Genomic DNA, 125,627 nt, shown 5'->3' with positions numbered 1-125,627 from the left:
AAGACCCAGGAGGCGGAGGTTGCGGTGAGCCGAGATCGCGCCATTGCACTCCAGCCTGGGTTCAGGCAATTCTCCTGCCTCAGCCTCCTGAGTAGCTGGGATTACAGGCACGTGCCACCATGCCCAGCTAATTTTTTGTATTTTTAGTAGAGATGGGGTTTCATCATGTTGACCAGGATGGTCTCGATCTCTTGACCTCGTGATCCACCCGCCTCGGCCTCCCAAAGTGCTGGGATTACAGGCTTGAGCCACCGCGCCCGGCCCGACTTTATATCTTTTACAAAAATTAATTCAAATGGATCATAGATCTAAATATAAAATGCAACACTATAAAACTTCTAGAAGTTGGCGGAGTTTTTAGGCACAACACCAAAAGTAAAATCCATGAAACATGAAATTGTCAAGTTGCACTTTGTTAAAATTAAACACTTCCAATCCATAAAAGACACTGATGAAAGAATGAAAAGACAAGCCACAGACTAGGAGAAAATATTTGCAAAATACACATCCAAAAAAGGACTTGTATCCAAAATACAGAACACATTTTTTTTTTTTTTTTTGAGACAGGGTCTTATTCAGTCACCCAGTCTGGAGTGCGGTGGTGTACTCACTACAGCCTCCACTTCCCAGGCTCAGGTGATCCTCCTACTTCAGCCTCCCAAATAGCTGGGACTACTGATGCATGCCACTACAACTGGCTTTTTTTTTTTTTTTTTTTTTTTTAAGAGACGGGCTTTTGCCATGTTGCCCAGGATGGTCTTGAACTCCTGGGTTCAAGGGATCTGCCCACCTTGGCCTCCCAACTTGCTGGGATTACAGGCATGAGCCACGACACCTGGCCCAACAATTCTTAAAGTTCAACGATAAGAAAAAGACATACGATCGTAAATGTGTATACACCAACAACAGAGCATCAAAATACTTGAAACAAAACCTGACAAAGCTGAAAGGAAAAACAGATAAATTTATAATTGTAATCAGGGATTTCAACAACCCTTTCTCAAAAATTGGTAGAACTACTAGAAGTACTACTATAGAAAATGAGCAAGGATATAAATAATCTGAGCATGATCAACAGGATCTAGTTACATACATAGAACATTCCACCCAACAAAGCAGAATACACTTTTTTTTTTCCAAGTACCCATGGAACATGACCAAGATAGATCGTGGCTTGAGTCATAAAATAGGCCTCAACAAATTTAAAAGAACTGATATCACACAAAGTTTGTTCTCTAACAGACTATAATAGTTTCTAACAGACTATTCATAACAAAATAATGGAGTCAAACTAGAACTCAACGCAGTCAGAGAGTTCAGGATAGTCCAGATGAGATGCTATTGGGCTAGTGACAATAAAAAGAATATCTCTGGAAACTATACAGAAAGTTTCAAAACTACTGTTAATGTAGCTGAAATATTTTATATCTGCATCAACATTCTTTTCCATAATATACTTTTATATTTTAATAATGGCAAATGAAAAATGTTATAGATATAAAATAGATTTCAAAACATATCTGTAATCTGACTTACAAACCAACTTTTGGAATACCACATATTAATTTAAGGCTGTAAACTTATAATAATTTACAATGAAATAAAAACTTTACCTTCCAATGGAATGTCTAAAAGATTGGCATGCTTTGTTTTCACATGAGTTTCCATATCTTCACTATGCTCCTCTATTTTTCCACAGAAAGGACATTCGGGAGGACTGTACGTTGTTTCATAAATAGATCCTTTTATTTCGGTCAAGCCAGACTGTTTTTCCTTACTTGTCAGGAATTTTCTAGATTCACTTAAGTTCTCTGAATAAAAGGCTTCATGTTTTAAAGTACTATCTTTAATCAGGCTTTGAGCTGAATTTTTTGGATTAGATGTACAACCTGAATGAATACTTGAATTAACTTCTGTTCCACACTGTAGAGTGTTGTCTTTCTTGTTATCTGAAGTTCCATATTGTACTGTATTTATCCTCTCAAAGTTTCTTTCAAGTGTATTCTGCTCAAAATGAGCTGTTTCAATATGAAAACACATTTTATCATAATTCACACCTGACAACTTGCAAAACGGACATATAATTTCATTTTCCATGTGAACAATTAGAAGGTGAGCCTTCATGTCTGGTTCTGAGGTTACTGTTTCTCCACAAATATCACAGGAAAGCATGGTATGACAAGTAGCTAGAAAAGAACATTATTTTAAGTTTCAAAGTAAAATTTGAAGAAAAAATGCATTTCATAAAATGATTTGAGACAATTATTTGGTCTTTAATGCTGGATTATTTTGATGAAGAAGTTTTCAATGTACTTACTGTTCCTCAAATACACAAACTTATTTATAAATAGCAACCAAAATTTCAAGTGTATCGTTTCAAAAAATAATAATAATAACAAAATAATGAAAACAAGTAATTTTAAAAATAAAATATTTCAAAAAATGTCTCTGGCCCAAGGTTGAGAAAAAATAACGTTTAAAAAATTGTCCAGGTAAGATAAATCAGGTAAGAAAAAATGAAAAGAAACCTCTTTATCAACTGATATATCTAAATACTGAACACTGAAGCTGATTATATTGAGGGTAAATAAGCACATCTTAATAATAGAGGTTAACACTTAAACAGCTTTACATGTATTAAACTAATTTAAGTACTATTATTATCGTTCTGCACATAAAAAAATCCTGACTCAGGTCACCACAGGTAGAAAAAGGTGGAAGTCAATATGCTAACTCAGTCATGCTCCACAGCCTGTACTCTCAACCCCAAGAATAAATGCAGAAGTAGCATAGTAGAAAAAAAACCCTTATTCCAGAGTCAAGAGAACTGGGTAATTTCAGATTCATCATTTTTAGGTAAGGCATCTCATCTCTCTAGGTTCAGTACTACTTTTGGATTTATGGATAAATGAATTACTGACTACTGACATAAAAGTGTTAAGAAATAACAATTTAAAAAAAGCAATCACCTCGGCGGCAGCACCTTCCTACTACAGACCATCATTCAGCCAAAGACAATTAAAAAAAAAAAATAAGAAAAGAAATGATACTATTCCCTTCATTTAATAAATTTACCTTTAAAATACCTCTTTACATGGTCCTTATTTTTCTCATTTCTCTCCAGACGAATGGATATAGTCTCTGATTTTAGAAGGCAGTTTTCCCACCCCCCACCCCGAAGTGTGATTAATGTCACACCCGGAGTTTCTTTTCCGGTTGCTGGGACACGGTCAGACACAGAATGATGCATTTGGACGTGGACTCAGATGAAGCGGGTAAGACACAAGAGGGTACCCAGATGCATCGGAGGAAGCTAGTGAGAGACAAGACGGTACCCAGTGCCGGGATAGGTGAGGCCATAATGCCGCAAGGCCGAGTCTGACAAACGTTCCGTGCCAAAGGGCCAAGCCAGGGACACAAAACTAACAGGCACGAAATAGGTCAAAGCTTTGGGCCTGGGGAATGAGGGAGGGGACCATCAATTCTTACCGTCCCGGAGGCCAGCAGCTGCCACACTGTGCTCCGCTAGGCTTCCCTTTTGGTCCTTAGCTGCCAGAGGAGTGCGTGCGCGGCGTCCAATATCTCTCCCGGCCTGAAGACTGAAGACAGGCCCTTCCAATACGCAGAGATTCAGTTAACCGAGGAAAATAATTAGGAATTTCCAACACCTTGGCCCTCAATACCTCATTCAAAATACACTTCCTTAGTCCCACGGAAGAGAAGGAATCCCAGCATGCGCTGCTCCACGCCGGTCTGTGTGCAGTGCATTCTGGGAGACGTAGTCATTTTGCATTCCTCCCATTTCCGATATTTTCCTTCCCCCAAGTCTTAGTGACCTTAGAGCCCACTTTTCTCTCCTAGCAAGTGAAAAGTGGGCTCTAAGGTCATTAAGACTTAATCTGAATGAGTTCATAGGGCAGTTCCTGGGGCAAACAGTAGTCTACAAGCTCCCTGTAGGGCCTGCTGAGTAGCACTCTATTTTAGTATCAATGATGGGTTTATAATATTGCTAGGTATCAAGCTCCCAGCTGTACGCTGAAGGTAGAGGATACCAGGTTCTTTCCTCAAGGTTACAGGATAACAATCTTGGTATGTATGTATGTATGTATGTATTTTTTAGAAACAAGGACTCTTTCTCTCACCCAGGCCAGAGCCCAGTGACTACAATAGCTCACCACAGCCTCGAACTCCTGGCCTCAAATGATGCTCCCAACTCGGCCTCCCAAAGTGCTCACATTGAAAGTGTGAGCCACCATGTTAGTCCAAGATCACAATGTTTTATTTTTTGTTCAGCCTTTATTTCATTCAACAAATATTTAAGGAGTGTCTGTTAGAAAAGCATTGCTTGGAACAGGAGCTACAGCAGTAATCAAAATACACAAAATCCAGGACTTTTGAGGCTTACATGCTGGTGGGGTATAGGAAATAAAAAGTAAATTAACTGATCATGATAAGTACTATGAAAAAAATAAAACTGGATTGGCCAGGTGCAGTGGCTCACACCTGTAATCCCAGCACTTTGGGAGGCCAAGGGGAGTGAATCACCTGAGGTCAGGAGTTTGAGACCAGCCTGGCCAACATGGTAGAACCCCATCTCTACTAGAAATACAAAAATTAGCTAGGTGTGGTAGCACGTGCCTGTAATCCCAGCTACTCTGGAGGCTGAGGCAGGAGAATCTCTTGAACCCGGGGAAGCGCAGGTTGCAGAATCTAAGATCACACCACTGCACTCCAGGCTGGGCAATAGAGAGCGAGATTCAGTCTCAAAAAAATAATAAAAAAACAAAAATTAAACTGGATTATAGAGATGCTAATGTTGTTAGAAAAAGTCTGACATACAGGTTAAGTGTGCTGATGAACAAACCTTGCACCAACAGGAGAAAGAGCATTTCAGACAGATAAATGTTCTTAGTTAAGTTAGTTATTGCTTAGCATCATGACATTACGATTCATCTAGTATGTGGGCAGGCGTGGTGGCTCACGCTCTCAAATTATTAATTTGAGATGCCCATCAGACATCCAAATGGAGGTTTGATATATGCGTTTAGACCTTGGGGAAGAGGTCAGGGATGGAAATTTGAAGTTGGGAGAAAGTGGTTTACAGATAGATGGCTTTTAAGGTTATCCAATGAAATATCCAGGTCCCTATTTTACCACTCTGTGGGAAGGCTGCCAGTTGGTGAACAAACAAGCCCCAGTGACGCACAGTTTATAGACGGTTTCTCTAGTGTCTTATTCTTAAACATGCATAAATACCCAAAGGTTCCAGGCATTTGAGTACAGCCTATGGCAAGTAAGATGGAAAGCTAAACAATAATCATAATTTTAAAAGTAAATTCTGAAGAAACAAAGAAAGAGAAAAAAAATCAATGGAAACCATAATTAATATCCTCAGAGAGATAAAAAAAAATGTACTGAATCTCTAAATCCAAAAGAAAATAGCTGCTGAGATTAAAAATCAATTGCATACTTTAAAATACATATATTAATAGAGGCCTGGAAGATAAAGCCCAAGAAATTTCTCCAAAAACAGAATAAAAATAACAAGGGTTAGAAAAACAGGAAAGAAAAATAATCAACACAGGAGTATGCTGTATCACCTAGAGAGCCAATGCAGCAAAGTAAGACGCCTGGCACCAACATTAAAGGTTGTTTAGAAGAGGAAGACCAAATAAAGAGGATGAGAAAGAGGAGGCATGAAGCTGAAAGAAGTCCATTCATTTCTTTGTCTTTGGACAACTGAAAAAGTATGCACACATTTTCTTGTGAAAGGATTTTCCTCCCCCACTGCTAAAGGATCTAGTCCAAATTCCACTCTGGAAATTGCACTCTGGTCAAAGGGAGCTGCTGCCTCACTCAAGATTAACCCTCCTCTCTGGATTTGATTCAGTGATACACAGTGACTTCTTGATTCAGTAATATAAACATGAGCCTCTAGCCTCAACAGTGACAATTCTGAAGGGCCACCCAGCCCCATTTCTGCACTTCCTGTAAGATTGTCTGAAGACTCTGTTGCTAATAATGCAGCATAATTTATTTCTCTGTAGAATCCTGCCTCCTCACTCCTGACAGTTATCATTCCAGAAGAGCACTCTGCAATAAATATCAGGTGGCAAATCTTGAATCTCAGACTGTTTCCCTGTGTTTCATGAAAGGGCTGTAAATGCAAAGCAACCCGCAAATGCTGATGGAACCAAAAACCAAAAAGGTAGAAAAATTGAGTTCGTTGGTCTCTGGTGATTTATTAGGGGAACTTACAGACAGAAGTGGGGTCTTGGGTGGCCACAAGACAGGTAGATCTCCACACCACAACCCTCTAGACCCAGGGCTTATGTCTTGGGGAAAATATATGTGCTGTGGAAGGAATGTTTAGGTGGCTACAGGTGTCAAAGCCTATGATTTCTGCAGCTGCATCAAGGGTTGTTTTGGAGGAAACTTATGATGAATAAGTGTTCCTACTTAAAAAGTAATATATAAACTAGCCATTTTGGGAGCATTCCTGGATTTGGGGTTAGTCAGAAGTTACATGGCAGAATAGCATTTCAAATAAAATCACTCTTGTCCCCACGCCCTGGATCAGACCTATGGACAGCAGCAAGGATACATGCTGTTGTGTGGAATGACTTCTGCTACAGAAGTGAGGGTAATTTAACAATAATTCACAACTTCAAAAATTAGGATGCTCATATGTCCCAGTTTGCCCAGGACAGTCATCCCAAAAATAGTATCCCATTCCACTATAAAAAATATCCTGGTTCACAAAATAAATTATATGATCCTGCTACTATTATCTTTGAGTCTTAATCTAGTTCTCATTAAGGTAAACTACTTAGGTACAAATCACAACGGCTTCTCTTACTAGTCCTATAACAGTGGAAAGTTTACTTACACATTCATCTGTGTCTCAGTGTCCACTATCTCATGGGATCCTTGTAAAGTACATCCAATTTTAATTTCACACTGATCAACAGGATCTAAGAAGAAGTATGCTCTTACTTTGAAAACTTACCTGCTGCCTTATTCCATTTGGGCTGCCATAACAAAAACACAAAAAATGGGGTGACTTATAAACAGTAAACATTTCCAGACAGTCCCCGACTTATGATGGTTTGACCTATGACATTCCAACTTTACAATGGTGCAAAAGTGATACACATTAACAATAAACCATACTTAAATTTTGAATTTTGATTCAAAAATTATTTATAACTTTATTAACATAGGCTTTGTGTTACCTGACTTTGCCCAATTGTAGGCTAAATGTTCTGATCATGTTTATTATAGTTTATTCTAGGATAAACTATAATGCTCAGTAGATTAGGTGTATTAAATGCATTTTTGACTTACAATATTTTCAACTTGCTGATGGGTTTATTGGGGCATAACCCCATTGTGAGTTGAGGATCATCTATATTCCTCATAGTTTTGGAGGCTAGATGTCAAAGATCGAGGCTCAGACAGATGAAGTGTCTGATGATAGCCAGTTTCCTCATAGACATAGACAGTGCCTTTAGCCTCATAGACAGTACCTCTAGCCTCACATAGTGGAAGAGGCAAGGCAGTTCCTTTCACCTTGTTTTTACAAGGGCACTAATCCCATTATTAGAGCTCCATCCCCGTAATGTAATCATCTCCCAAAGGCCCCATTTCTTAGTACCATCGCTTTGAGAGTTAGGTTTCAACACATGAATTTGAGGGGGACAAAGATATTCAGACTACAGAGTCTGCATAAGTAAAAAGAAATTGTTGAGGCTTGGGCTAGAACCCTTTCTTTTCCATCATGGCCTGTGAAGGAGGTAAGGTAACAGGGCAGTGAGCTCTCTACTTTTGAGGCAGCAGCTTTTGGGATAGAAGGACCACTGAGAAGTGGATTTTATTTTGATAGGCAGATTGGGAAAGATGCCATAGAAAGTCAGTTCTTGGTAGGAAGTTGCTGTGGTTGGCATTGCATGGTACTAATGAATTCAACATCTTGATACCTATCCTATTCCTCCAGTTCTTTTTTGGATATGAAAAGCCAGGATCCAGACCCTGCTAAGCAGTGGTCTAAGAGACACTATTACCATCTCTTCTGCCATATCTATCCAGGGGGAAGGCATGTCCAGACAGCAGGAATCTTCAGGACTATAAAAACAAGTACAGATCATCTGAATGAGAACAAGCAAAGCCAAATTTATTTGGAGCGTACAATAGCAACAGAGTCAATCAACATCACTTGCATTTGTTAGAGACTCGGCAGGCAAAGGAGTGGGAAAGCTTTATAGTGCAAAAAAGGGAAAGCTTCAGGTATGCCAGTTCAAGACTGTTGGCATGGAGAAGCTGCAGGTGGGCTAATTAAAAGCAGGGGATCCTATGTAATTATTGAGGGGTGGGTACATACTTGGCTTTCTCTAGCTGCCCTTGAGTTGGAAGCTTTCTCTAGCTGCCCTTGAGTTGGAAGCTAGACAAAAATTAGGGAAGCTGTCAGTTATTAATCGCATCCTGGCCATTTAGGGTAGATTGCTACAAGGGTTATTTCTTGGCTTCCTAGACTGGTGGCTACATACAGTAGTCTGACTTCTTGGGCTGGTTACTGTACATAGTAGGTTGGCTTCCTGGGCTGGTTATTGAAGGTTATAGGTTAGGGTTCTATTTGAGTATATAGTCTGACCATTGTCTATTTGAATTTAGTCTCTCAGGTGAGAGGAGTAGGGAGGAAATAAGAAAGGGATAGGGTGGCCAGGTGATTAAGGCAAATAAACTCATCAATACTTCAGTAGTCCTGTTGTCAGAGGCGTTTGAACCAGAGTGACTCCAACTTGAACAGGTGCTGGGATCCAATGGGCTGCATTCCCAGGAAGTTAGGCATTCTTAGTTACAGTAGATAGGAAGTCCACACAAGATACAGGTCACAAAGACCCTGCTAATAAAACAGGAAGTGGTAAAGAAGCCAGGCAAATCCCACCAAAACCAAGATGAAGACGAAAGTCATCCTTACTGCTCATTATATGCACATTATAATACATTAGTATTCTAAAAGACACTCCCATCAGCACCATGACAGTTTACAAATGCCATGGTAACATCCAGAAGTCATACAGTCTAAAAGAGGGTAGAACCCTAAGTTCCAAAAATTGCCTTGAAACTCATGAATAATCCACCCCTTGTTTAACATATAATCAAGAAATAACTATAAGTATACTCATTCCAGCAGCCCAAGCCGCTGCTCTGCCTATGGAGTAGCCATTCTTTTGTTTCTTTGCTTCTCTAATAATCTTGCTTTCACTTCACTATATGGACTCGTGATTGGCAACCTTTTACCGCAACACTGCCAAGGTTTCTTTTGTCAAGTTTGCTTTTCTCAGCTGCACATACGCCTTGTTAAATAATCCCTTCTCTCCTGTTTATTTTTCAACTATTGAAAATAGCAAACATCTTAAAACAATTTGTCCACGAGGTCAAGAGATCGAGACCATCCTGGTCAACATGGTGAAACCCCGTCTCTACTAAAACTACAAAAAATTAGCTGGGCATGGTGGCGCGTGCCTGTAATCCCAGCTACTCAGGAGGCTGAGGCAGGAGAATTGCCTGAACCCAGGAGGCGGAGGTTGCGGTGAGCCGAGATCGCGCCATTGCACTCCAGCCTGGGTCACAAGAGCGAAACTCCGTCTCAAAAAAAAAAAAAAAAAAACAATTTGTCTTCATGTTTTTCCTCCTAAAAAATTGGAAATGTCTTCTGGGTAGGGTTCATGTATTGTTTATCTTGTTTATTCTCTTCCTAGCATTGCATCTGGAACACAGTTTGTTTTCAATACCGTTTGTTGAACTCCAGGGTAGATTACAGGGCTGTGTGTTATAATCAACAGTACTTTAACTGAAGTTATTCATTTATTGGTGACTACATTGTTGTCAAAAATCCACAGATGTGGCCGGACGCGGCGGCTCACGCCTGTAATCCAAACACTTTGGGAGGCCAAGGCGGACAGATCACGAGGTCAGGAATTGGAGACCAGCCTGGCCATTATGGTGAAACCCCGTCTCTACTAAAAATACAAAAACTAGTTTGGCATGGTGGCGCTCGCCTGTAGTCCCAGCTACTCCGGAGGCTGAGGCAGAATAATCGCTTGAACCCGGGAGGCGGAGGTTGCAGCGAGCGGAGATCGCGCCACTGCACTCCAGCCTGGCGACAGAGCGAAACTCCGTCTCAAAGAAAAAAAAAAATCACAGATGTTATAGAACACAAAATTATAAATATCAAATTAAAAAGTTTGAAACAAAACGAGCAAAGCATATAAAAGGAAGTTAATGAAGCTGAAGAAAACGTGAGCTTTCTGTACGTACACTCGACAAAGCTGCGATTTTTACCCTCTTTTTTGCACTGTTGTAGCCCCAATAATGTATCTAAAATGGTACTTGGCACAGTTTATATCCTCAAAAACATACGCACGCATGACGAATGAATGAATGAATGAGGGGTCGACCCTTTGCATACATGGAGGTCTTCGGGCTGCAGAGTATCTACAGCATGGTCACCACAAGCGCAACTAAAATCCAGAGGTTGTCGCAGGCGCAGGCTCCGGCTCAGGCTTCGGCTCCTCCTTCAGTGGGTGGGGCGAAGGCGCGCACTTTTCTACGCCCCTCTGCTAAGATGTGCTGACAAGCCGCCGCCACCGCCGCCGCCGTCGCGGCAGTAGCTCCGAGTGCAAGGGCTTCTGGGAACCGAGCCTCGGGGTCTCGGGGAAGGGGCGCAGGTGGCCGCCATCTTGGATTGCGATCGGTCGCTACGCTTCACGCCAGGGGCGGAGTGGCGGCCCTTCTGTTACCCGCCACACACACGTCGCCGCTGGGGACTCGAAAATCAGGGCATCGGAGAGTGCCACATTAATGGGTAAGTGGGAGTGGACGCGGGCCAGGTTGGGGGAGCTTTTTGTTTGGTCCCTTTGGCAACTTGGTTCCTGGGTCCATGGTTTTTATTTATCCTTTCCTTTGCGAAAGTCACTGAAACCTGGCGGTGCCGGGGTGTTTCTCAGGTTTTCCCGAGGGCGACAGCGGTCGCGGGGGCGTGGCGGCCGGACATTTCCCTTGCGGACGCGAAGGCTTGGTGAGTTCAGATTCTTTCTGCCAGTGCTCGGAAGGAGTGTTGGGCAGCCGGTCTCATCTTCGCCGCCCCGCCTCACTGTTTCCCGGTAGTTCTTTTCGGTTAATGGAATTGCCGAACGTTGCCACTCATACCTGGTACCCAGCGGCTGTGTCCGGCAGCTTATGGAAATTCCACAGTGTCCAATGAAGAGAAAGGTTCCATCCCGGGGGCCTCCTAGCCTTGCCTTTTCCCTCCGCCAGCCGCCCTCTTCACCTGCGTGCGGGTTCCTCCAGTGCTCATTCCTGACCACAAGGCAAGCCTGGGTTCCACGCTTCTAATAGTCGGTCAGCCCCGTGCTAAGATGAAAACTTAGTGTTTCATCGATAATGCATAGGAGATGGAAGGATTTGAAAGCTGTGATATGACAGTGCTACGTCTAAAGAATATGACACTGGCATTTACTTTTGAGCTTTTTAGACACTTTTTTTTAAAAAGATGAAAACACTAATGACTTATCTATCAATTACAACACCCAATAATGATTCATATTCTGTAGGAACGTGGCTTTCTTGGTAGGTCAGGAACAACTGTGTCCTTCCGACCTAAGTACTGCTTGTTTGGTTGTAAGGGCTCTCTGGTTAGCACTTAGTCGCTTTGTGCAGTCTTTTACTTTCACTAATGAGGCACACAACCCCATGGAAATGAAGGCTTTACTGGCATAAGAAATAATGTCGATTGATATTAAAGAAAGAAAACTCTTAAGTTCATAGTCTAGTTATTTGCCCAACTTCCACACGGTTTTTCTAAGAGCCATTGAAAGCTTATGAATAATAATAATAATAAATCCCTCTATTCTGTAACTTTGAAGTGCCTGAATAAGATTTCTTGCATTTAACTTTTATGAGATCTCAGCCTTTGAAGTGCAGCCTTTAAATTTATTTTTCAACGAACAAAACAATCCCATTGGGTGAGGCACCTTTAGAGATAATTTTCCTTGTTTTATTGTCCCCTTTAAAGTAGCTGCAGTGAGGATGGATGCAGGTGTTAAATATGAAGCCGGAAGTCAGTACTAATGAAGAAAAAGGAACAAGTGATATATTACTTGTTGGGGCTACATTTTATTTGGCTAAAATTCATATCGAACAGTTACGGTGTGGTTGCTTGAATTAATGGTTTCATGAGTAGCGTCTTTGTGTGTGTATGTGTGTTTGGTGGGACACAAGGTGATCCAGTTACATGTGGCAAGAAAATATTAGAACTTCTATTTGTTTTCCTTTTCAAACTTTCATTCTTAAAATTTCTATTTTTGTGAATTTTATGATGGAGTAGTAGAATCGTAATGCATGTATAGAAATAAATATATTCAGGACGAATACACAAATACATTTTACATATGTGGGATATGTGAACAAAAGTGTTTGGAGCCAGTGGCCTAGAATGTGCTACATATATAGGTGATAAATATTTTAAGAGTTTTATTTCCATGAGCATTTTATTTTACTTAAATATTTTATACATATTGAGTATAACTTAACAACTAATACTACGATCAGTTTGCTCCGTAATACTATGATCAGTTTGCTCTGTAATGAACACCGAATGCTATTTTTTTCAAGTCTAGCTTTTTATATATATAAAATAGAGAATAATGCCAAGCATTGTGTTTTATTTTTATTTTTATTTTTAATAGAGACAGGGTTTCACCCTGTAGGCCAGGCTGTCGAACTCCTGACCTCGTGATCTGTCTACCTCGGCCTCCCAAAGTCCTGGGATTACAGGCGTGAGCCACAGTGCTCGGCCATGCCAAGCACTGTTATTAGTAAAGTTATGCTGAGCAGTTTCTCTCTCCCTTTTTTTTTTTGAGACAGAGTCTGGCACTGTCGCCCAGGCTGGAGTCCAGGCTGCAGTGCAGTGGCAAAATCTTGGCTCACTGCAACTTCTGACTCCTGGGTTCAAGCGATTCTCCTGCCTCAGCCTCCTGAGTAGCTGGGACTACAGGCTCCAGTACCATGCCTGGTCGATTTTTGTGTTTTTAGTAGAAATGGGATTTCGCCATAATGGCCAGGCTGGTCTCAAACTCCTGACCTCAAGTAGTCTACCCTCCTTGGCCTTCTAAAGTGCTAGGATTACAGGCGTGAGTTACCCCACCCGACCATATTGGACAGTTTCTAATGGTAACTATTTGTAGGTGCACATAGTATTGCTGAATCCATTAAATGTTTTAAAGGAGGGATTTTGGTAAATTATGAATGTATTCCCATTCAGTCACCTCAAGTCCTCAGCGCATTCCCTTCTACCTTCAGCTCCACCAGTAGTGAGATTTGTCTCACTATATTTACTAGTGACATAATTACCAAATCTGATTCCTGATATGGTACTTGGATTATTATAGGCACTTTTATTTTCTGGATGAATCAGTGATTGAATAAACCTAGTGGCCTGTTTTTTAGTGGTATTACAACTTAAATATTCTTTTATTTTTTGAACTCCTTTTGCAGGACTCTTATTTTCTGATTCTTCTCTTCTCTGACCTACTTCTTTTTGGTTTCTTTTGCTCTTGCCTTTTTCCACTAAAATATTAAGTGTCCTCAAGATTTCTCCTTTGGTCATTCTTCTTCTATAGCTCTACATGATACCGAATTGTCACTCTGGATCCCTGTCCTGAGTTCTGATCCATATTTTCAACCGTCTATAGATCAAAGCCTCCTACAAGTGCACCAAGTACTATATATTTAACATGTTTAAAACCAGAGTCACTATACACCTATTAGAAGGGCTATGACTAACAACAACAACAAAAACCCCTGACATTATCAAGTGGAGACAGTATGCAAAGCAACTGGAACTCTCATACATTACTGATGGGAATGCAAGAAAAGATTTCACTTTGGAAAGCAGTTTGACAGCTTCTTATCCATCAGTTCTACTCCTAGATATTTACTGAGTGAAATGAAAACTTATGTTTACACAAACACTTTTACATGAATATGTGTAGCAAATTGATTCATAACCTTCAAAAACTAGAAACCACCCAGATGTTCTTTAACTGGAAAACAGATAAACCGTAATAGGTCCCTACTGTGGAATAGTACTCTGCAGTAAGCAAGAGAGTTGATAGATGCCAACAACATGGGTAACTCAAATACTGTGCTGAATAAAGGAAGCCAGTTTATTTTGTTGGTTTTGTTGTTGTTGTTTATTTTACCTTTTAGGCTCAGGGTACGTGTGCAAATTTGTTACATAGGTAAACTTGTGTTATGGGTGTTTGTTGTACAGATTATTTTGTCATTCAGGTACTAAGCCTAGTACCCAATAGTTATTTTTTCTGCTTCTCCCTCTCCTCCTACCCTCCACCCTCTGGTAGGTCACCAGTATCTGTTGTCCCCTTCTTTGTGTCCATGTGTTCTCATCATTTAGCTCCCACTTTTAAGTAAGAACATGTGGTATTTGGTTTTCTGTTCTTGCATTCGTTTGCTAAGGATAATGCCCTCCAGCTTCATTCATGTTCCCACAAAAGACATGATCTTATTCTTTTTTGTGGCTGCATAGTATTTCATGGTGTTTATCTACCACATTTTTCTTTATCCATTCTGTTATTTATGGACATCTAGGCTGATTCCTTGTCTTTGCTATTGTGAATAGTGCTGCAGTGAACATTCATGTGCATGTGTCTTTATGGTAGAATGATTTATATTCCTCTGGATATATACCCAGTAATGTGATTTCTGGGTTAAATGGTAGTTCTGTTTTTAGCTCTTTGAGGAATTGCCACACTGCTTGCCACAGTGAATGAACTAATTTACATTTGTTTTTTGACTTTTTTTTTCTTTTTTGAGACATGGTCTCACTGTTGCCCAGGCTGGAGTGCAGTGGCTTGATCATGGCCACTGTAGCCTTGACCTCTGGGCTCAAGCGATCCTTCCACCTCAGCCTTCCGAATAGCTGAGACTTCAGTCACGTGCCACCATGTCTGGCTAATGTTTTGATGTTTTGTGAGAGCGCCTGTCTCACTATGTGGCTCAGGCTAGTCTCAAACTCCTGAGCTCAAGTGATCCTTATGCCTCAGCCTCCCAAAGTGCTGGGATTACAGGCATGAGCCACCATACTTGGATCTTTTTAGCTTTTTAATAATAGCCTTTCTGACTGGTGTGAGATGGTATTTTATTGTGGTTTTGATTTGCATTTCTCTAATGATCAATGATGTTAACCTTGTTTTCATATGCTTGTTGGCTGCATGTATGTCGTTTAAAAAGTATCTGTTCCTATCCTTTGCTCACTTTTTAATGGGGCTGTTTGAAATTTTCTTGTAAATTTGTTTAAGTTTCTTATAGATGCTGGATATTAGACCTTTACCACATGCATAGTTTGTAATGATTTTCTCCCATTCTGTAGGTTGTCTTTTACTGTGTTGATAGTATCTTTTGCTGCGCAGGAGCTCTTAAGTTTAATTAGATCCCATTTGTCAATTTTTCTTTCGTTGCTATTGCTGTTGGCCCCTTCATCACGAAATCTCGGACTATTCCTGTGTCCAGAATGGTATTGCCTGTGTTGTCTTCCAGGGTTTTTATAGTTTTGGGTTTTACATTTAAGTCTTTAGTCCATCTCAAGTTGATTTTTCTATGTGGTCTAAGGAAAGGGTCCAGTTTCAATCTTATGCATGTAGCTAGCCAGTTATCCCAGCACCATTTATTGAATAGGGAGTCCTTTTCCCATTGGTTGTTTTTGTCAGCTTTGTCAAAGATCAGATGATTGTAGGTGTGTGGCCTTATTTATGGGCTGTTTTGTTCCACTGGTCTATGTGTCTGTTTTTGTACCAGTACTATGCTGTTTTGGTTACTGTAGTCCTGTAGTATAGATTGAAATCAGGTAATATGATGCCTCTAGCTTCTTTCTTTTTGGTTAGGTTTTCCTTGCTATTCAGGCTCTTTTTTGGTTCCATATGAATTTTAAAATGGTTTTTTCTAGTTCTGTGAAGAATGTCATTGCTAATTTGAATAGCATTGAATCTGTAAATTGCTTTGGCCAGTATGGCCATTTTCATGATATTGATTCTTTATATCCATAAGCATGGAATATTTTGCCATTTGTTTTTGTCCTCTCTGATTTCTTTGAGCAGTTTTGTAATTCTCACTCTAGAGATTTTCACCCCTCTGGCTGGCTGTATTCTGAGGTATTTTATTCTTTTTCTGAGACGCCAGATTCAAAAGACTACATGCTATATGATTCAATTTTTCTGAAATTCAGGAAAAGGCAGAACCGTAGGGTTGGAGAATTCAGTTTTTACCAGATGTTAAGGGTCAGGGAGGGGCTAATAGGAGCAGCTTGAGGGAGTTTGTGGGGGTGACAGAACTATTCTGTCTTGACTGTGATGGTTACATGCCTGTGTATTTGTGAAATTCATAGAACTGTATACAAAAAGAGTGATTTTTACTAAACATAAATTTAAAAATAAACTTAAAATAACTGAATTCATTATTCTTGTCTCAGAAACAAGCCGATGTATAAACAGAACAACCGCTACTCTGATCCTTCATCTGTATTCTCTGTCTTATGTTATTTTGTCATACCACTCAAATGGCTTAGTTAAACATGGAGTCATTCTCAACTCCCTTTTCTTCCTCACCAGATATCTGTTACATTCATTTGGCCTCTAATGTAATTAGATTCATTTGGCCTCTAATGAAATTGATTTATACTGAATCAATTTCAGAAATGTTTCTGTAATCCAACATGTCTTCCATGTTTTCATTGTAGTAACTTGTTTAGTTCACCTCTTCAGCATCTCTCTTATCTCTCTCTGAACTATGTGAAACCATCTTTTCCTTAATTTCTTTAATTCTATTCCTTAGGATTAAGTCCAAATTTCACAGCTGCATTATAGGAACCGTATGTGCTCTAACCTACCTTTATGGCTTTATGTTCTCCCATGCATCCTCATTTTGGACACACTGAATCTCTTACTGTTCTTGGTTATGCAAGGCTTCTTCAAAAACTTTGCCTGTGCATATATTCCTTCTACTTGAAATGTTTGATTCTTCCCGTTTCTCTTTCCTGCTTTTCCTTCAAGATAGGATACTCATGAAGCTTTCAGAGGTCCGTAAGGCACAATTACTTAGCATGTCTTCACTGCTCTCACAAGACTTAAAGCATGTATTTTAGTGCACTTTACAGCTTACAATAAAATTTGCCAATTCATTAGTCTGTCTCAATACCAGGGATGGCAGATAGATGCCAACCTCTCCTTCTCTTGTGTTTAGTTCATAAGCTAAATTGGTCACAACATTGTCTCTGGTTGGACATGGATATGTCCTCTGAATTTAACAGAATAACGTACTGGATACTCACTAATTATCTGATGTTAAACTGGAGTTGGCATTCTGCTTTAGGCTGATTTTTTGTGTGTGTGATGTATAAATCCAGAATAGGTTATAATGTCAGTATTTTAATATTTCTGTAATATAATATCAAGATATCAATACTGTTGCATTGTTTAAAAGTTTGTAATTCACTTTCTAAAAGTAAAACTAGCATATATGTTTCAAATATGAAATATATTTATATATATTTACAAAATATGTGTATAATGTTAACATTTTAAAATACCTCTGTAATAAAACTACTTAAAAATAAAGTATAAATGTTTTTTAGTATTTCAAAAGAACTAATCATACTAGAGTACTAAAAACTGATATTGAAGTCATAATTCAAGTCCTGACCCACAATGCCTTCAGTAAGTGAAAGAAGCCAGAACCCTATAAATATTTGAGGTGTACTTACTGGAGCTTACTACCATATTTCATTAAAAATAAGATACTTCAACGCTGGTTATTTCTTGATCTAGCCAGAAACTGTAATTTAGAAGACTTTTTTTTTTTTTAACCCAAATAATTCATGGTTATTTCCTGACCGTAATTTTCAGAAAGGTTAAAATACTGCAGGTGCTAGGGAGGCAGGAAAGGTTGCCACATCTTTTAATCAATAAGATAGGGTAAACTCTGTCTTTGTTTAGACCAAAATTATTTGTTTAATATGTTATTTCTAAAATATTTGGTCATTTTTCTCTAATCTTAATGTGGAATTAAGGGAATGTATTCTTTGTACATAATTTTCAGAATGGGTTTTGTTGTTCTGTTAATCACTGAGCCTGAATTTAGTTGCTAGATTAAATGTCTCATGTTGTTTTGAAAGAGTGAGTTATTGGTGTCTGTTTTCTTTTCTCTTCCCTTTAAGATGCCATGGCTAGTCCAGGGAAAGATAACTATAGAATGAAAAGCTATAAAAATAAAGCCCTAAATCCTCAAGAGATGCGTAGACGAAGAGAAGAAGAAGGAATACAGCTTAGAAAACAAAAAAGGGAAGAACAGGTAGGTATTTTTAGCTATTTAATTTTGTTTTTTAAAAGTTTAATTATTTGCTAATTATTGGATACTTTTAAATGGAAATGTTTTAAGAAACTGAATATAGCTAAACCTATTATTTATTAGACTCCAGGTATCATAACTGCAAATTTGTGAAACAGAACCTTGTGCTACTGTTAGTTACTGGGAGAAATGGATTTCCTATTATATTGATGAACCTGTGTGTTAATCATATTTTTATCCCATTGCTAAGAAATTTTTCCTCTTGTGTGTATTCATATCACTTCCATATGTCATTGTAAAATTTGCCCCCTAAAAAAACATTAATTCTATATTATTTGCTGCTTTTTAGTTTTCATAATTCTTGCCTGCAAATAAATTATTGTCATCTTCCCAGGCTATTCATACTTATACTGTTCCTCCTGTTTTCTTATCAGCTGTTATCTCTGCTTATACTTTGCATATATGACATAAAGAATATAAGATCATTTAAGAGTACATCTCAATATTTTTTATTCCAAGATATACTTAAATGTAGAAGTATTTATAAAGAAATGGAAGAATGTGGTCCTCACACTTATGAATTAAAACTGATATGTATAAAAAAAAATAAAGTAAAAAATAAAAACAAAAACAAAAGAAAATAACTGATATGTGAAAAGGACTAGCAGTGAAGAAAGTAGAATAAGGCCTATTCTATTCTATTCTGTAAGTAGAGATGGGATCTTGCTATGTTGCCCAGGCTGGCCTTGAACTCCTTGCCTCAAGCAGTCTTCCAGCCTCTGCCTCCCATAATGCTGGGAATACAGGCATGTAATAGACAAGACCAGCTTCAGAAATATGATTATGATTTCTCATCTCCCAATCTATAGCATCTAGCACAGTCCTTTTTAGTAGTTACTAAAAAAATTTTGTTGAATGATTAGAAGGAAGATTGTTTACATATTAAAGAAGAATGATATTTATTTAGCTATCAAAAAGAATATAACTAGATTTTTTTTTTCCCTCAAATTTTGATTTAGGAAATGTATAGTCATCCCTTGGTATCCATAGAGTAAATGACTCTAGGATCCTCTGTGGATATAAAAATTCACTAATGCTCAAGTCCTTTATGTAAAATGGCATGGTATTTGCATATTACCTGCACACATCCTCCTGTATACTTTAAGTCATCTCCAGATTACTTATAATATCTAATACAGCTATGTAGTTGAGTTGTTATACTGTATTGTTTTAAAAAATGTATTATTTTGTATTATCATACTGGTTTTTTTGTTGTTGATTTTTAAGAGATGGGGTCTTGTGGTGTTGCCCAGGTTGCCCTCCAACTCCTGGGCTTGTGTGATCCTCCCACCTCAGCTTCTGAAGTGGTTGAAACCAGAGGCATGTGCTGCCATGCTTGGCTTATTATTTTTTATTGTTATTATTATTTTTGGTCTGAGTTTGGTTGAACCAGGGAATGTGGAACCCACAGATATGGAAGGGCTGACTATACCTATAAATCTCTCTTAGTGAGCTCACCGTATTTCTTCTTCATTTTTATCTGCTTCTGAGTTAATAAGCATAGGACTGTCGTTCCTAAGAGTTGTTTTCTATTCCTTGTTAATCAGATATACTAAATCTGTTAATGTCTCAGAGGTTATCTTTCCTATGTAACAGGTGTGCTTTTTAAGTTTTCCTGGAAAAATTCTTAGGTATCTCATAATCCCATGTGGGAATATATGCTTTTTCAAATGCTATACAATGATTATGTGTACTCTACTTACACACTTACTGTTGGTAAAAGATCTGAGATTGAAAATAAAAATAACTGAACTAGTCTGTGCAGGCAAAAGCTAGCCCAGAAGGTTTGACTTATAAATACCTTTGATCTTCCTGGTATAATGATTGGGAAATACTCAAATATTTAGAATTTTAAGTTATAAAATTGATAGGTTTTTTTTGTCCACTCAAATGAAAACATGGAATTCTATGGCAATTGAATGTTTTATGGAAAGCTCAATGTGTAAACTGATTTCTCGTTATTACAGTTGTTCAAACGCAGAAATGTCTCTTTGCCCAGAAATGATGAATCTATGCTTGAAAGTCCTATACAGGATCCAGATATTAGTTCCACTGTACCCATTCCAGAGGTATGCTTTACAAAAATGTATTTCAAATTATACCTCAACAATAATCTTAGAAATAATATTTATAACAAATATCTATGCATGCAAAATTATTCATGCAAAATATTTAAATACTAATTATATTTTTGTGTGTGTGTTTTAGGAAGAAGTTGTTACCACAGATATGGTTCAGATGATTTTTTCTAATAATGCTGATCAACAGCTAACAGCAACACAGAAATTTAGAAAGCTGCTTTCTAAAGGCAAGAATTATTTTTGTATGCTTATTTGATATTACAGGATTTTGTAGTAGAGCTTTATTTTATTGGTTTAAAAATTTTTAAATACCTTTCTTCGCCAGATACAGGTGTTAAATTCTCTGTATAAAATATATTTTAAAGTAACATCCATTTTTGAACATGAGGTTGTCAAAGTAACATATGTTGATTGTAGAAAAATGGTAAAATATAAAAGCATTTGAAGAGGCAGATATAAAAATGATTAATCCTGCTGCCAAAAGGTAAGGTTGGAGATGTATATTTTTTAATTCTTGTAGAAATATTTTTTAGAGAGGATTTTAAAAATGGTACCATAACATAGAATATAAGCATAAAATAATGGTGTGATCTCAGCTCACACTTTAGGAAGCCGAGGCAGGTGGATCACCTGAGGTTAGAGGTTTGACACTAGCCTGACCAACATGAAGAAACTCTTTCTCTACTAAAAATACAAACTTAGCTAGATGTAGTGGCACATGCCTGTAATCTCAGCTACTCGGGAGGCTGAGGCAGGAGAATCGCTTGAACCCAGGAGGCAGAGGTTGTGGTGAGCTGAGATCACACCATTGCACTCCAGCCTGGGCAACAAGAGTGAAACTTCATCTCAAAAGGAAAGAAAAAAATTTTTTCATATATGAAACACAAGACAAAGATTTAAAATTTAATAACAAATTCTTATTAGCTCAATATAAAATTGGCCACCATGCCCAGCCTCATAATTATCTTTAAGAAAAAAATAAATGTTTATATAATAGTAATTCATTATTTGGCATTTTTTTGTAATTAGGTTGTATATTTTGCCTTATTTACTGGTTCTTTATTATACATGATTGCCTATTTATGTTATTTGACCAATTTTTGCAGGTGTGAGCCACCACTCCTGGCCCATATATGGAATTTATTGAACTAGTAATTCTAATTTTATGGAATTGTATATATGAACTGATAAGGTTTTGAAAATGCCCGTAGTTCAACTGCCTTATTGTCCTAAGAGAGACAGAGTTTAGTGACACATGAATAATGAAAGAAATCTTGTGATCAAGTCACCTTAGATTACAAGGCTTTCCTTTCTTACTGTAATTTATGTTCATAAGTAAATTTAACTTTGATTTTCTATTCCTCACATACGTTAGTAATGTCAAGAAGCCCTTATGCAATCAACAATGGTTTCTTTCTTCTTCACCATACTTCACAGTTTTGGTGTTTATAATTGGATTATTTCTGAGTCAGATTAATATTTTTAAATTGGTTTTAAATTATATTCTTTCAAGATTTTATTTTGACATACATGTCATACTGATAACAGAATTTCTTTAGATTAAATTGTTTTAAGAGTTTTAAAGTTTGCTACCATTAAGAGTTTTAGGGTTTGCCACCAGTGTTTTTATACCACTTTCTCATTATTGAATTCTTTATCTTGATTAATTTTTGTATTAGAGCATTGCTTGAAGGATTTTCTACCTTTTTTTTTTTTTTTTTTTTTCTTTTTGAGATGGAGTCTTGCTCTGTTGCCCAGGCTGGAGTATAATGGCATGATCTCCGCTCACCACAACCTCTGCCTCCTGGGTTCAAGTGATTTTCCTGCCTCAGCCTCCAGAGTAGCTGGGATTACAGGCACACGTCATCATACCTGGCTAAATTTTTTCTTTTTTGTATTTTTAGTAGAGACAGGGTTTCACCATGTTGGCCAGGTTGGTCTTGAACCCCTGACCTTGTGATCTACCCACCTCAGCCTCCCAAAGTGCTGGACAGGTATGAGCCACTGTGCCTGGCCTCTACCCTTCTTATCCTCACCCTAGGAAAATTGCATTGGTACAATTTTTTTTAAACCTTTATATGTCTACATACTATATTTCTGATGTCTTTAAGCAAGTTGTCTGGGTATCAAATTCTTTGATCAGAAAATTTTGTCCTCGTTTACTCTAATTCCCCAAGGTATTCTGTTTCTGTTAAACTGTACTATCTTTCATAAAGACAATTGTTTTCTCTGTTTTTTCTTTATAATGGAATTATGCTTGCCCAGTTGGACATACAGCAAGGGGTTATAGATGTTTTCTTTCACTGATTAATGTGAATTCCTGCCATATCTATCAGGATTAGATAAATAATAGATTTACTGTATTTTTATTTGATTTGTCAAAGTAGGAAACACGGGAAAGCAAGCATCTGTAGCCCAGAACTGGAAGCAGAAATAACAGGGAACTTTGCCTCTTTTGCAAGTATTTCTTTACTATAATTAGTATTCTTACTATAAACACTAGGTGGATATGAATATGCCCTGGGTACTCCACAGCCTATCTTAGCTCCAGCTTTTACTCCTCTGACTTTAATCTGTGATGATGACCTTCTGCACGATCTTCTATTTATTTCCTTGTTGTGGCCAGTCTCGTGGATGTAAATCACAAATCATCCTTTTCTTCAATTCCAGTTTTGTAAAAATTTCTCCAAAGCTTTATTCTTTGGCCTGACTCTTGCTTGGTTTTCAGCGCTGAAGCAGATATTCCCCCTATACTACTTATTGCCATAATGACTAAAAGTCATTGCCATAATGACTAAAAGTCTTCTCAGTAGCAGTTCATCACCATTATAAGATTATATAGACTGTCTTCCTGTCAATATAATACTAATAGTAGTTCATGATACCTGCTAGATTAGCGGACAATCCAAGTGCACTTTCATTGCTTTCTTTTAGATGAGCATAAAGATAAATGTGTTGATTTTAATTCTCCAGGAAGAAATTATATTTGGATTCTTAGGTGTGTGCGTGAATATATATCATATCATATCTACATTTACTTTCATATATATAGCTGACAGTCTCAATGCCCAGCTCGCCCTACCCCCAAACCACAAAACCCTATATTTTCCTCCTCCTCGCTCTCATTTCTTTTTTCTCAAAAAGAGCATGGCAAAATTTCTGTCCATTAAATTTAAAACAAAACAGGATAATGTATTTATGACTTTCTTTGGAAGTAAAAAACAAGATAGTGAAGGTGATAATTGCAACCTTATAATTTTGTTTTGATTTTTTTTAAGGTGGAGGGTAAAATGATTAAGAATACTTACTGTTTTATCCTGTTGATGTTTTATAACGATAACAGTGTGAGTTAGGGTCTGGAATTAATTCTTCCACTTTGAAGAATTGTGGCTTTTCACTTAGAACACCTAAACAAAACTTGATGGATATAACTTTACTAACTTTGCAGAAATTTTCTAAATTTTGCCCAAGTTAGAAGAATAGCACATTTTTAGAAAAATGAAAAGGAAGAAGGAAGTCTGTTTCTAAGTAAATCTTTCTTAACAATTGAGAACATGGTTTCTAGGAGTTGAGCTGACTTAAAACTTAATGAAAATATTTTTCTATATTAAAAAGAAGGATTTGTACATATGTTTTATGTCCACCATTTGCTTATTAATCCTACTCATTAAACACAATATGCTAATATTAATATATGAGTAATTTATGATTAGTGACACAAATAGAGGAAGAAGAAAAGAATCAGAAGTGGAAATGAGTATTCTCTTTTGCTTGACTACATGAATAAATAACTCAGTAATATGCAATTTGGGTGGTGGATGCAGGGCAAGCGAAGGAATAGCCATGATAATATAATGAGTTTGATTTTGGTTATGATACATTTTAAAAGAAGGTGTGAAAATACATTTTAAAAGGTGTGAAAATAAAAATACATCTGATAGTTACTTAGGAATATGGTCTGAAATCTAGGGAAGGAGAATTCATCTAAGGTTGTTAGATTTGTGAATTATCACAAGTAGTGATAATATGTGGTACCTAAATTAACAAAATAGGTACATTTTCTAAGACAAGAATAAACAGGGATAAGACTATCTCAAAGGAAAACTCTTACTGAAAAGTCATAGAGGGTACGTTTTGCTGAAGCCAAGGTGGAAGAAAAGAGTGCTTTATACTTAGATAACCAGTACCTGAAATATCTTTGTCTGGATTTCATATAAACTTCCTAGAGGTTTTATGATTCTCAAAAGCTATCTGCATTTCATGAAAATTTGTCAATAATTACAGACAGTCCATTAACATTTCTGTAAAAAATAATTTCCTGACAAAAAGAATCTTGTTTGACAAACGTTAGGCAAATTATGGTTGATAATGAAGGAGATATGTTTAGAAATTGAGGGTAGTATTATAAAGAAGTAGTGGAAACTTTATTCCTCAGTTGGTATTTTGAGTTTGGAACAGAAATGATCAGTGTTTTAAAGGTGTTCTCCTCAATAGTCTTCAATTTGTGAAATTAAATATTTATGTAGGAAATATTTTTAAAATTTCTTATTGCAGTGAATGAGAAAGCGGAATTTGCAAAATGTACAAAAAGCATTGTAATTTGGAGAACATTTTCCTTCAATTACATGTAGCTAAGCGTTTTAATCTTGGATCAGGGAAACCTAGGAATGAGTTATTTTATGTGCTCTGTTAATAGACAAAGGGACCAGATTGTTTTCTTTATATGTCTTCGTAATAACTTAAATCTTTTTAAATTTTTAGAACCTAATCCACCGATAGATCAAGTTATACAGAAACCAGGAGTTGTACAGAGATTTGTGAAATTTCTTGAAAGAAATGAAAATTGCACTTTACAAGTGAGTCTAAAGTTTTCTTTCTTACTTTTTCTCTGGAAATGACATGTTAAAGTTTCTAATGAAAGCAACTTTTGCAGTACTGACTCTATTGTGAGCATTAAATAAATACTTAGTAATTAAAAGAAAAGGTAGTGCCACCTGTCTTGCCTTTGACATGGTTGGAGTACTAGTTTTTTTCCTAGGAATCGTTATTTTATTAAGCAATTTTGGAAAAGTATATAAAATTATTACTAATGTTAATAAACAATTTAATAACCTTTAACCTTTAATAACTTTTGTTTCAGAAAACTTCAAACTAAAATGTTGTTAAATTTATTTTGATTCTCAGCTAGCGAAGGTTATAACTTTTGCCTCTTAAAACACTTTTAGCTGATTGATTGTTTTTTTAAAAAACAGAATAAATTAGTATTTAGTATTATCTAGTAAAAATATGACCAGAGTTAGGAACATTGGTTCTTAACCATGATATAGTTACAATTTTAAGATGTCTTCCAAATAATTTGCTACTAATGGTAATTTACTGAAGTTTGTGAATATTTTAATGTTAAAAAAAAAAAAGATTGATTTTCCTGACATTCACTGCTATGTATATTAAGTCAGAGTACAGGTTGGAATTTTATCTATGTATCAGGAATTTTATAAGACATACACCTAACTTATAAATTCTATTGTCAATAGTGGAGGACTGTTACTTCAGTAACAGTTGTTGAATTTATAACTTAAGTGTAGTGGTCTATGTAGCTGAGTAATTTGGGAAAGATCCCCACGTTTTTGGTATAAGCAAAGGAATTGCATGTGTGAATGTGAAAAATTGTTGAGAATGTTTACAATAAGGGTCTCTAAGAGGCTACCTCAGTCATGTTACACTTTTATTGTCAACTATTTTGAACTAGAGATCATGAAATCTAGTCCCGTTGGTTTATGTAAGACCTAAGTCCAGACTAAAACCCAGACCTCCTGAGAGTTTATTATTTGGCTTTTAAATTCCAATTGAATGAAAGAAGTAATGATTGAATATGAATAAATAAAATTATTGAGAGCTAGTTTGAGCCAAGCATTATGTAAGATATTGTAGTTCCAAAATTAAGATGTTGTCCTGTCTAAAGAAACTCCTCACGTTCTCCTGGAAAAGACAGACATAAAAAACATCTGTGGTAACATACTATCCTTAGTGCTCTAACAGAACTATAAATGAAGTGCTTTGGGAACACAGAACACTTATTCTGTTTAGGGGAAGTTTATGTTTAAGACTTCACAAAGATAACGTTGCAGGACTAGTCTTGAGGATGAAGAAGCCTTTGGCAGACTGAAAAGAGGAAAATTAATATTAGGTTTAGAGGATAGCATGTGTAGACAGCACAGTGTGGGAAAATTTGCTGGGCATGGTGGCTCACACCTGTAATCCCAGCACTTTGGGAAGCTGAGGGGGGAGAACCTTTTGAACCCAGGAATTTGAGACCAGCCTGGGAAAATAGTGAGACCTCATCTCTACAAAAAAAATAAAAATTAGCTGAGTATGGTGGCATGCACCTGTAGACTCAGCTAATTGGGAGGCTGAAGTGGGAGGATCACTTGAGTCCAGACGTTTGAGGTTGCAGTGAACTGTGATCACACCACTGCACTCCAACCTGGGCAACAGAGAGAGACCCTGTCTCTAAATAAATAAATATTGAGAAGTTGAGCATTTATTAATCACTTAATTAAAACCTGTGGAAATTCAAGAGTGCGGTCTTGGGACAGCTACATGTTGTGCCACGTTACTTACTCAAGTGCATGTGAAATATGTTAGTTCATATGATTGGTCCTAACAGGCCTCAAATTGGGGGCCTACAAACAAGTTTTGTTGGCCTGCATACGTTTTAAAATATGAATTAGATATTAAATGTTAAAAAATTGGGGGATTTCAAATGAATATTTGGGTTTTTGGCTCCTTTTCACAAATCAGAAGTGCTAACATTTTTGCCAGATAGTTAAAATTAAAGGAGGTTGAAGAGTCATTCTGTCTCATTTTCCTTTTTTAACTGGAAAGTTTACCTTTTTTAAAAAATGGTAGCCACATACTCTAGGTTTTCACAGTTGTCGCTTATCAGTCATTTTATGTCTAATTGGTTGCTGGTAGGCTTCTGACTTTACCAGGCTTCACTAAGACTTTCTCATAGGGATACTAAGGACAAGTTTGTAGAGTAACCTTTCAGTTGTCCATTAGTTTATTTCATTATCTATAATTGGTTAGAACTATGGTCTCCATTATTTTTAGATATAAATTCCCTTAAAAATTTTTCTTAGTCCTGCATGTAATAGTAACTGTACTTTTTAGTATTTCAGTAATGCTTTTGGGTACATTATTTGTTACTTATAATGATGTCTATGTTCATGTGTAAAGTTATTTATGTGAAATATTAAATTTTTTTTTTTCATGGTTGATTTTGTATGTCAAATACGTGAAATATTTTTTAAGCTATAGTCACCATTTAGTTTGCCTGTGGATTTGAAGATTGCTTTCAGTAATTCACTAGTTTATTGTCTTGGAGCCATGGTTGAATTTTCTCAGTTGCTTTTATTTTAAATCCATAATGTATACGTATATTCAAATTTTAATTGCATTGATATGAGTAACTTTCCAGAGGTTCTGCAGCTTAAAAGAATACCAGAAGTCCTAGCACTGGCTCTGATAAGGAAAGCTTGATTTTGAAAAAATACCTAAATCTCTCAACTTAATTTTTTTGTTTCTTAAATGAGTAGGTTGAAGTTACTTAATCTGTAGAAAAATAAGTACCACTTATGATTCTAAGTTTCCTAAATATACTATTGTTACAAGTAGTGTCTCTTATTTATTTTTAAATTGCTTACGTTAGAACACTTGATTCTCTAATAATAAGCAGGAGTTTTATGAATTATAAATTCAAAGGTGTTTATATATTGTTGATTTTGTATATTTTCATTATATTTTTCTCAGTTCTTACTTTTCCATATTAAAGAATACTTTCTTTTTCTTTTCTGTAATCAGTGATCTTTGATGATGATTACTTCTTTTTCTAAGAGTTTTTATCCTTAAACTGACTTCACAATGAATCTTATTAATGTAAGTCAGTCCCTCACAATTGCCTTCCAGGTCTTTACTCCCTCTCTTTCCTTCTTTGCCTTTCTGACATTTCTTTGGTCCTTTCATTTCTTTTACTTTTTTCCTTCTTAGTTTGAAGCTGCATGGGCATTAACTAATATAGCATCTGGAACTTTTCTGCATACTAAGGTAGTGATTGAAACTGGGGCTGTTCCGATTTTTATCAAACTTCTTAATTCTGAACATGAAGATGTTCAAGAACAGGTATGTTTCCAATTTGTATTGTTATGTGTACTAGAATTCAGTTTTCCCTTAAAAGTACTATTTGTAATTACACTGTATAATTCATTTTTGTGCCTAATTGCTGTATGTTGCATTAGTTAAAATACAGTAGTGTTTTTGGTGTTAAGTTAGAAGGGAGGGAGAATTAACAGTTCCAGACATAATCCTGGGTTCTCCATAAGTATGATTGCAGCTAGCATAGGAATTACTATTCCTGTTTATAAAAGTGCATACTGAGGTACGCTGGCTCATGTCTATATTCTCAGCTGTTTGGAAAGCTGAGGTGAGCAGATCACTTGAAACCAGGAATTCGAGACCAGCCTGGCCAACATGGCGAAATCCAAGCTCTGCTAAAAATACAAAAATTAGCCAGGCATGGTGCCACAGCTCTTCAGGGAGGAGAGTAAGATTGGGCAACAGAGCAAGATTTGTCTTCAAAAAAATAAAAACAAATACATACTGAGACTCAAAAGTTAGTAACTTACCTAAAGTCACAATGAATGGCAGAGCCAGGTTTTAAGCCCGGACTGATTTGAATTCTTGTTTTCTGCGTATTTGTTTTAAAAATATCACATTACTTTGAATAGAACCATTTTTAAAATAAACTTAATAAAGTTTTGTTGTAAGAGGGAAAATTTAATTACACATAATTGTACCATCTAAATCAAATAATTTGACATTTTTGTTTTGCGTTATTTTTATGTGCATTAATCTGCTGATCTCTCTACCATTTCATTCATCATTTCATTTTATATATTTTTTTCAGTTAACATTAATATTGAGAGCCTTTTCTTATGGCAGTAATTATTCTTCCAAGGAAATTTTACTGATTACTCAATATCTGCTCAGATAATGTACCATAATTTGTTATCTGTTCTGAATTATTGCATTTGGATTATTTCTTGCTTATTTGTGTTGTTATTTATATTGTGATGAATATCATTATATGTCATCACTCTTTATGTGCCTTTTGATTATTTAATTAGCAAAAATAACTACCCTGTCAAAAGATATATTTTTTAAAGCTCTATGTATTTCAAAGTCAGACTCCAAAAATGTTATACCAATTAATATTTCCACCAACAGAATATTATGCTACACAAAGTAGAAAATGTCTTTAAAGGTTTTTCTTAAAAATAAAAAAACTTAGGTCTAGAGTAGATGTTAAAAATACTAACTTATGTTTTAAACATTAAAATAAAACTTTACCAATTGAAAAGTAACATGTCTACTTTTGTAATAACATGAAAAGTTTATGGTGAGAATAGAATAAAATTGTAATTTGCATTTGCATAATTTCTTACCTAATCAAAATTTAATAAATGAATGTGTGTTCTGAGAAATACATTTTCGTCATTTTGCAAATTCCATGGAGTCTATTTACACAAACCTAGATGGTATATAGTATGGCCTTTTGCACCCCGGCTACACATGTATACAACATGTTACTGTACTAAATGCTGTAGACAAATGCTGTTTTTGTTTTTTGGTTTCCTTTTTTGAGAGGCTTGCTGTGTCACCCAGGCTGCAGTGCAGTGACATAATCTCGGCTCACTGCAACCACCACCTCCTGGGTTTCAAGCAGTTCTTATGGTTCAGCCTCCTGAGTAGCTGGGATTGCAAGTACCTGCAATCACACCCGCTAGTTTTTGTATTTTTAGTGGAGATGGGGTTTCACCATGTTGACCAGGCTGGTCATGAACTCCTGACCTCAAGTGATCTGCCCACCTTGCCTCCCAAAGTGCGATTACAGGCATGAGCCACAGCACCTGGCCTACTGTGGACAATTGTATATACAATGGTAAGTATTTGTGTATGTAAACATACAAAAGGTACATTAAAGATATGGTGTTATAATGAGACCACCATCTTACATGCAGCCTGTCATTGATTGAAATGTCATTATGCAGTGCATGATAATAATTGGAAAATTTGCTAAATAGATGTATTTTGCCTCTTCATGTAAATTCAGAGTAAACTATGCTCTTTGTTGAACAGTATAGGTATTTCACTAATATGCAAGGAAAACTTTCTTTTTTGGAGACAGGGTTTCGCTCTGTTGCCCAAGGTGGAACATAGCTCATTGCAACTTCTGCCTCCTGGGCTCAAGTGATCCTCCCACTTTAGCCTCCTAAATAGCTGAGACGACAGGTGCGTGCCACCACGCCCAACTAATTTTTGTCATTTTTTCAGTAGAGACAGGGTTTCACCATGTTACCCAGGTGGGTTTTAACTCCTGGACTCAAGCAAACCGCCTACCTCAGCTTCCCAGAGTGCTGGGATTACAGGTGTGAGCCACCATGCTCAGCTGGAAAACTTTTTAAATGTCCTATCTTTCAATTTGAATATTAAATTGCCCTTTACTTCTCTACTTTTTCTTCTCTACTTTTTTTTTTTTTTAACATGTCACAAACAGTTGCTTTGTTCATTCTGTACTAAAATCTCATTCCTAAAGGAAAGCCTCTTATTTAAAATATTGTCTTAAGATAATTTTTTTTTTTCTAAGGCTGTTTGGGCACTTGGCAATATTGCTGGTGATAATGCAGAATGCAGAGATTTTGTTTTGAATTGTGAAATACTTCCACCTCTTTTAGAGTAAGTACTTTATCACAATTAAGTATATATAAAAAACTATATACTCCACTATATTCTACATACATAATTAAGTTCTTCAGTCATACTTTTAAATTTGGCTTATGGTTACCAGACCTACAGTAGCTTGAAAGTAGGTAGAACCAAGAGAAATTTTCAGATTGTTATTTGTGTCTTTTATGTTCTCTTAAACCACACTTAACAGTGGTCATAGCTTACTTGATGCTTACTGATCTAAAATAATTATTCTGCAAATATTAGGATAGATAGTAGTTTATAATATAATAAAATTTACATATTGCCATAGCAGGGAATCCTTAATACTTGAACAGGCAGTATATTTATTATGTCAGTATGCTTTATATTTTGTTAAAAGAACAAAGATTTTAAGATAGAGCTTTTTCTTTCAGGGTTAGCATTTAACTTAAAGTGATTTATCTCGTGGTTTTCTCAAGTACCTTATGTGTTTTTTTTAAAAAAGAAATTACCTTATAATGTAAGGTCTTTTATAGAAATAACATAAAATTTTTTGAAAGACAGGTTTATGCATATTGCTTATGTATAAAGAGGATCTTTATATAGGATAAATGCCAATGGCAGGTAGGGAAGAAAAATACTAATTGAGGAGATGGTTAGAAGTGAATATTTTACTCTTCATTTCTGCATGGAGGCACATTCTCCATCGTCTCCAGCATAGGAATTGAATAATAAGAATAAATTTTTAGACACCAGTTTGCAAAAGACATTTTATTCTAGTTTTCTGTGGACAAAAGTTATTTCTTGGCATGGTTTCATTTAACCAAATTAATAGAAGATCTGTGTGCAAACCACTGATCACTCACTATAATTTCATTTATTATGGGCTTAAAGTTAATGCTCCATAGTATTTAAGAATTAGCTGAGCTATAAAAGAAAGTACTGATTTAGAGTTCAATAAGAGATATTTTGAAGTCTGTACTATTAAAAACATCTCTTAAAGTTTCAATTTGAGATTTGTCTCACCTGATTTATGTGGTATACAAATTAACTGAGCACTTTGTCTTTTTGGTTTTGTTTTTCTGTCTCTAGGTCATTTTATTATTTATTAATATCTCAAGCAGATAGTGGTTTATGAAGTAGTATACCTTTCTTAGGTTTACTCTTTTTAAATGTCCTAAGGAGCTTTTAAATCATGACCGAAGAAACCAAACTAAAAAATAAAATGAAGGAAGAATAACCAGTATTCAGCCATGTAGTAATAGTTACAAAAATAATTTCAGAAAAGGGTATTAGAAAGTTGGAAAATTTCAGAGTTTCATTATAAAATTTCATCTTAGAAAGTTTCAAGTATTTAAAAAGATGAGAAAGGTAGTAAAAAGGAAGTTAAGTTATCAGTACTCTCATTTTAGTTGGGCAAAAGGAAAAGTTTTCAGCTTAAAAAATATGGATTATTTGTTATTCACATTGTAATTCACATTTAGTAACGCTTAAGTAAATGTAAAACTTTTATTAATGTGTCATTTTATCTGTTCTGTTTGAGTGATATTTTAATTTATTAGTATTCATTTGATTCTCAGTCAATGTAAATCTTTTACTACTACAAACTGTCCTGATACAACTTTGTTGTAATTTAATTCAACTTTAATTTATAATGTAGCATGTTTGTACTTTCTCATAATAACCACATTAATACAAAAAAGAACAGTAATATATAACAGATGTTGGCCAACTTTAACTCTCAGGCTAAATCTGGCTTGCTCCATGTTTTTATAAATTAAGTTATCACAACACAGTCACATCTATTCACTTAATGTCTTTGGTTGCTTTCATGCGGTATTAGCATAGGTGAGTAATAGAAATGAGCAAGAGGGCCTGCGAACCCTAAAATACTTCCTGAGGAAAATTGTCAACTCTTAGCTTATAAAATCAGTATAACTACTTTATTTCTAAGTCTGTTGTAGTTCGTGGAAATCTCACATCTATTTATAGGAAAACCATTAGAACAGAGACTTTTAAGTGTAGTAGAATACATGTAACCAGTTTAACCATTTTAAAAGTATACAGTTTAGTGGCATTAAGTAAATTTGCAACATTATACAACTGTCACTACTATCTAGTTAGAATTTTTTTACCACCTCAAACAGAAACCCATTACCCATTAAGCAGTCACATCCCATTTTGCTGTCACCTTGTGCCTTGGAAACTACAAATCTGCTTTCTTGCTCTATTGATTTGCTTATACTGTATGTCACATAGGTGGAATCATACAATGTATAACCTTTGTGTCTCGCTTCTTTTAGCTTACTGTTTTCAAGGTTCATCCATATTATAGCGCATGTATCAGTACTTTGTTCTTTTTATGGATGAATTATATTCCGTTTTACAGATGTGCCACATTTTGTTCATCCATTCATTAGTAGATGGACATTTCGGTGTGTCCACCTTTTGACTGCTATAAATATTACTCCTATGAACATTCATGTACAAAGTTTTGTTTCAATACTGGTTTTTAATTCTTGTGGGCATATAAATACCTAAGAGTGGAATTTTCCAGGTTATATGGTAATTCTATTTTTAATTTTTTAGGGACTACCAAACTTGTTCATAGCTGCTGTACCATTTTATATTCTGCTAGCAATGTATAAGTGTTCGAATTTTTCTACATCATCACCAACACATATTATCTGTTGTTCTGATTTAGGTCACTTTAGTAGGTATTAAGTTGACTTTTTCATTTCTGTAAAATGGTCATTGTCATTTTGATAGGGGTTTCATTTACTCTGTAGATGACTTTGAGCAGTATTGTTACCTTAATAATATTAAGGCTTCCAGTTCATGCACTTGGGATATCTTCTAATTTATCAAGGTCTTTAATTTTTTTTTTTTTTTGGGACGGAGTTTCGCTCTTGTTACCCAGGCTGGAGTACAATGGCGCGATCTCGGCTCACCGCAACCTCCGCCTCCTGGGTTCAGGCAATTCTCCTGCCTCAGCCTCCTGAGTAGCTGGGATTACAGGCACGCGCCACCATGCCCAGCTAATTTTTTGTATTTTTAGTAGAGACGGGGTTTCACCGTGTTGACCAGGATGGTCTTGATCTCTTGACCTCATGATCCACCCGCCTCGGCCTCCCAAAGTGCTGGGATTACAGGTGTGAGCCACCGCGCCCCGCCAAGGTCTTTAATTTTAACAATATTTTCTAGATTTTAGTAAACAGGTCTTACACCTCTTTGGTTAAATGTATTCCAAAGTATTATATTCTTTTTGATTCAACTGTAAATGAAATTGTTTTCTTAATTTCTTTTTTGGTTTGTTCCTTGGTAGTATATAGGAATGGTTCCAGGTTCAGGGGTGCCCTCAGCTCCCCTCAGAGGATGTTTCTCCAGGTTCTTGGTCTATCACTCCCCAAGAATGGGAGAGGAGATCATGGCTCAGTGCGCAGTAAATGCCAGACTCAAAAGTGTTTGTAGAAAGTGATTTATTTAAGTAGAGAAAGAGAAACAGGAGAAGGAGAGAGAAAGAAACAGCTGACTCTCACATTAAGTGAGAGAATCCAGACAGATAGAATCCAGGAGAGGAAAGCAGCTTCCATACTGAGTGGAAAGGAATAAAGAGATAGATGGAGTTTAGGAGGAGAAGACAGGCTTCCACGAGAGAGTGTGGAAGGGGACTCCAGAGGGAAAATCCAGGAGAGAGAAAGATGGCTTCCATGAGAGAGTGTTTGTCAAAGGGGATCCAAACATGGAATCCGACGGGGTGTGGAAGAAGGGGACTTTTAACCTGGGAGGAACCCCCACCTTCTCTAAGACCCTGGGCCAGTGTAAGCAGTTCCTTAGAACTTCTGCTGGAATGATTGAATTTTGACCTTTTCCTGCACCCACAAAATTTAAACATAAACCGTTAAATCTCCCAGATGGAGAGAGATGGGAGGTGGGCATGGCACTGAGAAGTTCTTGCCCTTAAAACTATGCCCCCTTGTGGACCCTGGAATGAGAACACATTCCCTCAGGAATACAATTGATTTTTGTGTGTTGATCTTTCATTTATTTATTTTTTGAGACAGGGTCTTGCTCTGTCGCCCAGGCTGGAGTGCAGTGGTGTGATCTTGGGTCACTGCAGCCTCTGCCTTCTGGGTTCTAGCGATTCTCGTGCCTCAGCCTCCAAGTAGCTGGGCTTACAGACATGCCCCACCAGGTCTGGCTAATTTTTGTATTTTTAGTAGAGACAGAGTTTCACCATGTTGGCCAGACTGGTCCCAAACTCCTGGCCTTGAGTAATCCACCTGCCTTGGCCTCCCAATGTGCTGGGCATTACAACTGTGAGACACCACACTTGGCCTGTGTGTTGATCTTGTATCTTGCAACTTTGTTGAATTTATTAGCACTAATGGTTTTTTTTTGCGGATTGTTGTGGATTTCCATATATTAGATCATGTCATCTGTCAATAATGATAGTTTTATTGCTGAGTATGGTGGTACATGCTTGTAGTCCCAGCTACTTGGGAGGCTGAGCAGGGAGGTCATTTGAGGTCAGGAGTTTGAGGCTGTAGTGTACTATAATCATGCTTGTAAGTCGTCACCTCACTCTATCCTGTACAACATAGCAAGACTCCATCTCTAAATTTTTTTTTTTTTTTTTTTTAAAGATAGTTTCTGGGAGGGAGGGTAGGAAGGGATAACAGGGGGAGAAATGTTAGGTATAAGTGATGGGGGAATGGAGGCAGCAAACAACCTTGCTGTGAATGTACCTATGCAACAATCTTGCATGATCTGCACATGTACCCCAGAATCTAAAGTACAATTTTAAAAAAAGATAGTTTCATTTCTTGCTTTTTAATTTGGCTGTCTTAAATCTTTTTGTTGCACAATTGCTTTCGATAGAGCTTCCATTACAATGTTATTTAGAAGTGGCAAAAATGAATGTCTTCATCTTCTTTCTTAGAGTAAAAACTGACTCTTTCACCATTCAGTGTGATGTTAGCTATGGTTTTTGATAAATGCCTTTTATCATGTTGAGGTAGGTTCCTTCTATTTTGTTTAGTGTTTTTATCATAAAAGGATGTTGAGTTCTTTTAAATACTTTTTGCATCCAATGAGATGATTACTTGTTTTTTTAATTCATTATATTAATGTAATGTATTTTGATTGATACTTGTATATTGAACCTCCCTTATTCCTTGGTTAAATGCCATGTGGTCATATTATAAGCTGCTAGATTCAGTTTCCTAGAATTTTGTTGAGGATTTTTGCATGTATATTCCTAAGAAATATTGCCTGTAACTTCTGTTTTGATGTCTTTGGCTTTGGTATTAGGGTAATGCTATCCTTGTAGAATTGATGAGGAAGTGTTCTCTTATTTATTTTTTAAAAATTTTGCAGGTACAAAGTAGGTGTGTAGCGTACATGAGATGTTTCGATACAGGCATGCAATATGAAATAAGCACATCATGGAGAATGGGGTATCTATCCCTTCAAGCTTTTATCCTTTGAATTACAAATAATCCAATTACATTCTTTCCGTTATTTTAAGTGTTCTCCTGTTTTTTGCATTATTCATTAATGTTTGGTAGAATTCATCAGTGAAGCCATCTGTTGCTGGACTTTTCCTTTTTGGGAAGTTTTTGATTAAAATTCAGTATCTGGTTACAGTTCTATTTAGATTTTCTATTCTTTTTTGTTTGTTTGTTTTTGAGATGGAGTCTTGCTCTGTCGCCAGGCTGGAGCGTGGTGATGCAATCTTGACTCACTGCAACCTCCGCCTCCCAGGTTCAAGCGATTCTTCTGCCTCAGCCACCTGAGTAGCTGGGTCTACAGGGGTGTGCCACCATGCCTGGCTAATTTTTGTATTTTTAGTAGAGATGGGGTTTCACCATGTTGGCTAGGATGAGATCTCTTGACCTCCTGATCTACCAGCCTCAGCCTTCCAAAGTGCTGGGATTACAGGTGTGAGCCACCGCACCTGGCCCAGATTTTCTATTCTTAAGTCAGTTTGGTAGTTTCTATGTTTCTAACCCAGTTTTTCTATTCTTTTTTTTTTTTTTTTTTGAGACGGAGTTTCACTCATGTTACCCAGGCTGGAGTGCAATGGCGCGATCTCGGCTCACCACAACCTCCGCCTCCTGGGTTCAGGCAATTCTCCTGCCTCAGCCTCCTGAGTAGCTGGGATTACAGGCACGTGCCACCATGCCCAGCTAATTTTTTGTACTTTTAGTAGAGACGGGATTTCACCATGTTGACCAGGATGGTCTCGATCTCTTGACCTCGTGATCCACCCGCCTCGGCCTTCCAAAGTGCTGGGATTACAGGCTTGAGCCACCGCGCCCGGCCTAGATTTTCTATTCTTAAAGTCAGTTTGGTAGTTTCTATGTTTCTAAGTAGTTTTTCATTTCTTCTAGCTTATCCAGTTTCTTGGCTTTTGATCATAGTATTCTCATATAATTCTTTTTATTGTTGAAATGCTGATAGTAATGTCTCTACTTTCATTCTTAATTGTAGTAATGGGAATCTTTTTCCTTTTGTCCGTCTAGATAAAGCCTTGTTCTTTTTGTTGATTTTTTTTTTTTTTGTCAAAGAACTACATTTTTGTTTAGTTGATATTCTGTAGTGTTTTTCTATTCTGTATTTTATCTCTGCTCTTCATTTTCTTTCTCCTGCTAGCTATGAGTTTCATTTACTCTATTTTTTCTAATTTCTGAAGGTGGAAGATTGAGATCTTTTTTCATATGGGTGTTAACAACTATAATTTTTTTTCCTGAGTATTAATTTCACTACATCCCTTAGGTTTTGTTGTGTTTTCATTTTTATCTCAAAGTATTTTCTGTGTGTGTGTGTGTGTGTGTGTATTTTAACTCACTGGTTATTTAAGAGTGTGTTACTCTACTCATATTTCTGAATTTTCTAGTTTTCTCTCTATATTCTTAGTTTCATTCCATTGTTGTCAGAGAAGATACTTCTTACGATTTCACTTTTCGAAAATTTTTCAGGGCCAGAGCCAGACACAGTAGCCCACGCCTGTAATTCCAGCACTTTGGGATACCAAGGCAGGTGAATCACTTGAGGCAGGGAGTTTGAGACCAGCCTGGCTAACATGGTGAAACCCTATTTCTACTAAAAGTACAAAAATTAGCTGGACTTGGTGGCACATGCACATAATCCCAGCTACTCAGGCGGCAGAGGCAGGAGAATTGCTTGAACCCTGGAAGCAAAGGTTACAGTGAGTGGTGATCATGCCACTGCACTTCAGCCTTGGTGACAGTGAGACTCTATCTCAAAAAAAAAAAAAATTTATCAGAACTGGGCATGGTGGCTCATGCATGTAATCCAAGCACTTTGGGAGTTCAAGACCAGCTGGACAACATGGCAAAACCCCATCTCTGCACAAATACCAAAAAGCTGGATGTGGTGGTGCATGCCTGTAGTCTTAGCTGCTCAGGAAACTGAAGTGGGAAGATTGTTTGAGCACAGGAGGTGGAGGTTGCAGTGAGCTGAGATCTCATTGCTGCACTCTAGTGAGAATCTGTCTCAGAAAAAAAAAAAGAAAAAATTATTAGATTTGCTTTGTGATCTAACATATAATGTATCCTGTAGAATGTTGCATGTGTGCTTGAGAAAAATATATATTCTGCTATTATTGAGTGGAATGTTGTCTAGATGTCTGTTATATCTAGTTGGTTTATAGTGTTGAAGTCCTCTATTTTCTTATCTACCTAGAAGCTCTATCTATTATTTCAGGCAGCATATTGCACTCTCATATTTTCTTTGCACAGCAGTCTTTTTCTCACTTTAATTCTGTCAGCTTTTGCTTTGTATATTTTTGGGCACTCTTATTAGAACACGTAAGTTTATGAGTGATCCTTTTTTTTTTTTTTTTTTAGACAGAGTCTTACTTTGTCGCCGAGGCTGGAGTGCAGTGGCACAATCTTGGCTCACAGCAACCTCCGCCTCCCGGGCTCAAGTGATTCTTCTGCCTCAGCCTCCCGAGTAGCTGGGACTACAGGCATGTGCCATCATGCCTGACTAATTTTTTGTGTTAATAGAGATGGGGTTTCACTGTGTTAGCCAGGATGGTCTCGATACCCTGACCTGTGATCCGCCTGCCTTGGCCTTTTGCATTTTTCTTTTAAGTCATATAGGGAAAAAAAGAGAAATTACAAACCCCAAATTCCATAATACTAGCTCTTAGAGTTACCTATATAGTTATCGTTAGCAGTATTCTTATTTCTTTGTATGGTTTTGAGATATTGTTGTTTATTGCCCTTTCATTTCAGCATAAAGGATTCTCTTTAGCTGTTCTTGTAAAGCCATTCTGCTAATGATGCCTTTCCTTAGCTTTTGCTCCTGTGGGAATCTCACTTTCTGTTTGGAAGGATTGTTTTGCCAGATATCAAAGTCTTGGTTGAGAGTTTTTTTCTTCAGCACTTTAAATGTGTTATCCCATTGCCTCTGTCCTTCATGGTTTTTGATGAGAAATCAGCTATTGATCTTTATGAGGAATCTTTGTACACTATGGGTCACTTCTCTCTTTTTATTGTCAAGATTCTGTCTTTTGTCTTTTGTTAATTTGATTACAGTGAATCTTGGTGTGTATCTGTTTGAGTTTATCCTTAGAGTTTATTTAGCTTCTTGGATGTGTAGATACATTTCTTTTATCAAATTGGGAAAGTTTTCAGTAATTATTTCTTCAGATATTCTTTTGCTCCTTTTCTTCTTGTATTTCCATTATGCATATATTGGTATGCTTGATGGTGTCTTACAGCTTTCTTAGACTGTGTCCATTTCTTTTCAATCTTTTTCTTCTCAGTTTGAATAATTTCAATTGACCTATCTTTGGGTTGTGGATTCTTTCTTCTCCCTGCTCCATCTGCTGTCACACCCCTTTAGTGAATTTTTAATTTCAGATTTATACTTAAAGCTTCATAATTCCTATTTAGTTCCTTTTTATAATGTCGGTTTCCATAGTGATGATTCTGTATTTGTTGAGACATTGTTTTTCTTTTTTTCTTTTTTTTTTTTTTTCATTGAGACGGAGTCTTCCTTTATCGCCAGGTTGGAGTGCAGTGGTGCAATCTTGGCTCACTGCAACCTCTGCCTCCTGGGTTCAAGCGATTCTTCCGCCTCAGCCTCCCTAGTAGCTGGGACCACAGGTGTGTGCCACCACGCCTGGCTAATTTTTGTATTTTTAGGAGAGACAGGGTTTCACCATGTTGGCCAGGATGGCCTCGATCTTCTGACCTCGTGATCCTTCCACTTCAGCCTCCCAAAGTGCTGGTATTACAGGCGTGAGCCACCACGCCCGGCCAAGACATTGTTTTTCTATTGTTCTTTAGATTTTTTTGTGCATAGGTCCTTTAGCTCTTTTGAGCATATTAGACAATAGATTTAAAATGTTTACATAGTAAATGCAATGTCTGTGATTTCTCAGGGAAAATTTAGCTTATGTATTTCACTGTTAATGGACCACCCTTTTAAAATTTCTTTGCATGCCTCATGATTTCTTGTTGAAAAACTGGACTGGTTATTGTAACTATGGTAACTATGGAAATCAGATTTTCCTGTCTCTCTAGGTTTTGGTGTTGCTGCTTGTTGTAGTTATTTATTTGGGGAATTGTGAAATTAATTTTATAAAGCACGTTTCTTTGTCATGCATGGTCTCTGAAATCTCTTTTCCCTTAACTCAGTGGTTAGCTAGTGGTTTGACAGCAGAGAGAACATTAAATATCTGGAATCCAAAATAAAAGAAAAGTCTCCAGATTTTTACAGATTGGCCCTGTGTTGAGGCACCTCTTCAATGCTTAGTCAGGCTGATTACAGCTCTGACTTAGCCCTACTTTACTCCCTGCTGTAGCTAAGCCTAAAGGAAAACTAGAAGTGAAAACGTAGATCTCTTCATGTTTTTTCTGATTATGGACTCTGCCCTGGACATGTGCATGGGCCTTCAGATTGTCTGATATGTGGGAGCTTTTCACATCCCTCATAGCCCAGGTAGCTCACTTCTCACCTTTCCAGCTAGGTTTTCAATGTGTCTCTTGTTTGCCTCAACTGTATCTTTTGCTCAGGCTTCAATATCTCATTCATTTGCCTTTTAATGTCTTTGAGGACCATTCCTTTTTCGCAAAGCTACTTTCTGCCCTGAGAGAATTCCCAGTTATGCAAAACAAAGGGAAGCCCTTTGCATCAGTTTTTCATGGAGCTTCCAAATAGGTCAGAACAGACAAACACAATTCCTTGGAAACAAGGTCTGTTCTACTCCTTCCAGAACCAAGAACCCACAGTGGGAACTGGCTGCCAAAGATTGCTGCTAGGCTGGGGAGGGGGTTGAGTGAGAATAAGTTAAAATGCCGGAAAGCTTTCCTACCACATTTCAGCCCTTTCCTGGCTAAAAGTTATCTTAGTTGCTATAAACGTTTGACTGTCTTCAGAGTTCTAATAAACTTGATTCTTATTCTGACAATATTTGCAAGTTTTTTGGTGTTTCTGGGAGGGACAAACACCTCGAGTTCCATTCTGCACCCTTTTTGCTTATGTCACTCTAAAACAGGGATTTTTTTTTTAACCTGGGTTCTTTGTACTTCTAGCAGGTTTGTGGAGGTCCTTAGGAGGTTAACAAAATCCTGAAATTGCATGCCAAAATTTTGATGTATGTGCTTTTTTTCTGAGGTAAGGATCCATTATGGTCTCAAGGGGGTCCACAACTCTAAAAGTTTCAAGGACTACTATTTTAGGGGATCGCCTGTTTAAATATAAAAAACTAAAATATAAAATTATGCTTTGAAAAGAAAACCTATAAATAGTAACTCCTTAGGAGCTGAGAAGAAAATTTCTTATTTTAGATACTCAGTTTCTTAGTAGATAGCAGGGTTCATTGCAAACCAGGTAAAAAATACTAAGATACATACTCTGTTAAAAACACAAGAACTTTGAGTGTCAATAGGTAATCTTCATATAATTTGAAAGTGTATTCCTTGCTTTCTAAATTCGTATAATGTATTATTTTCATGATTGAAAAATTAGTGTTCTTTTTAATGTATATAGAAACAAGTAAATTATCTATGACATTCTTTTAAGAATCCATTCAGATTATAGATTAAAACTTTAGAAAATAGAACTGTAATATGCTTATTTTGTTTCTGAAAGCATAATGAATTTTAGAGTCTTTTTTCCTATTTTACTAGTTTGAATATTTTATAAAATATATTGGAGAGAAATTTTATGTTATGATACCTAAAGAGGAAAAGTGAATGTAAAGTGATAATTATTTTTTTCCTTTTCTTGGCAGGTTATTAACAAATTCAAACAGACTTACAACAACAAGAAATGCTGTATGGGCCCTCTCAAATTTATGTAGAGGCAAAAACCCTCCTCCAAACTTCAGTAAGGTATGAGTAAAATACACAAATTAAAAACTCTGTTTCTATAAACTTAAATATGTAATAGCTTTTTGATGTTGAAGGAACTCCACTTTTTGTTTAGCAATTATTTTCTTTATTGACCAATGTTTGTACATATACAAAATTCAAAAGCTTTACAATATAAAGGAAGTGTCCCTTGTACTTTTCCTCCCACACCTTAAATTCCCATGCCCAGAGGCAGTCACTGCAACCCGATATTTATGTATCAAGGAATTGACTTTAGAAATCTTCTAGTCTAGTTCTTTCATTTATAGGAAAATAAGTCCCCTAAAAGATTAAATAATTTCTTTAGGTTCGCCGTTTGTACTTTTCCATTTAACTTTTATCTCTTAGGATATCTGTTTCCCTATCTACTAATATTTTGCCCCTAGAGATACAGATAATTGATTCCCAGTTTAGTTTTATTGTTTAGGTTTCTTTTAGGAAGGTAGAAAAGGGGTAAATTTTTAGAATACCGTTCTACTTCTTTTGAATTTAGTATCTAACATGGCACAATGACTTTAGCACTAAGAGAAGGTTAAACTTTGATTAAGATCTAGTGATAAAGTTCATGGGGATAAAAAATAATAAATTTCTAATTCACAAAGGTAATGCATGAACTAGTATACCTTCTTTATACTTTCCCCATTCCAGTTTTAAGAATTCATTATTTAGCCACATTTCATCTAAACCACAGGCATTATGTGAAAATCTCATTGTACCATAGTCCGTTTATCTCTCTCTTTTTTTTTTTTTTGATATGGAGTTTTGCTCTTGTTGCCTGGGCTGGAGTGCAATAGTGCGATCTCGGCTCACCGTAACCTGCGCCTCCTTGGTTCAAGTGATTCTCCTGCCTCAGCCTCCTGAGTAGCTGGGATGGCAGGCATGTGCCACCACACCAGGCTAATTTTGTATTTTTAGTAGAGTTGGGGTTTCTCCATGTTGGTCAGGCTGGTCTTGAACTTCCAACCTCAGGTGATCCGCCTGCCTCAGCCTCCCAAAGTGCTGGGATTATAGGCATGAGCCACTGTCTCTGGCCCATTTATCTCTTATACCCCATGCATATTATGTATTTAATCATAGTTCATAAAACCTTCTCAACCTCCTATGCATATTCTGTTCCATATTTGTTGTTAAGTACATAAGCTAATTTAAAGTATTGTAAAATATGCTGAAAATAAAATGGGGAACAAATTTATAATTTTAACCAGAAATGTGGTTCAATAGATATATATCTTAGAGAAAAAAGTTTTAAGTAAAGTATACTTTACAGCTCCCAAGGAAAAAAGGTATTCAATAATGTTACAGTAAAGGCCTTACTCAATTTAAAAGTGTTTTGTAAGACTTGTAGTTTAACAATAGAAGGGGAAAGGATGAGTATTTAGATTGTGTATAATATGAGGAAAAAATACGAGGTGCACAAGGACCTTTCAAGTGGTCTTTTAAAAAATTAACTTATAACTTTTATTTTAGATTTGGGGGGTACAGGTGCTGGTTTGTTACATAGGTATATTTTGTGACACTGAGGTTTGGGATATGAATGATCCTGTCACTCAGGCATTGACCATAGTACCCAATAGGTGGTTTTTGACACATTGCTCCCTTCTCTGCAATCCCCTCTAGTAGTCCATAGTGTCTGTTATTCTTGTCTTTATGTTTGTATGTACCCAGTGTTCAGCTCCCACTTTTAAGTGACAAAATGCAGTATTTGCTTTTCTGTTCCTGCATTAATTTGCTTAGGATTATGGCTTCCAGCTGTATCCATGTTGCTGTAAAGGACATGATTGTGTTCTTTTTTATGATTGCATAATATTCCATGGTGTGTATAAACCACATTTTCTTTACCCAGTCCATCATTGATGGGCCTGTAGGTTGATTCCTTGTCTTTGCTATAGTGAATAGTACTGCAATGAACATATGAGTGCATGTGTCTTTTTTGTAGGATGATTTATTTTCCTTTGGGCATATACCCAGTAATGGGATTGCTGAGTCAAATTGTAGTTCTGTTTTTAGTTCTTTGAGAAATCTCCAAACTGCTTTCCACAGTGGCTAAACTAATATACATTCCCACCAACAGTGCATAGGCATTCCCTTTTCTTTGCAGCCTCGCCAGCTGTTTTTTTGTGTTTTTAATATTAGCCGTTCTGACTGATGTGAGATGGTATGTCATGTGGTTTTGATTTGCCTTTATCTGGTGATTACTGATGTTGAACATTTTTTCATGTTTTTTGGCTGCTTTTATGTCTGCTTTTGAGAAATGTCTGTTCAGCTAATTTTTGTATTTTTAGTAGAGATGAGGGTTTCACTATGTTGGCCAGGCTGATCTTGAACTCCTGACCTCAGGTGATCTGCTTGCCTCGGCCTCCCAAAGTGCTAGGATTACAGGCATGAGCCACCATGCCTGGCCAAGAGTCACTCTTTAACCTAGTAGTATAAAGTATTTAATTTCACTCTTTAAAGATTTTGTAGGAATTGATTTCCTGACTTTTAGCAGTTTTGTGTAGCAAATTTTGTTGTGGAAAAGGCTGAGGTCAGCTGAACTTTTTTCTTATATTGACTGGCTGTCAGATTAATTCTTTATCTTTGACATCTAGTTATTTTATTAAGATATATCATGATGTCGATCATTTTTGGTCTGCCTTCCTGAGGGATGGTTTGTCTTTTTATGTAGATTCAATTATGCCTTCTTTTCCCCAGAAAGGATTCTTGGAATATTTTAAGTAATGGTTTCATTTCTTTGTCTACTTTGGGAAATGAACTATATAGTATATATGTGCAATGTCTTTTATGCTGTCTTATTTATGCAGTCTTAATATTTTATTTACTTCAGTTTCTTCTTGTTCACTTTTCTCATTTATTTCTAATCTAATTTCAGCAGTGCCTGTTCTTTGGAATTTTTCCAATTTGCTTTCTTTACTGTGGTTCTTATTTTCTCTTCCAATTCTTTCCTGAGTTCAACATCTCATAATGCAGTTCATTAAATGAATTAAATACTATCGCCTGGATGTTTTTCTTGAACTCTTATATCACATAGGCAATCAATACATTTAGTCCTTTTTGAAATTCATGTTTTAATATTTGATCCAATTATTTATCTACTTTATGTCCACTTTGATCAGGTGACATGTCATCATCTTCTATTTTTCTTTTTCTAATCTTTTTCACCACTCTATTCTTCTAATAGTTTTGTGAGGCATTTTATGCTGGGTTCTTTTTAATTACTCAGATTCAAAAGATAAGAGCTTTGACACTGCATGAGTTTTACTTAGTAAAATGGACAGAGCAATGTCAGCCCAACAAAAGAGCTCCTTATGAACAAGCATTTTACACATGTATCATACTCAGTTTATGCATCAACCGAGATTGTCACTCCTTTCTTGACAGAGTAGCCTTAGTAATGACTTGCTCTATTAGTAGTCATGAAGCCAGGTCACTGGGATTGGCACTGCTGCAGCAGCAAACTGAGGAGCACTTAGTGTTGTGCTGACTTAACAGAGACACTGCAGTACCCCAGTTGCTGGACTTCCCCATGGAGTCTCTGGTTTCCCTACCAGCTGCCTAGAGAGAGCCTGGCTGATGCAATCCAGCAATGTAAGGGAGTTAAAACTCTACAGAAGACTCTTTGCCTAATGCATTTCCACTTGTATTGATTTGGGGTTTCAGATAGCCTCTATTGTCGTAAAATAAAGTTTGTCTTGCGCTTTTTCCTTTTTGATTCTGGATAATCTGGGCATCTCTGGCCTGGGGGCTCTTCCTGTAATATCCATGGCTGCTCTCCTTGTTCCAACTTGAAGATTGCTTCTGGTTTAGGGATGCGATATCCCACTGAGATAAGGCATCTGTGGTTCTTTAGCATAACATCCTTGTAGAGAGTCCTCTGAGCAAGGTCCAAATGTTGCATTACTTCTGGGTGAAGCCCACAATTATATCCAAAATCCATAGGATTCCTTTGATTTTCTTCTCATCTTGGAAATATGTAGAAATCTCTGAAGGTATATCTTCTCCATGCCATAGATTCCGGATGTGGCAACATCATCCCAGCCTTACTCATTCTGATCAGTATGTGCAATTCTAGGATCTACTCCTTTCTGAGAGCTATTGCCTTTGCTCAGGAACTCACTCTCATGTGTAGTGGTTCTTTTCTATGTGGGATCTTGTTGCTGAAGATGCCTTCTTATTTCTCAAGAGGTGCTTTGCTCTCTTGTGATAAGAAGGAAGAGAAGAAATGCACCTGCTGGTCATGTGACTATGGGCATAACACTTTTCCTCTTGGTTTCATTTTCTTATTTGTTAGAGTAGGAAGTTATACTGACCTGAGAGTGAGGTTATGGGCATAAACTAGTAAGAAATGTAAGTGTTTTCCATTAACAGCAGCTGTTTCCACTAACAGCAGCCTCTGTGACTGACTGCAGGCACTATGAGAACATTATTAAATCCTCTGCACAACCCCATGAGGCGGTATTGTTGATTCCCTCGTTTCACAGTTGAGGAAATCAAGTCTTACCTGTTACCATCTCTCATCAGACACTTCTTTTACACACAGTACCGCCCTGCACTAAGGCTCTCCTGACTCCCCCCATGGTTGCCTGGTCCATACCCACCACCTGCTACACCAGGGTGCCTCTGTGTTCCCATGCCCTGAAGTTGTTACTTTTATTAAACATTTTATGGAACACAAAGTACTTTTAGAAGTTACTATATGAATTACTAAATTCATATAGTAATCTGAATTTCAGACTGATTCACATTATTTTATATTGGTTAATACACATTGATTGACACCTTGCAGAAAAAGGATTGTTAGTTAAGAGGCTTTTTCTTATTTTGTTTTTCTGTCTTACTACCTCTGTTTCTTTCTCTTTTAGCCGCACTCTCAGCTTATGACATTACTTTCTACTTCACTGAGGAAACTGAAACAATCAAAAGAGAACTTCTATACATTACCATTACATTTGTCGTCATGTGGTTATTTGTACCTACCTATTATACTTTCATGTTACTGTTGATTACTTTTTACAAGCTTCTTTATAAAGTTAATTCCTCTGCATTATACTGTATAGTTTTTTCTTTCCCTATTTACAGTCATCACTCCAGCAGTTTTCTCTCCAGCATTGTCAGTTTTTCTCCTCTCCTCTAACTCATTGTCATTACTATAAAAATATGCGATTATTTATCCCATTGTAATTCTACTCTTGACCCCTGGGAATCCCTATCAGTTTCCTTAAGTAACACCCTATTGCTTTGCTTCATTTTGCAGCAAAATTCTGAATTTATTCTTGCATTGTCCACTTTCTCTCCTTGCATTCTTTCTTGAATTTACTCCAGTCAGGATTTTTCCTTGGTTAATTCATTGAAACTGCTTCATCAAGGGCATGAATATTTCCACATGATGAAAGCCAAAGCTCAGTGTTTATGTTATAGGAATTAAGAAATTATTTTAGGCAGATAGAGAGGAAAGGGGGTCCTTGGGAAGTTTTTGTTACTTTTAAAGCAGTTCCAGAAACATTTCTTGTCTAGCAGGACAGCCCTGGCTCTTAGAGCTGGGCCAGCAAGCTTTAAAATGCAAATACTGGTCATTAAAAACTGGGTCCACCTAAACATGGTGATTCCTGTCATCTTTTCCTTGCCCCAACATGTGCCTGGCAACATGGCCACCCTCACCTGTTCCCACATGTATAAAACATCATGGTGCCCTACCTTTGCATATTAAAAAGCTAAGATGGGAGGGCCAGTTTTTTTCGAGGCTATGTGAATGACGTCCCTGGTCAAAGCATCCCCTGAGCCCTGTGCAAATCAGACACCGCCTTCTCCAGCCTCCTCATATAACTGTTTTCCCCTGCACTAGGGGTTTCCTTTCTGTCTTGGAGCCCCTCTCCCTCTGTCTCTGCATGGGGGAGCTTCTTCCTTCTTTCTTGCCTATTAAACTCTCCTTAAAACCACTCCACATGTCTGTGTCAGTTTTTTTTAAAATTTTTAAAAAATATTTAAACTGTTTTCTTCTTCTTATTTTTTTTTCTAACCAGTGTGCTAATCCTTGTCATTTTATCTAAATCTGCGGGATACCAGGGACCCTGGTGTTCCTCCAGTCATAGGAGCCATATCATTTAGACCTCATCTTACATGTCCTGCCAAGTTCAGTGGTCATTTCCCAGTCTTCATGTTGCTTCATCTTTTGCCTGCATTTAACACAATTTAATCACTCCCTCTTTATAATGAATTTTTTTCACTTTGTTTTCAGGCTGTTATACTCTCTTGATTGTCCTTCTACCTCAGTGATTGCTCCTTCTCAGTTTCATTTATGAGTTTCTCCTCCTTACCTTTACCTCCTAAAGTTGAGCATACAAAATATGTGATTTTGGTTTTTACTTATCTCTATCTTCACTCACTTCCTTGTGATTTCACCCATTCTCTGACTTTAAATATCATCCACATGTGAACAGTTTTGAAGTTTCAATGTTTGGGTCATGTCTTCTTCTGAACTCCACACTGATTATCTTCATTTGAATACCTAGTAGACATCTCAAACTCAACATACCTAAAACACAACTCCTGTTCTTTCCCCCTGAAACCTGTTTTGCCAATAGTCTCTTCTGATATCAGTTAATGGAACTTCTATCTTCCATTACTCAGATGACAAACTTTAACATTATTGTTGCCTGCCTTCCTTTGTCTTATATTCTACATCTGTTCTGTCAGGAAATTTTGTTGGTTCTACTTCAGATAGGGGATTCTGCAGCTATTTGGTAAAGTTGGCAATATTTGAGAATTAAACAGAATAAGAATAAATATTTTAACACAGTGCTTTTTAAAAAATCTGAGTCTATTCCCATACTAAAAACAGAAAAAGGAAAGCTATTCTTACAGAAGGATACCAAGCTATATATGTAGGACTGTTATTTGGAAAAGACAACCATCACAGTAATACTTAAGTATGAATTTCAGTGAGTTCTGAAACCTTTAGGTCAGAGATTGTTGGGGAAAAGAATATTCATGTGGTCTGAAAGTATCACCCTACAGAGTATTAGATAGGAGACAGGTGTATTTACTGTTGGGAAGTGCAGTGGACACCACCCACCTTAACCAAATGATTAAACTTAACATCAGTAATAAAGAGAAACTGACATTATATGCTTTCAGATATGAGATGACTAAAAGGAACACATCATCAACTATGTAAGACCCCTGCCAGAAATATTTAACTCTTGTCTATAATAATAATGGGGAATCAGTAAGACAATCCAAATTGAGAGGTGCTCTGCAAAATAAGTGGCCTAGACTCTTTAAAAGTGTCATTGTTATAAAAAACCACAAATAGTCTGGGGAACTATTCAAGATTAAAAGACTAAAGATACTGCACACCTATTAGAATGGTAAAAGGCCAAAAAACTGACAATACCAAGTACTGGTAAGATTCAGAGCAACCAGAACTCTCCTGTATTGCTGATAGAAATATAAATGGTAAGGACATTTTGGTATAAACTATCTTATCTGACTTTAAATATCATCCACATGTGAACAACTTGGAAGTTTCAGTGTTTGGCTCATGTCTTCTTCAGAACTCCACACTCTCAGTTTGGTACTTATTCAAGAGATATGAAATAGTATGTTTACAAAAAGACCACTACACACATATTTATGACAGCTTTATTCATAATTACTAAAAATGAGAAACAGTTTAAATGTATATACATTGATGTATGGATGAACAAATTATGGTGTATTCCTGTGATGGGATACAACTCAACACTAAGAAGGAAGAAACTACTGATACATGCAACAACGTAGAAGAACCTCAGAAGCTTTATGCTAAATGAAAGAAACTACACACAAATGCTGCATTTTTAATATTCCATTTATAGTATTTTGGAAAAGATAAAACTATAGGAACAAAAATTGGATCGGTGATTTCCTGAGGAGAAGGAATTGAGTATAAAAGGGAAGAAGGGGACTTTTTGTAGTGATAGAAATAGTCTGTATTTTGATTAGAAAGTGGCTATACAACTGTATATCTTTGTCAACATTCACAATAGAACTGTATACCTAAAAGTGTAATTTACTGTATGTAACTTATACCTTAATAAACCTGATTTTTTTAAAGAAAGCATGGAAGAGACATGAATAAGTAAATTGTTTAATCCTTGATTAGGTCATGTATCAACATTTTTAGCTTAAAAATATGAATATGCTCTGTAGTTTACATAATAGTATTGTGTCAGTGTTAAATTCCCTGGGTGTGATAATTATATTGTGATAGAAGAATGCCCCTTTTCTTAGGAGGTATATGCTAAGCTTTTTAGGGGTAAGTATTGTGATATCTGGAATTGGTTTTCAAATGATCCAGTAAAAATAAATAGAGCAGAATGTTAACTGGTGAATCTAGATAAGTAGCATATTTATTATTTTTGCAAATTTCCTGTAGGTTTGAAGTTTTAAAAATTAATATGTTGAAGAAGAAAATTTATTACCTCCCTTGATATCACCTAGGTATCAATGGTAGTTCATAATACCATTTATCACCTTGTTATTTCAGTAGTCTGTTAATGAATCTTGTATATCTTTGCCTACCTGTCATTTTCCTGTTCCTGAGGAAGCACCAGAATTTTAACCAGACTCTGTTAAAAATGTCATATCATACCAGAGCTTTGTTTAGAACTCTGTCATGGCTTCCTGTGTTTTATTCAGAGTAAAAGATTAATTTCGTAAATATCCTACGAGAATTTTTATCACCTAACTCTTCTGTTATCTCTTTTGACTCATCTCCTACTATTTTCTTTCTCTCACTCTAGCCCCGTTGGCCAGATTGCTGTTCTTCAGACTCACAAAGCATATTCTTAACTTTACTCTAGCTGTACCTTCTAGTTAGTATAATGGTTCTTAAAATTTTTGGACTGAGGACCCTGTTCTACTCTTAAAAACTATGAGGAGCCAGGTGTGGTGGGTCATGCCTGTAATCATAGCACTTAGGGAGGCTGAGGTAGAAGGATTGCTTGAGTCCAGGAGTTTGAGACCAGTTTGGGCAACATAATGAGACCTCATCTCTATTTAAAAAATACGTAAAAAACTATGAGGATCCAAATCTTTTGTTCATGTGATATATATCTAATGAAACTATTAAAAATTAAAGTTGAGACAAAATTTAAATTTAATTCATTTAAAAATAACAGTAACAAACCCATTACATTTTAAATAACATTTTATGAAAAATATTTTTCAGAACAAGAAAAATTTTATAAAAAGCAGTATTGATTTATGTTTTTACAGATCTCTAATATCTAAAGGCAGCTGTGATTCTCATTTCTGACTGCATTCAATCTGCTGCGTTGTTTTAGTTGAAGTATATGAAGTCTTTTCAGATAATCGTGGGTATTCTTTGATATTACATCAAAATTTGAATGTTAGTTTTTTGTTTGTTTGTTTTTTAGTAGAGATGGGGTTTCATCATGTTGGCCAGGCTGGTCTCAAATTCCCAATCTCTAGTGATTTGCCCACCTTGGCCTCTCAAAGTGCTGGGATTACAGGTGTGAGCCACCACAGCTGGCCTGAGAGTTAGTTCTTTAAAGGTTAGTTGCATTGAGGAATCTGAAATCATATCATTAAACTTTTTGTACTGTGTTATATTAAAATTAGTCAATCTTATCTTGCATTTTGAATGAATCTTCTTTTGTAACATTCATTGGTCACTTGGAAAATATAGTTCACTGAATTATGCCAGGCTCCCTAATGCTGACACATCTCATTATACAATACTTTTAAAAAAATCTCTTCACCACCAGTATTGGAAAACTGTCAAACTTAATGGTGGTAGATCCAAGTAATCCAAAAATCTGATTTTGAAATATCAAAATTTATAATTGGCAACAAATACTGTCAGTTATTTTCATTGAAATGACAGACTCAGTTTGTTTATAGTTTTAAAAATATTGTTCAAATACCTAAGATTGGATAAGATTAACATTCTTTTAAGTAAAATGATGTTCCATGGGGAAAAAGAGCTAATTCAGCTTACAACTCAATCATAAGAATGCTTTTCCTGGAGACCACCCTAGCACTTCTGTGTGTGGAAGTACTTTATGCATTATTTTCCATTTCATTTCATAAAATATTCAAAAGACAAAAACTGAAGAGTTGAGATTTAATAAAAGTAGTAATTTTTACTGCCTAGTTAACGCTTAAATAAAACTGGTTTTTTTCCACCCACTGCCCTTTTAACTGGAGGTGAAGAATACAAAGATATGTAGTACATTTTGATACTACTGCCTTAATTTGTGCTAACATGCTAACAGATTTACCTACCAGTGTTTTTGTACCTTTAGTGCAAATGTCAACAAAATGAAAAAGACCAATGATGTCTTAGTATTATGAAAATGGTTTTGTCATCACATATACGCCCAAAATTGTTTTAGGAATCCTCTAGGGGTCCATGGACCACACTTTGACAACCACTGTCTTACAACACTCTCCTTGTAAGTAGCTAGTTGACCTATTCCCTTCATCTTTGTTTGCTCAGAAGTCACATTTTCTATGAGCTCTACCATGACCACTGTTTTTAATAATCTAATCTGTCACTGTAGTACCAGTGAAAGGTATCCAGGTTACTGCAGCAACCTCAGTTCTTGCCTCCTCAGAAGTAAGAATTTGACTGAGGGTATTAGGTAGTAAAAGAGACCAGGGCAAGTTTCAGAGCAGGAGTGGAAGTTTATTTAAAAGGCTGTAGAACAAGAAAGGAAGGAAAGTACGCTTGGAAAGGGACCCAAGCAGGCACCAAGGTCAAGTGCCGTATTTAACCTTGATCCTAGGACTTTATAGACTGGCTCCTTTCCCATGATTCTTCCCTTAGGGTGTGCCACCTCCATGCACAGTGGCCCTCCTTACTCTAGGGAGGTGCGCATGCGCAGTGTGTTTAGGAAGTTGTATGCACGCCCATCTGAGGCTTTCTTCCCTTTTCCAGTATCGTGCCTTACCACTCCCGGAAAGTAATACTCCACCAGCTTGTCTCTTAATGCACATGCCTGAAAGATTGCATCTCCCTGGTGCCTGTATTCACTTAACACTTTAGTGCAACAGGTGAAGATCACCAGGAAATGGCCTGTTCCTGGCACTGGGTGCCAGTTTATTACTTTTAAAGAGGCAATGTGATAATTGTCAAACCATCACTTGACATTCCTAGTGGGTGGAGAAGCAGCCCTTTGGAGCCCTGCTCAAGCCTGTCTACATACTGTAACAACTGCCATCAGCCCATGAGTATACCTGACTTTCCTCATTTTTACTCTTAAGTTTTTCAAATCACCTTTTAACATAATATATGTGTTTTTCTTATTTATGTATTTTAATTTTTAAAAGTGTTCCACTAAAACTTAAACTTCCTAGGGGTAGGAAACTTTGTGTCTTGTTTACTTATGTATTCCAAACTTACAAAATAATATTACATTTTAGGGTTTAAGACTTATTTGTTAAGTAAATTTTCTGTGATTTTGTGTGGGATTTTTTTTAATAACTTAAAAAATTTTTTTTTTCTTTTTTTTGAGATGGAATTTCGCTGTGTCACCGATGCTAGAGTGCACTGGTGCGATCTCAGCTCACTGCAGCCTCTGCCTTCGGGTTCAAGCAATTCTCCTGCCTCAGCCTCCTGAGTAACTGGGATTACAGACACCCATCACCACACCTGGTTAATTTTTGTATTTTTAGTAGAGCCAGAGTTTCACCATGTTGGCCAGGCTGGTCTTGAACTCCTGACTTCAGGTGATCTGCCCACTTCAGCCTTCCAAAGTGTTGGGATTACAGGCATGAGCCACCATGCCCAGCCAGAAATTTCCATTTCTACAGTCATATTTTATCTTTTCAGTAGTTAGTTTTCTTGCTCTCTGGTTGCTCATCTTTATGTAGAATTCTGTTCTTTTATGGACCCAGCAAATTGTCATATCTAAGGATTTATAGTGTTTGTGTGTGTGTGTGTGTGTGTGTGTGTGTGTTTGTGTCTGTCTGTCTGTCTCTTTCTTTGAGCTTTTTTTTTTAATGATCTGTTTGTCTTAATCACTTTAATGTTGGAGGCTGTCTTCATTTATGTGGTGATCTTTGACTTTGAACAATTTTTGGAAGAAGACACTAAAAAGCTGATTGGAAGATGGGTGTGTAAGTGGGCTTGTCATCTCGTGGACTTCATTGTAGGATAATAGGGTAGCAAAACCATATTTTCTTTGAGAACACTAAATTTCAGTCTGTTTTCTGAGTCTGTTCAGTTTTTTTCAGAGACAGATTTTCCATTCTTATGCTGGAAGACGGGTAGATTGGGTTGAGGTGTAGAATAGGTAACATACCTGGCTTCTAAATATCTGGCAGCTGGGCACTGTGTCTCCTGCTGTAATCCCAGCACTTTGAGAGGCTCAGGTGGGAGGATCGTTTCAGCAACCTAATGTTGAGCAACCAATGCCAGCCTGGGCAACATTGTAAGAGCCTTTCTCTACAAAAAAAATAAAAAATTAGCTTAAGTGTGGTAGCGCACGCCTGTACTCCCAGCTACTCAGGAGGCTGAGATGGGAGGATTGCTTGAGCCTGGGAGGTTGAGATAGCAGTGAGATGTGATCATGCCACTGTACCCCGAGCTTGGGAAACAGAGCAAGACTCTGTCTCAAAAATAAAACATAGAAATAATAAACATCTGGGAACTGGGTGTTGGAAGAGAGCTAGAGGTTTTCACTAGTCAGTATGTAGACTTATTTCTTACTTTCCAGTCCAGTGCTTCATTTCAACCTCCACTGTGCTTTATATCCCAAAGTTCAGTTTCTGTGATTCATATTTTGTTGTCCAGTTTCTCCTTCAAGTAAACTTCCAGTCTTTGGTAGCACTGAGAATGCTAGTCACCTACCTTTGTAATAGGGACCCAGAGTCTGAGTCCCTATTACAAAAACCTGCTTCTCACTCAGATTTTTAATCTCTTCCTCTATTTTAGCACCATTTTCCCTGCCATCTGTGATACCTAGTGCCTCTGATTTATAAGACATTTGGAGGTGATGGTGAAGAGATAAATTAGCTTCCCTCTTATTGGTAGCTCCCTCTCTTGGCATTAAGGTTCCATTTTTCTCTCCTCTTCTAAGTTGGTTCAGTTTCTTTATTTGCTTTTGTCTTTGTATATTGTGGACAGGATTATTAATGTCTACTGGCCTCTTCAAAGTTGGAATTTGTATTTCTGTTTCTTTAAATTTTTTCCTGAGAAGACACTGGGGTAGAAATGTTTTTACTTTGCTCACTTAATACTAGAAATATGTAGTAGTTCATTGTTTTTTTTTAACTCAGTAAAAAGGCATATTTGAGCTATCTTGATTTTTTTAAAAACACACTTTATATTTGCTTTGAAAAACTGATACTTGGCTCGGCATAGTGGCTTGTGCCTATTATCCTAGCACTTTGGGAGGTTGAGGTGGGCAGATTGCTTTGAGCACAGGAGTTCCAGACCAGTCTAGGCAACATGGTGACATGGTGAAACCCTGTCTCTACAAAAAATACAAAAATTAGCTGGGAATGCTGACTCGCTCCTATAATCCCAGCTACTCAGGAGGCGGAGGCTGGAGGATTGCTTGAGCCCAGGAAGCAGAGGTTGTAGTTACAGCCTGGGCAGCAGAGTAAGACCCTGTCTCAAGAAAATAAATAAAATAAAATAAAATAATAAAATATAAAATACCAAAACCTGATTTCTCTGTTCAAGGAAGAGGTGACTGGCAAGGGTGAAAGCATGATCAATGGGGAAGGATCCAGTTGTGCTGATTTTATTTGCTAACTTAACAGTTGGACATATCTATTTTGTAAGCTAACTGATTTGTGTATGTGAGTCTTAAGGTCATCTTTAGAGGACAGACCCAGCAGAGATGGTAACTACTTTTCAGAAGATGATAGTTTACATGCTGATATTCTTTAAAATAGAGGTAAAGGAAAACACATCCAAAATATTAGAACAGTTAAGAAAAATGTCATCACATTTTATTTGTGAGATACATAACATATAACTATAATTCTTAACTGAGGAGAGAGACTAAAGGATATGTTAGGTTGCTGATTTCTTTTTTTTTTTGAGACGGCATCTCGCTCTGTCGCCCAGGCTGGAGTGTAGTGGCATGATTTCAGCTCACTGCAACCTCTACCTAATGTGTTCAAGCAATTCTCCTGCCTCAGCCTCTTGAGTAGCTGGATTACAGGTGCCCACCACCACACCTGGCTAATTTTTTTGTACATTTAGTAGAAACAGGGTTTCACCATGTTAGCCAGATGGTCTCTATCTCCTGACCTCATGATCCACTGGTGCCGGCCTCCCACAGTGTTGAGATTACAGGTGTGATCCACCACGCCAGGCCAGTTGCTGATTTTATAAAACAACTTTAAGGACCATAGCATCAATAGTGATCAGGGGAATAAAAAAAAAAGCAAACCAACATTTGAGTGCCTACTATATGTCAGGCACTGTTCTTAGCTGCTACATGCGTTCTTATCAGTGTAATTGTTTATTAATGACTTCCACTTGACTACCCTTCACAAATATATTTATTTTTATACTTTTTGTACCTTAGTTCCTCAAATGATTATTAGATTTATTTCCAGTTAAGTACATGTAATGAATAAAGTGAAGCTCATTAAAGTTAGATTATATTCAGTGATTATTGCATCAAACACTTAACTGGAACGTTTGAACTTCTCATTTTGGTGTAATTGTTTTTGTGTGGGGGTATGTGATTTAGACACAGATGAGATCCCAAATACTTTACTATTTTTTAAAACAAATTTTACCATATATCTCATTCAATATAAGATTAATAGTAGTCATAATCAGCTTCATGTTAATATATCTAATTATAATTTTAAAACAATATATATTTTCTGGTGTTTTTATAACATTAAATTTTTGTTTTAAAATGAATTTCTATATTTTTCTAAGGAAACTTGGTTTTAAATAGAGAAAAAATTTAAATTTGCTCTTTCTTTCCTTACAGGTTTCACCTTGCTTAAATGTCCTGTCACGATTGTTGTTTAGCAGTGACCCAGATGTGTTAGCAGATGTGTGTTGGGCCCTTTCTTATCTCTCTGATGGACCCAATGATAAAATTCAAGCAGTCATTGATTCTGGAGTCTGTCGAAGATTGGTGGAACTTTTGATGTAACTATAAATAATTTATGCTTACTAATTGTATAATTGGGATTAAGTTTAGCAATTAAAGTAATAGCTTTGTAAATATCTCAGGAGTCACTATCTTCAGGGAAAATTAAAAAGTTAATGACCCTACGCTTAACAGAATACCCATAATCCTAGAAAGTTGACCCTAAAACTTGTAACTTATGTCCTGTAGTTTTATGAAATGTCTGTTATCTGCTAAGGTGTTGTGTGAGACATTGTTAATGAAGTGTAGAACAGTTTCTGCTTTCACAGAACGAATAATCTAGTTTATTATTCTTTGTAATATTTAATTTGAGTAAAAGTCCATGTAGTGAAAATCATTTAGTGTTTCACTTCTATTAAATATAACATGTTTCTCTTTGCTGGGCTGTTATAACTATTTTCCTTAAAAAGAACAGCTTTTCTGTACAAAGAAGTTAAAAATGTTTAAGAAAACTTTTTTTTTTTTTTTGAGACAGAGTCTCACGCTGTCACTAGGTGCCAGGCTAGAGTGCAGTGTCATGATCTCGGCTCACTGCAATCCCCACCTCCTGGGTTCAAGCAATTCTCCTGCCTCAGCTTCCCAAGTAGCTGGGTCTATAGGCGCGTACCGCCACGGCCAGCTGATTTTTGTATTTTAGTAGAGACGGGGTTTTACCATGTTGGCCAGGATGGTCTTGATCTTTTGACCTTGTGATCCACCCGCCTTGGCCTCCCAAAGTGCTGGGATTACAGGCGTGAGCAATTGCGCCTGGCCGAAGAAAGCATGTTTTAAAAAGATGTTGTAACATCGTCTTCTTACCTTCTTTTAAAAAATGTATTATCTTCCTTCCTTCCTTCTTTTGTCAAAAAGTCATTAGGTAGGCCCAAACAAGGTAGATGGCATACAGAGAGGTCTGATAAGAAGTTGGGGATCCCAGCATGAGGATAGCATCAGAGGAGGGTAGGCATGCAGCTTCAATGTGGGGATCAGGGCCCAAACTTGATAATGGCACCCGCTGGGGTGAGCAGATAAGCAGGCTGGAATAGGCTTGGAGCCAGCACATCATAGGGTGGCAGTCTAGCTGAGGTAAAAGATTGGCTGATATAGGGAGGTTAGGAAAATAGAAGCTATTTCCTGTTATCAGAGAATTGAGATAAAAATATGGAAGAGGAGAAAACCTGAATAATTTAATGATTTTAGATTAGAACCAGAAATATCAGTGTGAACTCATGGCTCCTATCATAGCTAGGTATAGAAATAAATATATATGTGTGTGTTTATGTGTGTCCTCTTAAAGGGTCTGGGAGCAGTAACACTTAATACATTAATAAGCTGAGGAAACTGAATGTTCAAATCTCAGTTTCTAAATCCCACTCTCCATTGAAAGGATTCTTGGAGAAGTGACTGATTTCAGGGATGGAACTTAAAATGTAAGAATGAATGCAGGAAGTAATGGGTGCTCAAGTAACGGAGAAATGTCAAAAGGACACAGAAGCCTGTTTGAAGGGATTCTCACTATTCAAACCTGGGACAATTTGAGCTTTGAAATAAATTATATTAACGTATATTTTATTGAATAAGATATGAAATCCATAAGTCCACATTAAAACATGTAGTTGGAATGATAGTATTGGAAATATATCATTGATGATAATACTAATAATTACCAACACTTCGGACAATAAGCATCAAGAGATGCTAAAACCTAGTGGTAAAAGTAGGTTAAGGAGTGAGATTTTGCATTATCTCAAGTATTTTGTTGCAAAATATTAATTATATTATAAAGGGGAAAACAGTAATGGTATAGTGGAAAAGTCTGGCAGACATCATCGTAATTAGTGACCAGAGTTCAGTACCATTATAATGGGAAAAAACAGATTGCCATATAATGAAAAGATTATAGCACCTATGATATCCCCAGCCAAAACCTGGGTCTTAATCATGAAAAACATTGGATAAACCCAAATAACAGGCTTATGATCTTCAAAAATGGCAAAATCATGAAAATCAAGGGAAGACTGAGAAACTCTGGAAAGACATGAAACCTGGCTGTAATGAATAATCCTGGATTAGATCCTTTGTTATAAAGATTATCAGAATAATTAGTAAAACTTCAATGGGATCTTTGGCTGAAAACTCTGCAGGAGTTTGTACTATTTTTGTAACTTTTGTGTAAATTTTAAATTCTTACTAGTATTTAGGTTCATGTTTTTATTATTTTTAGGCACAATGATTATAAAGTTGTATCACCTGCATTAAGGGCAGTTGGTAATATTGTGACTGGTGATGATATTCAAACACAGGTGAGTTCAAACTTAAGTATCATAAATTGTTGACATAATGGACTTTAAAAAAATTTGTGTTTCTTATGACTTGATTGCATATTAATCAAGACTTTAGCATCACCACAATTGTGTGTGTGTCTGTGTCTGTATCTTGGAGGATGGTGAGATGTCAAAGAAGATGTGTCATCAAGATTGACTCTAGCCAGATTTGGGTTAAAATCTTTTAATTAATTTATTTAGCTAGTTAGTTAGTTTAGTTAGTTAGAGACAGGGTCTTGCTCTTTCCCCTAGGCTGGAGTGCAGTGGTGCGATCATGGCTCACTTCAGCCTCTACCTCTGCCTCTTAGGCAGTCCTCCCACCTCCGCCTTCCAAGTAGTTGGGACCACAGGTGTGCACGACCACACCTGGCTAATTTTTAAAATTTATTTAGGGACAGGGTCTTGCTATGTTGCCCAGGTTGGTCTCAAATTCCTGAGCTCAAGCAGTTCTGTTTCGGCCTCCCAAAGTGTTAGAATTACAGGCATGAGCCACTATACCCAGCACAATCTTTCTTGAAGATAGAAACTCAAATTCTTTAACATATTAGATTCTCCTTTGTTTACCGCCTTACGATATATTTTTTATTCTAACCTACATATTTTCTTTCCTTTTTATCCTTTTAAAGGCATATTTAGATACTAATCAAAGTTATTAAACAGTTGCTCTTTAGTAATTGACAGTTATTCATTTACTATAGCTGTTTAAATGAAAATGCCATTCTAGACATGCACTGTAATTTTCAGTTGGATTTCCAGTGCACTGCTTCATGCTTCTTCACCCAGATGAATCTAAAGTAAATCATTGGAGTATTTTGAATATAGGACCATAATTAATCTTGCAATAGAATAAAGAATGTAAAGGGACAATGCAGAATATACTTATTTACAGAAGAAGAGTGAGATAGTAAAATTTTTTATGAAGTGAATTGATTCTACATGCTAATGTTTTTTAATGGTTCCAGTATTAGATAGGCTGTATGATATATATTTATATTTTCACCAATTTATTTGGCAAAACTAGAGATTAGATTCTAATTTCAATCACCAAATCTTTTTTTCAAAGTTTTATCAGTTGAACTCCAAGAACATTTGTAAATTGGAAGGACACACCTCTGATTTTCACTTTATTGGGTTGAGAACAGAGCACTTCTTTATAGTAGCACGAGACTAGGTTTATCAATAGCAGAAGTGTAGAAGACAGCAAGTTTTACTTTGGGAGGAATTTCTCCGTTCTTAATTTTATTTACTAGAATTGTTTTTGTACATCTAAATAATTCATTAGCAGATTTTCATGTAGATTATTTACTATAAAACTTTTTGTTTCCATTTCTAATTTGTTTTAGGTAATTTTGAATTGTTCTGCATTACCCTGTCTCTTACATTTATTGAGTAGCCCAAAGGAGTCAATTAGAAAAGAAGCCTGCTGGACTGTTTCTAACATCACTGCTGGAAATAGAGCTCAGATTCAGGTAAATACCCTTCAGATCTGGGAGTAGAACAGCAAGGTCTAAGAAGCCAGTTTGGACAAAAGTTTATCAGTGTTGTTTAGTGAGTTTCTAAAAAATATTCTTTTTTAAAAAGATACCTAAAAAGTATTTTAAAGAACATGGCCTTTCCTCCTCTGAAATAATAACATTTACTTATAGTATTTTAGTGAAGAACAGCAAGTGTGTGTGTGTGTGTGTGTGTGTGTGTGTGTGTGTGTGTGTGTGTGTGTGTTTGCGCGCGCCTAGCACAATGCCTGATACATAATGGTTTGTCTTTAGAAAGATATTTTTTTGCACTAGTTTTAAATAAGTTAAGCAATAATCTTCCTCTCAAAGCTTTTAATGATTTAATAGGGTCCTATCAGGCTTCTTAGGTCAGTGATTATTTATCCATTTTAACCAGTCGCATACCTTGTGCTTTATGATCTCTAAAATTTATATTTTCCTATTTTCCAGTCTTTGAAAAGCTAATTTCCTAGGTAAAAAGAAAAAATATTTGAAAGTTTGCTGACAGTCTAGGAATAAAAAATATTTGGAAAGGTATTTCCAAAAACCCTGAAATTTTGAAGCTATTGGGTTTCAAGATATTTTTACTGGTAATATTTTAGAAACAGTATTTGTAGTGATTATATATTTTTCCCCCCTCAGGCTGTTATAGATGCAAATATTTTTCCTGTTTTGATTGAGATTCTTCAGAAAGCAGAGTTTCGTACCAGAAAAGAAGCAGCTTGGGCTATAACTAATGCAACGTCAGGAGGTACTCCAGAGCAAATAAGGTATGATATAAACTTTTTAATTGTTTTTTAAATGTAAATGAGACAAAAGTTGAAATAAAACATATATTTATTTACTGATGAAACTAAAATATTATTTCTAAGTCAGTTTGATAAGCATTTTTAATCTGAAATGATAGCATGTATTATATCAATTATTCATTCACAATGGTTTTTTTTTCATTTTAAGTATAATTTTTTTTTTTTTTTTTTTTTGGGAGACGGAGTTTCACTCTTGTTACCCAGGCTGGAGTGCAATGGCGCGATCTCGGCTCACCACGACCTCCGCCTCCTGGGTTCAGGCAATTCTCCTGCCTCAGCCTCCTGAGTAGTTGGGATTACAGGCACGCACCACCATGCCCAGCTAATTTTTTGTATTTTTAGTAGAGACGGGGTTTCACCATTTTGACCAGGATGGTCTCGATCTCTTGACCTCGTGATCCACCCACCTCGGCCTCCCAAAGTGCTGGGATTACAGGCATTTTAAGTATAATTAACATCATTCTCCTTGATAGGCTACTTGTGAAAAAACAGAGATTAAAAATCTGAACATGAACAGTCTATGTTAATTTGCAGAGTACACTATCATGGGCATTAAATATTTTTTTAAACCATTAAAATCACAACAATATAGCTTTATTATATAGAAATGGCTAACAAATTTGAATATCCACTTACTTTAAATAAAATTGAAATAGACATTTGTTTACATGATGATCCACTCCTCATTGATTGTTAGCCTTGCCTATGGATAGTATCTTTTATTTTTCTATACTGGTTATCTTTAAAAAAAAAAAAAAAATATATATATATATATATGTATTAGCTTTTTGAGTCTAGGCTTTTTAAATTTATTTATTCTGCTGACAGCATAAATAATAGGTGCATGGACTTTTAAGTTAGCCTGATTTCAAATCCTGCTCCTTCAGTAAAAGTTGTGTGATCTTGACAAAGTCATTTAACCCTTCCAATCTAGTTTCTTCATATATAAAAATGAGTTCTAGTAACGAATAGTAATTGTAGTGCAGTCAGCCTTCCATATCCTCAGATTTTGCATCTGTGGATTCAACCAACTGCAGGTCAAAAATATTAAAAAAGAAAAACACAGTAAAAAATGACAGTACAACAATACAAAAATAATACAAATTTAAAAACACAATGTAACAATTATTAACATAGCAATTACAGTGTATTAGCTATTATAAATAATCTAAAGATGATTTCAAATATATGGAAAGATAGGTATAGGTTGTATGCAAATACTATGCTATTTTATATAAAGGAATTGAGCATCTGTGGATTTTGGTATGGAGAGGGAGGGTGTCCTGGAACCAGTCTCCGATGAAACCAAGGGACTGTGTCTTGATATTTAAGTGAAATTTATATCTTTGAAGTGTCAGTACAGTGCCTAAACATTATTTATTAGCTAATAGATAATAACTAAGAATACCTACTGTTACCATTATTTGTAATCATCATAATTTGTACTATAGTATTGATTTTTGAATCTCTTTTTATCATGTACTTTCACTCTTTTTTATTTTTCATAGCAAAGTTTCACTTACACCTCTATTAAAAGCCTTACTTGTACAGAATCATCTTGTTTGAAGAATCCCTGCATGAAACTAGACTTCTTAGAAAATATTTTCTAATGCATATTTATTTTTCGATTTATAAAACAAGTCAAATGACAATGCTATTTTATAGTGAAATTTATTGTGAAATCATTGTCTTTTATTGCCTTCATTTGTAGTATTACCTTGCTCTCCTCAAATCTGTATCGCTATAAGTTAGTAACATCTATCTCTGCCTTTTATTTTCTATTCTACTATCATTTTGCTTTAATCAGTATTTCCACTTTGTGTCATGGATACAAGCAGTAATAAATCAAGACCCTTCCTTTGTTCTATTTTTTATTTTTTTAATGCTGATTTTATTTTTATTTGGACTGCACATTTGTTTACCTGCAAATAGTTGTATTTTTTCAGTTAATTTTCATGGTTATATTTATTCTGTATGTTATTCCTTTAATTTATCAGTATGGATCAAGTGCCAAACTGAGATAATTATTTTTCTAACCATTTTAATCATTTCATTGAGTCTACATATGTGGGAAAAGACCTCTTGATATCAGATTAAGTTCTGTGTGCATACTACTAGTTGACTGCCTACTATTGCCAGTTACTGTGCTAAGTAAATCATTTCAGTATCGAGCACCAGCAATGTATTAGGAAAGTATTTTATCTCCTTTAATCTCATAACTGTGAGGTAGTTACTCATTCGACAGATATTTTTGATCAATTACAGTATAGTGTAGGGCCAATGAGTGCTAGTGAAGGTGTATACATTTTTTTTTAGAGGGATAGAAACTTTTATTAAATGTCTATTATGTTCTCACAACAATGCTCTGAGGTTGGTACTAATATTCCCATTTTAAGATGGGGAAACTGAAACAAAATAGTAATTGCTCAAGGTCACACAACTAACAAGGAGTGGAATTGGGACCTGAAGGCACATAGTCCGGCTTCATAGTATGTTTTTAACCTTTCTACTTAATACAGACTTTTTGCCAAGTGAACAAATCAGTTACTTCATTTACATTATAGGGTATAAAAAACCAGCCAATAACTAGAAAAGGATACGGGTTAGGAAATTAGTGGAATTTTTTGTGAATATTATTTATGAAAATTATTCACAAGATAGACTGTTTTGTTCCTAGAGGCCTTCTGTGCTTCTGAAACACAGCATATGTTTCAGAATGTTAGCTGTGATTGTTTTTATGGGAAATTTTCTCAAGTTTAATTTAGATGTCTCTTCTTTCCATTTCTGCCTACCCCAATATGACCTCTGTGTGTGTGTATGTAGGCTTGCCTTAAAAATAAAATAAGTAAAAACCCTTTTGAACCTACGCTTAGTGATTATCTGCCATGAAAAACAAGCACAAGTACCAGTCAGTGTGGGTATTTTATAGTATTTGCAAGACGATTTATTGCTAATTATATTAAATTAAGAGAATAGGTGAGTAAAGGAAGTTTTCATTTTCCTATGTCAGAATTTAAATGTGTCTAATGTTTGTGTTTGTATAGGAATACTTTTTCCTAATTGCTTATATAACAATTCACTATGAAGAATATTTTTGTGTCATTGCTAGAAACAGTACTTAAATCTTTTTAAATCTTTTTCCCTCCTTTTTTTTCTTTTTTAAATTAATGTGAAGGTATTTGGTAGCCTTAGGCTGCATTAAACCACTTTGTGATCTTTTGACTGTTATGGACTCCAAAATAGTCCAGGTGGCTTTAAATGGACTTGAAAATATTTTACGTCTTGGAGAACAAGAATCTAAGCAGAACGGAATAGGCATTAATCCATACTGTGCTCTCATTGAAGAAGCATATGGTAAGTAATCAGTTAAAAATTTATAATTATTGACAATTCTTAACTGTCTTAGATACTTTCCCCTTCTAGTTCCCTACAAATTTTTTGTTGTAAAAGTACTATAATTTGTTTTAAGTTTTAAAATGTCACCTATAATTTTATTACCCTAACAATTTATTTTTATTATTTACTGTACCTTTTACACTGTCTTTATGCACAAATACTTTACATTGGCTTAATTGTATTGTATGTATAGTTTTATAATCTACTTTTTAACATTTTGGAGAAGCTTTACATTTCTACATAATATTTGTTATAATGGCCACATGTTTTATATATATATATACACACATATATATAGCTACAGAATTTACATATAAATACATACGTATTTACATATATATTATATATTTAAATATATACACATTCACCTATATATTTATATATAAATATATATACATTTGCACACAATATATATATACACATATTTACATATATTTGCATGTAATACATGTAAACACACATGTATTTATTATACATGTAAATATGTATATATATGTGTGAATATGTGCATATTATATGTAATTATGCATTTATACATGCAAACATGTATTTATATTATATACATACATATTTACATATATACATATATACATATATACATATTTACACATAAACTAGATACATATTTACATATAAAAATATATACATGTTTTTATATATATATATAAAATATATATGTACTTTTTTTCTTGAGAACACAGTTTTACTTTGTCTCCCAGGCTAGAGTGCAGCGGTGCTATCTCGGCTCACTGAAACCTCCGCCTCTTGGGTTCAAGCAGTTCATGTGCCTCAGCCTCCCAAGTAGCTGGGATTACAGGTGCACACAACCATGCCCAGCTAGTTCTTGTTTTTAGTAGAGATGGAGTTTCACCATGTTGGCCAGACTGGTCTCTGGTGCCTGGCCTCAAGTGATCCACCTGCCTCAGCCTCCCAAAGTGCTGGGCTTACAAACATGAGCCATTGTGCCTGGCCATAATGTTATCTAATGAGTGAGGTTTTAGCCATTTGAGTGCAGGTTTAACCATAACCTGTTCTTGATCATTGGGTGGTTCCCAATTTGTCACTTTATGTATACCAAAATATTTATTTCTTCCATGGAATTAATATCTGTGGATAAACTTTCAGGAATACAGTTGCTGAGTCTTAGGCACAGACTTCTTTTTAAGCTTTTGATATGTCTTCTCATTTTGCTTTCCAAAGGCCTGTTGCTGACAGTGTCAGTGGCATTGTATGAATCTATTCTCCCACCTCACACTTGTTTTGTTGATTTTGCTGACTCAGCAGATGTAAAATAGTACAGCAAGTTGCTTTTATGTACATTTTTTGGTTTATTTCCTATAGATAGTAGTATGTATTTTTCTTTTTCTTTTTCTTTTTTTTAATTTGAGGTGGAGTTTCACTCTTGTTGCCCAGGCTAGAGTGCAATGGCACAATTTTAGCTCACTGCAACCTCCACCTCCTGAGTTCAAGTGATTCTTTTGCCTCAGCCTCCCCAGTAGCTGGGATTATAGGCATGTGCCACCATGCCTAGCTAATTTTGTATTTTTAGTAGAGATGGGGGTTTCACAATGTTGGTCAGGCTGGTGTCGAACTCCTGACCTTGTGATCCCCCTGCCTCAGCCTCCCAAAGTGTTGGGATTACAGGCATGAGGCATCGTGCCTGACCAGTAGTATATATTTTTCACGAGTTAGTCTATTTCCTCATCCAAATTGCATTTTTATATTACTTTGGTTATCTATTTGACCCTTTTTTTTTGGTAAAAATTTGAATTTTATTTTATAGTAGTTTATTTTGATAAGACTTTTCCCTTAGTTTATTTTTTATTATTTTTAGATCATTCATTGAATATGTTTTTATTTTAACAAAAGAAACCATGTTCATTGGTATTTAACATAAATAACTCAGTCTAATTTTCTGTTCTTTTGAAGTTTACAAAGTCATTCTCTTACAGAGAATGAAAATTAATTTTTTTATTTGCCAGGTTTTTAAAATTAGGTTCTTAAAACATTTAACTTGATCATATGGAATTTATTTCAGATAAAACATGAATCTAAATTGATTATTTTCTTTTATTTGCGTTAAATATTTACTTTTCTGTAGTAAGTGCTCTTACATTGTATGGCTGATTCAGACTTTTCTTTATCATTCTTAATGCCCATGACACCACTTTACTTTTCTTTCAAATTATATAACATCTCTGGCTAAGACATTACATGAATACAACATATTAGTCAATGATTTAAGAATGTTGTCTTACTACGGTCATTATTTTGGCCCCAAATTAGACTAGGGTTTGGGCTGTTCTGTTATTGTACATAGATATGACTGCTTTGCTGCTTTTCTTATTCTATGATAATCTGATTGAAGTGATTTATCTATAATTAAATGAAATATATTTTCAGCACTACCCAGACTTATGTGTAGAGCTTTTTCTTGTAAGCAGTAAAATCGGTTGCTATAGATTCTCCTCATCCTTTCAAAATTAGGCCTTTCAGTTTCACTTGCAGATTGTAATTCTATTAAATCATACAACAGCCATATGTTTTTTATTGTCTGGGTTTGCAAATTTTACACACTTATTTCATACTGATACTCTCTGGCTCAGCATGTTTTGATTTCTTCATTTGTTTTGTTGCTTTCCCTTTTTGTGCTTTGTTAATTACTCTGGAAAGGACCTGTGGAGTTACTTAATAAAAAACTGCCGTTTTACAGTTGAGAAACTAAAGTGCAGAAGAACTGAACTTTCTTGGCCAAGATCATATACCTAGCAGGGTGGTGTCTGTGATCTTCTTACTCCCAGGCCTATGGTCCTTCTTCATCTCACACTGCCACATACCCTTATTCTTGAAGTATAAATCAGAAGTGATGGCTATTGATATGTGCAAAAATTAGATTAAAATAGCAGATCCATTGCCAATGGGGTGATAGATGATGTTCACTTATTATTTTGATTTAAACATACACTGAAATTGTAGTAACAGTTTGTTTTTAATATATACATTATATAATAGGTCTGGATAAAATTGAATTTTTGCAAAGCCATGAAAATCAGGAAATTTACCAGAAGGCATTTGATCTGATTGAACATTACTTTGGTGTAGAAGAAGATGACCCCGGCATTGTACCTCAGGTGGATGAAAACCAACAACAGTTTATATTTCAGCAGCAGGAAGCTCCAATGGATGGATTTCAACTTTAACTTGGTGGAGGAAAAAAAATTTATGGCTAAAAAGGGTAGCTTCAGGTAACTCCTCTTTGTTGCCAGTGTCAGTAAGAACTTTTGCTTTTTTACCTAGAACAGAAAAGAGAATTTGACGCACTTTTAGAAAGCAAAATGAAGCAAAAATTTCCATTCAGATGCAACTTTTCATTGTAGTTTGTTGTTGTTTTAGTTTTGTTGTTGATGTGCCTGTATTTATATCTTCCATTGTTTGGATTTTTGTATCTATTTGTGAATAATTGAATATGCAACTATTTAGTAATTTAAGCTTGAAAAGGAGAACTTAGGTAAAGTATTACTTAGTAATTCTGAATTGTTTCAAGCATTCTTGGAAACTGCACATTAGCAGTACACCTATTGATAATTGCATTTTGGCAGTAAGTCTTACACACCCAATCTCTACTAAATCTACCTCTATCTTGAAGCAGAAATAAAAACAGAAAAGCTTCAGAAGCATGAAATAATGCAAATGCTAAATTAGAATGTGAAAATATTTATTACCTTAAATTACATATATCACTGTGCTGTAGGTTATATTTTGCAAAAAAAGTTGCAATAGAAAACCTATAAAATTTATTTATAAAACATAGAAGAAATATTGTACTGATAATCCATTAAAATGTGGCAATTGTGAAGAGAGAAGCTGTTCTTCATGTTGAACACATTAAAAAGATTACTTTATAAAATGTTTAAATACTTGTGTTTTTAACATATGTGTTATGTATATTAGTATATTTTGTATTTCAACCAAATATGCTGCCATTTTGAAATAGTTTTATTGTTTCACTCATTGTTTTAAATAGCATCATGACAGAGATGTCATCATGAATCTAAAGTAGTGCTGCATATCTAAAATAATAACTTTAATTATTTCTCTGATTTTTCAGAGCAGTAATTGAAAAGTTTCATTTTCTATATAATAAGTTTAGGTACTTGAATGACAAAATTATCCTGAAAAAATAACCTAATGTTATTAGAAATGTGTTAAATTTTATTAAATGCATTTAACATTTGGATGCTAAATGATGATGATAATGAAAATTACTAAAGATTCTTTAATATGGTTCAAATCTATCATAGACTTTTTTTCTTTTAGTAATACTCAGAGGGTCATACTGCTGCTTGTTATGAGTCATAGATTACATTCATGTCCGACTGTCAATATGTATGTTTTCTGATTTAACAGCAAAAACCTCTTCAAACTGAAAGTTTAAAAGAAAGGTTTCAATAGAAAAGTTTTATATATATATATATATATTTATTTATGTATACATATATATCTGTGTGTTACTCTCACAGTTCAACTACTGTCGAACTCAGTCTTTTAATTTATAGTTCTACGTAGCCTTTTTGCATTTTCAATTATATACCTAGAATACTAATGTAAAACTTAGTTTACAACTATTTTAAGATGAGAACTAAGGCAGTTTTGATATGATTCGTGGTCTCTTCTTTAAGGAAAGATTTCATTTATGATAGTATTTGTAATGTTTCTGCTGGAAATCAGAGGCACGTTCCAAGAGGAAAATATATATAGGAGTACTTTTAAAGAATATGTCACTTTGTAAATTATGTATCATGAAACTAAGCTTTTGACAAGACACTTAAAACCTACAGCTGTAAGATATAGGTTTAAATGGTGTCCCTAATGCTGACTGCGTCTGCCACCCCTTTTTTTATTATTGTTAAGTAGAAGATTGTATCTGTGCCCTTTTTTTTTCATAGTGGAAGGTATATAGTTGAGTATAAAATGGTTTTCTTTTACATTATCTATATTCAGAAAACAGGGTAGTTATATTAAAGCTTACCAAATTGGTGGTGAATTTATCAGATAAACATTTTTGTGGTGCAGATGGTTCTAAGTTTCAGGTGACAGGGTATTCTACTCTTTCTAGTCAATTAAAATTGATAATGCAGCATAATTCATAAACTAACCAGCTGTGCCTCCTTTTATTTTGAGGACCCTGTAGTCAATATAATAAATTTCTAAGCCCAAATTTTCAAACAGAATAGCTCTTAAAGAAGGAAAAATAATAAATATGTGTGTGTTCATGCATGCACACAGAATGACCTATGAAAGGAAACTTAAATTTTGCCAGTAAAATGTATCTCTAAGTATGGACTATGATTATTCTTCATAAGCATTTAAGTACAAATTTATATTTATTCCCATGAATATGTTATTTGGGTAATTAATTTTAGATTTGATTGCAAAGAGCACTATGTAGCAGTTGGGACCAGCTCTTGGCCTGGATTATTGTTATGAGTTTATTGGATTAAGACTAACAAATACTTAGTTATTAAAATTTTAAAAATATGTATAGCTACTCTTTTCAAGTATACCATTTAAAATGCTCCATCAGGCAGAGCCCTGACCAGGAAAGAAAAAAAAAAAAAAGAAATGGGAAAAAGGAAAGAAAAAAATAAATAATATGCTCCAAAATGTGTTTTCATTAGTCTTCACTGGCCCTTGTGGAGGGAAAAATATACGTTTTTTAACTTGTTTTTCTAAGATTTGTTATATTTAAATCCAAGAGAAACTATGCCAAAAAAAAATATGTTATAAAGAGTAATGCATGTAGCATTAATGTAAATATCAAGAAAATACTTGAAAGAGTCCTTTTCATTTATTTAATTAAATTTGGTGTTTTATTTTGTCTGAATCTGAATTTCTCCTATTTAATCTATGCAAATTTGCTTGTTTTACATTTATAAGGACTTGACTCACTGGTGTGGTCTTTTTACTATGTCTTATTTCAAAAAGTTGTTTTAAGTGGTAGTGTCTTTGCATTATAGCGTCATTTGGTCAACTTACTGGTAACACCAGAACAAGAAAGCAAAAAAGTAATAAATTCTGCTGGCACAGAACTAACGTATCATTTGTAAAACCTATTTGCAGTTAAAGGTTGATTTATTGGATAAAGGACTAAAAGAAGCATATATTACCTTTGCCTTTATATTTTTCTTTTAAGAAGGAGCATTATGGAAAAATAAATATTAAAAAATCTTAGTGAATTTTTGTTGCTGTTCTCAATTCAGCAATCTGCCGGCTGCTTGTGAAACTGTGAAATCAAATTGTTCTTAATCCTTTATTCAGTTTAGTTTATAGCATTACTGTTTTATGAAATGTGACATTTTAGGAACCAATGTAATAGAGTTCTAAAAGGATAGTATATGTTTAAATTCTGACTGGGGAGTAAGAAGAGAAAATACTCTTACCCTATTAATTAAAACAACTTTTGAGCAGTATGCAATATTATGAAATGTTACAGCACTATATTAAAAAGTAATAAAATATTTTAAAATTGCATTTATATAAATGTGTCCATTCCATTTTTAAGATTGTTGTTTCCTAACAGCACGAAAACAGATGCTATTATTGGTTAAAAATCCATTTACTTTCTAAAACCAACAAAGGAAATAAAATAGAATTATAAAAAATAGCTAATCCAAAACTAGAGAAAAAAAGAGAAAAAACAAATGGTGGAACAAATAGCAAGATAGATCGAACTCAGTGATATCAATAATCACAGTAATTACTAGTAATTTAAGCATGCCAGTTAAGTGCAGAGGTTATCAGTTTTAATAAAAAACTAAGGCCGTATTTTGCCTCTAAGAAAATGTTTTCAAGAAGCAAATTGGTGAAAAGTAAAAGGACGGAAATAAGATATACCATGCTATCACAAATCAGAAGTAAGTTGGAGTGGCCATATTAATATCAAAGTATATTTCAGAGCAAAGAATATTTATTGCTGGAGATAATGAGAGTCATTTGATAAAGGGATCAATTCATGATAGTCAAAATGTAGAAACAACTCAAATGTTAATTGGCCAATGGATAAATAAAATGTTATATTCGTAATATGGGATATTACTCAGTAATAAAATGAAATACTGATATGTGGTACAGCATGGGTGAATATTGAAAACATTAGGCTAAGTAAAGAAACCAGATTCCATATATGAAATGTTTAGAATAGGCAAATCTATAGAAACAGAAATAAATTAATATCTAGGACTGGGGAGAATTGGAAATGTGAGGTGACTGGGTACAAAGTTTCTTCTTTGGGCAATAAAAATATGATTTTCTAATAAATTCATAGAGATGTGCTGCCATCACCATAAGCAAAAGCTCACCTTCTCAGTCACACTAGCCATGTTTCAAGTGCTCAGTAGGGAGTGCAGTGCTACAGTATGTTTTTTAAATTGCATGAGAGTAACACAAAGTTTTAAATGCATATTTTACGCCTCAAAGAAACCAATCCTTGTTCTTGGACTTTGCTGAGCAGCTAAGTCCTATAAATTTATCCTATAAATCCTAGGATCCGTGGATTTATAGTTTTCATCAAATTTGGAAACATAGCAATTATTTGAACATTTTTTCAATGCCAATCCACTTATATTAGTCTGCTTGAAATAGTCACACAGCTTATTAATCCTTTGCTCATTTTTGGTTATTTTTCATTTTATATAGTTTTCATTGCTTCATCTTCAAGTTCACTAATCTTGTCTTCTGTTGTGTCTAATCTCTTAACTCCGATAGTGTATTTTTTATATCAGACGTTACGTATTTTATCTTTAAAAATTCAATTTGGGGCCGGGCGCGGTGGCTCAAGCCTGTAATCCCAGCACTTTGGGAGGCCGAGGCGGGTGGATCATGAGGTCAAGAGATCGAGACCATCCTGGTCAACATGGTGAAACCCCGTCTCTACTAAAAATACAAAAAATTAGCTGGGCATGGTGGTGTGTGCCTGTAGTCCCAGCTACTCAGGAGGCTGAGGCAGGAGAATTGCCTGAACCCAGGAGGCGGAGGTTGCGGTGAGCCGAGATCGCGCCATTGCACTCCAGCCTGGGTAACAAGAGCGAAACTCTGTCTCAAAAAATAAATAAATAAATAAATAAATAAAAATTCAATTTGGATCTCTTATATCTTCCATTTTTCTTTAATCATACTCAAGTTTTCCTCTGCTGGTTTGAACACAGCAAGTGTAACGATAATGGCTGTTAGAATGGCCTTGCTGTCATTTCTTGGTCTGTTTCTGTTTATTGATTTTTTTTATTATTTGTATTTTTCATTTGCATGCATTTGCATGTTTGGATATATTTCTTTTTCTTAACACAAGTTACTAGGGGAAAAAATGTGATCCTTTATAGGCTTGCTTTTGAACTTTAAAGCAGACACAGAACAATTTATTTTACTGCTGAGTCAGTACCATTCCAAGTACTCTGACACCCTATGAAATATAGGGGATTTTTCACTTTGGCTGGTGGAACTTAAAGTTATTTCTGACCATTGTGAGCTCCAAAAATTGTTTCCTTTTGTTCTTTCAGGTGATTCTTTAGAAGGCTTTGGGTAGTAGTCACATGTGGTCAACAGTATTCAGCTGAAGACTCAAGGGGAATCCTCTGCAGATAATCTGGAGCAACCTGTGTAGTTTTGTCACATTTGGTATTCTACCTTGTGAACTCTATTTTTGTCCTCCCTGGCTCCCAACTCTTTCTCCCCAACTCAGAAGCTTCCTGCTATAGCTGGAGTTCCCTTCCTTGCCCTGCAGTCTTGAAACTCTAAGGAGTAAGAGATGGAGCAGTCATAGAGTTGGCTAATTTGCTTTTTCTGTTTCACAGATCATGGTCCAGTCTAATGTCTGGAAACTGTTGCTTCATGTTTTTGCCCTGGTCCCTGTTACTCTGGTTTGGCTTGAAGCGGAAGCTGGCATACCAATCCATATTCTTTTTAAAATCTCTGTTTAAAGTGGGCTTTTATCATTGTTCATATTGTTTTTTTGGTGCCTTTTTTTTTTTAGCTCAGTCACTCTTGCTGAATTCAGTTATAGTGATTCTCTATTGTCTTTTTACTTATTTCTTTAGTTTTTGCTCTTAATTCTAGAATTTCCAGTCATTTATTGTCTTTGGATTTATTCTGTAAGTCTTTTCCTGATTTCTTAAGGTTGTTAAATGTTTAATTTTAGAAGGCTAAAAATTTACCTTGAAGTACCATTTCAGCTGCATTCAACAAATTGTTCAGCTGTAAGAATTTTAAGTTTTATATTATGATTTATTCATGACATGTGAATCACTTAGAAATGTGCTTTTAAATTTCAGACCTTAAAAATATGGCACTAACTTCTAAGTTGTGATGTGATTACATGTAGTTTGAAATTCATTGATATTTGCTTTATAATCTTGTATGTGTTTGTTTTAGTGAAATGGCCCATGTGTGTAAGAAAAGAATGTATTTTATCAATTGATTCATATCTTTTACATACTAGTCTGCCTAATTAGTTTCTAATTTGTCAATTTCTAAGAAAGGTGTGTTAAAATTTCCCAAGATGATTGGTGGGTTTTTAATTTTCCTTATAGTTTTGACAATTTTTTGATTTTTTTTTTTTTAATCTTTTTATTTGAGACGGAGTCTCACTCTGTTGCCAGGCTGGAGTGCAGTGGCACAATCTTGGCTCACTGTAACTTCCGACTCCCTGGTTCAAGCAATTCTCCTTCCTCAGCCTCCCAAGTAGCTGGGATTGCAGGCACACGCCACCATGCCCAGCTAATTTTTGTATTTTTAATAAAGACGGGGTTTCACCATGTTGGCCAGGATAGTCTTGATCTCCTGACCTCGTGATCTACTTGCCTTGGCCTCCCAAAGTGTTGGGATTACAGGCGTGAGCTACTACACCCATCCCTTTTTTATGTTTTATGTGGCTTTTACATTATCTTGTGCATAGAAATTTAGAATTCTTTTTTTTTTAGGTTCAGATAAGAAGTTGTACATTTATGTGCTAAAAGAACAGACAATAGTTGACATTTTCAGAGTACTTGATAAGTGAACTTTAACAAAGGAGTTGAAACAACTGAAATTGTTCTCTTTTTGATCTTTGTGGTGGAAATGACAGACTTTTTCATTGAAGGATGAGGATACAGCAGCCATATTATGCCAAGATGAAAAATATCATGATAATATTGAAAGGTCAAGCATGGGCTTCCATGGTAAAGTCTTCTGTACCAATGCACTAGAGAATGCCCACCATCCAAAAAAGCAGTCAGTTGATGGAATGGAAGATTATTAAACCTTTGGTCTGGGATTTACTGTTAAAAAACAAACAAAAACAACAAAAAAAGAACAGGAAACAGTTAAGAAAATGATTTAACTGAAGGGAAACAATTTTTTTTTTTAAAGCACTGTTATTAATCCCCATGACTGTCAGTCACAATTCCGGATTAAAAGAATATACTTTGTGTTTTAATGTTGTATGCTTTTTATGAAATAGTCTTTTATTTTCCCCCCTTATTGAACCACAGGAGTAATTATCTTTTCACCCACATACAGATGCTCGTCATAAATACATGAAAAACTTGTGTTTATCATGCAAACAACTAGCACCAAGAAATTATTTGCTGCAATTTAATGTCAAATAACATTACTAGGTAAGTAATTTTTTATATACACATACGAAAACACAAATGCAGATTTATGGGTCAGATGACAGTTATTCTTTTTCCTGTACACATGGTAATTCATTAACATTGCCTCAGAAATATATTAGAATACACTTTATGTGTCTATAGAATATACATTCATACATACAGAAACTCATGTGATGTGTATAGTTTTTAACAAATGCACTGGCCATTACCCATTCCACTGGAAAATATATGTATGAACTACCTGATGAAATGTAAACAGGAGTATTAAAGAACCACAAGTTTCTACCAATAACAGACATCTAAAAGCCTTGACTATGAAGAGAGAGTTCTTTTTTAAATAAACATATTTAACCCAATTCCACTACCAGATAACACAGTTCTCCTTCATTTGATATTGATTTAAAATTTTCCAAAGAATAATCCTTCAATATTGTACATTGAAGCATATACATTAAAGGAAATTTAAAGTTACCACAACACTTTTTCTATGTGAAAATTGAGGACAATTTATATGAATAACATTCTGTTATGTAAGAAGGGGTATTCAAGTTACACCCATAAAACTGAGAAATCTGGCCTAGTGTTGGGGGTTTGCCACTAAGTTTTTTGTTGGGATTGGAAATTATGCTGGTTACTTTAAAAGGGCGAAAATCCTTTTCTTTCTTTTTTTTAATGAACAAGAACCCCTTTTTATTGTTTTCCCTAGATTCTGTTTTGAAAGATGTCAAACTCTACCAATTGATATTTAATTCCAATTTTAAATAATCAGCTGTGCAATTGAGTTTTTAAAGTGTAATAAGCAACATTTCAAGAATTAAAAAGATTTTTTATCTTATTTAATCATGATGATATTATAGGTAGCTCAGTGACTATAGATTCAGAAACACTAGTTTGATGTTAACATGGTAATTATTTTTTAAAATGTTTTTGTTTTTGCTTTTCCATTTGTTTAGACTTTTTTTTTTTCTCTTCTGTCATGAATTTATTTTTTATCTTAAATTGAGAAATAATGGTATATATTTATGGGGCATATTGTGTTTTTAAAAATATATTTGCATTATGAAATGATAAAAATCAAGCTAATAATATTACATACCCTTTTTAATGGTGAGAACATTTAAAATTTACTCTTCCACCACCACCCTCTGAGACAATCTCACTGTCACCCAGACGGGAGTGCAGTGGCGTGACCTCGGCTCACTGCAGCTCTGCTTCTGAGGTTCAAGCAATTCTCATGCCTCAGCCTCCCAACTAGCTGGGATTACAGGCGTGCACCACCATGTCCGGCTAATTTTTTGTATTTTTAGTAGAGACGGGTTTCACAATGTTGCCCAGGCTGGTCTTGAACTCCTGCCTCAAGCAATTTACCCATCCCACCTCAGACTCCCAAAGTGCTGAGATTACAGGCGTGAGCCACTGTGCCTGGCTAAAATCTATTCTTTCAGCAATTTTGGAATATAAAATACATGGTTATTAACTATAGTCAGCATGGTGTGCAATGGATCTTTTAAAAGCTGTTCCGTAAGTTTTACTGAACCTTTGTACCCTTTGACTATCTCTCCATTTCTCATCCCCTCCATTTCTCTCAATCTGGTAACCACTATTCTACTCTCTACTTCTATGAGTTTGAGTTGTTTAGATTCTACATATAAGTGAGATCACACAGCATTTGTCTTTTTGTTCCTGGCTTGTTTCACTCAGCATAATGTCCTCTAGCTTTATCCATGTTATAAGTGGCAGAATTTCCTTTTTGTCCAGCTGAATAGCATTCCATTTTGTTATGTTCCACATTTTCTTTATTCATTCCTTTTTGATGGGCAATTAGGTTGCTTTCATATCATGGCCATTGTGAAAAATGCTGCAATGAACATGTGGGTGAAAATATTTCCTTGACATATTGATTTCAAGTTATTAGGATATATATCCAGAAGTGGAACTGCTGGATTATATGGTAATTCTGTTTGAAATTTTTTGACAAACGTCTGTACTTTTTTATATAATGGCTGTATTTGCATTCCACCAATAGTATACAAAAGGTGCCTTTTCTCTGCATCCTCACCAATACTTATCGTTCATCTTTTTGATAATAGCCATTCTGACAGATGTGAGGTAATATATCATTATAGTTTTAATTTGTATTTCCCTATGATTAGTGATTTTAAGCATTATTTTCATATATCTGTTGGCTATTTGTATGTCTTCTTTGGGTAAGTGTCTACTCAGGCCCTTTGCCGATTTTTTAAGTGGGTAATTTATTTTCCTGCTATAGAGTTGCATTTCTAATATATTTTGGATAGAAGCTCTTTATCACATATATAGTTTGCACATATTTTCACCTAATCCATGGGTTTTCTCTTCACTCTATTGATTGTTCTCTTTGCTATGAAAATTCTTTTTTAAGTTTGATGTGAAATGGCCTTGTTGCCTGGGGTGGCATCAGTCTCATGGCTGAATGTGTCAAAGATGTAGACACACCAAGGGTGAGGTCAGAGCGGAAGTAGAATTTTAACAGGCAAAAGAAAGAGAACAACCTTTGCAGGGAGGGGTCTGAAAAGGGTTGCTGTTCAGTAGTGAAATGCAAGGATTTTTATAAGTGAGTTAATGGGGAGGCAATGTCTTATCTGCATAGGGCATGAAAAACTGATTGGGACCGGGTGTGAATCTCTGGCATCCCCTACCCCAACCTTTTATTATGCTGTGGGTCCTTTGCCTGGGCAACTCCATATTGCTTTCCTACTGTACATGTGCTAAAAAAAACAAAGGGGTGGGAGGAGGTGGAACCCCCACCGTGTACATGCCTGGCCCCCAGGTACCGCTTTCGGTGCAGTTGGAGACATCCCTCCATGCAAGCTTCCTACTTCCTTATCACTGTTTGCAGCCTGATCTTCCAGGCCACTCTTTGTTAGAAAAGAAGTGATTTATTGGACTGCTTTTTATTAGAAGGGAAGTTCTGCCGAGGACTTTCTGCCTTAACTATATGCCTAGCTAGTCTCTTTTTACCTCCTCTCAGAAGTAATCACAGTTGTCTTTTTTCATTTGTTGCTTGTGCTTTGAAGTTCTTATCCAAAAAATCATTGCCCAGACCAATGTCATAGAGCTTTTCTTTATGTTTTCTTCTACTAGTTTTATAGTTTCTGGTCTTGTTTTTAATCTATTTCAAGTTGATTTTTCTACATAATGTGATATGATGGTCTTATTTCATTATTTTGCCTGTGGAAGTCCAGTTTTTCCAACACCATTTACTGAAAGACTGTCTCTGTTGTGTGTTCTTGGCACCTTTGTCAAAAATCAATTGACCATATAGATATGTGGGTTTATTTCTGGGCTTTCTGTTCTTTTTCAATGCTTGATGTGTCTGTTTTTATGCCAGTACCATGTTATTTTGATTACTATAGGCTTATAATATATTTTGAAATCAGACATTGCAATTCTTCCAGCATTGTTATTTTTTATCAATATTGCTTTGGCTATCTGGAGTCTTCTGTGGTTCCATATCAATTTTAGGATTTCTTTTTATATTTCTGTGGAAAATTTCATGAGACTTTTGACAGGGATTGCACGGAATCTGTAGATTGTTTTGGATAGTTATGGACATTTTAACAATATTCTTCCAATCCATGAACACAGGATGTCTTTCCATTTATTTGTGTCTTCTTCAATTTCATTCTCAATGTTTTATTTATAGCTTTTGGCATGTAGATCTTTTACCTATCTGGTTGATTTAAGTATTTTTTGGTGCTGTTGAACATGGAGTTGTTTCTTAATTTCTCCTTTGAATAATTTGTTGTTAATTTATAGAAATGCTGCTGGTTTTGTATTCTGCAACTTTACTGAATTTCTTTACGAGTTTTAACGGGTTTTTTTTGGAAAAGCCTTTAGGGCTTTCTGTGTATAACATCATATCATCAGCAACCGAGACAATTTCACTTCTTCCTTTCCTTTAACTGTTTTCAAAATAGTGATTTCCTGACCTTCTCTAACAGTGACCTGATTTCTTGTTTTTGTTTTATTATTTTGTACTCACAGATTTAAATATGTTTGAAGAGGTTCAACCTTTTCCAGTTACTGTTCTTGCTGATGTTCCTATTTTTGGCTGGTGAAGCTGTTGTCAGGTTGGTTCTAGAGATCTTTGGTTGTAGCCTCAAAGCTTTATTAGCTTCCATATTTTCTGTATGGCCAGATGTTCCAGGACCGTCTTGTGTATTTCGTGTACCAGATCTGGAATAAGCCAATTCAGCAGGAGCCCTGGGTTTCTTTTAATAAGAAATGGTATTTAGAAACCAAGATTTAGGTGCTAGGACTGCATATTACTACTGTGTTACTCACCGCTATCAATGGACAGAATTAGGAAAAATGTGTTTTTCTTTGTTTTCTGTTTTTTAAATTTATTTATTTTACCTTAGGTGCATACTATATCTGGCATTTCTCCCCATTTTTTCCCTCCCCTTCCTCCCCACCCCCCACGTCTCTCCCCTACCACCCCCCGCAACTGCTCCTTGTGTGTGATGCTCCTCTCCCTGAGTCCACATGTTCTTGTTGTTCAACACCCACTTATGAGTGAGAACATATGGTGTTTGGCTTTCCATTCTTGTGTCAGTTTGCTGAGAATGATGGTTTCCAGATTCATCTAAGTCCCTACAAAGGACACAAACTCATCATTTTTTCTGGCTGCGTAGTATTCCATCGTGTATACGTACCACATTTTCTTTGTCCAGTCCATCATTGATGGGCGTTTGGGTTGGTTCCAGGTCTTTGCTATTGTACACAGGGCTGCATTGAACATACGTGTGCACGTGTCTTTATAGTAGAAAGATTTATAGTTCTTTGGGTATATATTCAGTAATGGGATTGCTGAGTCAAATGGAATTTCTATTTCTAGATCCTTGAGAAATTGCCACACTGTCTTCCACAACAGTTGAACTAATTTACACTCCCACCAACTGTGTAAGAGTGTTTCTATGTCTCCACACCGTCTCCGGCATCTGTTGTCTCCAGATTTTTTAATGTTCGCCATTCTAACTGGTGTGAGATGATATTTCAGTGTGGTTTTGATTTGCATTTCTCTAATGACCAGTGATGATGAGCATTTTTTCATATGTTTGTTGGCCTCATATATGTCTTCTTTTGAAAAGTGTCTGTTTATATCCTTCACCCAGTTTTGAATGGGGTTGTTTTTTTCTTGTATATCTGTTTTAGTTCTTTGTAGATTCTGGATATTAGCCCTTTGTCAGATGGGTAGATTGCAAAAATTTTTTCCCATTCTATTAGTTGTCAATTCACTCTAATGATGGTTTCTTTTGCTGTACAGAAGCTCTGGATTTTAATTAGATCCCGTTTGTCTATCTTGGCTTTTATTGCCATTGCTTTTGGTGTTTTAGTCATGAAGTCCTTGCCTATGCCTATGTCCTGGATGGTTTTGCCTACTTTTTCTTCTTGTATTTTCATGGTATTAGGTTTTATGTTTAAATCTTTAATCCATCTGGAGCTAATTTTAGTGTAAGGTGACAGGGGTCCAGTTTCTGCTTTCTGCACATTGCTAGCCAGTTTCCCCAAAATGTGTTGTTTTTTTGAGACAGTTTCGCTCTTGTTGTCCAAGCTGGGAGTGCAGTGGCACAATCTCGGCTCACCACAATCTCCACCTCCTGGGTTCAAGTGATTCTCCTGCCTTAGCCTCCCGAGTAGCTGGGATTATAGGCATGCACCACCATGCCTGGGTAATTTTGTATTTTTAGTAGAGATGGGGTTTCTCCATGTTGGTCAGGCCGGTCTCAAACTCCTGACCTCAGGTGATCCACCCGCCTCAGCCTCCCAAAGTCTGGGATTACAGGTGTGAGCCACTGTGCCCAGCCTTTTTTTTTCCTTTTTTTCTTTTTTTTCATACAGAGTTTTGCTCTTGTTGCCCAGGCTGGAGTGCAGTGGCACAATCTTGGCTCATGGCAACTCCCACCTCCCGGGTTCAAGCTATTCTCCTGCCTTAGCCTCCTGAGTAGCTGGGATTACAGGGGCCTGCCACCACGCCTGGCTAATTGTTTGTATTTTTAGTAGAGACGGGGTTTCACCATGTTAGCCAGGCTGGTCTCGAACTGCTGATCTGAGGTGATCCACCCACCTTGACCCCTCAAAGTACTGGGTTACAGGCGTGAGCCACAGTGCCTGTCCCGAAAAATGTGTTTTTAAACTTACTTGCTCTATCATTTTATAAATGTAATATATGTTTGTGTGGTTCTCATATTAATAATTACAATGTTATTAATAGTATGTGTATTAGGATTCTCCAGAGAGAACTAATAACAATAGATAGAGACATAAGAAGGGATTTATTGGGGAATTGGCTTATGCAATTATAGAAGCTGAGAAGTCTCACAATAGCCCATCTCCAAGCTGGAGAACCAGGAAGGTGTGTAGTCTGGCCTGGTCCAAGTCTGAAGGCCTCAGAACCAGGAAAACTGATAGGATAACTCTCAGTGCAAGGGTGAAACCCCGAGAATCCAGGGGGCTTCTGGTGCAAGTCTTGGAGTCCAAAGCTGGAGAAGCTGGAGCTCTGATGACCAATGAATGACAGGAGAAGATGGGTGTACCAGCTCCAGAAGAGGGAATGAATTCATCTTTCCTCTGCCTTTTTGTTCTAAGTCCTCAGCTGATTGAATGGTTCCTGTCTACACAGAGGGTGCATTTTCTTTAAATGTCTACTAATTCAAATGTCAGTCTCTTCCAGAAACACCCTCACAGATACACCCAGAAATAATGTTATGCCAGCTCTCTGCATATTCCTTATTCTAGTAAACTAGACACTGAAAATTAATCATCCCAATATGCTTACTGAAAATGTTTTCTGTGGTGTGAGGAGGGGATATCTTTTTAAATGTCAAGTATATACCACTAGAAATATTTTTAAATCACTTGAAATATTTACTCTCCATCTGGCTATACTACCAATTTAATACACAGGTTTATTCGATTTAGTTTTTGATTTTTTTAAAAAGTTGACCACTTTTTTTTTTAACAATTTAATTCATTTAATATATAAGACTTTATATTGTTCAAAAGGATAAAACAAGTTATGTTCAGAAAAGTTTCACTTTAACTGTCCATCCTCCACCTATTTCTTCCTTTCATCTATAAATAACACTAAAAACTTTTTATTGGTTTATCCTTCCATTTTTTAAAAATATAAAAATAAATACATTTACAGCTCCCCTCCCTTTACTGAATACTACATATGCTTTCCTCCTATGTGCTTTTTTTCACTTAACTCTAGCTCATTCCATAGCAGGATATAGAGCTCTTCATTTCTTACCACATCTGCACATTACTCCATTGTGTGAACATAGCATTCTTTATTCAATAAATAAACACTGATGGACAAATTAAATTGTTTTCAGTCTTTGTGATTGCAAATAATATGGCAATAAAAATCACTATAAACTCTTAGGTCCATAAACACATACAGTTTTGCTAGAAATTGTCCAATTTCCCTCCATAAGGGTCATACTATCTTCTATTTGCAACAGCAACATATAAGAATACCTACTGTGTCCCAGCCTTGGAAACATAGTATGTTCAGGTCACTTTTTAAAGCAGCTTTATTTTCATATAATTTCCATATACCACTGTAATTATACCATATAATTCACCTATTTTATGTGAATATTTTTCTTTGTAAATTTACCCACTTGTGCAGTTGTGCATTACAACAATCCAGTTTTAGAACACTTCCATTATCTCAGTAAATTCTGCTGTGAGCACTTTTAACCAAATACTTGGCATAGACTTATGTGGAGGGGTTAGCACAGATGGCATAAAATCTGGTCTCACAAAACATGTAAGACCAAACGTGGTTAAGCATTCTTAAAGAACTTTTTCTTCTGTTTTTTTTTTCTTTTTTTAGATCTTAACATGATAGGATTCTCTCTCTCTCTTTCTCTCTCTCTATCTCTTTTTTACTGTTCATTTAGATCTCAAGATGATAAGTAAATTTCTACTCTCTCGCTCTCTCCTTCTCTCTCTCCGGAGCACTGTAATAGTTGGTTTTATGTGGAAATTTGGCTAGGCTATCATACCCAGCTTCCAATTAAACACTAATCTAAATGTTGCTGTGAAAGTATTCTGTAGTTGAGTAAGCATCTATAGTCAGATAACTTTAAATAAAGGAGATACCTTTGATAATGTGGGTAGGTGTCATCCAATCCATTGAAAAGCCTTAAGAATAAAATTGAGGTTTTCCCGAGGAAGAAAAGAAATGTTACCTTTGGACTATAACTTCGGCTTCTGCCAGAGAATTCTCAGCCTGCTGGCCTGCCCTACAGATTTCTGATTTGCCAGCCTCCACAATCAGTTAAGCTAACTCCTATAGTCTGTCTATCATCTATCTTTTACATATACATACATATGTACATGTATGTATACACACACACATTCAATTATCTTAAAAGTATACTATTCCTTAAAAGCCTTTTTCTATTTTGAAGACTCCTGAAATTTCTAAATATTATTGAACAACTCAAAGAGAATATTTATAAGCATGAATATGATATATATTCTACCAGAGAAGTAGAACATTCTATCTCCTGTTGTTCCACTTATCTGGTAGAACTCTGTTATGTGCACCCCAACACTACCAAACCCCAGTTCAACCATATGGACAGTATAATCTTTCTGGATGTTCTCTCAGCCTTTACACGTCTCGTGTTTTTGACTATTCTCTCCAGCATATAACCACTTAGGATAACTGGATACACCCATGGCAAACAGCAGCATCAGATATGCTTATTAATCTAGATTTTTACTTTCTTGTTATCTATGACTATCTATGACAAGGATCTTCCTTCTTTTTCCAGCAGTTTAGCCAAGTATTTTAAAATAATTTAAAAAAATATTTTGTCCAGATTATTTAGTCCAACACTGGAAGACTTTCTTTGGACATCTAGTCTTCCATGTATCCAGAAATAGAAGTCATATTCATTCTTATAGATATTCTTTCTGAGTATATCAATAATATTTAGAATATTCCAGGAGTCCTTAGGGTATAAAAAGACTTTAAAGAGTAGCATATTTTTGAGAGAATTGATTTCCAGATATTTTAATTCCATATATACTCCCTCTTACCACGTATATGCCCAAGAATGTGGTCTGATGGTTCTCCTTTCTTGCCTCTCATCATAACCAACCTTGTACTATTGTGCAAAAAGAGAGCACTTCACACCCATTCTGAGTCTTACTCATGCTTTGCTTTGTGATGCAAAAACCTTCTGGATGACAAAAGACAATTTAAGAATTAATAGCTACAGAAGAAGAATTCCATGAGAGGAAAACACATGGGAGCCACTGTGCAAAATGTGAAAGCAGCCAGTGCTGCTGTGGATCTCATGAAGACAGAGAGTAGACTGGTAGTTACCAGAGGTCAGAGAGAGTGGTGGGGAGAGGGAAATGAAGATAAGCCAATTAATAGGTACAAACACATATGGTTTGGTAGAAGAAATAAGATCTAGTGTTAGATCAGTAGGGTGACTACAGTTTCCAATGATCTATTGTATATTTCAAAATAACTAGAAGAGAATCATTCAAATGGTTCTAGCCTAAAGACAAATATTTAAGGTGATAGATATCCCAAGTACGCTGATTTTATCTTTACACATTAGAAGAATATATTAAATTATCCCATGTACCCTCAACTTATGTACATCTATTGTGTATAAGTTTACACACAAAAAATAAAGCAGCAGTGCCTTGTTTCATCTGGACGCAGACTCTTAACAATGCCTTCTCGAAGAGTTAGGATTCAACAGTGAGACTATTGTCACAGGAATATGTATTAATATTTTCATTTTCAAATCAAGGTAAGTCTTTTTATAACAAAGTACAGTCATGTGCACATAATGACATTTTGGTGTAAGATGAATGAACTGCATATACAACCGTGGTCCCCAAGATTATAGGGAGCATGCATAGAAGTCTGATATGTGGCACTAGGTTGGTATTGGCACTGCAGATCAAGTAGGGGAAATGACTGATAATCAGTAATGGTGCTGGGACATGGTTTTCCATATGAAAAATACATAAAAATATATATGCCGCCTAGTTTGTGTAAGTACACTCTGTCACCTTTGTACAATGATAAAATAACCTAACAATGCATTTCTCAGAACATAGCCCCATCATTAGACGATGTATGACTGCATAAGTTTGATTTGGCTCATTCGTTCAACAATAAGGACTACCTTTGTACCTCAAGATGGACAGGCAGACATCCTCCACAAACTGCGTGAGCTAACTATATAGCTTCAAGGTTATGATGAAAGATATACTTATGATGAAAGATATACTTCAAGGTCATGATGAAAGATATGAACTATACAATATGTCAGAAGTTATATCTTTTAAAATACATTTATAGTTAAATGAGAAGTTAAAAATGTGTGGAGATGAGATATATAACTTTAAAAAGTTATTTTAGGGCTTAAAAAAATTGGAAGATCATTAATTTATACCATTAGTTTCTCTAACATTTTTGTTGTTTTAAAATTGCTATTAGAATTACCATGTTAGTACTTTATCATTTTAGGAATAGATTTTAGAATTAATAGTTCAACCTATTTCACCTAGTTACAAACCGAAAAGAACAATCAAAGGTACTACCCAGATGCCAAATAAAGTGAAATTTTGATTGAAAATTAGTTTTGATTTTAATGCGCCCTTAATGATTAGTTTAACCTCATTTTAATGACATACACAATGTGCTTGTTTTAGCATTATATGTAGTAGTCAAAAACTGGGCCAGATATCAAAATAAATTGTGGCATATTTATACAACAGAATACCTCAATTAAAATGGATGAACTAATGCTACACACAATTTGTGGATTAACCTGATAAGTAATGTCAAGTAAAGAATCCACACATACAAGTGCGTACTGTATGAATCTGTTTATGTAAAGTTCAAAAACAGGCAAAACGAATCAAAGGTGATGAAACTCACAAAAATTGCTGTTTGAGAGGTAATGGCTGAGAAAGGGCAGGATTGAGGCTCTGAGGTGTTGCCGTTATTCTGCTTCTTCATTTGGCAGTGGTTACACAGGTGTTTACAACATAAATATCTATCAGGCTGTATACACCCTTTCCCACTTTTTGAAGGTATGGTATACTTCAGTAAAAGTTTACTAAAAAGTAAAAATAAAAAAGATGTTGCACCTATAGCAAAATAAAACCGTGGCAGGTATTTTGGTAAATATTCTATTTTTCTCATCTTCTACTGTTGCTGATGACGGGGACGGTATTCGGGTGAATGCTTTGTCGATTAGAATATCATTTTGCTTTAGCCTGTGCAGCCAATGCAGCTTCTTCACGCAACTTAGCCTTCTTTGCCAAGTTCAAACTTGCTAAGGATTCATGTCGTTCTACAGCCTGTGGGGGGGAAAATTATATATATATATATCACTATGACTCTGGAAAGTGGAAAAATTTGTATTTTAGACAGAAATATATGGGAGAGAACAGAATTAGAAGTTCTAACATACGTTCATAACGGGAAGAGAGAATAGACTGAATGGGAAAAGAGGCCATCTTTGAAGTTATGACAGCATAGACTTGTTCAGAAGTGAGGAAAGCTGTAAGTCCTCAAACTGGAGGATATACAAAGTCCTTAGTAAAATAAATAAAAATTTAACAGATATTGACAGATACCAAGTGTGCATCTCACACTTAATATAGCCAAAATAGAGAGCTGGCATATTTTGTGCCCCCTGCCTACCAGTCTTTCCCCAGCCATACACATCTCAATAAATGGCAGCAGCATCCACCTTCTTGCTCAAGTCAAAAAACCCAGGCCTTTGCGCTTCTTTATTCAATTTTTTATTTCTGATTCCACAATGAATTCACCACAAAGTTCTATCCTTTTTACTTCCCCAAATATACCTCAGCTTGCTAACCTCTTCTCCATCTGCCACAATTTCTTTAAGGTACGTGCATTGTAATTCAAAATGAAAAATGAATTGGGAGACAGGCAAGAGGGACAGTGGTGGGACTATTTAGAAGATACTGCAATGAACTAGGCGATAGATATATATTGGTATCTCAGGAGAGATACTGAGGAGTGCTCCAATTGGGGCTCTATTTTGAAAGTGGAGCCAATGGGGTTGCTGATATATGACGACTTATACATGAGCAGCTAGAAAGACAGAGTTGACATCAACTGAGAGAAGGAAGACAGTACAGAAAAGGGTGGCTCAGGGTTGTCTGAGGGAAGATCTAGAGTTCAACTCTTGACATGTTAAGTTTGAGACATCCATTAGACATCCAAAGGGAAATGTTAAGTAAGCAACTGACTATATGAGTTTGAAGTGCAGAAGGAAGACGTTAGTTGAGATATCAATTTGAGAGTCCTTGGAAAATAGAACGTATTTAAATCCAAAAGACTTGGTAAGATCCCCCAAGGGAGTGAGTGTAGATAGAGAACAGAAAGACTAAAGACTGATCCATGGGGGGATTCCACTGTTATGAGGTCCAGGAGAATAGGAGAAACCAGCAGAGTAAACTCGAAAGACGTGGCCAACAGAGAACCTACATGAGTGTGGTGCCAAGGAAATCAAGCAAAGAAAATATTTCATGGAAGATAAAAGATTTTTATTCCCAGTGCTTTCACTTTAGAGCTTCTGAGGATTTTTATGGAAGGACAATGGCTAGTTTTCATTCTCCAACAAAGGGTAAGTGAAAAATGTCACATTGGCCTATTCTAGTGTTTTTCATATATACATTTGTAGCCAATTATTCCCCTATGTGCCAAAAATATTCTTTTCTTGGTTGAAGAAGGGAGCGACTGGCCACTGTGTGCCAGAATTCCTGTAGAGGGGTGGCTTTGAGGTATAGGTAGACCAAATTGCTTTGTAACCCTGATATTCTCAACCTAGACGTATTTTTAGCAGTTCACTGGAACTGAACTGCTAAAATTCACTAGACTGAACTCAGATTGAGCAGAATTTGAGGAAGGGAAGATACTGATTGGCAGTAGAAAATATTTGCTAATCAAGAAGAATTGTCAACTGTCCCTCCAAAATGTAATGAGATTTATCTGCACCCAAGCATCCAAACAGTGTCAAACCAAGTCTAGATAAACAGTCTCCAAAGTAGGATAAGAACGACAATGCCCACTGTAAACACATTTCATATTTTTTAAATGAGAAAAACTAACATTTAATAGAAGAGTTGAGGAATAGTGAATCCCTGTCTCTGTCAGGCAGTGGAGGTATCCTGAAGAACCTCTGACAGTTCTAGAATACAGAAGAATATAAAGGCACATCTAACTTTATTGTGCTTCGCTGTATTATGCCTCTCTCTCTTTCTTCTTTTCTTTCAAATTGAAGGTTTGTGGCAACCCTGCATGGAATAAGCCTGTAGGCTCCATTTTGCCGACAGCTTGTGCTCACTTCGTGTCTCTGTCACATTTTGCTAATTTTTGCAATATTTCAAACTTTTTCATAACTTCTGTTATGGTGATCTGCAATCAGCGATTGCTGATGTTACTATTGTACTTGTTTTTGGGTGCTACAAGTTGTGCCCAGATAAGACAGCAAACTTAATTGGTAAACGTTGTACATATTATTCTCACTCCACACACTGGCCAGTCTCCCGTCTCTCTTCCTCTCCTTGGGCCTCCCTATTCCTTGAGATGCAACAATATTGAAATTAGGCCAATTATTAACCCTATAATGGCCTCTAAAATGTTCAAGTAAAAGGAAGGGTTGTGCATCTCTCTCTTTAAAAAAGTAGAAATGATTAAGCTTAGTGAAAAAGGCATGTTGAAAGCCAAGATAGGTTAAAAGCTAGGCCTCTTGTGCCAAACAGTTGACCATGCTGTGAATGCAAAGGAAAAGTTACTGAAGAAAATTAAAAGTGCTACTCCAGTGAACACACAAATAAAATGAAACAGCCTTATTACTGATATAAAAAACATTTTAGTGGTCTAGATACAAGATCAAACCAGCTACAACATTCCTTTAAGCCAGTGCCTAATATAGAGCAAGGCCCTAACTCTCTTCAGTTCTGAGAAAGCTGCAGAAGAAAAGTTGGAAGCTGGCAGAGGTTGGTTCATGAGGCTGAAGGAAAGAAGCTGTCTCCATAACATAAAAGTGCAAGGTGAAGCAGCAAGTGCTGATAGAGAAGCTACGGCAAGTCGTCTAGAAGATCTGTTATAGCTGACATCATTGATGAAGGCTATGCTAAAAAACAATTTTTCAATGAAGTCAGAATAGCCTCATATTGGAAGAAAATGGCATCTAGAACTTTCAGAGACAGAGGGAAGTCAATGCCTGGCTTTAAAGCTTCAAAGACAGGCTGACTCTTGTTAGGAGCTATTGCAGCTGAGGACTTTAAATGGAAGCTAATACTCACTATCATTCTGAAAATCCTAGGACTCTTAAGAATTATGGCAAATCTCTGTCTGTACTCCATGAATGGAACAATGAAGCCTGGATGACTCTGTATCTGCTTACATGGCTTTCTAATTATTTAAAACTCACTGTTGAGACTTACTTCTCAGGAAAAAAAAGATTCTTTTCAAAATATTACTTCTCAGTGACAATGCATCTGGTCACTCAAAAGCTCTGATGGATATTTACAAGGAGATTAATGTTTTCATGACTGCTAACACAACATCCATTCTTCAGCGCATGGAAAAAGGTGCATGATTTTAAATTTTATTCTTAAGTGCCTTATCTTTTGTGTTTGTTGCTATTTTAAGTAGAGTCTTTATTTCTGATCTCTCTTTTCACAGGAGAGTGAAAATTTTTAAATCTTGTCACTATCTTGCTTAAAACTATTCACTGGATCCCCAATGTGTTTTAAAAAATCTGAACTATTTGCAGTGACCCATAGGCCTGATACTATCTGGACTCTCCCTGTCTCATACAGTCTTCCCTTTGCTCATTATACTCCATCCACACTAGCTCCTTTTTGTTTATTAATACACCAGACCCTTTCTCATCTCTAAGCTTTACACATGCTGTTTTTTTCTTCCCTTGGTCCTCTCATTGCTAGCTTATTCTCATCCTCCTCCGAGAGGGCTTCCCTGACCGCTCCATCAAAAATGGCCTCTCTTAGGGTGTTACCACTTTATCATCCTGTTCCTTTCCTTCATTGCACTAAGAATTCCTCATATATTTTTAGTTTGTTTACTTGATCAGTCTCCATTTTCCCCACTACAAAATACCTGTCTTTTTTCTCCATGGTATTCTAATAACAAACATGCATAGTGCCTGACATGTCTCAGGTGCTCAAAAGTATTTAGTGTATTAATGATTGAAAATCAATGTCTGCTCTCACATTTTTGGAGAAGAGGAAATGGAGCAATAACTGGTGCTACACATAGAACTCGATTCTTAGTTGCCACTTTTTGTGTCAGATTCACACAGAAAAATCCTGGCTATAATGATTTATAATAGAATTATATTTGAAATATGGGATTTTCACAGGAAATGGAAAATCTTTCCTGCAATTCAAATTAAATGTATTGAAAATAAAATGATGACATCAGTAGATCTCTAATATGCCAACTTGCGGATAAAATATATATTAAGTATAATTTGTCTTAATGTCTCATTTGGAAACTTGTGATTCCTATTTAAAAATATTAAAGTGCCATTATAAATAAACTTAGAGGGTGATTCTAAGTAAACAAATTGTCTAATTAATGTTTATCTTTTTGATGTAGAATGAGGCAATACACAAATCATCAAAATATTTCCAGAAGCTAGAGAATCATCAATTTGGCAGCAGTCATTTATTTAAGGTTAAGTTAAAAACAAGATATTATCAAAGTTATTTATTTATATTTTTGAGTGTTCAGTCCAGTAAACATTTAAAAATTTCTCATGGTGAGAACAATTTCAAAGCATGCATTTTTTCCAAGCTAATAGGAATGAAAGGACATTTATATAGTCTCTGTGGGCTTATAGGTCCTAATCCCTGTGTGAAGTTAGTGGGCTGAGATACACTTGGGCACCCAGGGAGTAAAGGACAGAATCACAGAATTGGATGTATGGAGCCAAGCAAACTATTCTGAATGATATGGGTGCACTATTGAAACACAATATTCATAACCAAAAACGTTATAATCCAGCTCTAGTGGCTGCAGGTGCCATGATGAAGAGGGGCACTGTTAAACTGGAGTGTGTTGAGAGGACAGCTCCCAGGTAGAAGGAAGTTGTTACAGTGGTTAAAACTGAAGAAGCAAAAACTCATAGGGATGTGTTAGAAATGTCAAAATACTTGTGGGACGCTCTTTGTGGTAAAAAGTGACCAGTAGATGGAAGGATTTGGAGAGGCAGAAAACAAAATTAGAGGGTAGTCAGCTCTTAATTTCTCTCTAGAGATATTAAACAGAAACCATACATTGGGAATGTCAAGGAAAGGACTGACATACAGGATCCAGACAAACTAGATGACCTTGGCAATCACTTCCAGCCTTTGCACTTATAACTAGTTCATATTTCTATTCCTGATTTAATGAATGATCTAGTCTGGATAACTTTCAACAATAAAGTTCTCTGTCTTCTGCAGATTTTAACCAGGGTATAAATTGTCTTGTTTTTGTTTATGAGTTGAAACAAGCATTTGTCCCTCCTGGCCATATAGTGTTAATTTGTTGACTCAAATTTCCATAAACAAATTTATCTCCGGTATAATATATATTATAATATAACATACATTATATTATATATATATCTGACTTTAAGTCTCAAAGACAAAATTGTTCTTAGATTAAAAAACAGCAATAATCCCTGAATTGAGAACAGTGTCTATAACATTTCCTAAAATTCACCTTTTGGGCTAAGGAGATACTCACCCTTTTGGTGAGATACTCGATCTTTTAAGGAGGTACTTAAAAAGAAGTACTCACCCTTTTGCCTTTCTTGCCCTTTTAAGGAGATACTCACCCTTTTGGCTGACGCTATCACAGCAAAGCAGGCGATAATTGTGAGTCCAATCATTATGTAACAAACTTTCACTCGAGCTTTGTTTCTGGCAGTGTCTATCATTTCTGGCCTAAACGAAGATGTGCATTCTGTTAAATATGTAAAAATAATATGGTTTTCTGACAGGCTTGATACATAATTTGCTGTGTAAATATTCCAAAAAATTCCCTGACTGCAAACTACATTCGGTGACATTTTCATGTGCAAGACTTTGAAACGCTAGTCAGTTATTCTACCAATTTCAAATTAACAAGTATTTATTCATATCTTAAACTAATGTTAGCCATTATCAAACTGTTGTATAATATATTTAGTTTCTAATTCCTCAAAATATAACTACTAAAAATGCTAACTTGACTCTCCATTGTTTTTATTCACTAAATGGGGTAAAGGAGGAGTTAAAGCATACATACATCTGTGACCCACAATTATTTAGACTCTTTGTTAAGTAGGCTTTGTTTTCCTTTTGAACAGTTTCTTTTTTTTTTTTTTAACTCATTTTTATCACTTTGTTTTTTCACTGACCTCACAATCCCTTGTCCCTTCACATGCTGTCCCCAAGAGAGACTACTATCCAGTTTGTGAGAATGTCTGTTAGAAAAATGATGTTTCCTTCATGGCTTTTGCAAGAATTAAAAAAAGAAAAAAGAGATTAAAATCACAATAATTTGCCAAAGAAAAAGATAAAAGAGACCTTCATTTTCCTGTTATTATTATTCTGAAATGTGATCTACTTAAGTTCTAGATAGTCTTATTCATTCATCGTTTTATGCATGTTGTCCGAGATTTTAATAGTACTTCTTACAAAGTGGTGATACAAAAGGCATCATGCCTGTGGGGCTTTTACATTGAAATAAACTTTAACAATTTTCAATAATATGAAGTGGCAGTTTCTAAATATGCATATTTAAAGCATTTGATTTGTGAGAATATATTCATTGGCATTCTTTCTTCTCTTTGTGAAGTTTAAATAGAGTATAGTTACATTGAAAAAAAAATTCAGAAAGACAAAGTTGTAATTTCTCTTAAAAACAGAAAACTTTTTAACTTTTCCACTGGTTGACAGACCATAGAAAACAACTATCTTTCCCGTTTTCTTTAGATTTTAGGCAGAATGATGTAAGTTTTAAGATATGAGTTGCAAACAGGTTCAATTAGTGAGTATAGAGAAATTATTAGATTATATTTGCTGCTAACTTTTGTTCCAGATGGAACCTAGAAGCTGTGATCTTTTTTACCCAGCCAGTTGGCTTTAATCTATTACAACAAATTAGTTTAGCACCGAGAAAGACAAGACAAAGTACGCTTATTATTAAATGTAATTAGTGTATAATACAAAAATTATAGGTCACTTGTTCATTATATGTCCATTAAAAGGTAAAAGCTGTTTACATTTTAAGTGTAACACTTGGCTTAACAGGAATCTCTCTTAAATAGCAATGTTTAAAAAAAATTATAGAAAAATAATAAAAATGAAAAATACTCAAATACTTTAAAATTTCTGATCCAAAACTGCAATGCTTTTTATAGGCATCTTGTTCTTAGTGAAATGCTCCTGTTTATAATACTTTTTTAAACTGTGATCTTGGGGGAAATTCATTATTTCTGTAAAACGAGTCTCTTCACACATGCAGCTATGTTAAATGCAATACTGGGCATAGGTTTTCTTGACAAACAATGTAATGCTGCTTCTTTACACTCTTGATTACTCGTTTAGGCCACTGGAAATAAAAATTCAAACAAATTGAAGGTGGTGGCTTATTTATTTTTATTTTTTACTTATTTGTTTGGCGTTTAATGTATTAAATTTTCAGGCATCAATTAAAATTTGAATTTGATAACCAGAGCTTATGATGAGAAAGGCTTTTCTGAGTCTAATTTTTGCTTTCAGCTAAGTCTGTGGTTTGGAGTCTATAGATCTCAAGGAAAATTAATCTTAGAACGTATCTCTGTAGTTGACTAAATACTGAAAACAGATGCAAATGCCATGTTATTTCAAATTCCATGTCCATTCCTCATTAAGTGACTTGCTCCAATAAAGGAATGAAAATGCCTCAGAGTTCAGTATTGAGTGTACATTTTCCATCCATGTTGTCCCACCCCGCCCCTCCCCATCTATCTGAGATGCTTTGGTAACTGATAAACTGCAATTGTTTATAAACAATAACACTGCAGGCACCATGTGAAGAACAGGAATATAGGCCCAGTTTCCATTATCCATTCTAATATATCCATTTTAATAGGCATTCATTACATTGTAGAAATATCCTGTATCTCTAAAATCCTTCTTACACGTTATGGTTTTAGGCTATTTTTTTAAAGATAAACTTGATAAGCCGTACACTGATTTTATTCTTAGTTTCCATCCCTCTCTTTTTTACCCAATCCCTTGTAAAAATGCTGTGAAGGTTTTTAGGCTTGGCAGAAACAGAAACTTTGGAAAGACTTTTTTTACAGGTTACATTTACTTATTATTAGCATTTATTTTACAGGTTACATTACCCTGGGGGGGGGGTTACTAGCTTGAGTTTTATCAACTGTCTTGGTGGGTTTAGCATATTGAAGAGGACCACGGTGCTGACACTGTCGCGTGTCTCCCCCAGAGTAAACTGTAGCCTAGCGGGCTGCAGAACAGCGTCAGCCAGGCGTCTCCTGCCCCAGAGGAGGAGGCCGCATGGATGCAACTTTTTTCCAGAGACCCTCCAGTCGCCCCGCAAACCATGATCAGGGAACCCTTTCCTTGGGTGGAGTAGCGGAACGCCCCAGACCAAAGCCCATATTGCCGTCTGACGTCCCCGCAGCCATCCAGATGCTCACGAGGACCCTGCCCCGGTTGGCACAAGAGCCCCACTGCCTCCCCGCTCCAAGCTTGCTGCGGAAGGGGACAAGCGATCTGGGCGATGCTGGAAGTGTCCACCGAACCTCTCGCTTTTCGCCCACATTCTGAAATCTCCCTGTAAGCTTAGCGGACCTCTTGGCTACTGGCCGCACTGGAGGCGGGGTGTGTGTGTAGGTAAACTCCGTGTGTGGTGGGTGTTATTGCGAAGTGTTGGCACTGCGGCCGCCTTCGCTCCCAGGTGGCCGCGGTCGGTAGGTGGGTCACCCCGCACCCTCGCGGCCGGGCCCGACTCTCCTTCGCGCCGCGGTTGCCACACTTACGGGACCCGAGGCGGGATCTCCTCCATCGATTTGAAACGCCCCGTCCACACCAGGATTTTCTTGTCGAATTGCGAAGGCCTGTGCTTCGCAGGGACTCCGTGAACCTCCCCTGCAGCGAAAGCAACCCAGATGGAGGCGGGAACCGACAGACTCGCACAGAGGATCAGCGGGAGCTCAAGGCGACCCCCGGGCCAGCTCCTCGCCGCCCTCCCGCAACCTCCTCCCTCCCAGGACCACCTGGTCCGAGCCCTGGCTCACCGCGACCTTTGGGTGCAGAATTGCTGGGGGCCGCGCCGCTGGAGTACCAGGGGAGACCCCAGGGCGGAAGAACCGGTGCGGGTCGCCGCGTCGCCTCGACAGGCGCCCCGAGGGCGCAGCGGACGGTTACACCGCGGCCAAGGCGCAGGAGGCTCCCGACCGCCGAGAACATGCTGCCTGCTAGTCCCGCGCCGGACCCGCACTTCCCGGCCCAGCCACGGGCGTTCTCCCCGCAGCTGTCCCCGCCCAGGGCCGGCCCGGCCCGCCGCGCCCTGGAGAGCCTGGGACGCGCAGCTGGAACCCCCGGCGCTCGCACACTCAGCTCCCTGTCCCCGCCTCCGCCCCCGTCCGGCGACCCCGGATCTGGGCGTCAAGGCCCTAGGGGCTGGTTCCCCAGGGAGCAGCCTGCCTCTGCTCACCACCGCCTGAGACAGTATGTGCCGTTCCTTTTAAATTCTCTGTATTGAGTAGAAATGTGTTTCCGCCAGGCTTTTAGCCTTTGATTCCATCGTTTGTTCCCCAGGAGAGTAAATCCAAATCCTCTCCTACAGGAAGAGACAACAATCATTCAAGTGCAGGAAACTTCAGACATTTATCAGTTAAGTGTAAGGCACTCTACGAACTTCTGGATGAGAGTTTTTGAAGTTAGCTCCTCACTTCTTCCTCCCACCCCAGTATTTTTTCTCTTTCCTACGGAAAACAACCTCAGTTCCGGCATCTGTCTTTCTCTATCTTTTCTTCTCCTTTTCAGAGACAGCCTCTGGCTCTGTCACTCAGGCTGGAGTGCAGTGGCATGCTGATAACTCATTGTAACCTCGAACTCCTGGACTCAAGTAATCCTCCCGCCTTAGCCTCCGGAGTAGTTAGGGCTTTGGTTGTGCGCTCTGCTATTTTTATTTTATTTTTTTAAGAGATGGGATCTCATTATGTTGCCCAGACTGGTCTCCAACTCCTGGCCTCCAACTCCTGGCCTCCAGCTATCCCCTGGGCTCTGCCTCCCAAAGCACTGGGATTACAGGCAGAAGCCGACATGCCAGCCCCCCACCTCTTCATATCTTTGCCCACAAACTCTCCACACTCCCTTCAAAATGTGCCTTTCTTCTGTCACCTTCCACCGTCTCCTCTCTGCTAAAAGGTAAAAGAATCTACTATTTTCAGGCATTAAATGGTAACAGGGATTCAGAATCAGTGATTGGAGAGAAGGGTTGTACAAGGAAATGACTTATCTTGTTCCAGAGACAACAGATCTCCTGCCAAGTCAAAGTTCTCATCAGCCCAGCACCAGCCCCACCTCACCCTCCTCTCCTATTACTGCCTGTGAGATTCCCTCCTTATCTAGACACTGCTTTTCACTTGTTGGATTTCTAGATATTTTTCTTTCTAACTAGCTCTCAGGGTCTTGAAGGCAATAACTTTTCTGTAACTGCCAGCCCAGGTTTTGTTTTTTTGTTTTATATAACAGCGTTAAACAAAAAAGGAGGGTTTAATAACTCTGTGAAGACATGCATTTAGAGGAGTGCTCGTAGAAGGAACACGGGCTTTGCCTTCACACCTAGGTTTAAATCCCAGATTTGTGACCTAAAAGTTGCACGACATCATGAGCAGTAAATCAGTTAAGTTATAAGTCTTGGTTTCATTTGTAAAACCAGAATTCCTGTCTTGTAGGTTTATTCCTGCAGTGACTACCAGTAATCAACTATGTGCCAGCTACCTCCCAGAGCTGGGGATAGAGCAGTGATGCCATCAGGTGAGGATGAAGAAAAATAAAACAGGGTGGAAAAAAAAAAAGCAGGAGTAGAGTGAGAAGCTATTTAGAAAGCCTGGTTAGGAATGTCCCTCTAAATGTGCCTGGCGTGTAGTAATACTTCTGAAGATACGATTTCTTTCCTTTCACATTCTTTAGTCCCAAAGCACAAGGGCATTTTAATATATGTAATCTCCCATGGGGAATTAGGAGCTCCCTACCCTTCAGGATTTTTAATTATATTCCAAACATTTAGCTGAAAAATTGGCACTTACTAGATATTTAATAAGTATTGTTAAATAAGTGAATAGATCAATACAGGTCTTCAAAAACAGAGTAGTCTATACCTAGGCTAGTTTTAGAAAAGACTGAGCTGCTTGAGGAGAATATATGTCCTTCTAAACTTCATACATCCAGTGTCTGTCATGTTGCTTACCACATAGCAGTCTCCAAATAAATATTTATAAAACTCAACTTAATGAATTCCTGCTTCAGAAAGTATGTTGCCGTAGCTAGTACTGCTCCAGCATTATGCTACTTGAAGATTCTTCCATTATTTAAATGTGTTTTGTTTTTTCTTTTAGTATTTTATTTGTTTTCATATCACTGAGAAGGAATATCCATGCAGATAGAGGAAGTCACCTCTGAGAAACAACCTATCATTAATAATTCACCAAGAAATATTAAACAAGGGAAATAAGTTTATTTCCCTGGAGAGAATCAAATGTCATACATACGCTCAGGATTTTCTATTTCGAGCTTCTCCAGTATTGCAGAACTACAAGGCAAGAGAGTAAGCTCAAGTCATGAGAGAAAGAACAATTTGTATTCTGTTCTCTATCCTTGATGGGATTAAAATATCACTGTTTGTCAGTGGTCTACATAAAATAAATTACTTACAGCTGCATTAGATATTTTTTTCAGTTCTATAATTAGAACAAGTTAAAACATTTGAAACAACTTTTAATAGAAGAATACACTAATTATATGCCTTTATTTCTTTTTCTAATGAGGACAGCACTTTTTTTTTTTTTTTTTTTTTTTGATGTCGTTTTTCCCTGTTGCCCAGACTGGAGTGCATTGGCATGATCTCAGCTCCTGCAACCTCCATCTCCCAGGTTCAAGTGATTCTCCTGCCTCAGCCTCCCAAGTAGCTGGGATTACAGGTGCCCATCACCACATCTGGCTAATTTTTGTAGTTTTTAGTAGAGACAAGGTTTTACCATGTTGGCCAGGCTGGCCTCAAACTCCTGACCTCAGGAGATCCACCTGCCTCAGCCTCCGAAAGTGCTGGGGTTACAGGCATGAGCCACCATGCTGAGCCAGCACATTTATTCACTTAACAAACATTGACTGAGTACTTCCTATGTGCTGGATACTCTTCTAGTTTCTGAGGTTATAGCAGGTAACCAAACAAAAATCTCTGTCCATTACAGGGCTTATTAATCCATGTGGTTTTAGTTTACTCACTCTATTCTGTTATCTTTCTTTCCCTTTCTTTCTTCCTTCCTTCCTTCCTTCCTTCCTTCCTTCCTTCCTTCCTTCCTTCTTTCCTTCCTTTCTCTTTCTTTCTCTTTCTCTCTTTCTTTCTTTCTTTCCTTCTCGCTCCCTCTCTCTCTCTTTCTTTTTCTTTCTTTCTTTCCCTTTCTTCCTTCCTTCCTTTCTTTCTCTTTCTTTCTTTCTTTCTTTCTTTCTTTCTTTCTTTCTTTCTTTCTTTCTTTCTTTCTTTCTTTCTTTCTTTCTTTCTTTCTTATGAGACAGAATCTTGTTCTGTCACCAGGCACCACTGGAGTGCAGTGGCACGATCTCGGCTCACTGCAACCTCTACCTCCTGGGTTCAAGCAATTCTGCCTCAGCCTCTCGAGTAGCTGGGACTGCAGGTGCGCGCCACCACGCCCAGCTAATTTTTGTATTTTTAGTAGAGATGGGGTTTCACCACGTTGGCCAGGATGGTCTCAATCTCTTGACCTCGTGATCTGCCCACCTTGGCCTCCCAACGTTCTGGGATTACGGGCGTGAGCCACCGCTGGCCAGTTCTGTTATTTTTCAATTCAAAGGTTCATGTAATTTGCAGTTTGTTTGAACATATGATTATCAGTATTGTTCCTTCAAGCCTTGCTTTTGATGAGAATGGCTCATATTTCCATTTCCTATATCTAATTTAGTTAATTAAGGTACACTGTTATACCTAGGACTAGATTTTAAATAAAGTAATTCCATAAACACTGGAAAGTATGGGTAGTTGTGTGTGTGTGTGTGTGTGTGTGTGTGTGTGTGTGTGTGTGTGTTTCCCTCAGTTGGAAGCGTTGTGCTTCTTGCTAGGCTAAGGCAGAGGTTACAAAGACAGAGCTGCAGAGCTGCCCCCCAGGAGCTCTCAATCTGGCTGGGATGAGGTGCCCTCATCAGAAAATGACCTGCTCCCAAAGGAAGGCCTTAGAGGGACCTTAACTAACCTGTTTTTCAACTCCCTGCTAGTATCTCTGTAGGAAAAGTTCTAAAGTGACAGTCTATCTCTAGGATCTGCTCATAGGGGTCCCTAGTGCTTGGGGTAACCTTATTAAGTGGGTGGTCCAGATGAGGACTAAGCATACACTTAAGACACCAACCACAGAAAGGGCACTGAAAACATGAAGGAGTGTTTTGAAATTATTTTGAAATTTAGAATTAAGAATAAAAACTCATGAGAGCACCAGCATGTGTAAAACGTCCTCACATTTGTGTTCTAAATATATATTTACATATGGGCTGATGAAGGCCATAGCATTTGCAGCAGTGAGGATGCCAAAGGTCTTAATTTGGCCTGGGTTCTTAGGGTCAGAGCTGATGATAACATCAAAACTTGGTCTGGTTGTGATATACAACCAGATATGATTGAAAGAAACCATAAATCAGATCATCTGTTTATTCTGGCAAAACATTCCAGTGGTTCCAAGCACGCTGTGCTTAGAATAAAACGGAAACTCTTTACTGGGGTCTACAGGGCCCTGTATGACCTAGACCTGCATACCTCTCCAAGCTCAATTCCAGCCACTCTTTCTTTTCTGTATAGTCCAGTCATACTGGTCTCCTCTGACTTTCTCAAGCAGGGAAAGCTTGCTCTCATTTCAGGTCTTTGCATTTCCTTTTTCCTCACATGCTCACCTGTTTCTCATTTTTAAGGTCTCAGTATAGCTGTCACTGCCTCCTAAAGGCCTTTCCTGTCCATCCTAGCAAAAGTTGCCCTACCCCTCCTCCCACCCTCAATTTTGTTACCTTGTTTTCTCCTTAACAGTTACCATTCTCTGTGGGTTTGCATATGTGCTTTGTCTTGGAACGCAATCTCCATGACCAGGGAAATGATGGTCTTGGGGCATCACTATATGATGGTCAGGATATAGCACAGTATCCAGCACATTTGCAGATTTTCAAATGTGTATTGGATAAAGGAATGAATGGATGACAGATATTGCCTTATCTCATTCCAACAAAGCTCTCAAAGAAGAAGCATATGTCCATTTTTGTCTTTTCCTGTTCATACCTCAGGTCTTGGTGATCTGGCTCTTTACCCTATAGTTCTGCTCAAAATAAGATATCAAACAAGATCAATGAACTCTACTTACAGATCTTCATGTTACTCCTCTTGATTCCCAGTTTTATTTTTGTAATTCAGTATTTTTTTTTTCTCTCAAACATCTAATTGTAATGACCTCCAAAGTATTTCCCCATCTCTGGTTAATTATTTCTCCAATCCTTCCTTTGCATAGCCTGCAGACAGCTTTCTAAAACATGGTTGTAATCATGTAAAACTTTCATGGTGCCAACCTCTTCCCTATTCTTTCTCTAACCCTAACCCCCAAACCTCTATCCACAAAATACAGAAACAGACCTGATGCTGGGCATAGTGGCTCATACCTATAATCCTAACACTATGAGAGGCCAGGGCAGGAGGACTGCTCGAGCCCAGGTGTTCCAGGTCAGCCTGGGCAATATAATGAGACCTCATCTCTACACAAAATTAAAAAATGAGCTGGGTATGGTGGTGCATGCCTGCAGTCCCAGCTACTCAGGAGGCTTAGGTGGAAGGATCACTTAAGCCTGGGAGGCAGAGGTTGCAGTGAACCAAGATCGCACCACTGCACTCCAGCCTGGGTGACAGAGTGAGACCCTGTCTCAAAAAAACAAAACAAAGCAAAACAGAAAAAACAGCCCTGAAAAAAATCACAATGATTCAGGGAGGATTCTTCCAAAGTCTTCTGCTTTGATACTTCGCATGGTCCGATTCAAATTCTCTGTCCTTGTCATATCCCTAGAAACTTAAAATGTCACTAACCACAGGAAGGTAGATCATATTTAATTACTCTATGCTACTAATAGTGATGTACAGCAACTATCAACTAACATCACAATTTAGTTCTGGCTTGGAGGGCTGGGGTAAGATTGTGTGTGCGACCCGTGCTCATTAGGACGTGACTGAGTTCGTTGAGTTGCTTTTGTCCCATTGTTTCAACCGTTTGAGAAATACATTCAGAAGAAAGCAGGCTTGATTAACTATGGTTTGATTAAGTGATAAGAACTGTTCAAAGCCTTTCATATTTTCAATAATACTTAGCTTTTGTTTTAAAAGTTACAAATTTGAAATACGTGCACATTCAAACAGTTTATTCACTGCTCCTCCAGAACAGCAAAAAAGCATATGCCCCTTTGCAATAATGACTACGTGGTTCAAATCTGTGTGCTTGGATAGAATTTTCTGATGACTTGCTAGTGATTCTCCAGCTCCTCATCCCGTGCCACCCTCTCATAAACACACATATAAATGGTCTTGCAAAATTAATCACACTTATAAGAGATATACAATGTAATTTCCTACCTATATAGTTACAGTAAAAGAAGGTTGTTCTCTCATAATCACATGAATGATGCCACTTCAGATTACCTTAAGATAACCACCTCTTGGCCTACATGCATTGGCACAATTCCTCTTTAACTTTTGCAAGCCAGTTGTCTCTCGGATTTTATGACTCTGTTCTCTTCAAAATTGGGAACCAACCTATTTGAACTATTTGCCTATTCAGGGATGAAAATCAACTCATCAAAATAATTATTTTCCTGTTCCAAACTTTTTACTTGAGACTACTCTGACTAATTTCCAATTTGCAGTATAAGCTTTTAAATTTTGTATATTTCTTATTATACCACCACCTACAAATATGAACTTAATAATTTATCATCATGATAACTAACATTTACCATAAAATTTGTTGAAAATAATTGTCAAGAAACTGTTACCAAAAAGCATTTAATTAACAGTGTTCTCTAACAAAAGGCCTGTGTTGGGTTAAAGTACCAAAATTTAGGGAAGGTTTTCAAGATTGAAACTGGGTAACCTAAGGCACAGAATGTTTTAGGGATTAAAAATCAGCTATTATATTTTGCTCATTCCTTTTCTTCTTTTGTTCAACTGCAAAGTGTCAATTAAACATTTACTCTCAGAGGCCTAGCACTATACATATCTAGTCAAAAGCTATCTATACTATGCTATTCAAAAATCAGACTTTAAAAATCTAAACAGCTGCCTGCTTGAATACATACTTAATTGTTTTTGTAATGTCAGTATCTACTTTGCTAAATAATAACTCTAAAGAGGAAGAATTTATGGCACCGACAGAATGAGATGTATTAATTCAATAATAAAGCTCTGTTAAAATCATGCAAAAAGTTTTGATGGTGATGGAAACTCATGTACTTCAGTGTCTTTACTTCTATGACTACCATTATTCTCTGGTTTGAAGTGTTTCCAACTTTTTTCTAATAGTCGTTTAAAATCTTCAAAGCTAGTTCTTAAAAAGCTAGATTGCTCTTAGAGACTCTTTAAAGAAGTGCTTGAAGCACTTGCTACTTGTATACGTGCTTTATTTAAAAATGGAATTGTAAGTTCACTTTTATAATATGCTATCATAATTGCTTTTATAAAATAAATTTAGCTACATATAAGTGAAAAATATCCTGCCTCATATAGTAATTGGTTTCAATTAAGTATAAAATGAATCTCTATCATAATGTACAAATGCACAAAAATGTACAATGAATACACAAAGGAGAAAAATATGAAATTTTAGGGAAAGACCAAGATGTAAATTACTTAATAAAATACATTAAGAAACAATGTTAAAGTCAGTAGTAGTCACTAAATACATACTATGGCTATCATACTAATTGTAGAATATTAGGCTGTGTGAGAAGCCCCAGTAAATTACAACTCTGTTTCCTGCCCATTTTAAAGCAGTTGAGATATAAAAGAATAGTCTTCCAATAGGAAAGCAAAGTTTACCTTTATTATTCATAAAGTTGATTGGAAGATATGGCATCTGCAGGCAAGTAGCCTTCCTAGTACTGAGCCCTAGAATGAAATTGACTGACTCATCAAATCCTAGACTACCTGGACCTGGCAGACCCCTAGTCATGCCAGAGTCTACTTTATGAAATGAATGGCATAAAGAATAGACCAGAATGTATCCTTCATTTTTGCAGGCAGCAAGACTCATAGAAGGGGCAGGGCCAAGTAGATTCAGTTTTGTTTTCTTCCCTCAACCTCAGCAATCACTAGGAGTCTTCCCTGGGGTGAGATCACAATGTTCTAACATTGTTTTCATTACTCAACAAATGTTTCTAACAAATGTTTTTATTATTCAACAATGTCTATGAAATGTATCTATATTACTACTGTTGCACTAACACATTCATTTTACATGCTCTATAGTATCCTATTTTTTAAAATACATTACTTGCCTATGCTGTTTTCCAAATTTCTACTATTGTAAAACATGTTTCAATGAGCATTCTTGACAAATCTCATTGGGTACATGTGCAATAGTTTGTTTTGGGGCATTTACCTAGAAGTGGAATTTCTGAATGGAAGTGAATAAAAATCTTTATTGTATTCATTATAGATGAAAAGTGGAATTTGATAGAGCACAATAATAAAGTAACTTTATTCCCCTAACTCCCCTGTACCCAATCCTCATGCTATCCCTTAAAGTCCATCCTGTGAACTATTTGTTCTTTACCCCTTGAATGAAATATTTTGCAGATTTTAAACATTTTAGTACCTTTAGATTCCATTAAAAACTTTTAGTGATAAGAACAATCTCCATCCCTGCCTACTCATAAATGGAAAAAAAGAATTATCTCCATTTTAGAAGTTAAATGTCTAAATCAGTGCAATACTAGATATTATGAAACGTATTTATTTCAATTAAAAATATTTATTTATCGATTCTTTTTACTTATTTAAAAAATTATTTCAATAGTTTTTGGGAAACAGGTGGTTTTTGGTTACATGGAAAAGTTTTTTTAGTAGTGATTTCTGAGATTTTGAAATCAAAATAACCCAAGCAGTGTACACTGTACCTAATTGTGTAGTCTTTTATCCATCACCCCCTTCCAACCTTCCTCCTGAGTCTCCAAAGTCCATTCTTATGCCTTTGTGTCCTCATAGCTTAGCTTCCACTTATGAGTGAGAACATGCAATATTTGGTTTACCATTCCTGAGGTCCTTCACTTAGAATAATGGTCTCCAACTCCATCCACGGTGCTGTGAATACTGTTATTCATTTTTTATGGCTGAGTAGTATTCCACGGTGTCTATCTATCTATCTATCTATCTATATCTATGTATCTATCACATTTTTGTTATCCAGTTGTTGGTTGATGGGCATTTAGGCTGGTTCCATATATTTGCAATTGCCAATTTTTCTGCTATAAACATGTATGTGCAAGTATCTTTTCCATGTAACAACTTCTTTTTCTCTGGGGAGATACCTAGTAGAGTGTTTGCTTGATCAAATGGTAATTTTACTTTTAGTTCTTTAAGGAATCTCCATACGTTTTCCATTGTGGTTGTACTAGTTTACATTACCACCATAGTGTAAAAGTGTTCCTGTTTCACCACATCCACGCCAACATCTATTATTTTTGATTTTTAAATTACGGCCATTCTTGCAGGAGTAAGGTGGTATCTCATTGTGGTTTTAATTTGCATTTCCCTGACTAGTAATATTGGGCATTTTTCCATGTACTTGTTGGCCATTTGTATATCTTATGTTGAAACTTATCTATGTAGTCCTGTGCCCACTTTTTGTTGAGATTTTTTTTTTTTGCTTCTTTGTTAGACAAATCAAATACCAGGGTTTGATTTGTCTCTGAAACTCTAGCATTTACATAATTTCCTTCCATTAAGGCCATAGCTATGATCAGCATGGAGCAATTGAGGTTTTGCTCTAGGAAACTAGATGTGTGCATTTCTAATGAAGAGTTTTAAAGACTTTGAAATTGTAATTTTTATTTCATTTATATGTTGAAAATGCAAGTATACCTTTGGCATCAAAGAAACACTTGAATTTTGTACTGAGTACAAAGAGTTAATATGGGAAAATCAGATGATGTTTAGTGTTTGTTGTAACCACCAGTGAGCCAGGACACACATTGTGAAAGATATTTGAAAGACTGAAATAATTTTTCCTGTTGCTTGTACCAGGGGTTGAATATTGTAACACTGGAAAATGTTTAATGAATGAATAAATGGTGAAAAAGCTAAAAAATATGTAATGATAATTTTCTTCATATGCATTATAATTAGAAAATTTGAGAGAAAGGACTTTTTTTTTTTTTTTTTTTTGAGACAGGGTCTTGTTCTGTCTTCCAGGCTGGAGTGCAGTGGTGCAATCTCAGCTCACTGCAACCTCTGCCTCTCCGGCTCAAACAATTCTCCTGCCTCAGCCTCCTGAGTAGCTGGGATTACAGGTGTGCTAATTTTTGTTTTTTCAGTAGAGACAGTGTTTCAGCATGTTGGCCAGGCTGGTTAAACGGCAATTTTTCTATAACCACTTATCCTTAAGGAAGCAACGTGTATGAAAGCTCAGAATGAGGGATTATTGACCTGCCAATTAAAAGTTGTATTTTTTTTTTCTGAGACTCAATTTAAAGTCAAATTCTTCACTTCTAAAACAATGTTTTTATCTTACCATTTCTTAATTACTTATGCCCAGTAAGCAAAATATATATTTCCTAATTACTTATGCCCAATAAATGAAATATATATATATATATACACATACATATATGGAAAGAGAGAGAGAGAGAAAGAAAGTTTTGCTCTTATTGCCAGGCTGGAGTGCAATGGCGTGATCTCAGCTCACTGTAACCTCTGCCACCCAGGTTCAGGAGATTCTCCTGCCTCAGCATCCCGAGTAGCTTAGATTACTGGCACCCACCACCATGTCCGGGTAACTTCTGTAGTTTTTGTAGAGGCAGCCTGTTGGCCAGGCTGGTCTCGAACTCCGGACCTCAGATGATCCACGCACCTCGGCCTCCCAAAGTGCTGGGATTACAGGCGTGAGCCACCGCGCCCGGCCATAAAATATATTTTTAGTTTTATTGTCTGTATTCTTCAGTATTGTGATACATTGAAACATCGATATTAGTGTTTGTCAAGAAATTGTTCTACAAATATTCCATGAGGGTCTTAGTTTCAGTTATACTAATCTGTCTATAAATAAAAAGTAAAAATATAATTGCCCACAAGGTGGCAGCAGTATCTTCAACTTGTTTTACAAATAACCAAAGAATGGGGCATTTTTCTGTTCTTAGAGTCGCCCTCCCACTGCCCTCAACTATCTCACAGTATGTATTCCGTAGCTCAGATATATCTCTTTTCTTTATGTCCTTTTTGTTTATGTTTTTGTTGTTAAAAAGTCTAAATATGGGCTATTGTCAAGTGTCAGAAAGAAAAATGAGGCAATTATAGCCATTTTGCCTATGTCTGGAATCCAATTATGAGTTTAATGTCACTCCCACAATGGTTAATCTAGTGACATTCTATGATAGTCTTTTCACTAAAAATATACATGGTTTCAGGCATGTGTTTTTTCATGATTTTTTTCAGCTTCCAGACAATGGCAGCTGGAAATCTATTTATTAGAAAGTGATGGTTCCTTTAGGACATCTAGTTCACATTTATTACATTTACAGTGTTATTAGTGGCAATACAGCTGTAAGTTGACTGAGAAGATCTTACTCTTGTCATATGTGCATTTCGGTAGACCTCATTAGGTTTTTAAATATGTATTGTTAAATAACATTAAAAGTAATATAAAATTATCTCATATTCCTACATTTGAACACAAACTGTGCTCTATTTCTCTATGCTTCTTTGGGATCTTTATCCACATTTATACAGAGTTCTTTTTTTCCTCTTTATTCCACATATAACCATTCCTAATATAGAGTTCTACTTAAAAATTTTCACTTATTATTTCATAAACATTTCAGTTTTGCAGCATATTTATCTTTGTATATGGCATTTTAATACTGAGTTATAAAGATATAGTTTATTTGTATGGTGGACACTTAGGTTGTTTTTTGTTTTACATGTTGCAATTAATTACAGTATGGATGATGTTCTGGCTAGGCCTCAGTTCAGATATTTTATTTAATTCTGTGTATAAATACTCTAATATTTGTCAAAACGTGTGTCCTGAATTTGATTTGGATTCCCAACACCTGCAAAGAACCATGTAAATGTGTGTGTGTGTGTGTGTGTGTGTGCGTGTGTGTATGGTGTGTGTGTCTGTGTCTGTGTGAATGCCCACAATTTTACTATGGGATATTGACTTAAGGAAATAGTTCAAAAGAAAAAACATATCTGAGTAATATGTTGTTTCGTAATACTTTAAATTCTGGGAATGTCAACATATCTTTATTCTGTGTAAGTAATGCTTTGCTTTTTTTTTCTTTTAGCATTTCTTTTTCCTTTTTCTTTCTTTCTCTAATAACAGGGTCTCCTTCTGTTGCCCAGGCTTGAGTGAAGTGGCATGATCTCAGCTCAGTACAACCTTCACCTCCTGGCTTAAGTGATCCTCCCACCCCAGCCTCCAGAGTAGCTGGACCACAGGTGTGTGCCATCACACCTGGCTAAGTTTTTTGTGTTTTTTGGTAGAGGCCAGGCTGGTCTCAAACTCCTGTTCTCAGGTGATCTGCCTATGTCTGCCTCCCGAAGTGCTGGGATTACAGGCCTGAGTCACTGTGCCCGGCCAATCATTCACTCTTTAAGGGAAACCGGTATTTAGATACATATCTTTCCGCTCTTTACACATGTCATACCTGTGAAAATTATGCTACTCCCAACTGGTTTCCTTCATTTGCAATCCATGGTGGGGTCTTTTAATATCTATTCATATAAATTTACCTACTTTTAAAAATGGCTGATCGGTCTTTCAACAAAATGTATTATAGCTTATATAATTGATTCTTTATGGATAGTTAAGTCGTTTGAAGTTTTTGAAATCTTTTATTATTTTAAGAATTATTACAAAGATCCTCCTGTAAATAAATATATCTTTGTGTAGTTGAGAATTTGTTTCTGAAGTCTAAATTTCTAGGAGTGGATTTGCTAAGTCAGAGAATACGTTTTTTACTATTTTAATTTAATTTATTTATTTACATATAGGAGCTCAATCTGTCATCCAGGCTGGAGTACAGTGACATGATCATGGTTCACTGCAGTCTCCTACTCCTGGCTCCAGCCATCCTCTTGCCTCAGCCTCCTGAGTTGCTAGGACTACAGGTGCATGACATGCACTAGGCTAATTTTTAAATTCATTTGTAGAGATAGGGTCTTGCTGTGTTTCCTAGGCTGGTCTCAAGCTCCTGGACTCAAGTGATCTTCTCACCTCAGCCTCCGAAGGCATTGGGATTACAGGCATGATCTCAGCCTACATTTTCTTTAATTGTGATAGATATTGGCAAATCTAGATATTTGGAGACAAATTGGCTTCCAAAAATTGTCTGAATTATCTTTTCATTGATAGTACATAATGATTCCTATTTCCAAACTAGCAAATTTAACATACTTTGAAGGTCTGAGAATATCTGTTTCTTTACTGTTGGGTAAATACTCTGTGAAACCTATCCTTTCCTCCTGTTCCATGTATTGCTTTGATTGATTAGTGGAAAAAGAGGTTTATGCATCTAACCTGATCTTTTGACTTGGATGCCTGTAAAATTATCTAATCTTTCTCTGTTTGGCTCTGTTTCCCTCTTTCTTTCACGTTTAAACAACATAGGTCAAAGGCATGAAGAAAAGTGTTTCTTTTTCATTTCTTTTTTTGATTTTCATTGTATGTGATATGGTGTTCTAGAACCAAGTCAGGGTATCTGAATTCACTTCAACTTGGCCTCTAAATAGAGATACAACTTTAAGCAAGACAATTAATCTTATTGTTCCTTAATTTCCTTCTTAGAAATGGTTGTCTACCTCACAAGATGTTGTGAAAACAAATACTAACAGTGGTGAGGATAGAATAATATTTTGAACAGTGATATGTAGCTTTCGAAGTACTTTAATGTGCATTATCTCTTCTGATCTTTATAATAACCTCATATGGTAGACCGGATAGACATCTTTGTCATTTTTTAATGTAATAAACTAAGATACTTAAGTTTTGGTAGTAGCAAGAAAAGTTTCTTAGGGAAGTCAAAAGTATCGCACAACTGTAATACCAAGAACAAGGAAATACAGGTGTTTTCCTGGCAAGGAACTTCAGAGAAGGCTGTGTGTTTGGCATTTCTCCTTCCAACACACCTGAGGTTATTTACTAAGAGGAAAAGACAGTTCCTTGACCAAACTTTCTCCCTCACTTTTCCCACCAAAACTATTTGTAGTTAGTTATAGGAAAGTTAACAGAAAATAGAGAGAGAGAGAGAGAGAGAGAGAGAGAGAGACAGAGAGAGAGGGAACGTGTGTGTGTGTGTATGATTTATAAGTATATATACTATATAAATACTGAGAATTCTTGGACAATCATTACTTTTATATAGCAATTCATCTCACCCATGCCCACTGACAATAGGATATTCAAGTTTTCTTCCCTCTGTCACCACTGGAAACCTTGGTTATGCATTTAACTTCCAACGTCTGTCTTTTCAGCTTATGCTAGAACTTCATTCCAAGCACTGACTTGGGGTCTTGAAAAATCCACTCTGGGCGAGTCGTACAGTACGTTATTAGGGTAACAACCAAAACACAGTACACATTGTGTCTTAGAGAAAGGAAAAGATTCCTCTCTCATGTGTCTTAGCAGACGGACCTCTTCTTTTCTCCCTCATCCTGGTGGGGAAAATGTCATGTGTGTGTGTGCATGTGCACATGTGTACAAGCACATGCACACTCATTTATATATCAATTATGTATATATATAATGTGTGTGTGTGTATATTCTGCGTGTGTGTATGTGTCTATAAAGGGTACCTAAAAGTACAGGAGGTCTGAACATAGACATTTGCAGAAGTATGGGCTAAATTTCTAAAACTTGGCTTATGCTTCTTTTAGCTACTGATTCAATAAATCCTTTTACTTTTTCCCTGTTTTCCACAGAGCAAGAAATATCAAATCTTTAAGTTAATTATGAATGGTATGATTAATAATCTTTCTCTCTAGCTTGGATTATGTCAATGATAAATAACTCTTTTTAATTATTATATTTGCCATGGTATCAGATCAACAGTACAATATGTATTTACCTTCATTTTACCAAAATTGTTATTATTATTACTAATATTTTGAGACATGGACTCACTCTGCCACCCAGGCTGGAGCACAGTGGCACGATCATGGCTCATGGCAGCCTCGACCTCCTGGGCTCAGGAGATCCTCTTACTTCAGCCTCCTGAGTAGCTGGGATGACAGGTGTGCACCAACACGCCAGGCTAACATTTTTTTTTTTTTTTTTGTAGAGACACTGTTTCCTTATGTTGCTCAGGCTGATCTTGAACTTCTGAGCTCAGGCAATCACCCATCTTGGTCTCCCAAAGTTCTGGGGTTACAGGTGTGAGCCCCATGTGCAGCCTCGCCAGCATTATTTAGCTTCCTTTCTTGGGAAGAGGAACCTGTGAACATGTGCTTGGCGCTGTGTTTTATTAGAGATACAGAAGGGAAATAAGAAAGCAAAATAACAGAGGTAACTGCTTTACAAAAGGCTAGGTTTAAAGAGTGGACAGACCATTTAAAAATTTTAATACAAGAGATAGTTATTCAGAGCCTCCTGACTGCCAGAAATTCTGGCTATCAAAACAGGTGAGATAATAGTCCTGTCCTAGAGCAATGTGCAATTAATCTAGAGCTGTAAAGTTTTAGACTCAGAAGGAAATTTGAGATAGTTTGCTTCATGCTTTTCATTTTACAGGTGGGAAAATGTAACCATTGATGTGAAGTTCAAGGGTTTTAGTTATGATGCTTTAGTTTCAAATCATAGAAATCTAAGTAAAAGAAGAATATAAAAGGGAACATATATAGCTCTCATAGCGAAAAAGTCTAAGGATACTTTAGCTTTAGGCACAGCTAAATCAGGGTGGTCATGCAATTCTCTCTCTCTCTTTCTCTCTGTTATTTTTGTCGGCTTCACTTTTCATTTTGTCTCATTATCTCCTGCCTCAAACAGGTTTTCTTCATTTGCGGGAAAGATGATTGTCAGAAGCCCTATCATTCACAAACCTAAATCAGAAGGAGTTTTGCTGTTTCCCTTCGAGGCCAGAAAGGACCCCAAAAGTCTCTTATGGCTCAATCTGAGCCACTTTTCCACCACTCTGGTTTGACAGCCTTTCCAGTTGCACATGCAGTGGGGAGATTTCCTAAAAGAATTGTGAAGAGGGCGGGGAACTTATAGAATCACATAGCAAATATGGAAGGAGACAAGACCAGAAAATGAGCCTCCTAGTCTATAAAATTTCCAGTATCAGTGCAGGCTGTGCCTGTTGAGGGCTATGATGTCCACTTCTATTGTCTGCCGTGATGTCCACTGCCAGATTTTGTACAAAAGCAACCACTACATCCAGCCTATGTTTTCAATTATTATTATTGGCCTTGTTCTATTATATATTTAATTTGAAACATCTTCAAGAATTTTATTAAATATGTTTTATTATAAAATTAATTTCAATCTATTTTGGAAATAGGTGGCTGCAAATGTAACAAATGAATTAACCCTGTCAACACTTCACTCTTTCTTTTCTGTTTACCAGCATAGGGGTCTCACTAGCTGCTCTAATTTCTATTTAGTCTTACGAAAGGACTTAGCAATTCTTCTAATTTCATTGGTTTGACACTTGCAACTCCCAGAATCTTGCTCTCATGTTTTCTGTTGGGGTATTTAAAATGGATAGCCCTTTAGGTGAGAAATATACTACCATAGACCCACTGGTTAAGTGGGGAAACAGAGGAATACTATTCAGCATTAAAAAGGGGGAAGCTCTGTTGTTTGTGACAACATGGATGAACCCGGAGGACATTATGCTAAGTGAAATAAACAGGCACAGAAACACTGCATGATCTAATTCATATGTGGTATCTACAAAAGTTGACCTCATAGAAGTAGACAGCAGAATGGCGGTTCTCAGAGGCTAGGGAGGGGAAGAGTAATGACGAATAGGAGATATTGATCGAAGGGTAGAAAGTTCCAGTTAGACAGGAAGATAAACTTTAATAATTTATTGCACAGAATGTGACTATAATAAATAATAATACATCATGTATTTTGAAATTACTTGAAGCATATCTTTTGAAGATTTTCACCAGAAAAATGACAAGTATGTGTTTGTTAATTAGCCTGACTTAATCATTCCACATTGTAAACATATATCAAAACATCACATTGTACCCCATAAATATATATGTTTTGTCAGTTAAAAATAAAGTTAAAAATATTTACAGACTCGATATTGCTTTATTTAGGCTTCTGTGCTTTTTAGTCATGCTATTCTATGTCTAACAAGCTAAAAAACAGATCAACCCCACATGTTTACAGATGGGAAACAATGGCTGTATATAAAAATGTGAATGTATTTGATTCATTTGTTTTTAGGTCTGAAAATTTCATTTTCTGATGATCTAATTTTTCTGAAAATGTACTTGCAGGTTACCAGAAAAATTAAGAGAAGTTATCAATGTAAGACTTTTTAATCACTGGAGATTTTCCTACAAGAGACTCTTGAATGTGAGTGCGTCTGCTTACTGTGTTAATTCTCCCATTCTTCATATTGTTTTTGTGCTTGGACACTCATGAAAACAGACAGGAAGCCCACATGTGAATTTATCAGGCTGTTCTTGTTCCAGAAGCTCTAAGAACAGGGGTGTAGGACTGAAAAAGCAGCTCCAGAGTATTGGCATTGTGTCCTCTTCCAACTTGTTGCTCTGCCTTTTTTACCTGGCAGATTTAATCTCATGGTCCAAGACAACTGCTCTACTTTTGCGTAGTGACTGGCAAGAAAGTGAAAAAAAGTATGGCCTGGAGATACTCCTTTCCTTTCTATTTCACAAAGGAAGTTCCACTTTTCACTCCTATGTTTGTCTATAAGCTTTTTCTCCATCTTCCTTTCATCCAAGTTTTGAGGATTATGCATTAATTGTTTTCCACTCTAACTTTCTGTAAGTCTTATTTTGCTAACAATGGTAGTAGGGGCCTATTTGAGGGTTTGGATTAAAGACAATTTAGGAGATGTGGAGATTCTAATATCAGAGGGAAGCTTAGGAAAAGCCATTGAGTTACTGTGTTGAACAAGGTTTCAAGAATATTCATGAGAATGTTAAAGTTACTCATTCAATATTTATTGAGTACCAGTTTTGGTGTGGCCTTGTACAAAATCCAGACACATCACAGCAATAATAGGTAGATCTTGCTCTTGAGATCCTCACAATCTGAGCTAACCTGCTTCTTGTTTTATCCTGCCAATAAAGGCTATGGTGCAATGTGTGTTATTCCCTCATTCTCCATTGTAGCAATAAAATATTTTACTATGTGTGTCCCTGTGGGCAGGGTAAGGAGATAACTATATGAGTCAGTCTGACATTGCATTCTAAATACTTTACACCCCCCCCCACCATGCCCCAGATTAGTTTGTCTTGACTAATGGAAAAGTTTCTATCTAAATAACAATTTGGACTTTATCAAGACAAACTTTAAAGAGTTGAAGACTTTATAATGAAGGATTACTGATTGGTTGAAATGATAGGTACTTTTTTCACTATTTTTATTTTCTTCCTTAAAAATAATATTTAAGTATAGCCTTTATAATAAAAGGGGAGGGCCGGGCGCAGTGGCTCACATCTGTAATCCTAGCACTTTGGGAGGCTGAGGTGGGCGGATCACCTGAGGTCAGGAGTTCAAGACCAGCCTGACCAATATGGTGAAACCCCGTCTTAAAAAAAAATAATAATAATAAAAGGGGAGGAAACCCTTTATTCCAAAAAGAGTTAAAAAATTATTCAATTTACACCCAGTTGAATTTAAGGGCCTCAAAAGTTAAAAGAAAGGCTGGGCACGGTGGCTCACGCCTGTAATCCTAGTGCTTTGGGAGGTCAAGGAGGGCGGATTATCTGAGGTCAGGAGTTCAAGAGCAGACTGGCCAACATGGTGAAACCATGTCTCTACTAAAAAAAAATTAACTGGGTGTGGTGGCAGGTGCCTGTAATCCCAGCTACTTAGGAAGCTAAGGCAGGAGAATGGCTTGAACCTGGGAGGAGGAGGTTGCAGTGAGCCGATATCGTGCCATTGCATCCTAGACTGGGCGACAAAAGCAAGGCTTCATCTCAAAAAATAAAAAAAGTTAAAAGAAAAATGAAAAGTAAGATACTCATTCTCTTGTGTTTTTCAAGTGATGATAAGGATGTAGTTTTGGCTTCAAGGAATTTAAAGCTTAATTTCTTAGATTGAGTGGGATGTTTTCCTCCAGAATAATTGTTGAAAGCTATGTAATTGTAGTAAAACTCACAACTCTTATGAAACATTCTTTTATTGTTCTATTGGCATCGTGCTGTGATTTTTTGTTTTGGGAGACAACACTTAAGAATATGAAAACTCTTCTACACCTTTGCTCTCATGTCAATAGGAGAAATTGTTTCCATGTCAACAGAGCAGTGAGTTAATGAAATCACAAACAGAATAATCATTTCTTAACATTTTCATGTACATCAGAATATTTTCTCTTCTTAACAGTTTTTATGAGACATTATCACTGTATCATATATGAATAAATCTAGGATAAGCAGAAATCTAAAATTAATATCTTATTTGTTTTTTTTAAACATTCAATTTATGTTGAAGCAAGGCTGTGGAAGGTCTTGCTTAGCAAGGCAGGAAAATTCAATTTAATTCTAAGGACAATGGGAAGTTATGAAATTTTTCTGAAGAGGAGCATGATAATATTGGAGTGAATTTGAGAAAGATTGATTCTGTGAATATTTATTCTATGTATTAGGCTGCAAATCCTAATGTAGGTAACCAATTTAGGATATTTCAACAGCAGAGATGTGAAGCTGTAAGAGCCTGAATTGGGGTGATATTAGTTGTGGTGACAGTAGTAGTCCCAGAGAGGAAAGAGAAGTTGAGAGAATTATTACTAAAGAGCTGCTTCTCACTGCAATATGGTGAAAACACTGGAATGTAAACTCGTTGAGAGCAGAGAACTTGACTTAAAAAAAAAAAACTTTTTAATTATCCCTGTGCATAGAATTATTCCTGGTATTGATTGGTACTCAATAAGTGTTAAACAAATTAAGATAAAAGCAATGTAAATGTAATAAAATGTAATATGTGCTACAACAGGAGTAGAAAAAAAATGGCTTCATAGAAGAGGAGATACTTGAATTGTGCCTAGTGGATTGAGCTAGAATGTTTCAGAAAGACAAGAAGCAGAGAGGACATCAAGGCAGGGGGAAGAGTCCAGGCTCTGAGGACTGAAACACCATGGTATGGGGGTGAGAAATCACTAACAATCACCAGCGGTTTGCCATTTCTGAAGCCTGCTTCACGAAGCTGGAAGGAGTAGAAGTTAGTGCTGGACTTGAAAAGCCTGCATATCAATATAAGGAGTTTTGACTTATAGATTTTTAAATAATTTAGCAGCATGAGGAAGTTTTTATTGTAGAAAGAGATCTAGTGGAAGTAAATAGAAGGTTTAGTAAGACCTCCTGTATATTTAGAGTAAAACCTTTGAAGCCAGAGTCAAATGAGACGGCTATTGCAACAATCTATAAAAGAGGCGATGAAGACCTGGATTAAGGAAGTGATGACAGGGATAAAGATCATGGCAAGGTTTTAAGAAAATATAGGTGTGGCCAGGCGCAGTGACTCACGCCTATAATCCCAGCACTTTGGGAGGCTGAGGCGGGTGGATCACGAGGTTAAGAGATCGAGACCATCCTGGTCAACATGGTGAAACCCCATCTCTACCAAAAATACAAAAATTAGCTGGATATGGTGGCATGCGCCTGTAGTCCCAGCTACTCAGGAGGCTGAGGCAGGAGAATTGCTTGAACCCAGGAGGTGGAGGTTACGGTGAGCCGTGATCGCACCATTGCACTCCAGCCTGGGTAACAAGAGCAAAACTCTGTCTCAAAAAAAAAAAAAAAAAAAAGAAAAGAAAATATAGGTATTAGAAAATAAAGACAGATGATGAATTAAAGGTGTAGGGCAGTGAAACAGGCAGCAGAGTCAAGGATGCATCCCAGGGGCCCAACTAGTCCAAAGGTAGTGCTATTACATACTGAGAAATGAAAACCAGGATGAGGAGGAGGAGGAGGAGGACAAGGAGGATGAGGAGGAGGAGGAGGAGGAGGAGGAGGAGGAGGAGGAGGGAGAAGGAAAATATGGCCTAAATTTTAAGCATAATAGCTTTGAAGTGTGAGGGGGGACAAGCAGCCGGGTTGGTTGGAGAGTGACCTGGGCCAGAGATATGATTTGGGGAGTCATTTGGGTCAAAATTAAGACATAGAGCTGGTTAATATTGTAGCAAGAGAGTGTGTTACCAGAAACAGATGTAGGTTGAAGATGAAACTCTGGGAAATACTCACATTTAATAGTCAAGTGGAGGAAGACAAATCTGCCAAGGAGAATAAAATTCAATGGCCAGGGTATCCGAGTAGAATCAGCGGAGCCTTTGCATCAGACTTAAGAGTTTGACTCACTGAAGGCTTTATAAATTTATTTATTTATTTATTTATTTATTTATTTATTTTTAAATTCTTTATTTTATTTTATTTATTTATTTTTATTGCATTTTATAGACAGAACTAGGAAGGGGGATTTCAATAAGGAGAAATTAGATCAGAAATATAATTAAGATTCAAGGGAGATAAACACTTAAAAATAATCATCGAATTTGAGAGATAAAGAGTGACAGGTAAACTTTCAGTGAATTATTTTATCAGAGTGGTGCAACTAGAAGCCAGATTTTAAATAAACTGAGAACTAATAGGTCACAATTCAATAATTACAGTCTTCCTCTAAACAGTCTATTATGAGATGGAGGAAGAAAGAGAGTGACAGCTAAAGAAAAAGTAAAGATTAGGGGCAGTGTTATTTTGTGTATTTATGGTTTATATAGATGGGAGCAATGTGAACATCCAAATTCTTATCACCAGCCTTGACAACCATCCCCTGGGCTCATAGTCTTATGTCCATATGAATATTTGATATATCTTAAAATTCTTCCAGGCACCTCAAATTCAACATTCCATCTTCTACTCTAAGCCACTTCTTCTTCCTATATTTCATACGACATTTCAATAAACCAATCTAGAAGCCCGTAACTCATCCTTCACTGACCACGTCAAATAAATGATTACCTTCTATATAGCTTGAATGCATATACATATCCCCCTTTCTATTCCCTGGTACAGATCCTAATCCTCTCTTAACTAGACTCCATCCTCCACCTTGTATCAGAGTGATTATTCTGGGGACTTTGGGCCCACTTGTCCCTTCTCTGCCAGACACTTTAATGGCTATCCACAGCCCCACAGGACAAAGACCCATACTCCTTAGCAAGAAACTCCAATGGGTGGCATTCTCTCATGAGCTAACCTCTACATGCCAGAGAGGACTCCTCTCCAGTAATACCTAAATGATGACAGTTCCCTGAACACAACTTCTTCTTACACTTTCCGTTGTTGCTCCCATTCTCCTCCTTTATCTAGAATATCTTTCTGTGCTTTCTCTAGTTAGCTAACTCCTACTCATCTTTCAGGGTTTTACCTAAAAATTATACTCATTATTTAAAGTCTTCTCTTAAACCCTCCCATCCTGCCCCAGTGTGGTTCAGTACCATTTCTCTATACTGCTATAGTGCTCTACATATGTTATAATCATAGACTTCCTCACACTGATTGAAGATGTCTATATGTGCCTGTCTCTCCTTGGATTTTGAACTCCTTGAGATCAGCAGTGATGCCTTGCTGCTTTTGTACCTTGTTATTTAGCATATCACCTGGTTCATGGTAATTGCTCAAATGCTTGTACAACTGCACTGAGCAGTGGAAGGGGAAGAGTAAAATTGCTCAAGAGAGGAGAATCCATACAAAGAGATTTGAAAAGATGTGGTTGAGAACGGAGTAAGGATGACACATCAGAGGACAACTTTGAATGGAAGAGAAGTCTTTAACGATGCGCCTAAGAGGAAGCTGGTAAAGATGGAGGCCAATGAAAGTGGTAAGAAATGAAAGGAGTTTCAGGCTGAAGGTTCAATTCTATTTGTTAAATAGGTTATTGGACAGAGTGACTGTTCAACTAAAACTTGATAAAGATGGTGGTGAGGAAATATATATGACACATTTGCTGGGAAATTAAATGCACATCTTAGATGCAAATACTCTGGAAACATTTTATTCTGGAATGTGGCATCTCCTCAGGCTAATTCATATACTTGAAATTCTTTTTCGAGGCAAAGTTTTAGATACATTTGTGGCATTTTCTTTGCATATGTGTGCAAATGCTTGCACCTGAAGATCTTTGCTTTTCTTCCAGGTTGCAGACTTGTCACTAGAGCTGGGATTGTTCACTGTGACATTACTGTGCATGGACTCCAGTGAAGCATGACTCACGGCAATGCTGCTCACGCTATGGGAAGAGTAACTGTAAATCATCTTGAGAAAGGCAGATTTTGTGTTAATCTCTTGCTTACAAATAATAACATAGCATTTGGGGAAGAATGTGCAACACAGGATTCCATAGTTAGATATTAATATGACAATAATCTCCACAGCTGGTAAATATTTGCCAAATGTGGTAGCATAGATAGGAATGAATGTGATCCAAGCTATGAAGTAAATGAGCATGCCAAATGTTATGAATTTCGCTTCATTGTAATTCTCAGGTAATTTCCTGCCTTTGAAAGCAAATATGAAGCAAATGAAGGCCAGGATGGCAATATAGCCCAACATGGTGCCAAATGCAAGTATGGATCCCTCCTCACACTCCAGGATGATGACTCTGGGCAAGGAGGCATTCACCTCTACAGTAGGTGCTGCAAAGATTAGCCAGAGTGTGCAAATGATAACCTGGATACCTGTGCAAGTGAAGATAATAAGGATCGGTTTATAGAGGCACTTCAGAAATTTCTGTAATTTGGGATCAAAGCTGAAGGCTAGCAAAATTTTTAGGGACTTCGTCAAAATGCAGGAGATGCAGAGAGTAAAGCTCACTCCAAACAGTGTCTGCCTGGTTTTACATGTGAAGTCTTGCGGTTCTCCAACGAAAAAGCTTGTACTGGCAAAATTGAGGAAATGACAGAGAAGGATCACGTAGCAGACTCTTAATCCCCCGGATGATTTCACAACAGGTGTGTTCAGGTTTCTTGTAAATATTATGCCAACAACCAGAACAACTATGATTCCCAGTAGCGAGAGGATCAGGAGCAGGATAGCCAAGGAGTCATTCCAGTTGAGATATTCCACTTCCTTTTCAAAGCACACAGTGCTCCTAACAGGGGCCCAGTGAGTTTCGTTGTTACATAATAGGCAGTGAGGCATATCTACAAGACAGAGGAGATGCAGGTACATTGTCAACATTTAAACTAGGTGGTAGTCCACAATACTACAAATGAGATTCCTCTTCCGTAATAGTTCTGACGAGAGAACAGATATAGATGATTGTCACATTGGTTACTTATTAAAATAAAACATGCACAAACTCAAAGAGAGTGAAAGAGAAAGGGTAAAAGTGAGGAGAAAGGAAAAGAAAGAGAAAAAAGAGAAAGAAAAAAAGCCAGCTGGATTGTGAATGTTTAGGAAATAAATATACTGACAATAGATGCTAACCTTTTATGCATTTGCTATTATATGTGACGGTTCCAGCACTCTTATTTTTTTGGGAGGGAGTCTTGCTCTGTTGCCCAGGCGAGAGTGCAGCAGTGGCGTGATCTCTGCTCACTGCAACCTCTGCCTCCTGGGTTCAAGAGATTCTCCTGCCTCAGCCTCTTGAGTAGCTGGAATTATAGGCGCCCACCACTATGCCCAGCTAATTTTTGTAATTTTAGTAGACACAGGGTTTCATCGTCTTGGCCAGGCTGGTCTTGAACTTCTGACCTTGTGATCCACCCGCCTCAACCTCCCAAAGTGCTGGGATTACAGGCATGAGCCACCGCACCTGGCCAGTTCCAGCACTTTAAGAATAAGGCTTTGGAATCAGACATAGCTTTCCTTATCTCTTCCACTTATAATTTCTGTAAACTTGAACAAACTAGCTGAACTTTCTGAGCCTACTTCAGAATCTCCAATCTCTCAACAAATAATAAAATAAAAAGATCCTGCCTCATTGGGATTCCATACTCAATGAGATAGTAAATGTAAAATGCTTCACACAGAGCATTACACACAGTAGACACTCAATGGGTGGGAACTGCTACAGTGAATAAAGGTGCAATTCTTTTAAAAGCAGAGCCAATATGGCTAGATCACTCTAAGAGCTTGAAGTGTCTTTTTAAAAGTGAGATAATGGAAAATTGTAATCAATGGCAATTGATGAAGAATTAAAGTTTATTTTTTTCTCCAAGTAGTGGGTAAATCTGAGCCTCTTGAACTGGGTAGTGGTGGTTAAAAGTATTTATGCTGATTCTGGCTGCAGGGAAGTACAAATAGCTGATGTTGTAGAGTTGTGTCTCTAGAAGTGATATTGCATTTGTTCCCCATTCCAGCCACTCAAAGTTGGTGAGTCCCAGCTACATCCAAAGGCCTCTGTCAGGGCCTTCATCTGAGTACACCCCACAGTGCCTGTACAACTCTTTAAAATTGTGTGTTCTTTATTAGCCTCAAAGTAAGGTTGTATTCATGTTTATAAACTTCATGATTCTTCCAGCCTCCTCCTCTTTCGGAACTCCATGCCCTTAAAAATATCTGTTCTTTTCTGCTTGCCCCATAACCACAGTTGCTAGTGTCTGTCATTTCATTTGTCCAGTGGTTGTTTATTAGCTTTATCTAGGTATGAGAGTTGTGTGTTAGAGACGTAGAGAGGAATAGCAGGTGGTATCCTTTGGGTTTTCCTAACTCCTAGCTTATCCTCCAATGTGTCTTCAGTCTTCTACATTTGTTTACGGAAGTGACTTACCCTGGTTACCAAAAGAAAACCCAGGTACAGCCTTTAAAGAGTCCCATTCATCTTTATGGAAAATAAACGTTACATACTCATTGGTGTTTTTATTTCTCTCATTTGGAAGATAATTGCTAGTTACCATGTTGCCTGAAAAACTCCTTCCCTAATTATCTAGTTTTTTAGGCAGTGGTGTAGCATTTTTATTTATTGATCATTTAAATGCTCAATTCCACTAATATAAACATTATTAAATATACACAGAGAAAGGGACATTTTTAAATGTGAGATAATAAAATGCAGGTAGATATAAAGTTCTGACACTCTCAGGTTTGAATAAATGGCATTTTTTTGTGACACAATAACAGAACATGAATCTTGGAATATTTTCATTGGTATACTTTTCTCCTTGAAGGCAATAAGCAAAAAGAATAGGTATTTGGGGACTATTCCAGTTTTGGAATTCTCAGCTTTTCTGCAAGGTGAATGGGAATGCTCCAATAAACAAGGAAATCTGATGCTTTTAAAGTAGGCTTTACTCCAGGGGAAGTGCTCATAGTTTCTTTTAAGGCTCCTAAGGCTGCTGACCTCACTCTTGTACTGTAATTTGTGTAATTTGCTTTCATCTTGTCAAATTTTTAAAGATATGGTTGGCAAACAATCAGTTACTAACATATCATCCCTGTCAATAGTTGGTCCCTTGCCTAACAGAAGTTTCTTCTAGGTTTAACTTTTGCTTCTTGGTAGATATAATACTATTTCCGGGATGTGCACACCTATTTCTTAATTTCAGGTGCCTCTGGGTTTCTATTATGTTTAGTTAATTCAATATTTACCTATTTGCATTTTTTATACCTCAGTTACAAGCCAAGCACATCTGTATAGGGATACATGGACAAAATTGACTTGCATCACTTTAAGAGTTGCATACTTTAGAAAGTATGAGTGAAGGAATGACATTTTCCCTTGGAAGTAAAGTAACTTTTACAACTCTATTATTTATTGGTTGTGCACCTGTTGATACAGTAGCGCAAATTCCAAGATAAAATGAAATTTCACTGGAATTTAATTTTACAGGAGCACAGGAAGCTTTTTCAATTTTTTTGAATGAAATAACAAACCAAAATAAAATTCATGCAAAGAAAAAAAAAGCCTCAGAGGAATGGTTCAGGTATGTCACTGTCCGTGTGGAGTGACTGTAATTACCTGTCTGATTACTGTAGTGATTTTCAGGACAGTTCTCACATTCATAGCAACAGATGTGTTGACTTCTTGTAGTTTTCTTCATTTGCCCAGGACTGCATTCTTTGGAGCATTTAGATTGAATTTTCTATATTAAAAGTGAAAAGAAATCACAAGTAAATTTGTAAAAAGAATTATCCTAATCACTTATCCTTGGCTTAATTTAAAGATATATTTACTAAATACTATTGTGACTTTTTTTTTCATAGGATTATAGAATCTTTTTGCCATCTTGAAAAATGTAAACAAGCTTTTAGGATGGAGAAGTTGCTTTAAGAAGAACACAGGTTTTGCTGCATTAATAACTTCTGTAAGCAAATTATGGAAATTAGCCCTTTCAGAAGTCCCTAGCAGAGGGAGAAATGCATAGTAATAGAACTAAAGAATAATGGTTTGGTAAGTTTCAATCCCATGTTGAATGAAGGGTTCCACTAGATAAGAAAATAGCAAATGACTAGATTTTTGCATTCTTTAAAAGAAAGTTCTTGTTACTCTGTGAAGGAGCATGTCCTGTCAAACTCTAAAAAAAAATAAGAAAAGAAACATATTTAGTTTAAAATAAAATTTAAAATTTAATATTCTCTAATTTAATATTAGAATATTAGTTTTAAAAGACAGCTCTAAATATAGAAATAATATTCAAATCATCTTGAGAATTCAAGTTATAATATGCATGTCACAATTTGAATCACATGCAGCATTCTACTTTTATGGAACTCTAGCTAGTTGCATTTTGGCTATGTTATTATTTTCCATTTATGGGCCCTTTCTCATGGTACATCTTGTGAGAAAAATCTACTTTATCATGTCAATTTTACCCTTGGAGCAGAACAGAATGGTTAAATGAATCTTTCTCAAGATTCTTTTATCAGTTATTTCTTACTCTGGAACATAATTGAAGTACTAAACTAACCAGTCTCTCTCTGGAAGATGCAAATAATCTGTCTGAGAGAGAAAAGAAAAGATTCAGTATCCTGGATCTGCAAGCACTGGTTTTCTTTTTCTCTCCAGTTATTGCTGACCTGGGTCTTCAGCAGGCAGTGTATATGCCTTGTGAATTCCCCACAGCAAACTTTTAAAGTATTCATTTTCCTAGAGGGAGCTCAGAGGGCACAGAAAAATTTAACTATGAGATAAAGCCAGACATTGTTAGGGTCCCTTCTCTCCCTCTGCATCAAGAGCAAAGACGCCCTAAAATATTGTATTGATTACTTTAGACTTCAATTGATTTAGGATTATCTGATGTTTTGTACTATGAGTTTTGGTGATTTACCAGAAATGTAAATAGCCCAACCGGCATGCAAATTGACAAATCCTAAAATCTGACCTAAATGATCTCAGATGTTGTTGATTTTTTTTTTTTTTTTTT

At 36.5% G+C, this 125,627-nt stretch overlaps 4 protein-coding genes across 7 annotated transcripts in view; 1 reads left to right on the top strand and 3 right to left on the bottom strand.

The window, feature by feature from the left end:
* Positions 1-3,745, bottom strand: part of ZUP1 (zinc finger containing ubiquitin peptidase 1) — a 29,055-nt gene extending 25,310 nt beyond the window's left edge. For 2 of the 3 annotated variants that reach the window (XM_032274969.1, XM_032274971.1), the window contains exons 1-2: positions 3,490-3,742; positions 1,614-2,186 (exon numbers count right to left, since the gene is read on the bottom strand). In XM_032274969.1, coding sequence (XP_032130860.1) covers positions 1,614-2,172 — 559 coding nt within the window. In that variant the 5' untranslated portion in view covers positions 2,173-2,186; positions 3,490-3,742. Of the gene's footprint in view, positions 1-1,613; positions 2,187-3,489 lie in introns of all 3 variants that reach the window. The other variant, XM_032274970.1, reaches the window with a different exon arrangement.
* Positions 3,746-10,643: 6,898 nt separating this feature from the next.
* Positions 10,644-72,385, top strand: KPNA5 (karyopherin subunit alpha 5). 2 transcript variants are annotated; one of them, XM_032274967.1, is made up of 14 exons: positions 10,644-10,867; positions 18,290-18,423; positions 20,448-20,549; positions 20,689-20,788; positions 25,323-25,417; positions 28,611-28,742; positions 31,267-31,355; positions 42,604-42,703; positions 57,691-57,854; positions 60,059-60,137; positions 61,502-61,627; positions 62,294-62,421; positions 65,636-65,814; positions 68,869-72,385. In XM_032274967.1, the coding sequence occupies exons 1-14, from the start codon at positions 10,864-10,866 to the stop codon at positions 69,054-69,056; spliced, it is 1,620 nt and encodes a 539-aa protein (XP_032130858.1). In that variant the 5' UTR covers positions 10,644-10,863; the 3' UTR covers positions 69,057-72,385. The 2 variants fall into 2 exon arrangements, with proteins under 2 accessions (XP_032130858.1, XP_032130859.1); XM_032274968.1 differs by lacking the exon at positions 10,644-10,867 and adding an exon at positions 11,060-11,080.
* An 11,985-nt stretch (positions 72,386-84,370) lies between these two features.
* Positions 84,371-97,197, bottom strand: FAM162B (family with sequence similarity 162 member B). Its single transcript, XM_032274966.1, has 4 exons — positions 96,884-97,197; positions 96,626-96,734; positions 93,428-93,536; positions 84,371-87,902 (listed from the first exon to the last, which is right to left on the bottom strand). The coding sequence occupies exons 1-4, from the start codon at positions 97,053-97,055 to the stop codon at positions 87,804-87,806; spliced, it is 489 nt and encodes a 162-aa protein (XP_032130857.1). The 5' UTR covers positions 97,056-97,197; the 3' UTR covers positions 84,371-87,803.
* Positions 97,198-118,777: 21,580 nt separating this feature from the next.
* Positions 118,778-125,627, bottom strand: part of GPRC6A (G protein-coupled receptor class C group 6 member A) — a 30,536-nt gene continuing 23,686 nt past the window's right edge. The window contains exons 5-6 of the mRNA XM_032274965.1: positions 124,223-124,346; positions 118,778-121,463 (exon numbers count right to left, since the gene is read on the bottom strand). Coding sequence (XP_032130856.1) covers positions 120,349-121,463; positions 124,223-124,346 — 1,239 coding nt within the window. The 3' untranslated portion in view covers positions 118,778-120,348. The remainder of the gene's footprint in view (positions 121,464-124,222; positions 124,347-125,627) is intronic.

Source organism: Sapajus apella, unplaced genomic scaffold, assembly GCF_009761245.1.
Source record: "Sapajus apella isolate SASKATOON/1434 unplaced genomic scaffold, GSC_monkey_1.0 scaffold6, whole genome shotgun sequence".
In the NCBI taxonomy this organism is placed as follows: Eukaryota; Metazoa; Chordata; class Mammalia; order Primates; family Cebidae; genus Sapajus; species Sapajus apella.
The sequence above is the reverse complement of the archived record's forward strand: the minus strand, read 5'-3'. Positions and strand labels throughout refer to the sequence as shown.

Excerpts from the sequence above, each read along its gene's own strand:
- KPNA5 (XM_032274967.1), top strand. Across the intron at positions 57,855-60,058 it reads AGATTGGTGGAACTTTTGAT|GCACAATGATTATAAAGTTG; the intron begins GTAACTATAAAT and ends TATTATTTTTAG. Across the intron at positions 61,628-62,293 it reads GAAATAGAGCTCAGATTCAG|GCTGTTATAGATGCAAATAT; the intron begins GTAAATACCCTT and ends TTCCCCCCTCAG.
- FAM162B (XM_032274966.1), bottom strand. The coding sequence starts at position 97,055 with ATGTTCTCGGCGGTCGGGAGCCTCCTGCGCCTTGGCCGCGGTGTAACC. Across the intron at positions 93,537-96,625 it reads GAGATCCCGCCTCGGGTCCC|GCCAGAAATGATAGACACTG; the intron begins GTAAGTGTGGCA and ends ATCTTCGTTTAG. Across the intron at positions 87,903-93,427 it reads TGATAGCGTCAGCCAAAAGG|GCTGTAGAACGACATGAATC; the intron begins GTGAGTATCTCC and ends TCCCCCCCACAG.